The sequence below is a fragment of the Betta splendens genome, chromosome 16, assembly GCF_900634795.4.
Source record: "Betta splendens chromosome 16, fBetSpl5.4, whole genome shotgun sequence".
NCBI lineage: Eukaryota > Metazoa > Chordata > Actinopteri > Anabantiformes > Osphronemidae > Betta > Betta splendens.
This window is the reverse complement of record NC_040896.2, coordinates 17859282-17996421: the sequence shown is the minus strand read 5'-3', so window position 1 is coordinate 17996421 and position 137140 is coordinate 17859282. Positions and strand designations below refer to the sequence as shown.

Genomic DNA, 137140 nt, shown 5'->3' with positions numbered 1-137140 from the left:
TGACATGAGCCAGTATGGAGGGATTAGTTGGTGAAAGGGGTGAACGAGTACAGACTTCAGAAGGAGAGAAAGGGGGCAAGAGTGAGTCGGGAGTCAATGACCATACAGTTAACAGACCAAAATTACCACACAGAGACAGAACCCGGGGCAGGAAGCTTCCTGTCGGTGACGATGCATCCAAAAATGAAGGCCTGGATGCTAAGAGTGGAAACATATACATACGCTGTACTCCACTTTGTAGACAGGGCCGCTTGGTTGGGCTTTGGCTCCTGATTAGGAGTTAACTACATGATAGCGTCCTAACGAGGCTGTTCCCCCTTTGTTATTATTTTGTCTCCTCCGCGAACCACTCGTGTTTTTGTGCGCCAGCCTCCGAATGCGTTTACCGGCATGTGACTTTGTTGGTATGTTATGCAAGATCCCACTGTCCAACTGAGGTTTGGTCGGTGCAAAGGCGAGGCCAAATTCCTGTGTTTTAAGACTTGTGTGAATCAGGGCGGCTTGGCAGGAGCACACGTGGCAGAAATGGACAGCCGTTGTAAAGATAGTTCAAACAAAGTATCCGTGATCTATGGTAAACTGGCAGCGGAAGCCTGAAGGGAGAACGATGGCCAGCTTAAGCCACTGGCATGAAATGCCAAGGCTGCAGAGGAAAACCAACCGCTGGGCGGCTTCCAGGCGTTGCTTTTAATTTGCCTGACATATGTAGCTACGGCAAGGTTTTTCAAACAATGCCGGTGGGAACAGATCACCCGTGCAGCATGGGGGCAGATTTAGGTGAAACACGGGGCTTCTTCATAACTATGTCCGACATATCAGTCACATCAGAAGTGCAGGTCGTCAACCTGGAGAACTGCTGCACCCCTGGCTTTATAAAGTATGTAATCCATGTTGTGTCCACTCTATGCATCTATATGTGTCTCTTTGTGTAACCATGAAGTTGACATATGCCATTAAATTAAAATACGCTTGCTGACCAGGCTGTCAGCACACTATTGAAATGATCCAATGCTCAACGCAGGCTTTCTGGTGAATCAGTGAAGACCCTTCTGTGTAGTATATCAGCACTAAACACTACAGTACCTACAGTATGTACAGGTGATCAAGCTACAGTATTAGACAAGACAAAAGATTTAAACATACTCTGTATACAAAAAGATGAAATATATCTTCTATCAAACACTAAGATGCGCATGGAGGCTTGGTTTGGTTTCAGTGAGGTCCTGGCAGAGACATACATGGTTTCAGTGAGGTCCTGGCAGAGACATACAGTAAGATGAGATCGATTGGCTGTAACTCATATGTTAGTAAAACAGCAATCAACAGAAAGGGAGGCACTCGTTCACACAGACCCCGGAGTCTCACCGCGGGCTGCAGATCATCAGTTTTATTGTCCTGTATCGATGTCGCAGGAAGCCAGAAGAAGCTGGGTTTCATTTAAAGCGGTCTTAAATTTTACCATGCGGTGTCTTCGTGTCTACGGCTGAAAACGAGGCTCCGTTCGGCCGCCCCGCTGTAAGACAATAGGAGCATAGTGCAGCAGAAAGTTGAATGGCTGTTATGAGATGCTGGTATCGCTAACAAGGACTCTCCACAACACTGGTCTACTGACACTGGGCTGCGGCTCCGAGCATCACTTTACTCCCTCAGTTTAAAAAGTCCCACGAACACGATCAGCGTCTCCACATTCTGGTTTTATCCCACATTGGGCCGTGATTCTCAACCACTTCTGGGCCCCTGTCAACAGTGATGTCGGGCGGGAGCTCGGGGTGCCAGCAGGGCGGCTGTCTGACCTGCTCCGACTACAACGGCTGCCTGTCCTGCAGGCCGCGCTTCTTCATGCACTTGGAGCGGATCGGGATGAAGCAGATCGGCGTGTGCCTGACCTCGTGTCCCCTGGGCTTCTACGGCACGCGCTCGCCGGAGCGAAACACCTGCACCAGTAAGTCCCCGCACTGGACTCACACTATGACAGAACCTCACCACCGTGTTTTACTTACACAGGACAAGCGTGAGCACTGCGTGAGTCTACTTGACTCCGAAACGTTGTCAAACTGTATTTACGTCCTCTCTGCGCATGCGCCACTTGAACGGTTTCAAGGCCTTCTGGTGAAAAATGACGGTACATATGCAGTGGTAATAAAGCAACTGAAGAAATGTTAAGTCTTTCGTTTCTTATTTCGGGACATTAAATTAAGCCGAGAGCTGCTTTATTTAAGGTGCATCAGACCGGCCGCGCTTCCAGTCAGACACACACGCGCTGACACCGTGTATATTTAACACACAGGACGCACATGATAACTTGCGCTGTTGAATAAACACTGGCGGTGGGTCCGTGTGTCGCCCCCTCCCTCTCTCTCTCTCTCTCTCTCTCTCTCTCTCTCTCTCTCTCTCTCTCTCTCTCCCTCTCTCTCTCTCTCTCAGAGTGCCGGTTGGAGTGCGACTCCTGCTTCAACAAGAACTTCTGCACGCGCTGCCGCTCGGGCTTCTACCTGCACCTGGGCCGGTGCCTGGAGAGCTGCCCCGAGGGGCTGGTCCGCAGCGACGCGCAGAGGGAGTGCGTGCCCAGTGAGTGGCTAGAGCTGTTAGCGGCACGTCCGCCCCAGGGCTCCGTCGAGTCACACGTGTGCTCCCCCGTCTTTGCAGGCTGCCCCGCGGAATGCGAGTCGTGCGCGAACAGCGAAACGTGCGCGCAGTGCCGGCCGGGCCTGTACCAGCTCAGCGGGAGGTGCCACCACGTGTGCCCAGACGACTATGAGCCCAGCGACAAGCTCATGGAGTGCGTAGCACAAGGTCAGTCCACGGGCCGGAGCTCCTGCCCGTCAGCCGACCCGCGGGGGGGAGACGAAGCCTCTAAATCCCGCCTTCTTTGTCCACCTCTGTCCCGACCAGTGCACTGTGAGGTGGGGGAGTGGGGCGAGTGGAGCCCCTGCTCTCGGTCCGGCAGAACCTGCGGCTTCAAGCGGGGCCAGGAGATCCGCACGCGACAGGTCCTCCAGTACCCGTCGCCCTTCGGCAAACCCTGCCCCGAGATCTCGGAGGTCAAGGAGTGCCTGGTGAAAAGGCGGAAGTGTCCAGGTAAAGAAGAGGCAGACGTGCGTTCTGTCCCACCCCCACACCCTCACATCCAATGAAGCCCAAATGTTCTAGCGCTACTGATCCATCGCGATCGCTGCCAACGTTGTGCTTGGACACACGGGGCGCTTTCCGCCCTCCATGAATTCCAGGCCTTGCTGCTTTTGCTTGTACAACCAGAGCTAGTCCGTCTTCCGCTCAGGACTAGGCCTGTTTATTCAGAGGCTTGTCACTGCGGTTGGAGCGGGGACAGTAGGAGAGCGCACACGTGTGATGTTGCAACCTTTTCCCACGAGACCTCATTCCCACATTTTTAAACAGTGAAACCGCTTTCGCTGCGTCCTGTAAACATGGGATGGCGTGATCATATCTAATGAATAGATGAGCTTGTGTCTCTTTCAAACCCAATGCTGCGGTGCATTTACAAGCCACTTAGTGTGCAGTGTGTGCTGTGTGGAGTGATTGGAGGCTGTGGCTGGTGTTCTTTGGCCTGGACTCTGTAGTGTTAAATGACAGATCGCAGACAGGGTGGGAGGCTGAGATCCAGCCCCCCGAGGCCTCACGCTTACAGAACAAACAGTGCATCCGTGTGTGTGTGTGTGTGTGTGTGTGTGTGTGTGTGTGTGTGTGTGTGTGTGTGTGTGTGTGTGTGTGTGTGTGTGTGTGTGTGTGGGATCAGTATTGGGTTATCCTCACAGCTGCCAACACACACACACACACTCATACACACGCTCTCTCTCAGGCACATACCGACACACGAATGCACATAACCAAAAGCAGATACACACTCAAACGCACACTTTCACGTTTGCACACCACCAAAGAAACTCATAGCAACTTTGCGTCCTTAAACCAGTACGGGCACAGCCGTTGGTGTCTGTGGTCATTTGTAAGGAAGCCTCTGCCCTCTGTCGCCCTGGCAATTCCTCTTGTACCCACTTTTTATCTGTATCTCTGTGCGGATCCATTCACCCCATCGCACACACTCACTCCCCACTCCAAAGAAAACACAGACCCCCATATAAGCCCCCGGTGGTGCTCCCAGTCAGCCGGGTCGGGGCCGAGACTTTAGCGTAGAGTTGACAGCTCTGTTGATCCAGCCAGAGCTGGGGGGTGGAGGGGGGGCTTAAGGAAAAGAACGAAAGCTGAAACACCACAGACCCTGTTTATCAGCCATGAATTACCCAGTTGCAGTGAATGAGAGCTAATTATCTTCCTCGGAGCATCCTCTCCTCGCTGTTTACGTTCTGCACACGCTACGGGGTCAATGGTCCAACCTCAGAGAGCCCCCCGTAATCCTCCAGCAGCCCTTCGACACTGATACATCCTCCTTTCCTCATCTTCTGCTTCATCCTCCCCCCTCTGTCCTGTCTCTGCTTCTCCTGTCTTTCTCCTTGCTACACTCTTTACTCCTCCACATTAGTCTTTCCTCATTTCCTTTCTTTCACCATCCTTCTTTAAGAAATATTTAAGATATATTATAGACATTTCTTAATGCATACTCAATCAAAAAAACTTATCAAGATTGTAAAAAAATGCTACAGCATTTCTTTAAATCTTGATCATTGGTGTCAAACCTCCAGTTCTTACATCCTGTAGTTCTGTAGAACCACCAGAACGTCCAGTGGAACAAGCTCAACAATTTTTAAAATTGCAGCCATCATGTCTGGCAACCTGAGAAATCTGTGGCTGGATAAGCTGGATAATTTGTCCCATCAACCTGCTGATAGACCATGTGTCCTCTGTAAACTCTACCCCCCTTTACCTCCCACACACACAGACATACAGTTAAGCAACATAGCATCAACGAGTCAGTCAGGGAGGACACACACACACACACACACACACACACACACACACACACACACACGTACACCAGGCATTCCACTTGTGGGACAGTCCACAGCCTTTAATCCCAGCCTGGCTCCCGCCAAAAGCTATCCGGACGACAGAACGCCTGCCGCGGAGGATATCCCACCAGAAAACACACAGTGTGATTATAACCACACACACACACAGACACACACACGCACACACACACACACACACACACACACACACGCACGCACGCACGCACGCACGCACGCACGCACACACACACTCACATAAACCTCAGCTTATCTTTAGTGTCACTCTTTACTTCACTTTCTTCGCCCTATTCTTTGGTTTTTAAGACCTTTCTTTGTTTGGTTTTTCAGATTTTAGGCTGTTTCCACTGCTCACGTTCACTAGTGCACTAATGCAAACACACATAGTATAGTGTCCCCCCCTCAAAGCCCCTCTCTGTGCACAGTTTACTGGGACCAGTGCTTTGTGAATATGCTGTAACTCATAGAAGTCGCATTGTGGCCACAGGCATCGTAACTCACTGTTTGCAGTGAGCAGGCAGAGATACGAGGCGACAACGGGGGACGTCAGGATCACACATGCTAAGTTGGGCACCTTTGGAGGTTCTGGAGCACTTTAAACAGTCATTTAGTACCTTCACGAAAGCCAAGTTTTAATGGATAATGTCAGGAACTCTTTAAACTGACAGTGTGCTACACATGTCAACAGGCAGTTTACAGGAAAACATCAGAAAATGGTCTGGCTAACCAAGCACAGGTTGGTTTGATAAACACGCTCCTAATCATCTCAGCACCGGCATGGATTGGGTTTCTCCTTTGGTTGGACAAAAGCACGGGGGCTACAGTATGACTAATCCACTGAACTTGTAAATAGTTATGGTGTCAGGGCAGAGAAAACAATGAGAGCGAAGGGGACTTCCTGTGTTTATAGAGGATAGGGGGCAGACCCCAAATGAGTCAGTGTAGCAGATTACTCCATCCATCTATTCATCCATTCATCCATCCATCACCCATCCATTCATCCATCCATATGTTTATCCATATATGGTATGCTATTTTAGGATCTTTAATTTTTTTTAGAACTGCTATTAAACCATGTGGACATAAATCTGCTTATTACAGTTTTATGACACTGCTTATTATACAGTATTTAAGTACAGTTTTTTTGTCTTTTGTCATCCTGTCCTCTTGCCTGTCCATTATAATAGTGTTTGGTAACATAAGCCCAGCGTGTGTGCATCACATATGGGTTTCTGTCGCACCTTGAGTCCAGGATAGATTAATAAACAGTCCCTGTCCCCAACGGAGAGGGAGACGATGAGCGTGCGGAGCAGGAAACGAAGCTGAGCGAGACTGAGAGGCATCCTTTCTCTGTTTCACTGGCTCTGTGTCTGTGCCTGCTGCCTAGTTCAGCAGTTTCACAATCCCCGACCCGCCAGACTGGGCAGGGCCGCGCTCACGCACACACGAGGAGCGGCCGCACAACAACAGGAAAGGGCCTCCTCTGCTTTCGCTTGCAGGTCCTGTCTCCAACGCCCCTGAGGCTGGGTTCTGTCATCACCGTTAATAATCGTTACTCTAACAGAGATAAACCTTCAGTTTTTACTAAACTCTGCCCTTTTTTCAGATAGTGTCATGTGAACAGAAACACTGGGTTTTATTTAAAGGTTTTGTATTTTGAACAAAGGTCCTCAGCACTGTTAAAAGATGACGTTGACAGTTGCTGTGGTTGAAGACTGACATCTAGTGGCGAATGGGGAGCATTGCAGCAACTTTACCTATTTTAAGACTAATATGTAGTGTTTTAGTGCGTTCGCTCTCTGAATAGGTGTGTCTGATGGGTGATTATTGCTGTTTATAACATGCTTATAATGCATTTTAGTGGACGTTAGACTGTATTTACTGATATTTCTACAGCTGCGAAGAGGTTCGACACTACTTCACCAATACATGTGTTTGTTTGATTTCCAGGACGAAAAAAGATCGAGCGAAAAGAACGGAGAAATCGCAACAACCGCAAGGATAAGGAGAACCCAGAGGGTCGAAGGGAGAGGAAGAGGGAGAGGGAGCGAGAGAGGGACGCGGGTGAACGCGACGACCCTGACAACACGAACAAAACAGAGCACAGGCAGCGCAGAGGCCATGAAACAGAACCCGTGTCTACTGATGACGGCCTTGTACAGTAGTGCTCCAGCGCCTCCCCGGGCTCCTTCCTCCTCTAAAATGCCCCTCCTCACCCACCGTTCGCCCCCTTCGACCCCTGTCCGCAGGGGTGTTGCTGCTACAGTACCTGTATGATTTGAATATACTGTTTGTGCACAAATGGGATGGGGCACATTCAGCCTCAAGACTTCGGCCCCCGCGGCCCCTCAGACGCTTTGGTTTTCAGCCCCAGAGCCTCTGCTACTTCAATTCCTGCAACTGCTGTTGCACCTGAACAGCAAAGAGAAGTGGCTGCGTGGAGGAGCGTCAGGCCGACGGACCTGCAGGCAAAGACATTACCCTTCGTGCTTGTTGACACGGTTATTTAACAGGGCCCCGCTCGGTACAGCATTGTGCGTCTTGTTGTTTGAATGTAGAATTTGCAACATTATGTAGAACAGTTGTTTATTATTGTTGTCTCTGTTCTTTAGATCTCTTTATTTTATTTGGTGCAAAATCTGTAAAAAAAAAAATCTAAAATGAGTTTGCTCTCGTCATCTTGTGATATCTGACTACAGACTGACTGACTGAGAGAAGCTAATAAGGAGAACCTGCACGCTGTCAATCAAAGGAGTTACAACAGCATATGTTCTGTATGTCCTGGACAAAAGCTTTATCTGCATGAAGTGAGAAACCACATCGACCGGAATCAGTCCTCGCAGTAAAGCTCCAAAGGAACCAAAGGCACCTGTATGTCAAATAAAACTATAATGGATTTGTAACTGCGTCTGTCATGCATTAATCAAATGAAACCACTCGCAACAATTTATAAGCTGCTATTTATTGTCCAAAGGTCGCCACGATCTTATCTGGGTGCAAAGTGTAGCAGCTGTAATATGTGTAATATGCAAACCAGTGTAACAACTTCTAGATCGATCTTAAGAATATATGTTTTCAATTGAACGAGCTCACGTGGACAATCTGAATCATTAATGCCAAGTTGTCCAGCTGTACCACCACTAAAGCAGACTATTTCATAAATGATAATTGAGTAACGATCACTTTGATTTCTATCGGCCTGACCGTGGTTCCAAGTATTCAGTCTCAGATTCATCTGTACGCTGTCAAATGGAATTATTTTTGTATGACGAAAGAAAATTAAATAAAACACATTTTTAAAGCTGAACTGTTTATTAAGGGAGTGCTAATGTTGCTCACCAGTAACATCTTCTTGCATCAACAGGTGTTACAGTATTTCCTCCTAATGCAAACAGCAGTTAAATCCACAATGGACTGTACATGAAAATATGATCTTTGAAATTTGACATTTTCAAAATATAGATAGGAGTCACAGTACAGTATCTACACAGACTTATAAGTGCAAAAATAGGCCATGTTTGAAGAGGGGAGACCTCGAAACATTAGCGATCAAGGCCAAAAATCAAGATGTCTGAAAATGACCCTACTGCTCGAAAAAAAGCGAGAGGAAACACTGGCAGATGTTCAGATTTACCCAGATGCATTTTAAATTACGATGGACAAATTATCAATCACAGTTGCTCGTGTTCAACCAACTCCGTGTCCTATACTCATTTCATATTGGCCACGAAATCCTCGCCCTTCTTGATGGACGCCTTCAGCTCCCCGATGGCGTCTGCCACCAGCTTCTCCTCGAAGGCCGACAGCTTGCCCAGCCCGAGGTTCCTCTCGATGCCGTTCCTCCCCAGCAGCAGAGGCGTCGAGAAGTACTTGCACGCCGTCTCCTCGGACCGCACGAAGGAGCACTCCACGACGCCCTCCTTGCCGTTCATGGCGTCCAGCAGGGAGAACGTGAAGCGGGCGCCGGCGTAGGCCATGGAGAGGGTGGCGGAGCCGGCGCCCGCCTTGGCCTGCACCACCTCGGTGCCGGCCTCCTGGATCCGGCCCGTCAGGGCGGACAGCTGATCGGCGGGGAACTCCACCTTGGGCGTGCACTGGGAGATGAGCGGGATGATGGTCTTCCCAGCGTGACCTCCAACGACCGGCACGTTGACGCGAGCTGGGTCGAGACCCTTGAGCTGCGCCACGAAGGTGTTTGCTCGCACAACATCCAGGCTCGTGACGCCGAACACCCTGTTCGGGTTGTAGACGCCGTGCTTCTTCATGACCTCCGCCGTGATAGGGATGGTGGAGTTGACCGGGTTGGAGATCACGCAGATCATCGCCTCGGGACAATGGCGGGCGCAGGCGTCCACCAGGGTGGCCACGATGGTGGCGTTGGTGTTGAAGAGGTCGTCGCGGGTCATGCCGGGTTTCCTGGGCACGCCGGCGGGGATCACCACCACGTCGCAGCCCTTCAGCGCGGCGCCTAGCTGGTCGGGGCCTATGTGGCCGGTGACCTGGGCCCTCGTTTCGATGTGGCTGAGGTCGGCAGCCACCCCGGGCGTGTGGGCGATGTCGTAGAGCGAGAGCTGACTCACCAGCGGGCTGTTCTTGAGCAGCAGGGAGAGCGGCTGGCCTATGCCGCCCGACGCCCCCAGCACCGCCACCCTGGCGTCGCTCCGCGCCGAGGCGGAGAAGCTCCGGGCGAGGCTCGCGGCGGGTCTCACAGCGCGGGAAAACATCGTCGTTCGTGTGGCGTCGGCTCCTGGTGCGGATAAAGTCAAAGTCTCGTCGGCGCGCGTCTCCTCTGTGACACGAACGTCCTCTAGCCACGAGCGAACCGGAAGACTCGGAGACCGTGGTGCGTCGAAGATATGCGTCCCCGGCGCTCGTGCGTCACCCTGCGTCAGCGCGTATTACGTCGTCGTCTTTATCCTAGCTTCGTTCGCGGAGGAAAACAAAGCGAGTTAACGGTGAAAGTCGGCGGAATAGCGCTGGGAACGCGTTGGTGACAAGAAAAACCCCACCCGCACCCGCGAGCCAGGCCGGCGCGGCGCGATCCAACGGTACGGCAGGTGCGTAGTCGTTGTCGTTGCTCCGTCTAGCGTGAGAGAACGCTTCTCATTGTTGTTTATGTCGCCCCGCTAAGAGAAGCTAGCGCCATCGGAGGAACTCCGTCTATTTGCTGGAGTCCGAGTCGTGCCTTTAGCCTAGCCAGCGCTGGGTTCCGTTGTTACGACCTGTTTGCAAGTGAATAGGCCTTTATGTTGCATGGGTGTTGTACTCGTGCTTGTTTTAATAACTGTTGCAGCATACTGTTTGGATTTTAAGCAGCTGATGTGTAGCTAGCGTATGTTTAGAAGTTTGGTACAATGTCACCGGTTTGTGTGCACCTTCCTGTGGAAATGTGACAGTAACATCACGCGGCCATACAAATATTAGTTGGCTGGACTGTAGTAACCACTGTCATCGTCTTAAAGCACCTGGATTAGCACTAACTTGTAATAGTCAGTTTGGCGCAGCAGCTAACAGGAGTCTCTTGTGTGTCACATCTAAGCGCATATCAGATTGAGTATGAGCAGACTTGGACATAAATGCTTACACAGGGATTTTTATTCTCTTGTGTCACATTTGTTTTTACTTTCCTTATGGCAGTGGCGAATCCGAAAGGCAAGCTGCTCTCCTAATGATACACCAGCTTTAAGGGCACTTTTCGTAAGTATCAGACACTATACCAGCTTTGTTTGGGGTTACAGATAATAATACTAATAATATTAAATGATAGTATTGTTGGATATTTTCACATCTTGACCTGATTGTGTCTTTTGGACTACTTCCTGTTAGCATTAGCACTTTAAAAATGGAAGGTTAAATTCACAGCCATTTTTTATTAAATCTATCTTTATGATGTAACAACTCACTAGAATTCATCTTAAACATTGTTTTTTGTTTGTTTTCAAACCTAATGATGTAACAAATAAAAGGTAATGTTTCTGATACGATTGCACTTTTTCTGCAGTACTTCCTAAGGATGGCTAGTTGTGGGGAGGTAGACCACTCCGTCGGCTCGCTTCCCTCCACTAAAAAAGGCAGCAACAGTGGTGGTGGCAGTGGGAACAGTGCAGAATCATCATGCTCTGGCTCCAGCAACTCGTCCCCAGCCCTGTCTGTACCAGAATGTGCCATCTGCCTTCAGAGCTGCGTCCATCCAGTCCAACTGCCATGCCATCATGTCTTCTGTTTCCTGTGTGTTAAGGGAGCATCCTGGCAGAGTAAACGCTGCGCTCTATGCAGACAGGAAGTACCGGATGACTTTCTGGAAAGGCCTACACTTCTCTCCCCAGAGGAGCTAAAAGCATCGGCCGGTGGTCGAGGTGGGGGAACAAGCGACCATGCCTGGTATTATGAGGGTCGTAATGGTTGGTGGCAGTATGATGAGCGAACCAGCCGGGAGCTGGAGGACGCTTTCTCCAAGGGCAAGAAAACAGCAGAAATGCTGATTGCTGGTTTTTTGTACGTAGCCGACTTGGAGAACATGGTGCAGTACAGGCGCAACGAGCATGGCCGTAGACGCAAGATGAAGAGAGACATTTTAGATATTCCTAAGAAGGGTGTGGCAGGACTGCGTTTGGACTCTGAGGGTGTTGGGGCAGCAGGTCGTGAAAGCTCTGCTGATGGGGCTGATACCACAGTAGCAGGGGTACAACAGCAGGTTACAGGTCTCACGTCTACTGTTACAGCTCCTTCAGCCACAGCCAGACCTCCCACCTCTCTTGGTGGTCAGCCTGGCACCAGCACTAGTTCTGCTGTTGAGGATGCCCTCTCCCAGTTACAAATCAGCCCCAGGCCCACTCCCCCAAGTGAGAGGTCTGAAGCTGGAGAAGGAGAGGAGGAAGATGAGGAGGAGGGCTCACCATCTAGGTCCTCTGATCCTCACACTTCTGTGGATGAGTCTGGCTCTGGAGACTGGAGTGATGATGAGGAGGAGGAGGAAGAAGAAGAGGAGGACGGAGGAGATGGTGAGCATTTGGAGCCTTGGGAGGATAGGCCTAGGAGGCCAAGACTGAATCCAGATGACAGAGCCCCTCCTGGAGCAGAGTCTGCGTCTCCCTCTTCATCATCCAGTAGCACTGGAAGGTCCAGAATGCCTGATGGGCAGTGTACAGTGACGGAGGTGTGAAGTCATCACTGATCTGACCATCATCATCAAATGGCTTTTTTCCACTACATTAATTTATTCCGGAGTTTATGCGATCGTTCACTCAGTCACAGATCGAATGTGGGTGGATTTCTTGGTACAGAGAAATAATCAACATGGTTTTAGATGAACACTTGCTTTTCACCTTCAAAAGTGGTGCCTCATTTGGCTCAATGATTGAGGTATCTGGAAGATTTGTTTTTCAGTCTTGAGTCATGCACTCAGCTGGCAGCTACACCTAGCTATATCTGGAGTAGTTTCGGTGGCTTTAGGGTCTTATTATATCATACCCACCCAAGCAATTTCTTTCCCCTTTATTTATATCATGCTTAATACCTGTAACTGAGACATCTGTGTTTCCAGTTATCACCCAGCTAAATCAGTACTCTAAAGTGCAACATATTAGACTGGAATGATTTTCCTAAGGTGTATCTATTAACTGCCAACTGGGCGTATATACTCATGCAGTTGAAGTAATATATGCATTCTAGTACAAATAAGTAACATTAGATTTGCAGTCATTTGGATTTAGTGTGTTGTTGTGAGCCAGGAGTTTGTCTATTCATCACATCGTGATGGTTTTCAGCTGCCAGAAGTCTTCTGTGTTAGCATTTGCTGCAGGCATCGACTCGGCTATTTCAAATTTCAAGAAAGTGGAAAAGGTTGAGTGAGTTGATGACCAGCTTTTGCCAAGTTATTCTTTGGTTTTAAGCACCCAGTGCTGCTTTGAGTCCCATCCATGTTTGTGATGTGCAGTGAAAGAAGGCATAAATGAGGATACATGCCTACACTTTAACTCTCTCAGCTAACATAGCACAGAAATGGCCTCTAAATAGGCCTGCCGCAAAGATTTAAATCTTTGTTAACTTGTGCCCACCCTCTACCTAATAACTTTGACTTAAAATCTATTATGTGACTTTTTAGAGTTGTGACGTATGTTCAGAGAAAGCAGAATGCAGGACAGTATTTAAAGTCTTTTAAACTATGTTGTAATCTGATTTCACAGCATAGTCATTCAAAATTTTCAGTTACCTGCTTTTAGATTTCTGAAATTCTAAATCTTGTGGAATGCAGTTTTAAATTGGTGTGCTTAGTAGAAGTGAATCTGAAAGTTATTTTAACTTCTTCCAGCATTAAGTAATTGGCAATTTAATGTGAAGTATCAGTGTTTTCATTTTACGCTCCTGGCCTCTGTGGCCTCATTTTATTCTAACGGCCCTTTATTAAAGTGTTCTCAATTTGTGTGGTTCTGAAGTTTTGTGATTTGTGCGTGTTTGAAGAGAGAGTTATTTGAGCACGACTTGGTTGGCCACGTTTTGAAATGTGATATTTCTTGGTTTCAGTTTAAGTAAATGTTTTTAACTCGTTTGTATTTTCATTTTTTGTGGTTGTAAATCATCTGAAAGAGAAGAACATGTCGTAGCTACTGGCCATCCTGCAAGTTTTAAGTCATCTTATTTTTCTATTTCTGAAATGCTTATGTCATCAGCTCAGTTGTAGACTTTCCATTTTGAAGAATACAATTTATGTAACAGTTTTTGCTTAGCAAATTATTTGTTACATGGTTTGTAATTTAAGATTAAATTGTTTCATTTCATCATCCTAAAAGGTTCTTTGTGTTTATTTCTTGATTAATTTAGGTTAGAGAGATTTTTTTGAAAAGGCTATTGTAACTTTAATGATAAATGGTCCTGCACTTGTCTACCTAGTGGTACTCACATTCACTATGTCAGCAGTGCAACTTGGGGTTCAGTGTCTTCGCACGTGACTCGGGGAAGACGGGAATCGAACCATCCTATGGTTGGTGGCCAACAGCTCTACCTATTGAGGCACTGCCACACTACAGCCATGCAAACATTACATTCTGTCCATTCTATCAGCCCCACAGTGAGGCACCTTCTCTGGAAACATGACCCCTGAAATGAAAACCATGAGGTAAAGGCTGGTGTTCTCCAGAGACCTAACCTTATTCTGCCACTTTTGTGTGTTCTCAATGTTTAATTTTATGAAGGAATTTTATAAATGTAATAAATGTGGAGCCAATAGTGGCAAAATATTCAAGATGTACAGCAATTTAAATTTTTAAGCCTGGTGCTTGCTTCTGTTGCACATCTAAAACAACAGTATGTAGTATAAGTTCACATAGTTCAGTGTCACTGTTCAAACACTTTTGTTGCATGTTGATCATGCACAACATCGTACTGAGACAGATTAACAAAATATCAAAGTGTTTTTAATATGTGACAACTAACAATACTGAGACAACATTCATCTTATCTTAAGAGACAAGGTCTCCCCAGAAATACTGTAGCAGTTTATGCACAACATTCCTGACTAGATATGCAATGATCTGCTGAAACGATAGGATGCATACAGAGACACTTTAACTGTGTCAATTGTGTTTGGACTTGCTGGCCAGGGCCTGCAGATTAGCCGGACCACCCCACAGCGTCCCAAATACATCCTTCTCAGTCCTCAGAGCGTCAGACAGAGGGAGCTCTCTCCCTGAGAGCACCACCCTCTTTACAGCCTGGATCACAGGCGTAGGTCCTTTAGTGTAGCGACTCAGCCAGCATTCAGCCTGCTCTAAGAGAGTGTCTGCACTGTCCTGTGCCTGGGGGGCCTCCAGGGCTCCATCTACCAAACCAATCTGCAGGCCAAATTCAAGGTCCACTTTTACGGCACCACCAAGCAGCTTCAGTGCGTTCTGGCTTCCAACTATCCGGACAAGTCGCGCAGCTCCGCCCCAGCCCGGGACCAGGCCCATATGTCTATGGACAAACTGGATCACACCATCAGATGCCATTATTCTGTGTTTATGTGAGAGAGGAAAGAGACTGGATTACAGTATTTGCAACTTTTAAATGAAAGGATCATCAAAAAAATCATTACCTGAAATCACAGGCAGTGGTGAGTTCAGCGCCTCCTCCCAGTGCCTTCCCTTCCACCAGAGCAACAGAAATCAGAGGCAGCCTGCATGAAGAAAAATACTCAGTTTAGTGTTGAGCATTAGACAACAGAAAAGGAAAATTCTCAAACACGCATTGTTTGCAGCTGGTCTTGGAATTTGCCAAATATTTAGTAGATTAGAGGACTTACCTGAGGAGTCTTGTAAGAGTGTTCTGCATGAACATACACATTTTCATCCCATCCTACAAAACAAAAGGAATTACTAAGACATGTTAGAGCATAGAATTCTCATAAAACAATGAAGCAGCAAAACAGTGTAAAAGGTTGTCCTCATTTGGTGATGAATGAACGATGAATGTAAGCACAGGGAGACAGGTAGTGTTCGTTGTACCTGTGGATTGGATATTGCTCTCACAGCGTTTAGGTCTGACCCAGAGCAGAATGTTCCCTCGGCGCCATGAACAATGAGCCCTTTGCCATCTGACCAGTTCTCCAACAGGCTCACCTTTTCCTCCAGCTGCACCATCATGCTGCCTGGATGGAAAGCAGCACTGTACTGAGCAGCACGACACGCTTAGATACAGTGTAACTGTGTTAATATAGTCACTTAAGGGCGTTAGTGACCTCACCAGAGAAGGCATTCATGCGGGAGGGATTGTTGATGGTGAGTATAGCAATGCCACAGTCCTGTTTGAGCAGATCAATGGAGCCTCCAGGAAAGGCCTGCAGTTTCTCTCTGACCTCCTTTGGGTTGAAGTCATGGGTGCTGGAGTAAACACAGCCACTGCTCTGTGTCTGCATCAGTCTAAGCAGCAACAGGTTACAACAAATCACAGTTGATCCATATACACTTAGAACAGATTTGAACAGATCTCTCATTTAATGCATACAGAATACATTAGGAATACTATGTGGTTAATGGTTGAATGTCCTTAAAATCTAGTTGTAATTTTAGGATTTTTTGCAGAGCTGGTACAATTAGAAATTAACATCAGGAGGCAGCACGCATTAGTCATGTCTGCATTTGAGATTTGTGTTGGGTTTAATTGTGTGCATCTGACGTTTTTTCAGCGATGACATCACATCGTTACCTGGCCCAGCTTCCAAAGGCACAGCTGCTTTTTAGAAGCTGTTGCTTAAGTGCATGGAGAACCATCCTGCTGCTGTATTAACACAAAAGAGACAGGAGAAAAGATTCAGTTTGGACTTGAATAGGAAGAAGCTACTGTAAAAATATCACTTCATAAAAAAACTAAAAAAAAAAAACGTAACTGAGACAACATGAGCTATTGTTTCAATTATTCCTAGGCTGACCCTGTGATGGAGGACTATCACTCATTGACTTGACAATAAACAATAAAGCTGCATGAGAAAACACTTACTGTTTACAAAGGATCCACTAATCTGAATGTGTTAGTGAGATCCATTTAGGAAATCACAAGCCCCGTTGAAAGCACTGCTTGTGTATTGATCCGCAAACTGGGCTCGGCGGATTTGATACGTTGTTTTTTATACAATTTGGTCTTTATGCTTATATTTGGGAATTTCATGTCAAAGGTTTTTATATCGCTAATTTTCACTTATATATAACACAAGGAGACGCAAATATACCGATCAGTGACAAAAGCTTAATTTAGGATCTACTAACTGTTACACAAAAATATAAACAAAACGCAGACACTAACCTTTCTTATGTGACTCCTGTGGTGTTACTCTAAAATCTGTCCGTCTAGCAACTGCAGCTCTCGCCTGAACGGCCGCAGCGCGTTGTTCTTCTCTTTCTCCACAGGGGGGTGGAAAAACACTAACAACTACAATCTAGTCAGGGAATAAAAACAGTAATTTCTCAGCTGTAATAACGAGTCATATACATTATGTTATGTACAGTATATCTTACAATCTACACGCAATAATTTACTGTCAAATAGGAAGTGTAATATTATTAATCTCTGGTTGATGCTCTGCACAGAGGGATCTGCTCTTTGTCTGTCACATCTTTGTAAACACACTATACAGAGAAACTGACTCTACGGCCATGTCCTTATTCAGTAATACTGACCAAGGTGCTTAGATAATGCCTCCAAGTCTTAAAACTTCGATGACAGCCTTTTACTGACTTTGATCATCAAACGGCATGACTGGGATACCGATCATACTGAATATATTTATGTAGTGGATATAGTGGATGTAGTGGATAGTGGATGACTAACAGCCATCATTTTAGGCTTTCCACAAAGGTTGAGACTAAAACAAAATGTACTTGTTTCCTAGAAACATTGAACCTAATATACCAATAATAACTATCTTCAGTTAGAAATAAGGACATTTGGATGAAGAGACAAACGAAAGGAATGTTATAAAAACCATGATGTGCAGGAAATAGATGGGAGATGTGCCAAGGGAGACACTTCCTGTCTTCTGTGATCTATGGTTATGGAGTATAAATCCTTCCCTTCCAACCTCACACATATGATGTAGTGCTTTTGGCAGCTTTGAACATCGCTGTGAAAGATAACTGAAGAATCAAAAATGCCTTTCTGCTTTATTACCCAGAATCCCAGAGATATGCTGCATCAAAAGCATGAAACAAATTAGTGTGTAAAAGTGATGTGTTGGGGTTAGGGCTGCAGCATTAATCGTAGCACCACAACATTGCATGTGATGCGTGAATAATCACTCATGGCCAATCATACTGTGCCGTAATTGTTCCTAAATGGGAGAATTTGTTGAACAGATCTGTTCTTCAAGCATGAAAGCTCATCGACAAGGAGACACTGAATCCACGACTGACTACGAGTCTGTCTCCACACATCTCTGGTCTATTTAAAAGGGAGGAAGGAATTCAAAAAAGTTGATGGGACTCTTTCCAGGCAGGCATCCCAGACATGCCGGCTCTCCTTTTGGCTCTGTACACAGCTCTAGCCTCCAACCTGTCACTAAATATCATTCTGTGAAGTGCAGCACCTGAAGAACACCAGAGCATGGTGGAAAATGCTTTATAGTTGCTTCATAGTTTAAAACAAATTTAGTTGTATGTACATATACACACATATATAGCTGTGTAAAGTGTTTAGTGAAATGCACAGTGTAATGGCTGCCATTCATTACCCACTCGTACGTTCATATTCAGCCGTTAATTCTTATGGGTAGTGCCACAGTCTCCTGCTGATAATGGAAACCTGTCTGGAATTGCATCCCGGCTGATGGAGAAAAGACAGGAGGCGGTTTGACGTTTTACCCACATTTGTCTACATGCACTTTTATTGCACGTACATCTGTGTGTGTGCATTATATGTGGCCCATGTGGATCAATATTCAGCTGCCGGAGACTCCACAGGATGTCAGGGAATGCGCTGCAGTCAGCATGGCCCTATACCAGCTCACCAAGCTCAGGAACACACACACACACACACACACACACACACACACACACACACACACACACACACACACACACACACACACACACACTCCTGCGCATGCATACACACGGGTCACATAGGTGCCAGTAAGCGTCTATTTCAGGGCAGTAAGAATGGCAGGTGGGCAGGTGCCAGAGGCTCTGTGGTGCCTGGAGGTTTCCCATGAGGAGTGTGGGGAGGGCACATAGTCATGGCCGCTGACAACAGCAGCCATTTACATGTAACTATAGCTACTTAACCCACATAAAAGTGACTAAATACATGCAACTTTAGGGTTCAGTGCGTAAATAATCTCTAATCCATGAAAACATGCAGATCAAAAATATATCAACTTATTTATTTATTTATTTAAAATGTAATAATCCCATCTTTACAATAACCATTGTGTGTGTGTGTGTGTGTGTGTGTGTGTGTGTGTGTGTGTGTGTGTGTGTGTGTGTGTGTGTGTGTGTGTGTGTGTGTGTGTGTGTGTGTGTGTGTGTGTGTGTGTGTGTGTGTCACATCACAAATACAAACACGCCTCATTTTGTCAGTGGATATTGGCAAAATAATAGACTATTGTCCATTGTCACAAATAGCTGCTGTGTCTACACTTGATGACAAACATTTGTTAACTACAGCAGCTACTCTGTACTTGCATAATTAGATACAGATTGTTCAATAAATTCTTTCCAGTGTTACTGTGTTTAAGCAGATCTGGAATCAAAACAGTTAGCACTGCTTATATAATCATTCCAGCATCTGGAAACATTGAGACTTGACCCTGGGCCAGTAAAGGGAATCTAAACGGCAGCCCAACCTTGACAGAGGAAAACAGGGAAGTGAGCAGCACATAGTATGACAATATTTATATTTATCTGAGCACCAGGGTAGGATTTCAGGCACCATAACATTGTCGCACCTGTTATTTCAGTCAGCGTGGAGTACCGGGTTTCAGGGTCAAGGGTCATGCATCTGTCCCTATCTGTGTGTGTAAAGATGCAAAACTGGTTTATTTACCACACCGTACGTCATTTTACTTTTGGTATCATGAAGTAACATGAGGCTCATTACATCATGAGATGTAAACATAGTCGCATATTCAGAAAAAAGCTTTTCATGCACAATGTACCTCAACATTACAAGGCACACAGACATACAGTTACTCCCACAGTGTTGAACTGCTCCTCTGCTGCTGTCATTTACTGTAGCTCTGCAGTCATTATCTCAGAGGAGGAGATCACAGTGTCTCCAAACATGTCAACCAGAGACTTTAAAGGAGCCAAACCATCAATCGGCTCTGGTGCTTCATGTCTGTGAGTCACCTGGGACTCCTCTTAATGTGGCCACAGAAACAAAATGCCAATCAAAATATTGCTCCTCCTGCAGGCTGAGGACTGACGATGCTCAGACTGGAGCGGCAGCTGCACAGTGGCAAGGTCATCTTAGGTTAAGATGATCAGCTGATGATCAGCTGATAAAGTCCGAAGTAGGTAAACTGCAGAGGATGAAACCATGTGCACTAGGCTAGTGGAAGGAGAACATGTACAGTATGTAACTACTTCAGTGTGTGTCATGAAATGAGAAGCACAGTAAATAAGTCCTTACTTTTATTACACAAAAAAACAGCAAAGGCGGCGTCTTCATCATATGACTCACTGTAACCCAAAAAAACTGCACTACTCTGCCGAGCAATGTCCACACATTTGGAATCAGTAAGAGTAGAAAAAAGGCGGTTTAATAGGTTTTTATAGCCATTACTTCTATTAAGCACAAAAACTGGCTCCTTTGTATGAGGTTTAACATTTTGATTGGAGATCAAACATAACTGCCAATGCAATGTTGTGGGGTTTTCAAATCAGGAAAAAGAAAACATATAAAGAAACTAACTACATAAAAAGAAAAAACTAGCCTTTGGTACAAAGGTATAAAAAAGCAACTTGTTTGAATCTATCTGTTGAAAATGTGTAAATACCGTTTTCGCTTAACTGTGAAAAGTCATGAACGTAGAACAAAATATTTTAGTCACAGGCAAGGTACAGTCCCGGCATCTACTGTGGGTATTAATTAAGAAGGTAGAACAAACCACGCGGCTTAATTAGCACGCAGAGAGAAACTAGCTTTGCTCCGGCGTCCCTAAAACCAACACATGTATGTTACTTTATATTTTGTGCACAAAGCACACAAAATTCTGAACATGCATTAAATGACATCCTCCTGGACTGTAGATACCGTACCTTAGTTAAAACAGAGGTGTCGGTACATTTGCAAAGCTACTCTAGTCAAAGCTAGGATTTAAACGGTGGCAATGAGTCAGGAAGAACTGACTGAAATACTGAATGTGACTGTTGACTGGGAGCCGAGGTCTCAGCCGTGCTCTGAGGCTGTGCATGCATGAGACCATCCTGCTGTTTTCCATCCCTTCCTGTCCTTGGTCAGTCGGGTTCCACTGGATGCGAATGTGTACATTCTTAAGCTAAGCGAGCTACCTCACAGCTAAAGCACTTTGTCTATAGGCAATAAGACAGGACAGGGTCAGAGGTCATCACTGAAGGCTTCTGGTCATTTCAAACACCGCGCTCAAATGATGACAGTCTCCATGTGGAAGCCGCGCGAGTAGCAGAAGGAGGCAGCGTGTTGGTGGAGGAGGATGGGCGGCGGCACGTCGGGCGTGGCGGACGGAGATGAAGAGGGGGAGGAGGAGGAGGTCGGGGAGCGGCTGGCCCATCGCGAGGGGAGGCGCCGATTGGACGGACGGGCGGGCCTCGAGAAGCTCTTCTTGAAGGACGACGAGCAGGAGGACGACTGGCCGCTCTCCTGGGGACAAACGAACACATTACCGCTGAGAATGAGCGCGCCGTCCTGCCAACGGTCCAATGCAGTCACACAGATACTTTACATTTTGTCACGTGTTCCCTCTGTAGTCTTCTTGACCCTGGGAAAACAACAGGCATATTTCAAACAGGAACACTAGCGATCGAGGTCTGCTCATGTGAAAAGTTATTCCTGTCGGGCAACACGAGAAAATCTGGAACAAAATACTCATCACATGCTGCTGTTTACCAGCACTACCAGTCCTCAGTTTATCAGGACACTGCTCCTTGTTGAGGCCAAACTAGAATTGTGTAATTACATTGACTTTGTGAGGTCAAATAAAATACCCCCATAATTTCTTGAACATTTGCGTGACTTTAAAGCGGCTTCCTCATCTCCGTGCTTCGCCCAGCGCTCCTATTCTGCTGGCTCCTCGCAGAAGCTTCTGTAATTGCAACACACAAGCCCAGAGAAACCTTTTCACTGCAGAGAAAGTCTGAAAGATAAGCGTCGGCCGGTGGAGGGCGTCGGACCTCCTGCCAAGTTTAATCTTAGACGCTACAGCGTTGGTTTCTTTTGTTCGGAGCCTTTGAGCAGTGGAATGGCCCAGATGCCCCGATGATAATGGAGGATTTGGCCTGCTTCTGCACGCACCAAAAATAAACAAGAGTCCCACCAGAGCTGTCCTCAGTCAAGGACAGTCGCTCAGTGTTTCAGAGGCAAAAAGAATAAAATGTGCACATTCATCCAGGTCCTCTATTGTAATTGAATTCAAATTTTGTCAAAGGAAAATGGACATATATCATTTCAAAGTCTACCCACCTGCACTATCAGCTGCATCTCTTTCACAGTCATGGCACTGCTGCTGCTGAGCTGTGTGCTGTGTGTCTGGGAGGTGTGTGAAGACTGTGTATGCCTCATTTTAGGAGCTGAGGTCAGAGGGTCCATGTCCAGCATGTCCAGGTCCAGTGCCCTTTCTTCTTCAACGCTAAGGTTGGGATTTGACGCCGTCTCATTCTTTTGTCCCTGGGTCTGTTGAGCCCTGGCTGCACTCTCGTAATTCTTCAGAATCCTCTCCAGCGCCCCGTAGTTGGACCTGGATCCCTCAGGACGAGGGTACGCAGCCAGGGTGAGGGGCTTCCAGGGGTGGTCATTCATCATCCGAGGCCCAGGTCTCGAGGAGTCCGAGTGGGGAGGAGGCACAGGCACATGCTTCGGCCCCTGCTGGATCATGTGTCTGTCTCTGCTCTCTGCAGACGGCTGCTGCACTGGACCCACTCTGGCCGTCACGTGCTTGGCTTCATGGGCATTTTCAGAACCCTCTACGTTCTGGCCCGGTTCGGGAAAGAGGTCCTCTGTGGCTGCTCTGTGCTGTGTTTTCCTCGAAGGGCTGCTTGTTATTTGGACGTGGTGCTTGACCTCAGAAGTGTGAGCTGCTGTTGTGGCGGTGTCCGTGAGGTTAACCTGCGGCTCTTCGGGTCCAAAAGGGGCTTCCTGCTTCACTGTGACCTCTTGACCTTCAGGAAAACATCTCATTCCCCGTGGCTGGACTTTGGGCTCCTGAACTGTGGAATCCAAGTTGCAGAGATACACTGTGGTTCCAGGATTCACGTCCAAGATGTCTGTGGAGCCTTTGGAGATACTTGGTTGAAACTTAGTGTTCCTCAGAGGGTAATGCCCATCTGATGCTAAAAGGGCTGGCTGGACACCTGTCACAGTGAGAATCTCTGGTTCCTCTACACCTCGACCCATCTCGGCTTGAAACAAAGTTCTGTTGAACTCGGCTGTTTTTTGTTCCAGCATTATGTTTCTCCTGGAGCCCTGAAGGCTGGCGTTGGCAGGTGGCACTTCCGACAAGGACAAGAGTGGAGCTAAAGGGAATTCTCTGAGGGCCGGAGGCATTTGGAGTTGGGGGCTTTTTGCATCGCTTCCACCAACGCTGTGTTCAGAGGGCGAGTCTTTCCCAGCGCTGCGTATATTAACCTCAGAAAAGCTTTTTTGGACCGTCCCATACGCGGACAACTTGCTGCTACTGAACTTGCTCGTGTCACAGGACCAGCGGTTGTGGCAGCAGCCTGTATTACACTTAGAGTTAGCGGGTACAGCGCATGAAGTCACGGCACCGTCCACGAGGACCTTCCCTTCGTTTTCTTGCAGCATCGCCTCAAACTTCCTGACGATGGACGGGCTGCTGCACTTCCTGTCCACCAGCACACAGGGGCTGTGACACTTCCTCACAGTCGTGACGGGGGACTCTAGGATGTGGAGCTCCGTCTCTGGGTGGCTCTGTGCGCTCAGATTCCAGGAAGAGCTGCGGGGAGGGATGGGCGGAGCTACTTCATCCATGTCGGACAGCGTTTCAGGTCTTGTCCGCGAGTCTGGATCACTGACTCCGGCTCTACAGGATGTGCTCTCTGTTTTATTGGCCGACCAGGTGCTGTTTGGTGACAGTGTTATCCAGTTGTCTCTCTGCAAGGCCCAGAGATCATCATAAATCTGCCTGAGGTCGGCGTCCTCCTCCAGTCCTGTGTTATCATGGACTAACAGCATCTGCCTGTCTCCAGGGTGACACAGGGAGTCAGACAGGTTCCTGTAGATAAACAATCAAATTACTTTGTGGATAGTGTATCAAATGTATGTAATCTGTGACTAGTGACTAGACCAGATGGTGACATGGCAGTGAGGTTTTATATACCCCTTATCGCCAGTCTTCTTCCTGATTTCATCCTGGTAGCTACAAAGCTCCTCGCTGACACGGGCGATCTCCTTCAGAGCCTGAGACAAAGAGAAGGAGAGACTGAGCACATCTGAAGGACTCCGCAAAAATAGTCAAGAGGATTCTCTGTTCAGAGGAATGACAGAAACAAGTATATAGGGCACGGTACAGGAATAGTGAGGATCAAACAAAGTATTTGACAGCAGAGCCAAGAAGCAAAGACAAAGTAAGTGATGAAAACTCCATCAACACACGATTCAAATATAGAACATTTTGCTTCATTTAAAAACGGCTACACTTACAGCACTGAGAGCTGTGGTGTTCTTCTTCTTGTCGCTGCCAGAACTAGGTTCAGACCAAAGAGAGTCTTCTTTTGTGCCGAGATGGACGTCCTTCCCTTCAGAGACATGTTCCTGTGGCGCTTCACAGCCAGAAGCTCCATGGAAAGCAGCATCCAACGCCGCCGCATCCTCAGCGCCCTTTGACCTCCAGCCAGCGCGCAGCTCAGGTTGTGAATGAGTGAAGTGAGCGCCGACATTAAAATCGAAATCGCAGGCGCCGCCCGCTTGGGGACAGGCGCCATCCCAGGCGTCGCCCGTGGCGCCCCGGTGGCGCCCAAAGGCGGGTAGAGGTGGGGGCTTGCTTGGTTCCGAAGCGCTGCAGCTGCTGAGCGGCTCCGAGCGGGAGTTGTCGCTGAGCAGACTGGAGCCGGTGCTGCTCGAACGTATGCTCAGCCTGTGCGCGTCTCTGTAATCCTGACGCCCGCGGCCCGGTCCGGCCCCCTCGCGCTTGGCCCTCACTTCACAGTACAGCTGAAAACATGAGGGAGATGAAAGATTTCATATACAGTCTCAAATCACCTCAAAGGTTTATTGGTCTAAACAAAAAATAGAAAACAAAACATGAATAGTCAGATAAAATATTGACGGAACATCCTACATCACAAGGATTTGCTAAATTGGGAGTAATCTGTGCAAATAACCACAGGCCACATCTTGAGCTACTGTATAATCACAAACTAATATGGGCTGATGAGACGTCGGCCAAGGCCGCTTTATAGCAAATCGTATGGACATATTTAGAGAACTGAGGTTTAGAAAAACATTCAAAGAATTCTTTCAAATAACCTCTGGCCTCCTACTGTACCATCGACGCTCAAAATAGTCCTATTTCATGCTGACTGGGCTCTCTTCCCATCACACAATGTCATGATGGGACTTCATATTTCTCTGCTGTTTTTCCCCCTCTCGTTTTTTCAGGTCTCACAGGGACAAATGAGAGCCACATGTGCTTTCGATAGCAAACTGCTCCAGCGCCATCGCACCCCATCCAACGACAGATTCCCTCATTAACAACCCTGCTCCGGTCCTCTGGACACGCCAGAGCCCGGTCTGTCGGCACACACATTTGGACCACCCGTGCCAAAGCTCCTCTTTCTTGACCTTTGTCCTCCTTATTTAGGAAAATGTTGCTAAACGCGGTTTCCGTTCTGCATCCAGCACTGCTCTGGTATCGTTTACCCAATAATTCTCAGCCAGCTCCCTCTATTAATTAAAACTGAATGAACGTAGTTTACATTGACATTGTATATTTTACGCTATTTCGACCAATGAAACTCTTTCTGTTGCATGCAATCTTCCCTCTACGCTGCTGCAGGTCATTGGAGACAGAAGACAAACACTCATCCGCCGCCCTCTGCTATTTCCTTTCTTCATATTCTGCAGCTGCACAGTTCATGGCTTTTGTTTTGACGGTGTTAATAGTGCACAGGATGTAACATCCTGGATGTAGCTTAGTAGGGTAGACGTCAAAAAAAACTATGAAATATGAAAAGGTATAGGTTTGAAATTATATTTTCCCTCAAGTTACTGAATCTAACTTCACCTTCAACTTAACCTTCAAACCAGATTTTAGAAAATAGAAACGTATTCTCTTGGTGACACATCTTACCTCCTCTATTTTCTTCTGCATATCTCTCAGCTGGCTCTCCCACTCCCTCCTCTCCCCGTCAAACCTCTCCAGCAGCTCAGCCTTCTCCTTTAACCAGCCCCTCTCGTTGTGCTCCAGTTGGCAGCGCAGGTCCATGGCGGGCGAGTGTGTGTCTGCCAAGAGCCTCCGCTGCTCCTCACAGCAGAGCGACGGGCTCTCGCCGTGCTGCGGCGCCGCCGAGCCAGGAGCTGCTGGTCCACTGATCAACCCAGAACCCTCTCTAGTCTCCAACTGCAGAGGAAGGACACGGGGCAGGGGAGAGAAAATGAAGCAGGAGTGAAAAGAGTGAAGCGTGATGGAGATTTACAGCGGGTGAGAGTCAGAGGACAAAGCAAGTGAGGCACGAGTGAGAGAAATCATTAAAAGTGGAATTAAGAGAATGAAGGAGTGGCAGGAAGAGAAGGTGGAGGAAGTGGGGGGATAATACACCAGGGGGAGTATGAGTGGGTTCAGAGGAGGAAAAGAGACAATACAGTAGGATGAAAATGTCCTGTATGAACTCAGACACAGGGCCTTTAGGTTCAGATGTCAGCTCTCTTTTCTACAGCATCTCACTTACACAGGATACAGAGTGCGACATCACAGATCCAGGCACAGGATGCTCATGATCTAAGTCAGTGATGATCCACCGGAGTCGGCAGAATCTCTAGAACACGTGGAGCTAAATCTTCCCTACAATAATGAATGTTTCTATTCATAGTTTAACAATATTATTTTTACCAAAAATGATAATATGAAATGTCCTGTACCAAAAAATCGGATCTCTGTTAAAATACTTCAAAATAAAGGCTTGGTTTACTACGTAAATCTGCACAGGCTGTGGTAAATATGCACTTTTTTGCTAGTTAGAGAGAAAAAATGTTGGCTTTGGAGCTGGAAAGAGCCCAAGACAACGCCTTTGCATGAGCGTACAAGTGGGTTCTCCATGTGTGTTACACACACATGGAGTGTGTGTTGGAAAGAGGGAGAGAATAGTGAGTTCGGTCCAAAGTCTTTTTACAGGCTCTGGCCGTGGAGCTATTTCTGCCTGTGGCCTGGGGTCAAGAAATTATGGTGTAGAAAAACAAGCAAGTTCTTTCTGTCTGTCTGTGGCTCTTCTCAACCCTCGCCGCAATTGCAGGCGGACAATGATGGGCGCTCTCCGCAGTCTATTTAAACAGGCAAATGTAAACAAATAGGCAAAGTGCAAAAACAAAAGGCTCGGAGTCAAAATAAAGAAGCTGAAGGACGTGTTTCACTGACTTAGCGACGGCGACGCTGCTCAGGATGCAACAACACAGTCCTGCAGCTCCTCTCCTCTGCCCTGTCTGGCACCGGGTATATAAAGGTAACGGTGTCACCACGGTGACCTGCTATAAATAGTGGACAGACAGCCTACAATGTCACATTCCTAGGGGTGGGGGGGGGGAAACGAGGTAAAGGGAGCAGGGGGGTAGAGCCTATGGCAGATTGAGTCATCTCCAAGCTGCCAGCAGCTTTCATAAATCACTATGCTGAGAAATATGCCTGGAAATATCCAGCCTGGGACATCGGATACGTAGCGTATTTGGGTAGAGGTGCCCAAAGAGGATGTGGAGGCAACGCGCAGTAGTTAGTTCCAGCCGTAACCTACTGTGGAGAACGGTGTGTAATTAAAATTTCAGCTGTGTTGATGCTTTATTGGCTCACGTCGTCCTCTGAAGCACTAAAAACGTGACATACAACAACATCCACGGCAGATGTTTGAAAAGACGTGACTAAAGCGTGACTGGCTCCAGACGCAATAATATATTTGCTAGCGAGCGCGCGCGCTAATTGCGGAGCGATACACAGCGCCGCGCTCTCGAAGCCGAACTGAGGCTTTGCCACAGACGCGCTGACTCCTCGCGGCCCCACGGGGGAAGCCGGCCTGTAAATTAGTCACTTGATTACTAAGCTGCGAGTGAGTGCAGATGACTCGACTTAGCGGCCCGAGATTAGCGCTCGGCAAACACGTAGCCGGAGCTTCCAACCGTGGCGGGATGCGGCGCCGACGCAAACCGGCATTCACAATGGGGCTGCGCCTGCGCACAGATGTGGGCTGACGCAAACGCACCGCTGGAGGTCGGCGTCGGTGTGTAGTTACGGTATGTTTGCGTGTCGCATCCTGGCATCAGGCCTTCTTTTCCCGACGCCTCATTGGGCTCGAAAGGCAAAAGAGAACGGTGAACGCCTCTGTTTTAAGGCTCTCTGCGAGGAGGCACGGAGCCAGGAGGGCAGAGAGAGCCGCTCCGCCGGAATGGCGCAATGTTCTCACAACGGAGGACGTAGAATTGCAGCAGATAGAACGTCCACAGTAAGAGTAAAAGACAAGATACGCTATTGTTTATCAGTCCGACCCGAGAGCTCCCCTGTGCCATTGCACCACCTTGTTCGTCTCCAGAGCCGACGGGCCGAACCACACACGCGTTTGACAGAATCACTGAATGGTGTTGTTCGGTCGAGCAGGACTCCAGCTGTGGAGCGACCAAACGAGAGCTCGCCTGTGATACAACCGCAAAAAAATGTTAACCCCCCCCCCCCCCCCCCCCCCCCCCCAAAGCCACATTTCTCTGAAGAATAACTAATCATAGTCTTTCAAGTGATCCGCGCGATGCCTGACACAGCACGGCACTGGTATGCAAACCTAAAGCTCTGCCTAGTGCGCCCCCTTTTAGGAAACACTTGACATTAACTATCCATGGTAACAGCAGGTTAATATTTCACTCTTTAAGAGAAAGCTGTTAAAGGTCAAACTGGGCTCCGCCGTCTTTTCGGCGCACATCTTTTGTCTGAGCTAAGCCTGTGTTGGACGGATGCCTGGGTGATTTAACGCCGTGATGTGTGGCTGGGCCCGATTTATGCCACGCAAGCAGAAATGCTTCTGTTTACTCGTTTCTTATACTACACTGCGCATTCACGCTGCTCCCAACCTACCTGTGCGATCCTGCATTTGAGCTCGGCCTTCTCCAGCTGCCAGGCGCTCCTGTCGCGGGTGTACTGCAGCTGCAGCTCGCTCCTCCGCTCCTCCTCTCGCTTCACCTCCAGCCGCACTTCCTCCAGGACCCTCTTCAGGTCCAGCAGAATCCTCCGGTTCTCGCCCCCCTGCGCGCAAACACGATGGGCAACAGCTCAGTCAGCCAGAAGTGCAACACGACCTGCGGCTAAAGAGGCGTCGAAAACCCTAATAAAAGCGGTGTTAGTCATTTCAAACCTGCACAATAGCCTGGAATTTCTTAATTCCACTACCGAGAAGCGGTAAATAACTTGGATTTACTTGTATGTCAGCCACTTCTCTCAATAATAATTCCTTCTCGCGCATCCATTCCTCCTTGTCCTGGTCGTGTCGCTTTTTCAAATCTTCAAACTTCCTTTTCAGGCGCACGTGATTAGTTTGCTGCTGCTGCTGGTGCTGCTGGTGCTGCTGGTGGCGCTGGGCTTCCCACATTTGTCCCCGGACAACCTCGCTCTCCGTCCCCGCTCCGCCCTCGCCTCCGTTCGGCGAGGCGCCGGGCTGCGGCTCGTGGACCTGCCGGAAGACGGTGGGCGGAGAGGAGATCCTCCTCGACGGGCTGCGGCTTTTGCCCCTGCCTCCGTCTGCCCCGGCCATCCTGGAACACGGCACGAACTCCCATCCCTGCGACGGGACGTATCCCCCGCCAGCACCGCCCCCACCGTGCAGCCCCGCGCCGTTCATGAACGCATTCCACATTTTAATAAAGACTCTAAAACCCGACTTGATTATACAGTGTGTGGCAATAAAGCCGGTATCTGTCCATTGCGTAAGTTTTCTTGGCCGTGTTTCTATGTGTTTCCGGTGGTAACCAATGCGTAAAGGCGCCAGTTATCCAAACCCGGCCAAATCCGCCGTCGGCCACACAGCAGCACTCAGCACCGCCGCGTTTCCACAGGCGACGGGACTGGACCCCGCCGTCACCTCCATGTCCTCACGGAGACCCGGTCAGGCCGTCATTCCGGTGCCAGGTCCACGGGTCCGGTTCAAAAAGCCAACCTCGCTGTCGCGACGCGCACCGTCTCCTCACATGTTTACACGGGAACCCCAGGACGCGCTGTGCCGCGCCTCTCGCCTGCACTGACTCGTCGTAGGCTGGCGGAGACTGACACCCAGTAACCGCCGCGATGCTCCCAAAAATACCCACGCAGCGCTCTGATGTAAGAGCAGCGCCGTGTATTTTTACACCCTGTAACCACCAGAGTTTCATTTCCCAAAGCCCGATGCACGAAGGCGGACGGGAGTCGTCCACGGGTGCGCGTCCATTAATCAGCGCCGGGTTCGCTCTAATTGCCCGCGCTGTTTCCATGGCAACAAATCAGGTCGCGCACCTCGGTCTGACGCAGCTAAGCTAACCGTCACTCGCCTTTTTGTGACCCGGGGGCGGCGATGGTCGGAGCAAATGCCGGGAGACCTCACCTACCGCCGCTGCTGCTGCCTCTCACACTGCCCGCTGTTGTCCTAGCCTGACGAGAGGATGACTGTCACGAGGGACGAGGGTGGGCTTTGATTCATCTTGATGGCGGTTGTGATAACGCAGAGCCACTCAGACTGCGAGTTTAGAGCAGGCCCGGAAAAACACGCCGCTTCCCACCGTTAGCCTGGCAGCTTGTTAGCTTACCTCTACATGATATGATCTCCAGTGCTACAACAAAAGTCTTGTTTAAAAAAGCAACTCACGTCCCCTGTCCTGCCAGTAAAGGAGCTGGAATAAAGCCTGGAATGAGTTGGTTTAGTTGAAAACAGCACTGCGGAAGCTTGCAGCCCCAATGTTGCTATCATTAACCAGAATAAAATCCTCCTCCTCTCTCTCTCTCTCTCTCTCTCTCTCTCTCTCTCTCTCTCCACAGCTGGCCCTAATATGTGACGTAAAGCATCCCACCGGTGGGATGAAAGCGGTGGGCCGGTTCCGCCCCCGTCCTGGTGGTCAGGTCTGCTGGTTTCACTGATCCACCATCAGCACATTTGTAACCCACTGTTTCGGACCCACCCAGAACATTTTTCACGCAGAGCCTAATGTCACGGGTCCAAAATCCAAATATGGGTAACGTGTCAGAGCTCCTATTGCAATTTGGGCTTAACTGTTACGGATTGTGTTGATGCAGACAGTAGAGCTGCCGGAAAAGACACACAGGCCAGATGTGTGTCATGTGTGGGAGTGTTGTTACTGACCATGCTCTCCAGTGTGTGTGTGTGTGTGTGTGTGTGTGTGTGTGTGCGCGCGCGGCCTGGAACTCACATTATTGCTGTGCACTGAGCTGTTTATGGCTGCTGTCATGTGGAAACTCATAAATACTCAGTACAAACCGCGTAAACTGAAAACATGTGGCACACGAGCGGCAAGCAAAGTTGTTTTTAGGGATTTCCACCTGTTAGCACAGATATAGATTCTCACACAGCATTTGTAACCACACCGTTGAGCACAGTTGTTCCCGTTTTTATGGCTGATTAGACATCTGCTGAGGAATAACTCACCTGAGATTGACATATCTCTAATGTTTATATACTAAGTGGGGTGAAGACAGTTACTGATACGGTGCAGTACTGTAAGTGAAATCATTGGTGATACAATAAAGTTTAATTACTCACCTAATGCTCCACCTGTCGCTCCAAAGCATCTGGTCTCCAGTAAATGTTGGAAGCTTCTGATTCGATGAGTGGTAAATGTAAATGACGATGCCCTGTACCTTGAGTGACTTGATGTGACGCGTTCAGCGTAACGGAACCAACACAAAAGGATAAATATGAAAACAATAAAAGGTCTACAGAAACTGGAAGCGTTTGCTTTACAGAACGAAAAACAGGGTGAAGAGGAAAACCAATTTGAAAATGGTGGCGTACGAGAGCGAGGAGAACAGAACGAGGATGAGGATCAGCAAAATGATGGGCTGAAACATCTGGATGGAGGGCAGATGTTGGATGACGGCGAGGGCGGAGGGAAGAGCACAGTGACACCAGGTGTTAGAGTGAACGGGTGCGTTTGACACATATCGCGCGTGCTCCTGGCGGGTGGCGTCAGCTTACAGACAGCGGCTCCTCCGCCTCCTTGTCCTCCTGCCTGGGCACGTCCAGCCGCTCCATGAAGCTCTGCAGCTCCTTCCGGAAGGCTTTCATCTGGGCGTTGATGCGGTACAGCAGCTCGTGCTCGCGGATCCTGCGGGGCGGAGGGGGCGAGCGCGTCACACCTGGAACGTTCCCACGGACAAGGAGCAGTGTTACGGTCTCACATTTACCTGCCGCCTTCCTCGTCCTCCTCCAGTCGGGCGAACAGCTCCCCGTTGGTGACGTACAGCCGGGCCTCGGCGATGATGGTGCTGGTGTCAGTGATGAGCCTGTCGATGGTCCGGCCCAGCCTCTCCGCCTCCATGTGGATGTCCATCATGTGTTGCCGGTCCTTCAGGCTCCTGGATAAAAAACGGCCGTCGGCGGGCGAGTAGAGGGAGCGCGTGGGGGTGAGGCAGCGGATGCTCCGCGCCTCGTCCGGGTCGCTCTCGCCGCCGACGGGGCCCTCGCGCTTGCGGTGCGGCGGCAGGAGGCGGGGCGAGGGGGCGGAGGCCGAGGGGGCGTCGTCGTCGCGGCCGCCGTCGCTCTCGGCGTCGCTGTCGCGCGGGCTGCCCCGGATGCCCAGGTGCGAGGCCAGGTCGTAGCGCTGCATGTTGGAGAGCAGCACGCGGTTCTCGTACTGCAGCTGCATCACCTTCCCGCTCAGCTCGTTGATCTGCAGACGCGCCGCCTTCAGCTCCTCCTGCAGGGCCTCCGCCTTCGCCGGGTCGGCGCCGCCTGGGGGGGGGGGGGGCAAACGGGGAGGCAGGTTGAGAGGCGTAAAAAGCTGGTGCAATTGGGGAGAAATGAAAAAGAAACACACCTCCTCCGTGTCTGGATCCGGCTTCGTGGGATCCAGCCTTGTACTTCAGCTTATTGAGTTCACTTGTCACCTAAAATGAAACTGCATGTTAGTCATGATTGATAATCATTAGTAAATTATTGCAGATTTTAGTATCTTTGTGTTGCCTAGTAACCTTAGAAAGCGTATATCTTATATATTTCACTTATATAAACAGGCAGAGTAGCACCAGCAGGCTGCTTCCTTCCTACTGTATATGTTAAAGCTACAGTCACGTGCCTTCTTGTTCTCTTCCTCCACGTCGGCTAAATTCCTGCGGAGCAGCTCCGCCTCGTCCTCCACCAGCTGAAGCTGCTGCCGCAGCTCCGACAGGGCCTCGCCCTGCTCTCTGCACTGCTGACCCCCGCTGCCCGAGCCGTCCACGCCCGCCGCAGCCAGACTGGGGGGAGGAGAGAAGCGCTCGTGAGCCCCTCCTCGCCGCTGTCACCCACTGCCGTGATCGAAGGGAATCAGTAAATCTACCTGTCCTCCCTCATGTCGTCCAGCTCCGCCTTCAGCCCCCTGTTTTCCACCTCCAGCTCCACAATCTTCCTGCCCAGAATGTTGGCCTCCTCCTCCACCAGGCGCAGGCGCAGCTTGAGTTCGGACTCGCGCGTGGTGGGAGGCCCTCCAGCTTCACCTTTGGGCAGAGGGCTGTCCACGTCCCCGTAGAAGGAGCGATACTTCTGCAGCTCCTGCTCCAGTCGGTCCTTCTCCTTATCAATCTTTGCCATTTTCTTCCTCATCAGGATGGCTTCCTCCTTGATGAAGGCCAGCTGGCATTTCAGATCCTCATTTTCCTCCTATAGAGATTAGAAAGTAGTTTTGTCTTCTGTTCTTCTACAGATTTTTTTTATTAATATAAAGCTATTATGGAATAAAATACATCATAATTCATCTGGTGTCTGGGGGTGTTGAGTTTCAGCTGTTTCATTGTCTCATAGCTCATGCAGCAACAAAGGAATACTCATGTTTTTCCTCATTTTTACTTTTACTACTGTGAATTATGACCCTCTGATGCCTCAGTCTGTACATTGCACATCGTTTTAATGAGGAAATTGCACTGGAATATGGCTTCATTATTAAATATCTCCTTTACAACCTGATAATCTCACGAGCCCTTTGCTGGCTCACCTCCACTGGGGTCTGTGGAGTCTTTCTCTCTGCTTTCTGCACATCCTTACTTCCTTTCCTCTTCAGTGAGAGCTGCAGGGAAACAGCGGTTACATCATCATCATCATCATCAGCCACTGTTTTCCCACTAAATCCAGTGATATCATTCAGAATTATGGCACACTGAAAACCCAGTAATGGAAAAACAAGACTATAAAGTTAATGTTAGGAACATTTCAAACTGCCCCTGGTGCTGATTAACTATGGCTTTAAACCAGTGGAAATGGAAATGTATTTACTCTGTAACGTTTGATAATATACTCAATAAGCTCGTTTGGGGTTCTACCTCTTTGGCTTTGTCCAGCTCATTCTGCAGGGCCTGCTTGGTGACGTCCACCTCAATCAGCTGCTGCCTCAGCTTCTCATTCTCCTCCTCTGTCTTGGTCCTTTTCTCCTCCACGTTCTCCAGCTCGTGGTGCAGACGCACGGACACGTCCTTCGCCACCTGACAGAGGACAGAGGGGCCGGCGAGTCAACATCATGGCGTCGTAACGCCGGAATTACGACGCTCACTCCGCCGCAGACTCACTTTCAGGTCCTGCTCCAGGCTCCGGAGCAGCTCTCCGTCCACCTGTCCGCTCTCTGAGAATCGGAGCCGCTTGCGCTCCGCCTTCTTCAGTCTGTACTGGAGGATCCTGCAGTTCTTGTTGGCCCGCTCCAGCTCTCTGCGCATGTCCTGCAGCTGACAGGCGTCTTCCTCGTAGAAGGTGTCCCGCATCTCATCCATCTCTGCTCGCATCTCCTCGATTTCAGTCTAAAACAAGGCGAACGGGATCGATCCACAAAAAAAATCGAGATCAAGCCAAGCATAAAGAGTAATCGGTCATATCCCTTTAAAATATTTTTTTTCAACAAGCCCCGGCGATATATGTCGTAGTTAGTTTCGGCCTGTAACAGGTGCGACTACAGCGCACAAAATAGCTCAATCACCATCATTACTATCCAAGCAAACGTAAATGGAAAGGATTTACCTTCAGATCGTCGTTTTCGTCCTCCAGCCTTTCGATCTCCTCCTGCAGTCTCTGGTCCGGTTGCGGAGCCGGCTTTGAGACGGGCTCCGGCGAGAGCTCCGGCTCCGAGGCCGGTGGAGATGCTGACTTCGCCTGCATCTTTGTTCCTTTCTTCCCCAAGCTCTTGTTCAAATGAAACTGTATCAGCTCAGACTGCAGGCACCCTTCCTTCCAGAAACCGGGTCCGCAGCCCACCGTGCTCTTCGAGCTCTTCTTATGAGCGCCCGTCACCGCGGCGGCCTCGCCTCCCTTCGGATTCTTGCTCCTCAGTTTGGGGGATTTGGACGCGCACGGCTGGTCGGACACGACGCGGTCTCCCCTGGAGGACGGGGAGGCATCGGCGACGAGGCGGGGCGAGTCTTCCGGGGTCTGGACGCCGCCCCTGTCCGCGGATCGGCTCAGGGTCGGGCTTTCAGCACCGGCGGCCTGGACAGCGGCCGCGCCTCTGCCGGCAGCAGCGCCTCCGGCCTGCCGCTCCCTGCCCGCGGACACGGGGGAATGACCCCGGCTGCTTCTGCCCCCTCCTCCCCCCGCCGCGCCTTGCTTCGAGGCGACGGGCTTCGGCGAGTTGCCGCCCTTCTGCGCGGCTTTGGAGCCGCCGTCTTTGACGCCGGCCGGAGACGACGAGCGCTGCTGCTGCTGCTGCTGCTGCTTTCGGCCGCTATTGTCTGGCTGCCGCGGCGACTCGGCGGAGGATGGGTTCATCGTGATGTCAAAGCCTCAGCTCATCCTCAACAACACCCATCCCCTTCCCCAGTCTCCCCGTCGCTGGAAAACAGTTCACTTTTCAGACATATACCTACAGAAACTAAATAACCATATCTGCTACAGGTCGACAAGAGGGTCCAAGTTAGTTTAGATCAGGAACGCGGGCATAAACTTAAATAGGAAGCAGTGAACCAGGACGCACCGGGCTTTTTTCACGAGGCTAATTAGGCTAATGTCAGTGAGCGTGACACTAGGTGACCACCAGTGATTGTGCAGTCGAAACACACGAGATCAGCTTCATCTCGGACAATTAGGCAATCCACATTTGCGTCATACGCACTGGCCAAAGGGCAGCGAGGGAGCGCCGTGAAGGCAAAGTCGTTGGCCGTTAAACCGGCAGCAGCGGTCCATCCGTTAAACAGCCCTCCTCATTCAGCTGACAGAGAGCAGGGTTTGACTGGCCCTTGGTCTGATTCTCAAGCGAGGCAGAAGACACAAAGGAGGATGCTCTCAGCAGGCTGATAACCGAGGGAGCCGCTTCCTGTCAGCCACCATCATCCTCCTCATCCAACCAGCCCGATGACTCAGATGGACGGAAGACGAGCGACTGCATCTAAAAGTACCCCCATCGATGAGCACATTGTTTGTTTGATCACCTGCTCAGTGGGCACGTTCAGTTTTATTTTTTTTTCTTTTGGCTTAAAGAGCACAAAGAACCGACTACCTGTCATTCAGTCCGTCACACGATCCCCCGCGCTGCTGCTCTTAAATTAAATCAAGGATGTAGAATAGTCCAACCGAGGAAAATACAGATGAGAGTATAGATTCGTTCTTATGGGAATGTTTTCCACACACAAACAACTGAAAGCAGCACATCCATCCACACTGGAGGCCTGGGAGCAGAACATTGTTAATGTAGTCAGTCATTTGCCCTTCATACAGGTTACACTCGCCACATGCTCGTGAAACTCGAAGGTGCGATGGGGGAAAAGAGATTAACACGTGGAAATAACGGAGCTCCGCGATTTTCTTACCTTCCCCGGGGTGGTTTGGTCGGATTCGGCAGGAGAGTGGTGATGGGGAAGCAGAAGGGATGCTGAGTCGAGCGCCTCCCGACCACCAAGCAACCTGTTTCAATATTCATGACATTACATCATCGCTGGGAGGGTCGCGGCTGCACGGAAATGAGGCTGCACGCAGCAGGCTGTCATTGGAAGACGACGGGCAACACGTTCCGTGCTGCTCTCTCTCTCTCTCTCTCTCTCTCTCTCTCTCTCTCTCTCTCTCTCGCTCTCTCTCTCTCTCTGCTGGTCGGATGCTCCTCCTCACCTTGTCGCTTGTTATCCAGCCGTGGAGGTTGTGGGGTTTTAAAGAAGCGTGGCCATGATCCAAAATGCTGAGAAGTTCAAGCTTCCTCGAAAAGAGGCTAATGTTTGTTTGTGCTGGACACAGTTGCAGTAAATAAGTATGATTAAGCCCCAAAGAGTCTTTACTTTGACTGAATGAACTTGCAGTGGGCCAGATCGTTGTGGGGCTGTTCGTTCTTGGCCCTCTGCCTAAAAGACCACACAGGAGTGCAATAACAAGCACGTCTTACAGGAACGGACAGGGATTGATTTGGACCGAGAGCGAGGATTTGCTCTGCTCTGGAAGTTTTATGGCACGGATTTCAGCTTCTGTCACGGCTTCAGCAGCCGCAGCCCTCGGCCCCTTTCCTCCGTGTAATCCATCAGCTTGTGTCACCCCTGGTTTTACAACAATACATATTGATCCATTCCCAAACAAGGACAATTTCTATTGTAATCACGGTGTAACTGCCCAATAAGGTGTCGTGGGCCAAGTCAGGAAGCTTCAAGCTGCAACCATGATCCATTTACCCCGGATAAAGCATCTAACCCTGGGGTGCTCTGCTCCCTGTCACAGTGACGTGGATGTGCACGCATTCATCACTCCCCCCCCCCCCCCCCCCCCCCCCCCCCCCCCGTCCCCGACACTAGTCAGTCATTTGCTTTCATTAAAGTGCCAGATGTCATCATTGAGGCTCCATGTGCCACAAGGCGACTGATTCTGCTTTGTCTGGATTTAGACAAAAGAAGGTGATGTGTGACTGAAACACAGTATTTCACACTTGGAAAAAGCTGTTTTAGTCATGCCAAAAAATATTCACTGGGATTTCTTTTAACTATTGATAACCTCAATTAAATATGAATGAAATGAAATGTGTGCTAACATTCTTAAAGCAAATAGACACATTAAACTCAACAAGCAGCAGCATGGTCTCTGTTTCCTCCACCACACTGGCTGCACATGCTGAGGTAACGAGAAACCAGCTCCCACTAACTGGGTCAGTGTGTTAGCATATAGGTTACAATAGTTTGCTCTGTTGATCATTAACCTTCAAATCGTGTGTATGGGAATTCCCAAATGGTTCACGGCACAGTTCTTATATAGGATTCGTCTCAGAGCAGAGCTTGCTCTGCGGCCTGCATCTGTTCAACAGAAGAGGTTGTTAGAGTGTGGTGCAAAGAAGGATTCTGAGGCCACCGTTCAAAGCAGAGGCTGCTGATGAGGTTGTAGTTTTCGGGTTCCTGGGTTGTGAAATTGCTGCTCTGGGTTGGGATAACATAAACATTAGCCTTCTAAAACCCCTCAGCTAGTAAAAGGCCTCCCACTCATAAACTCTGGGGAGAGATCTCACACACACACACACACACACACATGCATGCACGCACACACATGCACACACACACATGCACACACACACGCACACACACACAAATGTGTCCACCTATTACACAAGCACCGATACACAACTATCACTCGCCAACCCCCCCGCCCACCCCCTCAAACGCACACACACACAAACACAAGTTTCCTACATGCACCTCAGCTACACTGCGAAGAATAAGTGGGGGTGGGGGGGCAGTGTCTGTGGATGGGAGGGGTTTGGGAGAATGAAGCGATGGGGGCTGTCCGACAGCTGCTGTGTACAGTTACCATGGAAACCTTTGTCTGAACTCATCAAACGGGAGGAGAATTCAGCAGAGATGGACAGTTATAAATTACAATTTAAGAGGTTTTTTTGCTTTTGTCTAACGAAGTCGCCACAGATTTTCTTTAGTACATGACAGACGTCCTGCATAACTACTAGCCATGCTTAAAAATGTTTAAAAATTAAAGTTGACAATAATATATAATAAAACATTATGAAGGCAATTTATTGAATTAAAAGAGGATAAAACAGTAAAAACCTGTTTCTGGCTAATTGCACTGATCAATTAGAGCATTTTCTGATGTTTTTTCTTCATATTGTTCCTATTGCTTTTGTATGGATTGGATATTTCACATACTCTAATTATTGTACAATATCAGAAACAGAATTAAATATTGGTTCAAACTGATTTACTGGTACTGGCTGCACAGTGTAACATCATTTGAATGTAAAATAAGTTCTTGGGGTTTGGCCGTGTGAAATATATAGTCTGATCTAAATATATAAATAATATTATGTATTCAGACATTTTTATTATTTATACGTTATTTTTATGTTATGAGTAAATTGAGTTTTATCTTGTGGTTAAATCAATATAATACTTACAAAGAATGGTTTAACAGGTGAAGAGTTTGGACATATTGAGCATAACTCAGTTTCATTTACTGTAACCTTAGCGCCATCTAGTGTTAGAAACGTGCTCAGCACTTCAACTGTGACAGTCTAGGGTGATTTGGTTGTGATATAGTTATTAGAGATGTGTCATTCATCATATTCAAAGCGACATGAAGGGAGTCAGGATTTGGACAGGCATTCAGCTGAATTTATTTTGGAGAGTTCAAAGTTGTAAGACTTAAAAAACACACAGAAGCAATGTGGACCTTTAAATGTCTGAGCTAACAAGCTAGAAGCGATCCCGAACGCGCAGTGTACAAAATATTACAACGTAATATGTACAACACAAAAAACACAAATACACAAACAAGCACCATCGGCTAAATAGAAGCTGGTATTTACATAAAAATATAAAGAACCAATAAATAACATTAAAAGTCACTGCTTGATAATGACAGGAAGCTGGATTTGCTGCTTAATCGCTGAGCACTGATTTTATGATGTGCAATGCATCAGGCGGGCTTGTTCTTCACTGTGGTGCAGCTCACACCAGCGCTGTCTGCACACAAATCATAACCTTTAGTTTTTTAAATCCGCCTTTCTCCCCCTGATGATAAAATTACATTCAAGCCAGTTCAGGGCAACGGTTAAAGCCTGAAAACGTAGACACGAGAAGAAAATGCGTCACGATAAGTTGCTATAAAAAAGTGGCTGCGGCTCGTTCTGAATCCTCTGCGAATACAAAGGAAACCCAGACCGGCAATATGTCTTTGTTTTCGGCACACGAGACAGACGACGACATCAGAGGGGAATATAAAAAGAGACGAGCCAGACGAACATCTGCGAAGACAAACTCGACCTGCTTCTCTGTCGAAAAGGAGGGAACACAGAAACAATGATCAGAGCCGTCACTTCTCTGGATATTATCCACGATATTTCATCACATTACGCACAAGAAGGGCTACAGCATATAAAACATGTAATGATTGGATACAGAAATAGAAAACCTAAATTTAAACCTTCTGTAGTAGAGTTTGCCACAACAATGGGAACAATCCCATTCAGGTCCCAAAGGTCCAATAATCTTTTATTCCTTCTCTGTGTGTATCTCACCTCTATTTATGCTCCTTCTTTAGTCCCCAAGCCAAAATATATAGGATCCCTCCACCGTTACTAAGAAGTGAATGAATATAGAGTTGTCCTTTCGTTGTAAACTTAAATCTCTTTCACATAACATTATTAAAATACGCAAGTACAAATGTGACGTGATATTGTTCAGGTTTATATTTGTACAGTAAAAATCAGAAACAAAAAGAGATTACGCTTTCGTGTGTGTTATGATGTGTATTCCTGTCTCTGTACAGCAGTGATCGCTCGTCTCTCGGACACGTCTCACGTCAGCGAGCCGGGGGAAAACTGACTTGGATCTTCTTTTAGCGGCCGTCAGTCATTCTGCGCGAAGCCGATCCGCGGCATTTGGCACCACAATAAGGAGAAGGAATACGGAGCGCTATCCTGCACCAGTCACTACAGTATTTTGGGCTATGCGTGATAACGGTCCCCTCGTGACCTCTGACCCCTCTCACTCACAGAACGATCCTCCCTCAACACAGGCCTGTGTCATAACTCAACTAAAACAACTTCGACCATGGCTTCAGTAAATGCATCACACCTTAAAACATCCATTCATGGACACCTCCCAAATCAAGTACTTCATGATTTAGCACTAGCAATCTAGACCCCAAAGAAAGGCCCTTTCTCACCGGCACCTCTGTCAGTCCCCCCCTCCTCTAATCTCGTTTGGCTCTTCCTTTCCTCTTCCTCCTCCCAGAGTTCTCCTGGGGGTTCTCCTCCTTGCTCCCTGCGACCGCCGCCCCATTGGCAGCCTTGCTGAGCCCGTTGAAGGTCCCGTTGGACACGGCCCGGCCTGCCTTGGAGGTATCGCGCCTGGGCTGCTGGCGCCGGTAGGTCTGGTAGTAGAAGTTGGCGAAGAGGATGATGAAGGTGATGGCGTAGCAGATGAGGGAGTAGTGCATCCAGTGGGGGAAGTCGCAGTTGACGTAGAGCGACAAGGCCGTGTGGCCGATGGTGAAGTGGAACTGAATCTGGGGAGCGAGCGGAGAGAGGCTAAGTCACATTTTGCCCAGTTCCACGCTTTTATATTTGTGCACGTCATCTAATTCATGGAACAGGGGGAAATAACGTCTCACCATCTGGATGATGGTCAAATACTTCTTCCACCACAGGTATTTTTGGACCTTTGGTCCGCAGGAGGCCAGGCCGTAATACAGATACATCAAGACATGCACTACGGCATTCATGTGTGCACCAAAGAAGGCTGCGAAGACATGAAACGAGTGTAAACCGACAGGCCGTCACATCCTGACGGCCTGAAAACGGCCAAATCATCCTAAATAGGCAACAGGCCTGCTAGCGTGGGCCACTCACACTGTCCTCCAGCCACCCACTTGATGCCGATCCACCAGAGCGTGAACATGGTGCAGTGGTGGTAGACGTGCAGGAAGGTCACCTGGTTGAACTTCTTCCTGAGGATGAAGAACACCGTGTCCAGATACTCGATGCCTTTGGAGATGAAGTACCACCACAGAGCGCCCGCCACCTGTCAGACAGGACACGAGCAGTGAGGAAAACAGGGAGCAAGCAGAAAAACGCAGCCAGACACAGGAGTCGCTCCTTTAAGCTGAACTACTTAATACAGTGAATACAAGCACTTGCTTTAAGAACTCTAATTCGTTTTTCTCTGGTCTAATCAATGTGTAATCTGAATCTTAACTTGGCTTTCACCTGAGACCAAGCAACGCGACGTCATGGAGCAACTGGAACAAATGAGGGGTGATCGTGTTTCTACAACAACTGAGAGTGAAGCTTTTCTAACACACCACATGATGAAAATCATTTTCTTAATGAATTATTGCAATTTAAATTGAATTATTATGTAGTGAAGGCTGACCCCTATGAACTAGCGGGCAGCAGGAGGTGTTGTGCTCCTGCGTTTGTGCGTTTGCATGCATGTCTAACATCTGCGGCCCGTCTTGGCTCCAAACACTCACCCTGACTTCGTTAGGGTCGTCTGCATAGTTGACTGGCTGACAAACGTAGCTGTAGCCCGCCGCCCGCGTCGCCATGAACAGCTGGAGACAGGAGAGAGTTAATCGGTGGCAAACAGTCAAAGAAAGAGCAAAGAAGTGGTAGTTGATACTAGTAGTGATACTTTACCTCTTTAAAGATGAAGGCATTGAGGATGACCATGCTGAAGTTGTAGACGATGAGGGTCTTGCGGAGCTGGAAGGGCTCTCTGTTCCTCATGTATTTGGGCCCCAGCCAGAGGAAGAGCAGGTACATGGTGCTGATGGTCAGCGTGGGCAGGGGGTTGTCCATCAGGGGCCATTTCTCCACTCGCTTGTCTGGAAAAGAGTGGTTGCACTACTGGTAAAACACGCACGTATGCCCACACGCCAACGCGAAAGCATCCTGAAATACAGGATCAATACCTGCAATAGTTAGAGTCCATTTGTAAAACTCGATGGTGTCGTTAATTAAATGTGTGACGATCTCCATGGCTGTGGCTGACGATCTGAAAATGAGAAAGGCAACGTTACTGTACTGATTTGACCAAAAAGTCACTGCATCAATGAGTGGCGTCTTCCTCAATGCACACAACTTCAGCGGTTGATTATAAGAAACCGGCTCCCGACCAGTGAAAAGGGCGGTTCTTGCTTCTACAGGAGCCCGTGTTCCCATGAGGCCGTGATAGATGAGCCACAGGCTTCATTGCGCACAAAGGCAGAGAGCACCGACCGGCACAGCGCATGTGTCAGCACATTTTGGGCTCGAGCGCGACCACCGGCCGACCTGGCGGCTCCTACAATAAAGGGGGATTTCCTCGTGCCCTCGCGCCTATATGAAGAATAATCATCCCCGCCACACGGATAAACCGACGCGCGGGCCGACGAGGAGCCGAGCGAACCAGGGGCGGCATGATTTCACGTTCCTCCCCAAAACGCCGCCCCCCGATCTCTTTCTCTCCAGCCCGGAGCGGATCAAGCGCCGCTGCAGCATCTGCCACAGTGCTGCGCGCGTCCTCCGTCAAACCGCTCTCACAATAAACTAATCATCGTAGTGCACGTAAACAGTATAATTCATATTTCAGAGAAATCAGGCTCATGTACGTGTTATTTGAGATGCGATTTAGCACGCTGCGGCATGCCGCCAGGCCTTCAACTAGGCTGGAGGAGCAGTCCCATTATTATTATTATTATTATTGTTATTATTATTATTAGTTTGGTTTTCCAACAATCCCGAGTTCTGAGCCTGCATCTGTATAAATATTAATATTACGGATTAAAAAGGACGGGTGCGCACAGCCATCAGCAGCTCATTATATCGACACGAAGATGCTCAGTGCCTTACCGTGTCGCTGCTTTAAAAATCCGTCAAGTAGGACATTCAATGCAAGGTCACCAACGAGCGATTTTCCGCCCTGCGCTCGCCTGTCCGCGCCGTGTATGAAGGGGCGAGTTGTTCTGCTTCCAGTGTGAAATAAAAGGGCCGTTGAACGCACGGCGAGGGCATGAATTCCTCGTTAGGGGACCATACTAGCCTCTACTGCGCGTTGGATTCAATGAACGTCTCCTCTGATCCACGCATCACCAGCGTCAGAGCAGCCGGAGTACACGCCGCACGACCGGCTAGACCTTCAAAATAAAAGAAAAACTAATTTTGATAATAAGGGACGTCATCATAAAAAGGTCATTTACATATACGTATGTCTTACAAGCTACCGAAACACGATTCAAAACATAACGATTCAATATCTAAAAAAAGTAAGCATTTGTCACCAATTCGTTAAAGGGTCTAAAGGTGTAATTCATAAATTCTGTAGTTTTCTTGGGTCAAACAGTACTTTGAATTTGAATGTTTTTGTAATACTGATACTGTCCTCGTTTTCTACACCAAGAGTCTTCCTCACTTAGTAGAATCTAGTTTCGCACGGATTATGCCCTTATTTTTCAAAAGCATGGTTTCATTTCCGGTTTATTTTTGCCTCCTTCTGTCCCGCTTGAATCAGCAAGGCTGTCTTGGTGCCACTTGTCGGAGGATGTTGAGAAGATGCTATGCGCATGCGCACAAATGGAGGCGGCTGCAGCACGGCAAATTAAGCGCAAATACAGAAAACAGGAAAAGCGTTTCCATAGCCTTCAAATTAAGATATTAAAAACCTAACCTTAAATTCACAGAAAAGTAAATGCGATATAACAAAGTCTTTTCCTTCTATTTAGTTCGACTGATTATTATCAACGACTAATTATCAACGACTTCAAAGGTTTTACAGAACGTAAAGAGTAAAGCGTCAGTGAAGAGGATGTCGTGGAAAGACAAAGTATGACGTCCAAACAAAAGATAGATTTTATTTTGTAGGTTCCTCGCCGCATTCCGGTCAGTGTAGCTCACTCAGTCTGACTTGACATGGTGGAGCTATTGCCGCACCGGCTTTTTCCTTGTCCTTAACACGAGCTGATTCTTATAATTCAACTACTACATGTTTGTTGTTGCTGCTTCTTGCGCTACGAAGATCCGCAGAGGACTCGGTAGAACATTCGCTTGAGGCCTGACACCGGGAGAGAAGCAGGGATGCGTTCACTGGACTCCCTTCACTGACGGTCGTGGGACTCCAGCACAGGCCTGTTCTGTGATCATCGAAGCTAGTTCCTCTTAATAACAATGGTCCGGTGAGATCAAGTGTCAGATGAGACAGGGCTATTTGGCGTATTCGGACAATGAAGATCTGGAGCACGGAACATGTTTTCAGGTCGGTTAGACCGGAGCAGAATGATTCTGACCGACCTTATACACAACTAAGTGATGACTTGTCAGGAGCATAATTTAATTTATTGTTAGATATTTTATTTACCAAATAAGATTATATACTTCGGTACTTTACAAATATTTGTCAGTTTGTTGTATAAATGATTGGTCTCAGTCTATACTGTTCTGTACTATGATATGGGCAGCTACCCATGGGAGACTGTGATCAAGGCTGCCATGAGGAAGTACCCCAACCCCATGAACCCTAGCGTGGTTGGGGTGGACGTGCTGGAGCGCAGCCTGGACGCCGAGGGACGCCTGCACAGCCACAGGCTTCTGAGCACGGAGTGGGGTCTGCCAGCCATCGTACGGGCGGTCAGTCGTCAACACACTCATACAATACATGAAGAAGACCAGGTCGCATGCTTCTGCTGGACCTGGAGGTCCATCAGAGCTCTGTGAAGAGACATGCTTGAATGCAGTCATGTAGGATTATATGGGGCATGTGTGTATTATTTGTCTGTAGATACTGGGCACCAGCCAGACGCAGACGTATGTGAAGGAACATTCCATCGTCGATCCAGAGGAGAAGAAGATGGAGCTGTGCTCGACAAACGTAAGCTAACTGGACAAACTTGATCATATCAATACACACATTGGACTTTCCGACGTTCCACTAATAAAGACATTGTATCTTCTTCCAGATTACCCTCACCAACCTTATATCAGTGGATGAGAGGCTTGTTTACAGACCTCACCCCGAAAACCCAGAGGTGTAAGTACACGTTGTGGGTGCCGAGTGTCTGAGCTTAGTGTGTTCTCATAATGCACCACTCATCGCAGATGGAGAGGGCTACTGCACGTTACACAGTTTGTTCCTGACTTCCCCTTCCTCGTCCTCTCCTCCAGGACCGTCCTGACCCAGGAGGCCATCATTACGGTGAAGGGCGTGAGCCTCAGCAGTTACCTGGAGGGAATGATGGCCAGGAGAATGTCAGCGAACGCCCGGAAGGTACTAACAATTCTCCCTCTGCACTATCTTTGGTACTTTACCTTACTTCTGACTTTTCTGTATCTGTATTAAACTTCTGTTTCTGTGTGAATCTGTAGGGCTGGGATGCTATTGAGTGGATTATTCAGAACTCTGAGAGAGAGCGAACCTCTCTGTGACATATACTAACTCTGGTAACTCTTGCCTTCGCTTGCTTTGTCCTTGATCTTATTATATCACTATAGAGCATGTTGCTCTTTTTTCCCTATCACGTCTACAAACTGTTGTCATTGTGTGTGTGTGTGTGTGTGTGTGTGTGTGTGTGTGTGTGTGTGTGTGTGTGTGTGTGTGTGTGTGTGTGTGTGTGTGTGTGTGTGTGACATTTTGCTCATGGTTCAACTGTTCACTCATACAGGTCTGCAGGTGTACGGTGAGAAATGGAGTCCACAGCATCTCGGGCTCCTGTGCCTATACATAAACCATGGAGGACGTTTTGTGGTGTTTAATCTCTGGAGTATATGCACTGGAAGAGCAGAAAGAAAGTAACATGCTGCCAAAGTGGTTGTCTGGGATCTTGACTGTCGTACTGGACTAAACTGGTCATTCTGTTCTATGCTTTTACTGTAAATCTCCATTTATATCATATCATACCTTTGGTTTAAAAAGGTACCTGATACAACAGTAAAGGTGACAGGTAAACAGTATGGAGACAAGGTACTAATATTATGCAACATTATTTTTTTAATATAATTTTAATTTGAATTAACACTGTAATGTCAAACACTGACAACTTCTGTAGTAGAAGTTAAAATGAGAAAGTTGTTTCTGGTGCTTATTATTAGTTTTAAGAGGCACGAACTGTAGATGATATGTTTGCACGATGATAGTGAACAAGGAGCGAGATTATTAAAACAACAGCGAAATAGTAGTTAGCTTTTAGCTTTTCGATAGCAAGTCAGAATTATTGTCAGGATAAAAAAAGGTGGACATGTATTATTGACATTGCCTTCTTTTCCTGCTGCCAAGGCAACAACACAGAGGCATCGGTTGGACGTGACATGAATAATCAGCATTACCCATGAACCAGCAGATCAGCTGAGGAAGATAATGATGACGCGGCTGAAGCTACGTCTTACGGCCTTAAACTGATGCCTGTGTGTTGCAGCCTTGTGGCAGGATCATGCCTTTGCCAGTCACACACACCATGCTTCCAAACGTTTAAAGTGCTCCATAGACGCTACCTATGCGCCCTGGGGAGCAGGGCAGTACTGTATGTGCAATGCTGCAGCGGGGGATGCACACCATTACATTCTTGGTAGAAATGAATAATATTTATATTAATATTATTTATTTTAATACATTGTGTAACGAGTAGTGGATGCTATTGTTTATATTGTGTGTTATGCAAAAATGACTTGTTTTCTTTTTTAAAAAATGCCCTGCAGCAACAATGTCGTTTGTCTGCCTCTTTAGTAACTAACACATATAACACAAATTGGAAAACAGTGTTCACGTTGCAGTTTGCGGTTTGTCCAGTAGAGGGCAGATGTTGGACGGGAAAACTAAAATGCAACCTCTGGTTACCTAGGCCAGGAAAGCACAAATCTGCTTTCGGATAGAATGCATGAAACGGTTACATAATAGTGTGAAGAGTACATACATTAGGAACAGACTAAGAAATGAGATTTGATATTATTTATTCAACAAAATGCATTGCATAGCATCAGTCCTGACCTTTGGAGCAGTGATGGAGAGGAAGTCCAAGCCAAATTGCACCAAAACCAATATTTTTCTTCTTTCTAAACCAGTGCAAGTTGAGCCACTTGCCACAATCTCAATAAATTAATGCAACACAATCAGCAGGTGAAAACATGCTACAGATACACCCACATTTTCAGACAAACGCATCAGATCATTATTAATATTATTATTTAGCAAATGAAAATGTGTTGATGTTGATGAAAACAGCATCCAGATCTGAAAACATAGCGGATGTAGATGAGGCTGTACCAGCATGTATGATAATGCACAACCCGTTGTTGCACTGACTGTGATTACAATCTTTGGAAATACTGCACTCAGGTACGTTTGGTAGAGCAGCCACAGCAACAAACAAACAAACACGTTCATATAAAAAACATCCATATAAAAGTACACAAAAACAAAACATAATAAAAAATATGCTGGTGTTTTAACATATCAAAGAATCTCAGATACTGATACTTCTCAACATTTACTTCTCCTCATCAAAGTGCCAAACACATTATTATTGCAAGTTTCATCAGAACATCAAAGGGACAGTCAGCCTTGTAGCATCAGACGAAACAAATCAGAACAGAACAAAACACGTCTAAATAATCGTACTCCGTGTGTTGAAAACAGCCATTACAAAGCTTGACCAAACTATTTCTCCAAATTAGGAAACACCACTGCACACGGCTCAGGTCAAACGAGGCGTTTACTTTGGAGGTGTGAGTGAAAAAACACACATTCAACTCAGATTAATCTGACGGTGGAGTTTTCCCTCTTCGCTCTCTCTTCCTCCACCCGGTCTTATTCTTCAACTTCCTCTCCTCTCAGTCACATTCAGTCACTTTCAGCAGTGCCCCCTGCCAGAAGCCTGTGTATTCTCTCAAAAGAAACTCGATTGCATAAGTGTCCCAGCGCCCGAGGCCCCTGCAGTCGTACATCAACTAAATATACATCCAGGAATTGACGGTGTTCTTAAAACAAAACAAACAAAAAAAACAATATTGTACATTTCTATGTACATTATGTGCAATTAGTTCGTCTGGATCTTGGGATCAAATTCAGAAGTTGAAAAGGTTGATAAAGTCTTGAGGGAAGAGGGACATGGTGCAGCTTTCTGGGTTGTTGGCTGTGCAGGGATGGTTTGTGTCCTACAAAGCAAAACAAACCCCGCCGCGTGTTATTACTCAGTGCAGATTTACCGACGGCCGTTTCACACCCACTTTGCTCACGCAACAGGTCAAATGGAGACGTGTTCACTACCTTCCAGAAGAGGATGTGGCAGTGTGTGCAGAAGTGCAGCGTGTCGCTGTACTGCTCTCTGTGGGGATAGCAGCGGCTCAGCTTGAAGTACATCTTCTTCCACTCTAGGTGGCCTTTGTCTGACACCATCAGGCGCTTTCGAATCTACGGAGGGAGCGAACAGACCCGCGGCAGAGAAGAACGCCGTGAGACATCTGCTTCAATCTCAGGCTTTGTGAGAGTTTAAAACACCCCATATATTTAATACACTAATATCAATGACTGGTGTCTACTCACCTGTCTGTCTGTGAAGTGGTACTGGCACAGCTTCTTCCACAGCAGCCGGTCCTCGGTGAGGGCCCCCAGCTCGGGGCAAACCTGGCCCAGGCTGACCAGGTCCCTTCCGTCAGACAGGCACTGCATGATGCTGAGCTGCAGGCTGGCGGGCAGCTCCACCAGACTCATCCCTGTGGACGTGGGCTGGAGACACAGGGGGGAAACACAGCCGTTTGCATTCGTGTCCCCCTTCAATCAGAACACGCTTGTGAGTCCTGGTCCTCGTTCTTACCCTGTTGATCTGGATGTTGTCCAGCTGCTGCTGCCACTGTAGAATGTTCTCCATGCGGTGCACCCAGATGTTGATGTTCCCCACAAGAACCGACTTGCCCATGTCCTGTACCAGGCCGCACAGCGAGACATACAGCGTCTGCAGCAGCTCCTTGATGGGGCGGACGTTCTGCTGGTCATCCAGGACTGTCGGGGAAAAATCAAAAAGTACTATTACGATCGCGACCCAAAGCAACTGCAGGAAAATATTTATTAGGGATCACATGAAAAGCAAAACTAACTAAATGTTATGGAGCGGCTTTGCTTTACGCCTTCACAATGTTTGGCCAGAGGGTCCTAACGCCACCTAAACAACCTGGATCTGTGTTTAGCGGAGGAACATTCAGTTTACACTGGCTGGGAGAGGAGTCTGGTGACTGTCAGCATCGTGGCTGACACACACACACACACACACACACACACACACACACACACACACACACACACACACACACACACACACACACACACACACACACACACACACACACACACACACACACACACACACACACACACACACACACACACACACACACACACACAGGCTTCTTCACGTGTCATCAGGGTTCATTTCCTCAGACCTGCCGGGCCTCGTCTTTGTTCTACGTCGATTACGTTGGATCAGGCTTTTAAGAACAGAACGGCCGGGTCCGTTCATCGCTATATTTGGAGCGGCGGGCCTCACCTTTCTGTACCACCCGTTCCAGGATATTCATGTAGTTCTTCTGAGCCACTCCGCTCAGCGAGGGGAGCTTGGACTTGGCGATAAGTTCCAGGAGCTGGAGCAGAGAAAGAAGAGGAAAAGACAACATAAATCTCTCCCTATCAGCTGCTGAGACTCTCCTCCGCTGCCTCAATACTTAATGTTTATTATGCTGCATTCTCGCAAAGGCACATGCGCTCCTAACAATAAATTGCTGTCTGGAGCGAATCTGGCGCTGTTCCGTCCGGTCGTTCCTCTTGGCTGAAGCTGGCTCCAACAAACATATAACAGCGTTCTTGGCTGTGGCCATTCTTCATCAGTCTCCTCAGAGTAGAGGAACTACTGGAAAGGTGCTGGGAAACAGCCCGGGCTGTCAACAACACCGACTTCCACAAACTACTGTTTAATCATTTGACTCCTGAGCCTGGCATCATGTGAACAGCCCAATCATTTGACAGGGCGCGTGTGTGTGTGTGTCCGTGTGTGTGTGTGTGTGTGTGTGTGTGTGTGTGTGTGTGTGTGTGTGTGGACAGACAGCGGGTCCTGGGGTGACATGTCGGCCTCCAAACAGCTGTGACATCATGGAAAAACTCAAGTTGCCCCTTAGTTCTGAGCAGCGTCATCAGACCGGCATTGGCAGATTCAAAAGGTGCCCCCTGCTAAAGTAGAGGTTAAAAGGCTGAAGTTGGAGCATGAAGTTTGAGGGGTCGTCATAACACCCAACTCTGAGCTCAACGACTTCTCTCCCACCTCCACGTCTGCTTTGACCGATTCTAAGCTTCTTTGCTGCTTCCCAGCAGTCTATTTTCATTCTTTCCAGCTCCACTCCTAAAACCTAATCCCATGCCCTTCTTCTTTTAGCAGCTCATCAAGTGTCTCTCTCTCTTTGTAGAGCAGCCGGGCAGAACAATGTGTGTTTCCGTATCTACTTTTAGCCCCCGCTGTTCGCCGAGCGCCACTTCGTAGCTCGACGCGCGGCTCACACAACTTTCCACAAACACACCGACAGCATTAGCGCCGAGCGCTGCCGTCGTTACGCGGCGGCGCTGCTAAAGCAAGTTAATTGTTGTTTGTGTGTCTTCCTGAACGTCCGCTTATCGGCTCGGTGAAAACACAGGACAGACTGCTGCCTCCCTGCCAGAGAACCCGATATGTGTAACTGAGACGGCAACGAATGGACCCGCAAATGCCGTCAGACGGAACCTGTGAGGAGCAGTGACCCAGGACACGGTGTCCAGACCAGATGCTGCTGTTACATAGACACATTGTTCAGTTCAGGGCAGTTCATAACAATGTGACCTGTTGAATCAGATCATTTGGTGTTCTGATATTCAACAAGTCCTCAGGAGTCAAGGAGCCAAGTCTGAGCTTGGTCCATCCCCCATTAGGACAAAGAGATGAGTGTGTGTGTGTGTGTGTGTGTGTGTGTGTGTGTGTGTGTGTGTGTGTGTGTGTGTGTGTGTGTGTGTGTGTGTGTGTGTGTGTGTGTGTGTGTGTGTGTGTGTGTGTGTGTGGCGGTTGTCAAGTCTGAATCACCTGACTACCACCGGCTCTGGTTTCATACAGGACAGTCGGGTGGTCGCACCTCACCGCACAACAGAGCCCCCCCTCCTCCCCCCCGCCAGCACCACATTCAGCTGCTCACATGGGAGCACATGCAGGAGTATCAGTGTTAGTTCAGGTTGGTGGGAAAAAAGCTTCTCCCTGTCACATCAATGTTATTGCCGCCACATAATGTGATTATTGGAAATGCTATTATGCAAGGGTCTGTTTTGACAGACAGTTCCACTCCCTGTGTTAGTATCACCATGACTGAGACCCTTGTCTGCAGAGTTTTGATAAGACACTACCAAAAGCCTACACACCCTCCTAACTTTAACCCCTTCACTGCCACTTACAACCAACAGAAGGAGACACACAAACAAACAGAGAGACAACAATGAGACGAGGACTCACTCTGACGACGTAATTAAATCTCCTGGTGTCCTTGATGGCACTGCAGAAATCCAAGCGGTTGAAGGCCTCTCCCAGCGTACAATATCCGTGGCGCTGGGGGAATTTAATTATCAGGGTATTAGATTCCGATCCTCGGCAGGAGTATAGAGTTTTCTCAGCGTGTTTACATTCGCCGCAATGATATGAAAAGTTGATGTGAAAGTGAATGAGTTGCTTCGTTACCTCCTTGGTGCTTCCTTTATGAACGTAAATCCACTTTTCCCTGTGGAAATCTGTGAGAAAGCACAATGTTTTTATTGGTGGTTTGCTCTCATTAGGCAGCAAATATGTCTTATGACAAATGCACACACACACACACACACACACACACACACACACACACACACACACACACACACACACACACACACAATAATACACAATTTCAGACATACTACAGGTATTGACACAAAGTTCAGGAAATGATGGGAAATTAATAATGAAAAACATTAATAGGAAGTGTTCCCCTCATGAATGTTACATAATCCTCTTCTGCAAACATTTCTGACCCCGTATATAATTACACGATTTATAAGCCCACACATAAAAATCTAAACGTTATCCGAGGCATGCGCGCATTAGAAGTGCAGCTCCGGCGGCGTGACTCACAGGGGACCTTGGTGTTGTTGTTCATCATGTCTTTCTTCCTCTTCTTGGCAGCCATGTCGTAGCTGAGGGAGAACAGCAGGTTCTCCTTGTTGAAGCACTCCTGCTGCTCGGCCACACAGAAACTGCTGCAGGAACACAACAGTAATCATCAACACACACTGTGGATGTTTTACAAAGATGGTCGATGACTACAAAGAACAGAGGTATCTAATGCGTTATTAACAATCATAGGCCTGAGGGAATGAAGATGTGTTCATCCACTTATTTGTTGCAAGGTATTAATGTTATTAATAGACCACTGGTTAAATTAGAAACTAGAAGAGTAACAAAGTCCCGGAAGCAGAAGAAAAACACGCAGGTTTGTGTGATGGAAACGGTGTGTGTCTGTGTCTGTGTTGTAGTTCATGGCCTTCTTCAAGACTCTCCTCCATCTTGCTCCTGACACTCGTTTAATGACCAACCTCTCCACGGAGACGTTGTTGTTCTTGTCGTCTGCCGTCGTCTTTTTCCAGCCCTCCTCCGTTTTGACCCAACTCTGACCCGGTGACCTCCAGTCCTGTCCGAGGAACGGCATGACGCGTCGACGGCCGCGGAGACAAAGCGTTGAATAAACAGGAGGAACCCAGGCGACAGGTCCTGCTCGGGTTAATCTGCGTGGGTTTCCCTCTAGGCAGCGAGTCCCGGACGCGTTTCTGCTCTACTGTTGTCGATGCGTGGCTCCGCTTTTTATGCAGCCGCGGAGAACCCGGAAGCGCGCGAGGCCCGCCCACTTTGGAAGCTTCCCCGAAGCACGTGTCTTTGTTTATCAACCGGAGCGTTGCAAAACCGCGTGGTCGAGGCGAGCGGAGGCAGCACGACGCGTGGCGTCATGGAAAAACCGGAGACAGGCGACACCGAGGAGCTTCATTCTCAAGGATTTGACTCGATGAACTCCTGAGGAAAGCAGTTTTAAATGTTAAACGCTTATGTAACCGCCCGCTGCGATCATGACTCCGCTACTAGCGTTTTACTCAAGTACTTCCAGTTTATGCTAACGTTTCACTCTGACCGTAGTTAACTCGAAACCCTCAGGTGACGTCACTTTCTGACTGCGTCCACAAGAGAGACATTTCTTGCTGACCTTAGATCGGCATCTATTGATTAAATCTTACAAATAAACCATGGCTGATTGATTTGTATAAGTACATGTACGTGCATACATATGTGAACAAAATACTAGTTTGATTCCTTGGTTCTGCTGTGCAGCACTGTGTATGGAAGGTGTTATGCAAATCAAACTGACCTGACTCCACAAAGCCTCTGAGCTGTAACATTATTGTGTCTCAGCACCGTGTTAATGGCTATTGCACCGGCGTTGATCACAGTAATTGCTATTCAAGGAGCGTTATCCAGTATCACATCTGGCTTCATGTTTATGCAAATATGACAGAAAAACAGTAGGGCCTCGCAGTACCTTGGCTGTGAAGTCCCTTCTATTATAAATAGATCAAGCCGTCCTTTGGGCCTCGGCTGAGTACTGAGTTGCATTGTGTTCCGTGTGCGTCTGAAAAGGAATTAGTCGTCATATTTCCCATTTGCCTAAATGCTTCTCACTGGTCAGTGAAGATGAGGGTGTTATGTTTGTTTTGGCCCATACAATCAAAGATAATGTGTAACTAAGGCTGTCACTTGGTCATCTTGGGTAAACAGCAGCTTTATACGTTTAGCTATTAACAAGGTCAAAGGTTACATCTGCCATGAGAATATACTTGCCAGGACATGTGAATGGTTAGAAGGAGGGGGGTATCGTTAGTGTTTCATCAGCATACAGTAGGAACGAATCAACAAGGAAGAGCACCCTGGTCTGGTCATTGGTCATGAGACCGGGGTGTCGAGCTTTATTTCACTTCCTGAAAATCCGACAGTGTAATAAACATGTTTGCGTATTCATTCTCAGTAAGGCGCATGTGCAAACGAGGGCTTGCACATCTCTCTGCGCCGTAAGGGGGTGGAGAAAGAGACAGAGGGGGATTTTTTTGGGTCTCATAATTCACGACACACTATACAATCTGCAAAACATGTCAGCAGCAGCAGCAGCAGCACGTGGTGCACAGCCCGTGTCCACATCTTCCAAGAACCAGCAGACCAGTGTTTCCGAAGCTTTAACGTGATGATCTATGCAAAAGGTCAAAGAGGTGAAACACTGTATGTTAAAATTTGACAAGACACGAGATGATGTGAAAGTATGAGCATCTGTGTTCTCTTTAGTGCTATTTCATGCAACATGCATGAAATATTTTCATGCATGTTGCATGAATTTTTTTTTTTGTTGCATGAACATTTCTAAATTAGTTTTTTTTTGTTGCATGAACATTTCTAAATTAGCTTCCCATTATTACTATTTTCGTAGTTCCTCTTAACCACACACCCACAGTGTCACAGTAGATACTGCATGATGCGTTGCCGTGTGTGTCGTGTATGATGTTGTGAGTCACTAAACACTCATTAGGTCTATTTGTGAAGTAGGCCCGACAGCGAGGGACGTGGAAAGTCCCAGAATGCTGTGACCCGAAGGCTCTAAGAGGTTCTGGTTCTGTTCTCACTGACTCCCAAACGGCAATGAATCAGACATGTCATGTTCATACAATACACACATCTCGAGCTCTAACTAGACCTACAACGTATTAGATGGTGATATCTGTCATTAAAGCTTCAATTTGTATAGGTCATATTTCTCAGTGGATGGATTCTAATGATCGTTAGAGACATTTTACAAATATGTCTGGTCTCATGTCAGTATTTCCGAATTAGAACAAGTCTAAAGGTCATTAGTGAGTAATGTGCCGGCCGCTCTGCTGTGTCATGCGTGTTTTTGTTGTGATGTTGTGACCAGACGGGGACAGCTGCTCACGCACACGCCCTCAGCTCCCGTCGCAGGCACGCGCTCACACCTGTTGCTGTTTCTCCCCTGGACGGGTTTCATCGCTCGCTCGGGTTCTGTGTTGTGAAACCGTCCTCGTCCGTTCCCTCGGCCTCTCTCGTCGCCCGTCACATCTGCCACACTCTCGCACAGCAACAGACGGGGGCATCGCGCCTCACGCGCTGCGACGGCTGCCCTCCTGTTTGTTCCTCAAAATAACTTAACCACCTAACCACCCACTCGTCCCTGGACACCATTCGCTGGCAACTAGAACATCTGACCCACTGACTTCTGGTTTCTAAGAAATTGACATAGATTCTTAGTTAGTACCTATCAATGAACCAAGCAATGTACTGTATTGAGCTCTTGCTCAGTGTGTGTGAGATTTTTTGTATTTGCTTTTGCACGTTTGACATTGAACATTTCTAAATTAGCTTCCCATTATTACTAAACCGAATGAAATCACCGGTGGAAATAAATTAGGTCCATGCTGGTTGTCTTTTTTGCAACATTAAGACAACTCTGGGTACCTGCTATCCTCTGGGTCTGTGCCTGGACACGCATCCTCAACAACAGGAATGTGAGGTCAGAGACTCATGATAAGACCTGCAGGACACATGTTCTGCTCAGATTGCATTCACTGTCGACTGGCCAAGACTCACTGTCCAGATAGAGACACAGTTGTAGAGAGGCCCGGTGCTTTTATATTGGTTTCTATACAATAGAAAAAACATATGTACTGTAAAAAGAGGTCAAACTTTATTTAACTGAATAACAAAGAGACGGTTCTACCGAGAACAGTTATTCCTGATTTCAACAAACTGACACATTGTAATGATGCAAAACTAAGTGAGGCAGAATCTCAAACAAAGGTGAAACAAATAAACTGCAAAAATATGCAAATAAAATGACGATAATAATAATAATAATAATAATAATAATAATAATAATAATAATAATAATAATAATAATAATAATGATGATAATAATAATAATGATAATAATAATAATAATAATAATAATAATAATAATAATAATAATAATAATAATAATAATAATGCAGCCGAAAGCTGTTTTGTACAAAAGGTTTGTTTACACTTATTGCTCTATTAAATCCATGGCATCCATATTATCACGATATCGCTGTCATCAAAACAGCGATTCAGCGAGTTCAGAGCTAACAGCGGAGCAGAGCTGAGGCCCGGGATTCAAACGGGTCAAAGACGGCCCGTGATTTAGTCCCGTCAGCCTGAGAGACGGCAGACGAGGGCTTTTCATGGGTGTGTGTGTCAAACAGAACCTTAGAAATCCGTCCTCTCATATTCTTACTGAGCCACTTTCACGTTAGTATCAGATAACGTGCACATTTGAGCGATGATGATTAAACCCCCGGGTCCAGCCCAGTCATGGTCACGGTCAGGGAGCCGTGGTCGAACAGCTTAAACGGCAGCGTCCCTGCAGACGACCACGCGTCCGTCTTTGGGTCGTAGCACTCGACGCCGTCCGAGTCCTCGACGACGTCGCGGGCGCCGATGCGGCGGCCGCCGGTGACGTAGAGCCGGTCGTGGAGCGCGGCGGCGGCGTGGTGCATCCTCCGCGCCTTCAGGCCGGCGCACGCGGCAAAGCGGTTGGCCTTGGGGTCGTACGCGATCACTCTCCTGGTGAATCCTGGGAAGCGGCGTGCCAGCGCGCGTCAGGAGGCGAAACACAACAGCGCATAAAGCACTTTGCTCCATTTACCTCCTATAATGTAGATGGTGTCGTCCACGACGGCGGCGGGAGCGCACGCGTTCTTCACCGTCCTGTTCTCCATCTTCCACCACATGTTCCTGGTGACGTGATGGACCTGCAGACGCAGCGGGCGGGAATTAGCTGAGCGAGCGATTTGTGCGCCCATTCGTTCGTTCATTGGTTCAGATGAGAGCGTCTCGCCTGTATTATCCTGACAGGACTCTGCATCGAGTCCTCCCCTCCGAACACGTAGATCCTCTGGTTGACGGCGGCCACAGCTGGATGCAGCACCGCCTCGGGCATCGGAGCAGCGGGCTCCCACTGGTTGAACATGCTGTTGTACCTGATAGCATTGAGGCGCGGGACACGTCATTACAGCGGCCTTTCTGCGCCTTTTTACCACGTGCACCGCGTTTTACCTCTCCACGCCGGCCGTCAGACGCCTGTCGGGCCCGAGGCCCCCGAGCACGAAGATGAAGTGGAGGTAGGGGACGGCCTGGTGGGCGAAACGAGGCTCCAGCATGGGCTCCGCCGTCCTCCACTGGTTGGTCCTGAGGGAGAGGGTGTAGACGGCGGCGCTGACCCGCGGGGACCCTGCGGCGGCGGCGAGGCCTCCGATCACATACAGCACGCTGTGGAGGCCCACGTAGGAGGCCCTGTAGAGGCGGAGGGGCAGCTTGGCGAGCCGCCGCCACGTCCGAGCGCCCTCGTCGAAGACCAGCGCCTCCCTCGACGTCTGCTCGCCGTTCTTGCGCCCGCCCACCACCACCAGCGCGTCGCGGTATCCGCGGCGCCGCGGCGCCCCCCGCGGAGCCTCGGCGCCGCCGCCGGAGAACATGAGGCGCCGGGCGGAGTCGATGAGCTCGGTGCAGAGGGCGGAGGACTGGATCAGAGGGTCGTTGGCGATGAACTGGAAGAGGTAGGTGGGGTGGAGGTGCCGGAGGCGGACCCTCTTGGAGAGGTCGCTGACGGCGCCGCGCCTGGATAACGGGTCGTGATGGACCCAGGAGACGAGCGTCTCGAAGACCTGCTCCTCGCCCGCGCACAGGCCGTCGTCCTCCAGGAAGCCCGTGAGCTCCGCCAAGGACAGCTCGCGCAGGTCCTCGGAGGCCGACACGTCGGAGAAGCTCCTCGCGGCCATTTCTTTGGCGCGGCCTCTCAGACTGCGGCAGTTCACCATCTCCGACAGCCTCATCATGCTCAGACAGTTGTCCGGGCTCATCTGCTGCTGCAGGAGGCGCGAGCAGGCCTCGAACAGGCGGCCATATTGCAACATGGACGCCGCCTGCATCAGCGGCAGCACGGTGTCGGCGCTGATGCTGACGCGCCCGGTGTAGACGTAGTCCACGATGCTGCGGAGGACGGCGGGCGGGACGGACCGCAGGGCGACACGGGTCCGGCGCCGCTCCACGAAGCCGCTGCAGAACATGGCTCTGAAGTAGGGGCTGCTGCAGACCAGCACGGCGCGGTGGCACGGCAGCGCCGCGTCCTCCGAGCACAGCAGCACGTCGGTCAGGACGCCCTCCTGCCGCAGCCGGTTGAGCTGCAGCAGCAGCCCGGACGACAGCTCCTCGTCTTCATAGTGGAGGACGTCTGCTGCCGCTCGCTCCATGAACCATCGGATGTTCAGCCTTTGGTGCATTTAGGAAAGCATGACTTTTAGCTATAACATATAATTGTTAATGTTGTCGTTTTTGGAGTGTTTGAATAAATTGTCACTGGCCTTTCCACTCATTTGAATGAACACGTCACTGACCTGTTCCTCTTCTCGCTCCTTAAACAGGACGTTCCCTCTGAACGCAGGCTTTGAATTTAAGCACGTCAGCAGAAAATCGTTCTCTCTCCTTCTCTTCCTGTGTCTCCGGCGTCTCCCCTCTCACGCGGATGCTCTGCGTCTGGTCTGACTGCTCCACAGTGGGCTGCTGCGTGCTCCTTGTTGTTATGGTCCCTCTCCACGAGGCCTCTGTGTGCATTCCTAACCCTAAAAATAGAGGCTCTCTTTGGCAACGCTGCCGCGGTGCATGTGACGCGGCGGAGCGCTTTCTCAATGTCTGCCTCGCTCCATCACTTCATCTCTGTCCTCCCTCCTCGTATCACGTTCTCTCCCCCGTTTCCCTTCTCCCACCGCCTTGCGTTTCTCCTTTCTCCATCATCTTCAGCCCTGTCTGGTTTGTGATGGCAGCAGTAAAAACAACACCGGCTGCAGGAACGGGATCAGGTTACCGTGGCGATGCAGATGCGAGGCAGGAAGGAGCAGCCACGTTTCAAACACACTGACCACAGCTCAGAGAATAGCCTTTACAGTAGTTTCATGATAAGGCTTTGTTTAATGGTGTTATCCACATTTCCTGCACCGTTCTTACTCACCTTATTGGCTTCATGTGTTCGTGTTGACTTTCATCTCATTTGCTTCACGCTCTCTGAAATACCTAAAGCCTTTTCACCGTTGGCCCAGCTTTCACTGTGGACACCATTCGTTCTGTGAAGCTGGATGCGACTCAAAGGACCAAACCTTGCAAGTCTGTCTCTTTCAACGCCAGCAACTAAAAGCAGCAAGACTGTGTTCTTTCTTCTTGTGCTCGTGCTTGTTTACAGAGCTCAGCATATCAGACATATATAGCTGCTTAAACTACCACAACAACTACACTTCTATGCGCGTTGCACAACAGCTTCCCCAGCCTGGACCATAAATTGCTTGTGTGCTGGCAATTGATGTTGACAGCTTGTTATTTTGAAGTCGGGCGGCACTTCACAGAACATACGAGCACCCAAAGGTCTGTGAGAAACGAGGGCGTAAGGTTTGCAGCGAATGCACGACGAGCTCAGCTGAAACCGTCTGGGTGAGACTGAAAATGGAGGTCACACAACACGGGCTGCTTTCTACGCAGCAGGCAGTTAAAACTCAACAGCACCATCTAGTGGCGGTCTCATGAAACGCACTCCCCAGAAAAGTTGAAAAACGGGATGCTCCTTGTTTCTGGATGTTTCTGGATGCCAGGGTTTTTTTTTTCAAATTAAAATACTTAATAAACAGTGTGTGTTATGTAACCAAAGGGTATTCATGCTGGCCGTAAGCAAAACAAAAGGTCCAGAAATTAATATTTTCCCTTTTTGAGGCACATAAAGCGATCTCATCAGTCTGTAGACTCAGCTTGTCTGCCCACAAGACTCCTGTGTCATTTTACAACCCTCTGTGCTTATAATCAGACTATGATTGCATCCTTCAAAGTAAACCACGAGTTCTGCTATTGCTGTTCCTTCACCTTCACAAAAGGACTCATTAACATCTGCCTTTAGGCACCAACTTATATTAAAAGTTTAGGCCGTTTCAAGGCGGCGCCGTTGCTGTTGCCGCCCACAACCCGTCGCTGCGTCTTCACATCGCCGTATGATTATCTGCTCATGAGCACATGCTCTAATAGAGCCTCTACCCCAGGGATTTAGATCAGACTGATTAGTACGGAGCGTGTGTGAAGGGCACACAGCTCTCCTTGGTCAAATTAAAAACAGTTTGAGAGCAACATGGACAGTGGGCTCACGCCGAGTCTGCTTTCTATTCTGTGCTCGACTTCATTTGATTGCTCTCTGCGCCGTCCACTATGTGGTATTTTGTTAAGCATGGAGCACTTCACTGCTCCTGATCATAAAATGGGAGTGTTATTGGAATTACATGTTTGAACGCTGTGGCTAAAGAAAACAAAGAGCGCAGGGGAGCCGTCATTTATGTACGGGCCAGATAATGATTCATGTTATCTGGGCTGGGACGCCTTCGCCCCAATTAAGGTGTTAAATCAACATGAAAGTGAATGAGAGGCTTTGTATCAGCGCTGGTCTGTCATATTTCACAGTCCTTCAGGGAAGAGTTCAAATAGAATCAGCTTGTGTTTCCTGTTTGATTGAACGCAGCGCTCTAATCTTAAAACGTGTAAACTTTCTTTTTGTTTCCTCTTTCATGTTTGTTCATAGAATCAAACGCTGAGATATGATAAATAGATCGAGGGCCATTACCTACTGGTGGAGTTAACTGTTGCAACCACACACCCTCGTGCTCAAATCAAACACTGGCTGAAGTGAAATATTAAAAGTGCGGCTTCTCGTCTCACTTCGCAGCCAAATCGAGTGCGGGACTGTTGCGCTAATGAAAACAGATGGAGATGAGAGAATCCATCTGTTTTCAGCGTCGCGCTGCTAACCCCCCCTCCCTCACCAACGTTATGGCATCCACTAGGTGTCAGGGCAATGTTATGCAGATTTCACAGTGGTTTAAAGCCCACTTTGTCCCCTGTGACTTCCAAAAGCTATTGAGGCTTAATTCACAGCCAGCGAGTAAACACAACAGATGCATAAACTGTTGAGACCGGAATTGTTTTCTTATTATTTTGATCATTTTTTTTAAAGCCAGCGTGACGGAGCGTTTCCTCTGAACACACAACGCTATTAATCCAGCAGATAGGGTTTTGTTTACTGCCGCAAACATTCACTTATGGTGCGAAAATCAAAATGTCCGTTCACTCAGACAGAGGGAATCGTGTGATAACACGTTGACCGAGGGCTCTGCTCCTGAGGTTGCACAGGTCGGCGCCACGCGGCTCTGATGGAGAGATGTCCAAACGTGAGCCAGGAGAGAGAGCGGGAGGTTGGAGGTGAAGGGAGCGTGTGGGGAGAAGGTGAGTGTGTGTGTGTGTGTGTGTGTGTGTGTGTGTGTGTGTGTGTGTGTGTGTGTGTGTGTGTGTGTGTGTGTGTGTGTGCACAAACTGGGAGGAGGTCTTACAGGGCTTACAGTTAGCTGCTTAAAATTCTTCTGATGTAACCAACAAATACAGAACATGTTGGGGTAAAGTGCTTGGTAGCAAAAATAAAAGAGGGGCGGCGGGGGGATGGGGGGGGGTTCTGTTTGCTGATGGTGTCCTCCACTGTAGCTCTACCAAGGTTCCTCTCTTGTTGGTGGCGGTCATTCATCCGCCGCCACTGTGCAAACATGGCAGACGCAGCCTCCCTGTCTGTCTGCTCTAATAGAGTCAGCCACTCTGTGTGTGTGTGTGTGTGTGTGTGTGGGGGGGGGGATCTGTGAATGTGTACCAGCTTTCATGTGTGCTATATGTTGCTGTGTGTGTGTGCGTGTGTGTGTGTGTGTGCGTGTGCGTGTGCGTGTGCGTGTGCGTGTGTGTGTGTGTGTGTGTGTGTGTGTGCGTGTGTGTGTTCGTGTGTGTGTGTGTGTGCGTGTGCGTTTGCGTGTGTGTGTGTGTGTGTGTGTGTGTGTGTGTGTGTGTGTGTGTGTGTGTGTGTGTGTGTGTGTGTGTACAGCAGATATTGATATTCCACCAGCAGAGGCAGCTGAAGCCAGTGTCTTTAAAGTGTCAGCCCTCAGCAGCCAGCCAGGTGTACCTGCGCTATCGGGGGGGACGGGGGAGGGAGGGAGATGGAAATATGTACACCATGAAAGAGGGAGATGGCAGAGGAGGGGGGAGACAACATTTTTTTGGGGGGGGGGTCTGGAGGTGAAGGTGCTCTTTGAAGGCCTCCACGAGGGTCTTCTGTATTCTGAGCGACAGGCAGACAGCGAAGCAGATGGACGCTGAGGGGGGTTGTTGACGGCGGCGGACGCGTTCAAGGGGCATCACAGGCCCAACGAGTCCACGGCAGCCGCGGGGAATCACGCTTCCAGCCGTGTCCAGCGCCCAAGCAGGAGCAGCTTAATATCGCTCGCTGTTGGTTTAACCCTGTTCATCATGGAAGGGTGTGCTCATGAGCAAGCTTTCCTGTTGCTTCCCTGTTTAAAATGCCCGGCTCTCGGCTGGGCCGTCCTCCCAGCGCCCCGTCTCGTCCTGCGGGTCCTTTCTCGGGTTCGGCGCGTTATCGCAGAAACCTGTTCCACCTTCTTCTCCTCTCCCCCCTCATTCCTCTCACACTCCCTGTGCATTCCTCCCCCTTATCGCCCTCCCACGCGTTTCTAAACACCATCCACCGCGTCGCTGGAATGTACTTTGGAGGCCGATAATGCAGCTTGTGTGAGATGACTGTTCCGTTGTCTGTTGTTTTGATAGCAGAGCATCAGGAACCAATATTCACGTCTGCGCGGTGGTTTCAATGGAAAATTCCAGTGAAGGCACTTCCAGCTGTAAACGGTTTATTTTTGTTTTTTTTTCTGCAGAGACACGCGTTAAAGCTGATGTACTGGCTCTCGTTTTCACCTGAACGTCGTCTTTTTAACACAGATTCGCTTTTGGTTGGAATCAATTAAAGGACAAATCCGATTCATTCCTACATGTGTCTGTTTGTCCCTGACCTCTAAGTGCGCGGCTGAGGACTCGTACCGAGTAACTGGTATTTATTTAGCTAAATTTGATCAGAATACCTGAGCAGCATCATGACTGGAACGCCAGTTTTCATAACACCTGTTTTTTTTAATTACATCTGAAGTTCGCCCTGTGGGAAACAGGCCTGGTATTGGCAAAAACATGCTTTACATAACTAACGCGTTTGCAGAGGGGTTGCTCAGGATCACTGATAAGACGTCTGTGGGATGGGATTTCTTGTTTCTTACACGATATCAAAACTCTTTGCCTTTGGGTTAGCGAGTGCAAATACTGAGAATATGTTTGCTTATTAAGAGCAGCCGACTGAGTGAAAACACTGAGATGCTAAACCTCAAATAGCTCGTTGCTGGAGTCAGAGGAAAGAGATCGACAATCAGTGTTTAGAACAATATGAATTGGACATAACAGGCACAGGCAGCACGAACAGTGATTTTAAACGCCAACCTTGCAGCTTGCTAGACTTAAAAACCTGATTCCAGAGGTTGTGTGAGAGGCTTAAATTTGCATGATGTGAGCTGAATGTTGAGTTTTTCTGTCTGGAAGCCTTAGGTGACTAATTAAGGCCGGGCACAGTGAATGTAAACACACAAGTGCATTTTAAGACTTCCGCCGCGCGCGCTGTCACCAGCCGGTCGGACACAACCAGTCGCTCAAACATCTGGACAGATGAGTAGCTCCCGACGAACCCGTGAGCCTTCCACCGCACAGGAGGAAGAACCCCCCGCTTCTCCGTGGAGAAATGAGATGTCTGGAGTCGGTCGTGGGCTCGCGAAGCTTTGGTTTCTTCAAAAATGGATTAACAGCTGCATAGTTGCGTGTCTAAAATATTCAGGAACAGAACCAGGGGAAAGGGAATTATCAGAAATTACATGCAGGCTCGAACCAATACCTGTTTGAAATAATGAGCAGGCAAAACATCCACGGGGCTGGAGGAGATCCTGGCGCGGCGCAATAAGCGGTGAGGTGTGGCACCGGCCGACGGGAGCCGAGCGCAAGCACACGTGGAATCAGAATGACTATTTGAAGCTAAGCTCGGCCTGTTCGCTGCTCAGACGGACCGCTGGCGGCGGGGAGATCTCACGCTGCTTCCTTGTGGGGAAAGGAATGACAAACATAACGGAAATAACATTTCCTGGCCAAGAATTTGTGTTTATCCTGAAGAAGTGTGCGTTGTCTTTATATTTTAGCACCTACGCACTCGAACACGTCTGTGGTTAAGTCCTAATGCACATGAGCATCAGACGGTCACATTCTGCTGCCGGCTGAAGCTTTATGCGCCTGTGTGAAGCCCCCGATGTTGAATAAAGACACGCCACACTCACTCACAGGCTTTATTATGCAGGAGCAGAGGAAGCCTTTCTTTCCCCCCGAAGGCTTTAGATTCGAGTGCGCTCTTTCCCAAAGAATGATGGCCCACCGTCGTCAGAGCAGAGCAGAGCGAGTCTCCTCTCCTGCAGGAAGACAGGCCGGTGTGGTATAATAGTGAGCTTAGTCTGCTTTTAGGTCCCTTTTCTCAGACTCATGCCCCGGAATCAAATTAAACTCCAAACTCCAGTATGAAGCAAAAGTGTGCAATTTTTTTTTTTTCTAAGATGTTCTTGCAGGAATTTCGCTCCAACGCTTATCTAGACTTCTGAGAGCCACAGCTGCTGAGCAGAGATGTTGCCTCCTGAAGCCTGTTGAGCGAGACGTCAGACCATTCAGGTCACAATCACCCCTGTGACTTTAGCTTCATAGCATTACACACCTCCCACTAGTTGCATGTCGGAGCTTTAATGGCTTTGACGAGGGAGCTGCCGGACACACAACAGTCCAATTAGACTGTCTTCATCAATTGTGAAATTCGAGAACCAGGCGGGAGCCAAAGATTTCCTCCTGCCCTCGCTCCCTTTGTCTCAGCCCTTCCTCCGACCTGTAATCCAGCGATCAGTTGTCCGGGCAACAGCTTTGGCTCCCGCTTCAGCACCAGCGCAGCACTGCTGGGTGGGGATGAAAGCGCCTGGAGGAGGCCATGCAAATCGCACACTGCACCCCAACCGGGGCTCCCTATAGAAATCCTGGGCGAAAGCCGGCCCCGGGGTCGACTCCCAGCAACCCGGCCCCTCTGCGTCTTATTAATGCGTCACGTGAACTGACTGTTTGGCTCAAGCCAAATCCTGCAGCGATGTGTTTCTTGTTCCCTGCTGCTGAAGCTAACATTTCATGAAATCAGTAGGGCCTTCGACTCCACGGCTGCAGACTCACATCAGCTGGGGAGCGCGAGGAGGACGAGGGGACCTGTTGGAGCGTGCAGCCTCACAGAACACAGTCACTGGGCTCGCTGCTGTGCAGGAATTACCTTCTTTGCATGCAAACTTTGCATGAACTCTGTTGCACATAATGCCTTCATTCGAGTGAAATAGTGAAAATGCATTTATGATATGTGTCCGAATATAAATTGTTAATGACTGGTAGATCACATACATGCACGCTCTGTGTGGCAGCAACTTTGTGCGCCGCCTCTCACACAGACTGGGTTTTGTTTCGCCGCCTGTCGCCTCCTTTCATTCTCCGTCAGACTCTATTCAGGCGTCCGTCCGCAGCGTCTCTGCGTCTGGATCCGCTTTGACTGGGATCATAAATGCCGCTGCTTTTGGTGGTCACACAAACAAAACGGATGCACGGGGAGCCTGGTGGAAATTACAAACTCTTATCAGCAAACGCAGAGCACGCGCCGTCCTCCGACTGGGGGAGGCTGGAGTTGATTTCGCTGCAACAAAGTGATGGGAAGGAAAACAGAAAAGGGGAAAAAAGAAGTCTGTCATAGAGCGACGAGTGAAATTACAGCCTGATGCGAAATGGAGACGTCATTTGGCCGTTCAGTCGTCTATGAGCCGGTCTCGCAGACGAGCGTCGTAAGTGGTTTTATCTGTTCGCGCGCAGGAACGGACGGGCGCTCGCTCGCGCCACACTTGTGCAAAAGAGAGAGAGAGAGAAAGCGCACATTTGGAGTTTAATGGCGTGTTTGCACAGCCTGCACAACACATATAAACAAAACCCTTTAGAGCCGCTTCTCTCAAATGCACTCCATGATGGCTTCCACTCCCTCTGTGCCTCTTCTCCGCCAGCGGCCTCTTCAGCAGAATAGAATATGACACCTGTATCAGGGTTCACACTGTTTGCAAACTCACACACTGATTTAAGCCCTTTTTCCTCCTCCCTCGCTACGTTCCAGTCCAGCAACACATATATATGCTCATCCTGACCTTGAATAGCCCCCCCACCCCCCCAGATAATCCTACAGCCGCAGAGACGAGCAAAGAAAGGCCCTAAAAAACCCCAGCTGGGACAGAGTGACTGTTGGAAAATTCTCACTGACTTCTGTGTCTTTTTTATCTCTGTGACAGTGGGTCCAGAGCCGGGGATGACAGAGGGCCCTGCGTGTTAGGCACAGCCTCTGATCATGAGTGGCAGGAGGGCGAAGGCGCGGCCGGGGCCACAGACGAGAGCTGCGATGGTAACGCGTGTCACATCGATGAGCCCACGCCATTAGAAGCTAGGAATGGGGTCAGCGCCGCATGCCGGCTCCCGGCGCCGCAGCCCGGAGCGCCGGGTCCAGTCTCCGCTGCTCTCGTTTGTTCAGCCTTTGTTCACCTCGAACCTCTCCTCGCTCCACTTCTACTTTCCACAATAGACGCCGTTCATGTGTCTCGTTGTGTTTTCCTCACATTTGTTAACTCAACAGAAGTGTGATCCGTGATCATCCCTTCAGATTCATGAGGCGCAACAGGCCGGGCCATGTGGATGAACAGGAAGTCTGACCCTGGATGTAAAACCTAAATATCTGAGGTCTCTTTTTTTCCATCACAAGCAGCTGTCTGTCAGTTATATGCTGTCCAAACTCAGGCCTCGGTCCACTTGTCCCACCAGCTCCGTCCCCTGACCTCCACCCGCTCACTCACCTGTTTGCCTTCCAGTAGAAGCGCAGCCTGCAGCCGGTCGGGTCATGTTCCAGCGTGTGTCCTTGTGTCTTATCTCCAGGCTTTGATCCAGTACAGCCTGTTACTTGGTCGTACCTCTCTCCCTGCGCTCCGTAAACCAGATGAGACGTTTCACATTTCTTCTTGCTTGTTGGTTGCTACACTTCCACGAGCCAAAGTAGCAGCATTAACATGTAATAGTTTTTTTCTCAGGGTCATTTGTTGCACTTTGCTTCAGTTATAAATTCCAAAAATACCTCACAAAACACCAGCATTTCCAAAGCTCACAAACATCTTGAGTCTCGTACATATGCAGTGCATGATCATGAACAATTCTTCATCCACGCTATTAGGGACGACGCAGACCTGAGTGGTTTGCCTGTGCGTAAACACAGACCACAGACTCACGCCGGGCAGGCGGCGGTCGTGTGGGTGTCCACGTCTCGCTACCCACTGCTCCACTGAGCCTCACACAGGAGCTGAGGAAGAAAGGAAACGGTGCTAATCGTTCCCCACACCCTCACCCACCGCCCTTCCCCTTCCTCTTCGCTCCTTCCCCTCATTAAAATAAGTCTGGGAGAACTAGCCTGCATACTGATGCACTGTTAAGCACTCTTAATTGAACTTGAGGATTCAAAATGTGCCATCATTCAAATGCTTAGTCCGAATTGCCCTCTGTGCTGCATTTATCTCCACCTCCTCCGCCGCGCGTCCATTCAGCTTTCGGCGGCGAGGAAGGAGCTCAGTGGCACATTTGTAACGTGTAGGCAAGGGGGGAATGGACGTTGACTCTTAAAGCAGCAGGGGAGGAAAAAAACAAAAGTGTTGAGCCAGTGCCAGCTGAGAGTTTCATCATCAGCCAGCACAGGGACGGTGCGAAGTGAGAAAGCCAGAGAGAGGAAGGAGGCAGTGAAAAGTTATTGGACTAGATGGGAAAGGGTGACATCAATAGCATCCCAAGCAGAGCAGCAAATTAGCTGGGCGTGAAGAGGCGCAGCATGGGAGCCGACAGCTGGGGCCCCGTGCGCGGTGCCACCAGGGGATTAGCGGGGGTTTCAGGATCTGACACAGAGGGGATGAGCGTCACGGGCGGAATAAAGAGCAACGCGAGGATTAGAGAGCTTCCCGACACTCCACCAACACTCATGAAGGGTTTAAAGGGCTAAAGATATGATTAATGAATGGACCGGGGCGAGCGAGAGAGAGAGAGTGAGGGGGGGGGGGGTCCCCGCTCTCTCGTTCGGCTCGACCCCCGGCACCCAACGCGTCGCCGCTCCGATGTGGAATGATCACACATTCCACGCGCGCGCGTGAAAAAGCAATGAGGCACAATCGCGCGTTGTCGAGTCAACGCACATTTTCCGCCACAGACAGCGACGGCCGGCGCCGAACCGACCGCCGCATGTTCGGTGCATGCCGCCCTCGGAAGATTAGGCCTGAATTATTCATTTTTAAAAGTCGTGGGGAAAATAGCAAACGCACATTTGAATATGTGCGTGCTGTGGTGTGAGTGTGGCGGAGCGCGATAGTGTTGACGGCGGAGGGCGTGTGGGTGTGCTGCTGGCAGCAGGCAGCGCAGCCTTCATTCATGAGGGCCAGGGCCCGACTGGAGGGGCCACGGGGCGCCGCCTTGTTTCCTGAGGAGGATATTGCTGAATGTTGTCGTATAAACAGTCCGGGGCTTCAGACAGACAACCCACCCCCCACCCACCCATGCCTGTCTACAGAACCGTTGCTGGGATTCGGTGCGCAGATAACCTTTGTGCTAGTAACCAGAATCACAACAACAACCGGACAAACTCATATCATTCTTAGGAATTTTACAGGAGATCAGCTGGATGTGGCGACTGAGGCGTTTCCCACGGTTACAAGGCTTCTGGGATGAATGGGATATCCTGGAAGGAAGCGTGTGTTGTTTAGAAACGTGGAGCCCCCTCCTCCTCCTCCTCCTCCTCCTCCTCTTCCTCTCCGCGTGCTGCTCTAATGGAGTCTTTATCATGAAACCACTGCTTATCTCTGGTTCGCCGCTACGAGCGCGGCTGGATTCGCTGAAGGGGCAGAATGCTCTTTGATGAACTTCAGTCAAAGTTTAATGAAAGCAGATTCTGCAGGCCAGCGCCGAGGTCTCCGCTCGCCCTTTCGGCTCGGCAGGCGCAGCGTGCGTGTTGTTTTTTCCCTCCCTCACACGTGGAACTCGGGCTGTTTTGGAAATGAGACGTTGGATAAACAACGTTGGATAAACCTTGTCCTTGCGTGCGCTCTCCCACCATTGTTCCTGATCTCCAGAGACCCCCAGGAAGCCCGCATCTCCTTCTCTCTCCTGGCTCCCTGCGAAGTAAGATTGTATAATCCCTTGTAATACGCCCAGGGGACAACCAATACAATGCTCTCCGTGTGAAGCTCTATTCGTTCTCTCTGCTTCTTGTGTCCTGATTGATATTACACAGAAGAGTCTTGTTGTAATTATTGTGCTCCCGCACTCCGGCTGCAGCTGCACTGCACTTCGCGGTGCTTGAGGTGACAGGTGCGTAGGACTCCACCAGAGCTTCATTTACAAAAAAGAACTTCTCATAAATGAAACACTGCAGTAACAATAAAATAGTTCTCTGTAATTGGGATGACAATAGCGTAGGCGATTTTTCAACCCAATAAAAAAGTTTCGATTCGAAAGCTGTTGGAAGAAGTTGGAATTTGAAGTCAGCTTAGCTGGCTCTTTGGTGCCCAACACGCTTGGTTAAAAGTGGAATCGGGAGCTTTGTTGACAATCAATCTCCACCTCAGACCTTAACGTGTAGCATTAGCGTTGCTTCGCTCAGTTCGGGGGAGGCAGCGCCGAACTCATTACTGCCTCCCATTCTCACGTTCAGATTTTAATCATCGGCCACAGCACTTCTGACGGATGTGTGCACACGGCTTTGTGTCTCTGTGAATTGTTTGTACACACACACACACACACGGCCGCGCACATGGGGGGTTATAATACATCTTCATAATTAGTCTCATAATTATGAGGCAATAAACTGCAGTACACATGGGAGACTGATCCATCTCTGGGATACTGCAATTACCCTGCTAAGATGTGTTGCTGTGACAAATCTCCGGAAACAAAGTAAACCTCTGAGCTGTTCCGCTTGAAACAACATCCAGAGCCCAGATTTGGTCCAGGTCAGCGTTGGTAAATGTATGTGGGGTTGTATGAATATATCAAAACAAAGGCTTCCTGTGGTTCATTGGGCCTTTTACTGCAGAGTGGACGTGGCTTTAGAGCTGAATCATGCCCCTCCACAATACCAGCGCTGCTCGGGTGTCATTTGAAATTCCAGTGCTGTTCCCACCTCCCTCTTTCTCCGGCCGGCGAGACTGCGCGACCCCCAAATCTTCAAGTGCTTATGCACAACAGCTTGTCTTCGCGTTCTCGTCAATGTGGTCGATGTGGCGTTATCGCAGGCGCAAAGTGAGCCAAAATTGGCTTTGCCTCCATTAGCTTCAACGGCGCCTCATTATCAGCAGCCTGCATCTAGCCTGAAGGGCCAGACCTCTGCTACTCCACCACCCGCTAGCTCCACACGCACACACACACACACACACACACACGCAGGTATGCCCACACACACACACACACACACACACACACACACACACACACACATATAGCGACGCTGTCATTGTGTCGCTAATGCTTCAATTTCCATATCTTTGATTAAGCCAGCAGGTGATTCAGTTTACTGCCGAGCACACCTGCTTTCGGAGCCACAAAAGGGCGATGGGATGCTTATCTGCTGGAGACGAAGTAAAAAAATAAAAAGGGAAGCTTTTCCACTTGGTGAGCAGCAGGACGAGTGGGGGCGGAGGAGAGTCTGTGGCCGCCAGCGTGACAGTGGGAGCAGGTGAATTACTGTAGCTACCGCTGTGTAAATAGCGAGGGCTTTAACGCGAGCGTCACAGAAATCTCACCTCTCGATTTGTGCCGCGGCGCAAAAGTTGGTTAAACGCTCACGCGCGCGTACGCGGGCGCGGAGTAAAGGTTAGCTTAGCTTAACGACACACACGCTTACGCACGGTACACACGGAAAATGTCACTCTGTACGCAACCTTTTCTAAAAAAAGGAGTAGACCTTTATTCCATTCAGCCATAGTGGTCACAGCCTGAATAAAGATATTATGCCTGAGTTAATCTGGGCCTCTAGACGCAGAACGGTCAAACGTGGCCGCGTGGCATCAGCAATTCCAGAACAAAGACGCGTTATCTGGTATTAGCTTTTAGCAAAGCATCAACTGCACACTTCTAGAAGGATCCTTGGTAGCACCATTACTTTCACCACGGCTTCTCTCCTGTGCAGCAGGATAATCAGGGAATAATTAGTAGAAAAAGGACGAAGGTCTGAGTCACAGGCGTCATCCTATGACAAGGAGGAGCCGATAAGCAGGAAGCAAAGAAGGCACATTAGGATGGGTTACCTGATAGTTCTTCCATTGAAGGGCTTAAAAACACACCTCACAATTAAACTGATAGAGCACAGGAGCAGCAACATGAAATTAAAATTAAAAGAAGGGCACAAACGTTGATAAGCGCTAATTTGATTCCCTGGGACCTGGGAGGAAGTTCTGAAAAGAAGTCTGTGAGGGGAGGCTTTATTAATTGGCCAAAAAAAAACCTCTGCAGGGATTACGACTCTTGCTTCCAGGTGAAGCTCACTCCAGACACAGAAGCTGTGTGCTACTGTTTAATCAGGTTGAGTTAACGGCACCAACCTCACCTTGGGTTAAGTCAGATGTAGTGGAAGTCGCTCGTTTCACCTTCAGCTAACAGGCAGAATTCTCTGCAAGTGAGAAAGATATTTTCATTCTACATTTATAATAAATGATTTAAGATTATTTTTAACCTGCCAATCTCAGTATAGGCACCAATGCTAAACGCAGGGCGGGAGAGGATTGAGGGTAAGATAAATGTTGACAGGCTGCCATAAATAAATGAAGTGATAAATAGGCCTGAATGCTCGAAGGCTACACTACTCAGTCACATCTCAGTTCAACTAGGTGGGTTTTAATAAGTCCGGCAGCTTCTCCTCCCTCTCTGTAAGTCCATAATTCATGCCTGCCGTCCGTCTGTCTTTTATTCTCTCACTCAGCCATCACCAGCCAAAGAAACAGGGTCGGCTGATTGAAGGTTTCCTCAGGCCTTCTCCTGTTGTCTGGCTCTTGCTTATGTAAACCAGGCGGCCTCGGCTGACCGGACGCAGGAGCTCAAAGCAGAATAGAGGCTGATTCCTCATCAGCTCCCGTTGTCCAAGGAAGGATGCTTTTCTCTACATGTAGATACAACGTTCAAATCATTGGTCGATGATTCATTAGGACCGATCCTTTCTGAACGCTGCCGTTCTCCAGGTGTAGCTTTTAACGGCAGCTTCAGTCATATGTAAAGGAAAGTGAAAGAAGCCGCTAAGGAAGGAAGGGGCCACTGTTTGTCGGCTGGTATGCGGCAGCAAATACAAACCGGATTGAACAAACACTTTGAACGCCGGATACGGGGACGTTGTTTTCAAAAGGGAAACGTGACCTTAGAACCCCGTGCAGCTGAGGGAACGGACTTGGAGCCTGGAAAAGCAAACGGCCGCCCCACACGGAAACAAGAATCACAACAGAGCGCCAGTCTGACACGAACAGCCGACGCAGCCCAAGTCCAAACCGAGGGGGGGCGCCTTATAAATGATTAAGCTTGTGGAGGTGGGGGGTTGTGAACTGCAGCTCTGTGGATCGATGAATGCTAATGAAAGCGGTGTAGTTAATTTTAGAGCTTGTGAAGTTTCATTATGCACTTGTATTTCAGCAAGAAATGAAACGGCCTCTAAAAACACAGGGATAAACGTGATTCAGGTGAGTGGGAAGTGGAAGTGACCCAGAACCCGGCAGCACTTTGTCTCTGTCTGTGGCAGATGATTTCATAGGTGTGAGGACGCATTCAGGATTTGTCAGACTGGAAAGTGGCCTGGTTTCCAAAGAGCGTCAGCCATTGGAGATGGCTCCGCTAATCAAAGGCTGGTGTAATCTTAGTAATCGCTCTTGTTATCTTATCTTACAAATACACTCTCCTACCCAACAGCGATTCATGAATCCAATTCCTCACTCACGGAGGATTTCTATCTTAACAAAAACCTTAGCAGTTATTTTTTTGCAAGGATCAAGTGGCAGAAAACTGGCAATAAAAAAAAAAAGAGCCTGAGGTGAATTTCTGATTCTAGGCAGTCAAGCATATAACCTGAAACTGGTAAATGTCCTCAAACTCCATCTCAAAGCTACAGTGTTTGTCCCACTTGGATCCCAGTCCTCCACTTCCTGTGGGCCTGTCGGATACGATCTCCTCGCTCCGCAAAAGTTTGGGCGTGCGCAAGTAGGAAGTTTGTGTAGATAATGACATTTTATAAACACAGGGTAGGTTTGATGTGAGCCCTGGCTCGTCCCCAGCCTCTGCCGCGGTGCCAGTGTCGCCTAAAGGCTTTGGGCTTCGCTCCAATCTTTCAAAGGCAACATGACACATTCAGTGGCCAAGAGGCTGACACGAATCAGCCAACATGTCACAGCACAGGCGTTCCCGGGTTTTACACGTTCGCTACCATGGTAGAAGGCATTGAAACCAATCCCGTTAACTAAAATCACACCGGTGGCTGTTCATTTTAACTCTCAACCTTGATGCACTGGAATGAACGTGCAACAGACTAAAATAATTTTTTTTAAAAACGAGCTTCGCAAGCGAAACATTAAATGTTCATTAGCCCCGAAGGACGCGCTATGCAAGACTAAATGTAGACGTCATTTTTTTTAATAGGAACAAAATCCAAGGGAGTGATTTAAACCTTCTCTATAGGAGTTACGTTGCACATACAGTTTAAATACAATTCATATTTCACTGTTGGACCACAGAGGAGCGAAAATGCCATCGGATGAAACGTGTCCAAGCAGCTTTCTTGTGCTTTTGTGTGGCCGACGACGAAACTCGATTCGCTCTTACCTGCAGGACAGACGACGGCGGCATCGTCTTAATGCAAACGCACCAGAGGGACAAACAGGCAGGTAAAGTCATCTAGCGAGCAGCCATAAAAGAGTCATCAGCTTCCTGTGAAACCGAGGGAAGAAGGCAGACGGCGAGCAGCTCAAAACAACCTCAAAGCCTGCTGCAATTTCCGCTGCAGCCTCTGTATGTGAACATGCTGCAAAGTGTTTCACAGGCATTTATCACTTGACATTACTTAGAAACTGACATTTAAAATATCAGGTCTGCACCTGTCGACACCTTATTCCATTCACCGCTTCTTTTCCATCAGTTGTAATATTAAATTCTTAACGAGGCAAGGTTATCTATGAGTTCTCGTGTTTTATGATAAACCTGAGTCTGTTAGTGTTAAAGTAGAGAAGCGTGCCTTCACTTAGTTTAATGCCAAGCTGCAATTATAGCGGTATTGGAATAAAAGGAGTTTAGCCTGTGGCTAAACTTTCAAACGAGTTATCTCCAATAAGCAGAACCGAAAACAGCAAAACATGCACTGACCAGGTGGAACCCCCTTTGATACAGGCCTCTTTGAAAGCTGATGGAAGCTCCGGTTCTCAGGGGACCCCCCCCACATACCCGTCATACCGGTTCGATATGTTCATTAAACTGCACTGACAGGAGAGGAGAACTTTACTGTTCAAATATAGATTTATTTCCATATTCTGTCATACAAACAAATTACTCTCCAGAAAAATAAACTGTTGAGACAGGGGGGGAATCAAGAAAAGTGCACACAGCCATATAGTAACTGTGAACGGTGTCCACAGAGCAGTCAGAGTGTGGGTAAAGCAGCGCCATGGTCTCATACAAAGCAACACAGGGGAATCCTCGAGGTCGACACGTTGCTTCTCCACTCTATCGGTCTCCGACACCTGAGTTGTACAGGAATAAGCGCTATTGTCAGGCTCCTCTGTGCAGAGACTTAGCGGAATAGCAAGGTGATTACAACCAGTCACATTCTGACTTGGTTCCAAAATCCAACGCAACTATTCAGCTTAGGCTGATGCTTCACATAGAGCCAGGTGTGGGGAGGTTCACGTTAGACGTCAGGTCACCTCCTCGCATTTTAGGAGAAAACATTAATATTATTATTAATTATACCTTCCAGTGATGATGCAGTCTCCGTTTGTGTGTGAAGCGAATGCTTCAGCACTAACACACAAGGTCTCGCTTTTGAGCGCAACACCGTTTTCAGACTCTCACCGCCAGTCTCAGTTGACGTAACGCTCCTCCCTGATTTCCTGCGTCGCGTTCAGGTGGTTGGCGAGCTCTTGAGACACCGCGCCTTTGCCGAGCTGATCGTTCCTCCGCTTTTCCATGATCACGTCCTCCAAGCTCTGAAACTCCAGGACGTGACTCTTCTTCTCCGAGAAGAGCAACTTTAGCCGGTACGGCTGCTTGCCAATGCGTATCTCCCCCCCGATTTTGAACTCCCGTTTGCCGAAGCGGCACCAGGCGGCGAAACACTCCGAGTTCCTCCAGTACAGCTCGCGGTCCCTGGACCCCACGTGGTCCAGAGCGTTACGCGCGATCACCTCCGGCGGGAGCGCGCGGTACCTGTAGAGGCCGTTGACGATCCTGCCTTTTTTGCCCTGACTGACTTCGGTGAGAAAGTTGTTCTTGATCTCAGCGCGGTGCAGGTGCACCACCTGGAAGTCCCCGACGTAAACAGCCCAGTGCGGATACTGCCCCGTGGCCACGAACTCCAGCAGGTCTCCGGGGCGGCACTTGTTCAGCAGACTCTCCGCGGAGTGCGTCGCGGCCCCGACGCTGCGCTCGTAGACGCACTCATCCCGGTAGTAAACGGCGCACGCCAGCTCGTCGCGCGGGTCGAAAGGCTTCTCCTCGTGGTTCGCCGCGCGACCGTCGGCGGGAAAGTGGTCGAAATTGTCGTCCTGCTCGTCGTCGTCGTCGTTGGAGAAGATGTACGAGACGCCGATGCGCGGTCCGTCGTCGTCCGGGTCGAACCCATTCGGGTCCGACGTCGGCACCTCTGCGTAGTTTAAATGCGTTAGTTTCTCCACCTGGTTCCCCATAAACGTGACAGGCGGACGAAGGCGCAGAGCGGAACACAGAAACAGGAACCACCTGTTCTTGGCGCACTCCGCTTCGGCCGCGAGGAGACGGAAGAGGGAGCCGACGGCTGAGCCGCGTTTTAACTAAATCCCAACAGGTGAAGAGGCGCGCCGGTAATCCATGTCCAGCTTATGTCCCGGGAGAACGCGGTGGCGCCTGCGTGTGTAGGAAGAAACACGGTTCAATGAAGGAGCTACAGGTGCATCTGCAAGTCAAACTATTACGCATCGTTTACATTCCCAACAGGTGTTTCAGGTCACACCTGTTGGCTCATAGTTCCTGCGAAACTAACATTTCTGACTACACAGCTGTTACTTGAGTACAATTATCCGTTTACGCACGGTGTCATGCGATACAATCCGCACTCCAGCCGTCACGTTTCGCGTGCACTCTGGAATTACGCCCAGGACCCGTCTCTTCAGCCTAGTCCGCGGGACGCTCGTGGGACAGCGCGCGCACTCACCTGCAATTTGGCTCGACGCTCCTCACGCCGTCTCCCCGTGACATGAGCGAGGCAAACGGGATTTGAGACCGCGCTGGCAGACCCGCACCGTCCTACGGAGGCGGCCGTCAACGTGCTTTCCTCCGTTCCGCTGTTCGGGCTGTTGCGCGAGCCCCAGTGTTTGCCGAGGCGAAACTCAGCCCGCATCGAGCGACTGCTGGGAGGTGTTGCCGTTTAAAGGGACAGTGCGCCTTTCCTATCCCGCCTCATTTGCATATCCAGTCTCCAGCCTGTCGTAAACACGAGCACATTTTTCATTCGCACGAGAGAGAAAGAGAGCTGTTTAATACATTAATACATTTAAACATGTGTCTTAAACCTTTACACTCAATGTTGTTTAAGTAAATAATCTGGATAATAACAATTTCAGATTAGAGGATGATTGGTTTCTTTATTATTACAACTGTCCATAGGCGTTTTTACTCAGTAACAGTTTTCAGCTGACTTGAAGGTGGTATCATTGCTTGAAGTCTAACCCCGAACTGACCTCACAGAGTTATATTGTTCTTTGTTTATTCCACAGAGAAAAATGTCAACTTTGTAGTGAGTTTGACATTTAGCCTCAATCGTCTTGAGCTACACAGATGCAGCCGGGACATCACAACATTGATTGCTGCACTTTTTTACTGGACTTTTTTTCCACTTTTCCACAGAAGCCCCTTGTTTCACTTGTCGTAGCAACAAACACACGACCTGTGACTAATACCGTGCACCAGTAACCGGTGGGAGAAACTAGACTGGAAACAACCAGTGTCTCATTTTTGACAAAGGTCTATTGAAAATTCATGACAAATCATGATCAGCTTTTATTTTATCCTCTACTCACTTACTGTGAAGCTGTGGCATCACATGCACCGACTCAAGTCTTCTCTGAGGGAAGTGGTTCTCTTTGGTGCAGTAGGGGTGGGAGGTCATGTGGACAGCCACTTATATGGAGTGTATCATCTTTGGCAGAAGTACACAGGGACAGACTACAGTTCTAATGGGAGTGTCGAGCTGTTGAATTTAGCAGCGGGAGAGGAACATGACACCTGAATCCATCGCGCGTTTGCCAGTTTAATCTGAGCCCTGCTGTTCTCCTCCTCCTCCTCCTCTATCCAGCCCTGGAAACACCCCAGCCACAGCTCCTGAGCCAGAGTCAAGCTACGTTCACTTCCAGCCAAAGGTAGAATCCTCCGCAGACAAGCCAGATATCGAGGCTTACGTGGTCTCAGACAACCATTACCCCCAGAAGCACTTGAGCAGATCAAGCCTCACCAGATGAACGCAAACATCTATGGGCAAACGGTTGGTTTGTCGTCGTCTCCGTGATTGGGACCGACTGTTTGAGGATATTTACAGCCTCCTGTCTTTCAGAAGAAACAGCCCATTGGCTGTGTCTGCGATATGTTGATTTCAATGCTGATGGCTGTGTTTCCACAAATTGAACTGTTGTTGTGAAATTACTGGTGACATAACACGCAGTAAACAAGATTAGATTGTCAGAATGCTAATTCAAAGCGAAGCAGAGTGGGGAAATGAATGAATCAACATTAGCTTGATCATTTGTTGCCAGTGAATATCTTCACTGGCAAAGTGCTCTTAATGCTGTGTGACACACTCTTTCATTGGAAAGGGCAATTAAATGTTTTTTTTGTTCATGTCTGATGCAAGGTTATTAAAAGATTAGCTTCACCTAGTTTCATCTCAACACAGCCTTTGTTTGTTTCCCCAGTGGAACAAAGACCCTTCACAAGGAGCAAGATTTAATCACATAAGAGCATTCCTGCAGATGGTTAGGAACTTGTTTACGGATCATTCACAAAAGAGCTTTCTGTGGAATAGAATGTATAGAAGATTTGCATATTGGGATTTAAATATTTCCAGTATTATTGTATTATTGTGAAGTTCCTAAGCACATTTGCCCATTAACCTGAACATTTACTGCATTTATAATAATCACATGTACACAGATCCACCGCTATATTAATAGCACCAGGTGGTGAATGTGGTGAAGACGGCCATCAGAGTGGCCACGAATGATATGACTCACAACACAGTGCATCACATCCTCCCGTAGTTAAAGGTCATTTTCCTCTGTTCAGATTGTGCCTATATGAACTATATAACTGTGTCGTTGTGCAAAGGATGCTCTCTTGTGGTTCACTCAAATTACTGCACCATGTATACTAATCACAATTACAGATACAGTTTAGTGGTATTAAAATAAGAAACCTTTTTATTTACACTCTGCATGTATGAAATGCACATAACAGTCCACCTGAAATGCAAACAATCATTCAAAAACACAACTCAGCTGGTTAACAACAATCTCAATACTCTGCCTCAACCCATGGGTTTTACTAGGTCCGGTTGGCTTTTCTCTTGTGGCTCTGGATCTTTCTCCTCAGTATCTGGTCAAGAATGAGGTCAGACTCTTTCACGTCTGTGTTTCCACAGCCCACCACAGGACAGCTGGACAGAAAAAACACACACACTTAAATTAAAACATCTCTGTTTGCCTCATTTATCCCACTAGAGTGCTTTTTAATTTATAAGTTAACGCTAATGTTTTATTTTGTTTGTATCTACAATACATCACTGTATGTCTGTGCTTCACATACCTATTAAACAAATATCAAATTTAGTGTTTTCAAGCAAATTATGAATACACTATACAGTAACAAAACATTCAGTCAAGGTTTTGTTTTGCCATATGTAAATGTTTTGCAGTGGAAAAATATTTGTATTGAATGTTCTAACGACTGAAAGCTCAACAGCGTCTGGTATAAAAGTACAGAACCTGCATGACACAAATAAAAGACAGGACATTTTAAGATTTGTCTGCTGGCAAACCATCGTCTGCCTCTCATGTGGTGCCGGTTTATCAAACTGCAGAATCCTCAACAAGTTTTCATATTCAGCCGCGGGAGTCAATACTTCGTAGAACCGCCTTGTGCCGCAATTACAGCAGCAAATCTTTTGGGGTATGTCTCCACAAGCTCTACAAGTGTGAAAGTGAAATGTTTGCCCATTCTTTTTTACAAAACAGCTCAAGCTTACTCGCTCGCTCTATTAAGTCAGATTGGATGGAGAGGGACTGAACAGCAAAAAAGTCCTGCCAGAGATTCTCAATTGGATTTAGGTCTGCACTTGACTGGGTAACACATGAATACGCTTTGATCTCAACCTTTCCATTGTAGCCGTGGCTGTGTGTCTGTTACCACAGGCCTCTTGGTGGGTTTGCAGTGGTGCCATAGTCTTTTTCAGATGATTGATTGAACAGAGCTCTGTAACATGTTCAAAGCGTGGGATAAGTCTAACTTTTATTTTAAGGATCTAACCCAGCTTGAACGGTCTCCACAACTTTATCTCTGCCCTGTCTGCTGTGCTCCTTGGACGTCATGATGCCATTTGTTGTGTAACGTTCTTTAACAAACCTCTGAGGAGCTGCACTGATTAAATTGCACACAGGTGGACATACTGATTAGATGACTTCTGAAGTCAGTTCCAATTTTATTGGCTGAATACAAAAGCATGCCACACTTTGCAGGGATTCGTTTGTAACAATTTATCATTTTTCTTTCTACTACACGAATATTTGCCACTTTGTGAGTCTATCCCATGAAGTCCCAATAAAGTACATTCCTCAAGGAGCAGCCACATTTAACTTGGCTCCGACATCAAAGCGGTATATTACAGAAAATGTGAATTAAGGCTGAACGCTGGTCCCACGCCAACCTGCCAAATTGTTTACTGCAACATCTGATTTAACTTTCTAGCATTCCTCCAAGGGACTGTGTCTTACCGGCATTTCTTTTTCTGGCTGCGCTTTGCTTTGATCATGTCCAGTATGGCTGTTTCCTCATAATGGTGGTTACACTTCTTGTTCTTCATTGGGTTCACCATTTCCACCTTTAATACAGATGAACAGAGGTGTTTTTTTAAACACAAAAAGAATCATTTTACTTGTGGTAAAATTTGATTAGGAAAAAAACTGAAGGAGAGGACGTCTGGTACCTGTGTGACTGGGCAGGTAAAGTTGACCTGACTCTGTGTAACAGCAATGTCCTCATCTACCTCCTCCATGTTGTCTGCTGACTCTTGGTTGGCTGAAAACACAACATACATATGTTTCCCAATCAGAAATTATGAACCACATTCTTGACAAGATGACAGGAGGATATTAAGCAAGAGCAGGAGCTTCGATGAAACTGCAGGATATCTGCTAAACACAGCATCATGTCCTACATGTAGTAAATGATGCAGCTAATCCTGCATGTTATTACTACAAAAAAGGAACCTACCAAAGTCTAACGCAAATTAAAGGTCTGAATACATTGAGCTACATAAGTTTATAGTAGTATGCATAACAGCTCGCTGCCCACCTCCTGAGACACACACACACACACACACACACACACACACACACACACACACACACACACACACACACACACACACACACACACACACACACACAGATACTGACAGCAATGCATCCACTTACTCATAAAGCAATAACCATTTTTAGCTCTCATTGCTTATGGCTGTTTGAACCCCCTGAATCACCCAAAGGTCATCATGAGTCCAAAGAATAAAACAAACTCCACATGATGCCTCTTAGAACTCACCAAGGCCACACCTACGCTTACAGATTCGAGACTTTCTAACAAGCTACAGCCTTCAAAAATAGAAAACAATGGTCTCTCATGAGTTCATCCTTCTTGGGAATCATTTCTTATAGGTGGAGTGACTTCACTCAGTGTAGAACAACTCTGCAACAAACTATGTCTTGCAGGGGTGTAATGAGGACCACAATAAAACAGTAATCACACATAGCTGTGTCTTTAAAATTAAATGATAAGCCTGAAAAGGAACACATCCCTAGACTTCATTCCCTTTACACATGAAAAGATTCCCTGGAAGCACAGCTCTTGTCAGAGTCTAGGATCAGCCCCGGGTCTAGCAGCGCCCTCTTCCACCTCCACATCCCCTACCTTGACTGGAGGAGCTAGCGATGCTGCTTTTGAAAGCGACGACTTTCTGGTGATGGTGGAGTTCGGTGTCAGCGAGTGTGTCTGTTCTCTGTGCAAACCGCTCCTTCACTTTGTCAGACAGGCTGAACATGGCCTCTGGCTGCTGAGTGGCAACCTGTAGAGATTGAAGCAGGTAGGCATTTTTCATGACCTTTACAACTGAGGTCAACTTGTGTTTCCCCCACCTGTGATTCACCCAGTAACGTCTGCGTCTCACCTCAGATGTGACTTGTTGTACAACATCCACAAAGTAGTTAATTTCTCGGTCCAGCTTGGCACAGTCCAGAATCATGTCCTCCAGCATTTTGATGCCAGGATTCACTTCTCCATCTGTAACAGAACGCACATCATTTAACAAAATAAATGTTCACACAATTATGTATGTGTGAATACACGTGTGATTATAGTAGTGTAGCTTGACGTAGTGCAAGCTGAAATGTTACTTTGAGTAATTAATTAGTGTGTACCTACTTCTAACACAGTTGGAATGGAACGTCAAATAAAAACCAATATATAATGCACTGAACTGAAACAAGCACTAGCAGCACATGCAGTTGCAGACAGACAGGAGCCTGTTTAAGTTACCCTGCGCTTCCACCAGGTCCAAAGCCACGTCTGTCACTATGTCCATTCCCGTCAGGATGTCCGCCTGGCACGACTTCAGGCTCGATAGCGTTCCGTGAACGGCGCTAAACGACATTTCGGGAATCGGGGCGAATCCTCACAGACGGAACAGCCTAAAGTTGAGCTAACTAGCGTTTAGCTAGCCTAGCGCGCCAACGACACCGGTTTGAATCTCTGGCTGCTTTAGCTGCTAATCCTGACGGCCCACATTATGGTACGAATGTAGGGTTGCTGCGTACCAATATTATCATGTCAATAATACGATTACAGGAGAAACACGCAACACATCACAAGAAAACATGCAAATTTTAAACCGGTTAGCCACATCTAAAACCCAACTTCCGGTTATTTCTTCAAAGTAAAAGCCCGGGAGTTTGATTCTCAATCGAACTGAAACGAAATCAAATAATGAACAAAAGTATTTATTTGTTAATTACATTTTAAAATACAAAGCCGACAAGTTAATTAATTGGTCATTTTTATCTATATACAATCTACTATTAGTGCATTAAGTCATTAATAAACAATGCAGGTGTCTTTCTGAAACATACACACATACACACATTTTTAGGGCTCCATCCACAAAACTACTGCACTTTAGTTTATGTTAGACGTAGAGAAACAAATCAGTCTCACTGTTAACACCAGTGTTTGCAGGGACATAAAGTCAAACTGAAACAAAAAGTCAAGTCAAACTGTCTGCAGGAAAAAAAAGATTTTCAGTCCTTCATCTTCACAGTATCGTCCGAAACTCATCAAAAATGAAACTGGGCACATGAGCTTCAGCCACCTTAAAGAAAGAAATACATGTTAATGTCTCACAGTACATGCAGTAAAAACAGTCAGTAGTTGTATTTGACTTAAGTCATGTTACTGCATGATTAACCTTTTATTGTGAAAAGTACAACTATGTAGTTACTAAACTAATTATTTTAACTGAATAATTATAGTATATCCTATTTTAAAACATTGGTAACAATATTAACAGATTAAAGTTGCCCTACCTTGCGGGGCAGTTTTGTGTACTTCACATAGTCTTCGAGGAACATCAGAGCTCCCACTACATCAGATGGCATGTCAGGAATCTTCTGACTGTAATGGGATTTAGAAAAAAATAATAACTTGAGCTTCTTAAATCAGCACAGCAAAAATCATTGTTTTCTCTTAGCGCAGCAATTTTTTCTAAAATAGTGACTTTACCTTGTGCACTGCTCCATGATGGAGCGGATGAACTGGCCAATAAGAGCCAGGAACTGGTGAGTGTATCTGGAGTGGAACTGCTTGAGGAGGGTGAGCATGCCGAGTACGAGCGGAGGCCAATCGACCGGGTCAGCGGCTTTCCTGCAGGTCATTCCTGGAAAATCACAGGACGTACGCTGTGTGGTGATGTACAGCAGATGTGGAGCCACGCTTTTATACTGGCTACATGCACAGCTTAATAACTTAGCTTCAGTAATACTTCAATAAGAGACGTGATGTAGGGAATGACAGTCAGGGTAAAACCTGCCTTGGTTTTTGCTGTACTGAAGTTTAGGCAGCTGAGCAACAATGAACAGGAAGTTGACGATGGGGAAGTAAGGCAGGCGCTTTGTGGTGATGTAGATCTGTTGAAGACATAAAGAGAATAAACAAGTCATAAAAAGAGATATAGCTGATATAATCCATAAGATAAATTCCAGTTTGCCACATGTAACAGTGGGTGGGGGACCAGCACACATATTAGCTCCCCACCTTACTGAGTGGATTGTGAATCCCGCCAGCCTCCAGGTAGGCAGTGATCTCATACAGGAGAGTGTTGTCTTCTTTAGGGTAGGGCAACGATGGGTCCTGGTAGTGAGCTTCAATGTCTGCCAGTAGAGACCTGTCAAGTCAAAATCAGAAATGGACTTTAGCATCACAACAAAGTATCAATTACTGATTTAAATCAATCTATTAAACTTATAAATGGATTAAAGCAAACAACAAACATACTATCATAGAGTGGTCATTAACATTTTTATCTTATTGTAGATATGAAACTAGACTGACTTGTTGAGGTTTTCCAGGGCAGCAGCCAGGTGCTTGGAGTCAAACTTGCATGAGTAGTTGAGCTCATTTGCAATCTGCTGTCTGAGAATCTGCATCTGCCCAACCTACAACAAGCAAATGCATCTGAAATTACTTACTTACTTACACAGCATTTAGTTGGTTGTAGTAGGAGACAAGAACAAGCAGCACTACTTTACCTTCATGATGGCCTCCAGATACGCGCCCCAGATCTTCTGGGTTTTGGCCACAGCTGTTGCATACACTTTGCTGGCATTTGCTGTTGCAGATGAAATAGAATTTCCCCCACTAAATAAAAAGATCCCACCAGGCTGCATTTTTTTTCAAATGAACGAATGAAATACTTACCCACAATGCCCTGGACTGGGTTGACAGAACTCAGCAGGGTTTTAAAGACATCCAACACAGCTTTGTCCTTTAGGATGGTCTTCTGAAGCACTGTCAGGAAGTTCTGATAAGAGAAACAGGTTTACAGCCATGAAAATGTATTCATAGGAAAACTAAGTGAAAGTAAAACACCGTAAAACTGTGACAGTATCAAGTGTCAGCAATGTAATTAGAAGAGTTTTGTCAAGCGTGACTCATTGCATGAGGGCCATTAACCTGCAGCTCCCTGACGATCATGAAGCACAGAAGCCGGTCCAGTCCATTCAGGCCAAAAGTACCCAGAGTGTTCTGGATCTCAGAGAACAGCCTGTTATTGGTCACCTCCTGGTGGCTCCTCAGGTCGTACCAGGTGTTCATCTGGTTAATGTAGCACGTTAGCCTGTAGAAAGGACCAATGCATTTCAGAGGTCTCATCTCACATCTACATGTGACTAAACCTCATATCTACAGCTTCAGATTAAGTTTAGTAGCTCTAAGGAAAAAGTCGTACTTTGGATCTGTAATACGAAGGATCTCTCTGCAGAGACGGCCGATAAAGGTGGCAGATTCATCAACAGGGGGATACTTGGGGATGGGAATGTGGGTGGACTGATGCACACTCTGCCAGTCCTGGATCTGTTCAGAAAAAAACAATAATTAATCAACACAAAGTGTAAGAATGTTTTGGGAGAACTAAATCCATGCTAATGTTTCAAATCTGACCTTGGTCCTGAGGAAGCTGTTACATTCCTGCTCCACATTGTAGTTGATGATGCGAGACACTTCCTCCTGCCAAATTTTAAGGCCATAAATGCTGACATAGTCTTGGATGTACTCAAACGACCTGTAGAAGCCGTCCATTGTGGCGGCCATGTCCTTCAGCTTGGGCATCAGCTCACTGGACTGGGAGCGAAGAAGAGGACATTGCTTTATGGCGCAGTTTCATCTTTCAGCACTGCTGCGTTTCTTGACTTTGGATTAATTACTTTTGTCATCATCAGGTATTAGTAATTATATAGTTACTAAACTTGATGTCGAAATATTTGACAAACTGTTCAAGAGTCATTAAAAATATCAAGATAAAAAGGCCCAGTGGATTTGACCTCTGACCTTAGCCTTAGGGTTGAAGATCAGCCCTTTGTGTAGCGCAAACGCGACCCTCTTCACCAGCTCTTTTCTGATGCCATCCTCAAGAAGCTGCTTGGGGTCCACCTAAAGCATCAAATTGTGTCAGTAAAGGAACGCCCTGTCATTGTTAAATTATACAATGGCTCAATGTTACCAATCTAATTTTACACAGCAAAATTAAAAAAAAACATTTCACCATGTCCACCCTTCAACACCTCCTTTACCTTTATGATCCCAACTAGGGTGGTCTTCATCATCAGGATTCCCTCAGTGAAGATGGAGATGTCATGCGTGAGCTTAGCTACCTGTAGTCAGGAGAAGAATGTTTGAGCATGCAAGCATAACTTTGAAGCTTTAATTCCACAAAGACAATTCCGTGACTCCCGTGCCCTCTCAGAGCAAATTCTAATTAATGCAATTCAAATAAGGCTCTGCTCCACTGCAGTCATTCTTGTCTAATTTGTATTTCACATCTGAGTGTGATTGCAAAATATTGAGAAATAGCAGCTGTAATGACTGCCTCAGACTCTCTCATACACAACACGAGTCAACATCGAACTAAAACAACTTGAGGTCTCTCGTCTAATTATCTTTATTGTGTATAAGATCCGAGGATTTATTTTTCATTACCTCGGTGACATTCGGAACGATATTCAAGAAGCCAGTGAGGCTATTTCAAGCATAACAGATTATTTACTTCGTAGCGAGCTGCGAGTTGAGAGTAGTCCTTGAGCTTGTCTTTATCCAGCCGCGTGGGCACCTCCATGATGTCGTGGATCTGCAGCTTGATGATCTTGGCCAGGGACGTAAACATGCTTTCAGGGATGATCTGAAGAACCTGAAAACAAGAGTGAAAAGTTAGAACCCATTTAAATCCACGTCTGATGAGCTTTGAGTCAAGCACAACAGATGGTACATAACACCCTAGATGAAATCCTGTTCACAGGTATAGGATTAATACATTAAATAACATGGTATGTGGCAATGTAGCATCTCCTCATGCGCATCCACAGAGGACTTTATTTGATGCAAGTCTCCTAAACAGATGGTTGCAGAAGCACAATCATGACTACAGGCTACTTACTGAACAATAATTCGCATCACACAGAACTCAGTCGTTAAAGGTACAGAACCAAGATAATTTACAAGTACCTGTGTTTAAAAAGAACATCGAAAATCACAAGTGACTTAAGCGTTTTGTACCTTTCTGACGTAAGCCACCAACTCGCCCGAGTAGAACTGCGAGACACTCAGCAGGTCAGCACTGTTTGCCTGGTTGATTCGCAGCAGCGGAAGATCCAGCGCCGACGCCAGCTGGTCACACGAGCAGACAGGGGATGCGTTTAAACATCACAGGTAACAACGTCAAGGGACAGGTTATGAAGGAGGAGGTAAATTCTGAGTGGACCTTACCTTCAGAAATGTAGCTCTAAGCTTTGTGACCATGGACGGATTGGCTCGGATGCTCTCTTGCATGATGGTCGTGAAGCTGAAGAGTTAAATGGAAGTCAGAAAAAACCCTGATCCCTATGAAAGACCCATCTGCTACTGTTTACATGCTGTGGGCAAGACGTAGAAGCCTTAAATACACTAAAATGTGTCTTTACCATTCGCTTCTCTCCAAAAATGTGTTATGGCTTTATTATTTACGAGCAACCAAGCAGTACCTGTCAATTATCTGCCACGCATAGGACAGGTCCCCGACTATCTGCATCGTAATGAGGACCTCTTCTTTGATATTAATAGTGCGGATCATTTGATGCAGAAACTTCCTGGTGTCAGCCAGAAACTGACAGACCTGCAGGTTAGACTCCAGCTGGTGGAACTCCTGGACCTGAGCAGGGGAGAGCAATTTTAATGGAACACTGAATAATAAACGTGACAACACGTGAAGTTTAAAATATCTTCCCACTGGTCTTCATTAAATGAGTATCGAGGTTTCTATAAATAAACATTACCCCGTGCTTCCATGTTTTGTGAGTATTACATTTTTTCCTGTTTCTAATTTTACATAGACTGAGAAAATGAGGTCGGTGCAACCCCCTGGGCAAACAACGCATTTCTACTGTGTCTGTCTATTTTCAAACAGTGTTCTTAGAGTCACTTGCTAAACAGATGCATGAAGCTAAGGTGATCTAGAGCGGTAGCATTCACACAAATTTATTTCATATAATTTGCAAGGTTAAAACTTGAGCCACTTGAGACATGCCACCCACCTCAACAAGAGCCTGTATGAGTTGGACAGTCTTCCGCCCGGCAGCTGTAGAGTCCTCATAGTTCAAAGACTCAATCTGCTTGGATATTTCTCTGAACCAGGCCTGCAAGTTCTCTGAGAAGAGTAACACAGGTGTGCACGTTCAAGCAGAGCAAGGATGTTGTCGAAGTGAGCCGCAGTAACAGAAGCAGGCGACTCTGTCTGATTCTGTTGTTCATGCATTTCTGATGATGTGTCCCTCTCCATATTTTCAGCTTCCAGCTTAAACTCATGCGAGCATCTGTGTTCCAATGCTGCACATCCGTAATCCATGACATCCGAAGCATGAAATGCTGCATGACCGAGGCTTTAGTCACTAACACTTATTTTTGTGCATGTAATCCCTCCCATTATCCTCCTGAACAATGTGACTCACCGTTTTTCTCAACCCTGGTGAGAGGTTTGACGCCAGAGAAGACTTCGGCAAGCTCAGTCATTCTCTCTGATCCTTCCTTCTTGTAGTTCTCCCACTTGATCTGCTTTTCTGACAACATCTGCTTGAACATCTGGAAGAGGGACAACACAGATGCTGAGTCTATGAGGGAGGATTAGACAGATGAGCTGCATAATGAGAACATTAGACTTGTGTCCTCTCCTAATGATAGACTATCTAGCCATATGCTTTCCTCACTGTATGCTAACACTGCAGACACACCTAACTAGAAACTGGACAACTTGGGAATTACTTTGGCATCATTTCAATGTCCTACTGCCCACTTTACATTTCCAGTGATAATGAAAGGTCCTCACCTCTTTGAGCGTAAACTCAAACTGAGCCGTGTCAAGCAGAAGCTGAAACAGGATCTTTGGGTTGTACTTGGAGTCACTGAGCACTTGGTCTTTAATCTGACGCAGCCGCTTGTTGTTTGGATCATAAGCTACAGACAGAAGAAGAATAAAACACAAATCAACAATACATTTACATTACAATTATGCAGGTAAATTTCACAAACCTGGACAAACAACTAGTATAAAATTTCCAGCTCAAGCTAAGAGGAACTAGATAGAAATAAAGAGTCCTTGATGGAGACCAGTAACCCAAACCCTTACCGTGCCAACTTAAAGCAAACCCTTAATTTTTTGAAAAAGGATGATCTCACCTGATTCTGCAGAGTGCAGCATCAGCCAGCGGATAGCAACATTACAATCCCTCAGGCAGTTCAGTAGTTTGGGAATGTTGTCCAGGATGATCTCCTCCCGGAGGAAACCTTCCTTCAGCAGCTGCTGCACCTGAGGCCTCAGGCTCTCCATGCTAGCTGCATATCGAGTGGCCTGAACACACAGAGATGAGGTCGTTTTACAAGGTTCGAAGCACAAATATTCCCTAACTTACCTCCAGTGGTGTCAACGGACAATTGAAAAACCTGGCGGCTTTGTGCTTTAATACCTGCTCTTTGATGTTAGCAGAGTCCAGGGTGTAGTTGAGAGCAGTCTTGGCAGCTTTGTATGGGTCCCAAGCCTCCACTAGGTTCACTGTGATGCCCATGTAGATACTGATAACCTACAGACAGAGACAGGTGCAGTTGTGACCCACATGTCAGTTCAGTGCAACATTATACAGTATAACATTCATAGTGGCACCAGTGCAGCTTAAGTCAGTGAATAATCCTGCTGTAAATCTAAAACATGTACCCAGTTGTCAGGGAAGTATTTGTCCACTATCTCCCTCATCTTGGCCTGCTGGGTGTGCAGTATAGAGGGACTGAAGAAGAGGCAGACATACAGCATAGCGGCCTGGTTCGCCAGCGCCGTGCTACGATGTTCTGGCAGAGGATACGCAGACACCTGACCGACAAGGAGAAGTGTGATGAGTCAGCACCTTCCCAGCTATTACACTGGAAACAATGCTGGACCGAACGCTTCCCACCTGGTTGTAGATGTCGTCCGAGCGCAGCCTCCCTATGACCATGCTAATAAAAGTGGAGCTAATTGGGACTCTCTGAAAGTAGCTCTCTGGGTAGTTGGCTGGTCGCTTGGCTCCAGGCTGGCTGGAGTAGCCTGTGCTGCGCAGGAGCTTGCAGATGTCGTCAAGGTTGGAGTCGGCTGATGATCGGGCGGCACTAATGAATAAGGGAAAGGATAAACAAATATATGTAAATATTTTTTGTGAACAATTAGAGATACATATTTGTTTTTCAAACACGACAGATTTACGACATTTATGAGTCCGATGAGTCACCTTAGCTCTGAGCATGCTGCCTAGCTAAGACTGCGAGTCAGTATGTCGTACATGTGGGGGCATGTGAGTCACAACTGCACCTGTATCTATAATAGGACACAAGCATCCGCTCTCTTATTTCCCCTTCAATTTTTTGGTCAATAACCAGCAGCATGACTCCGTACAGGTAGAGCGCCTCACACTGTGGAAAACAAAAAGCACACACTATTTAAACCCCTGTAGGGTCTCTTATTCTAATTCAAATTTTTATATCCATGCACTGAAATGAGTCTCCAACACCGTAAATTTATTAACACAACACACAAGATACATTACATTAGCCTCCACTTGTAATCTAATGCGGCTAAGTAGGATTTGGCCTGTGACTCACTAGAAGCTGTTTTCCATCCTCATTTAGAAGAACAGTCTCCAGGGTCTGCTGAATATAAACACCCTCATGTAGGTCATCCAGATATCTGGAGAGAGGAGGGATAATTGTGAATCAATATCATTTTATGTAGTACATAATATACATTTTTAAGTGGAGGGGGTTAAAAGAGAAAAGAAAAGAAAAGAAAAGAAAAGAAAAGAAAAGAAAGAAAAGAAAAGAAAAGAAAAGAAAAGAAAAGAAAAGAAAAGAAAAGAAAAGAAAAGAAAAGAAAAGAAAAGAAAAGAAAAGACAAGAAAGAATGAAGTGTGCTTCACACAGATCTGATCAAAGCCCAAACCTTGACTTACCCCAGCCCTGGCTTACCTGTTAAGATCCACTATATACTTGTGGACACTCTCAAAAGCCAGATAGAACCGTGAAAGAATCTCTATGTTATTTTCTCTAAACTCCTCATCTAGGTCTTGAAGCTCGGGTTTTGCTTCCAGCTTCCCCTCGTAATACTCTGGACCCTGTGTAACATCATAACGCAAAATTCGATACAGGCTGTTTGCAACATATGCGTGAAAGTAATATCAATACTTATAAGGAAGTTAGGTCTTTATAATTATTTTTGGTTGAATAGCAGTTGGAAGTTCTGTTCCAGTTACCTTAAAGTAGCTAAAGTCACATATGATGTCTGCATATTTCTGCTGGTCACTTTTGTCCTTTAGCCTGAAAACTGCAGGAACAAAGTCGGAGAGGCGCAGGACTTCAGCAATGATGGCGTTTCCCCTGGAGACAATCCTGAGGATGGCCTGGCCACACAGGTTATTCTCTGCCAGGAAGTCCACCATAGCGCCTGAAGAAGATGCGGGGCAGGTGTTCCAGCTGTGAGGTGAGAGAAGTCACATTCTGCATAGTTTGATGCGGCCATTAAAATGTCCTTAAGCACTGAACAGAGCATGAACACACTGAAACGGGCCCTGTTCCCAGTAAATTACGTTGTAATTTTAGTAATAACACATTTATAACAACCCTCTTTACTGAAAGGTTCAGCTTTGCTTGCTGCAAAAACGGTGCGACGTATAAAGAAGGAAAGAGAGAATCCAATGCAAATTACAAATATATAAAGCATTATGTCATAATTTCCACGGTTCCTATTAAAACAAAGCCTCTTTTCAGCGTGGGGGAATGTGAGGACAGCACTGATTACATGGTCATACAGTAACAGTTAGCTCCATCTCCTCAAAGCTAGCGTTAGCATTTAGCCTGCTGCCATCGCTGACTGGCCACGACGCTTTATACATGGACACACGAACGTGTACAAACGTATGGTGGTAAACAAACCTGTCTGTGTGTTGCTGCCTGGAAATAAACCGTTCAAAAAGATGAAAATGCTTTTACGCTCTTCTTCTCTTCCCTGTTTACTTCCTCATGACCAACCACATGACTCTGTTGCCGGGTGCGCTTGATTTAGGCAGCGCGGCGGAGACGTGCGGAGACGCAACTTCGATAAAAGCTCAGACATTTGTGTAATTATTATATTTATCACAACACGCATTTTAAATCAGTGTTTTAGTATTTTCCTCTGGTTAGATTCCAGGTGGATCATGTCATACCACTCTATAGCCTACATCTGCTGATCGCTAAACAACAAGACGGCTCAGCAGATTTCACCGCAGTCCAGAGTGTAGAATCTACACGTCGGCCTCTAGATGGCGACAAAGATCCACTGAAACCCGGCTGTGCGCGTCTGACGGTGCGTGACAGCGGGTCTCTGACTCCGCATGGATGCGTTGATTTGCGGATGTCGATCAGGACAACGAGCGTGCGTTAAAACGACTAAAAAGGCAAACGTAACAAGCTGTGCCCTTCAGTCCACAGCTAATGTGCTACTTCACAGGCCTCTGACGAGAGTTTCCTGTATTACTGTAATAACAAACCACTCATTAGCCCATTCATCATCATCTATGCAATAAAAACCCATTAGGCCCATGAAATATGAACCTGCCTTGTAAATTCTGGAGTCTATTAACTAGATGGCAGAAAAAAACAACAAGCAGCATGTGTTTGATGTGATTGACTAGGAATAAGCTCTTGTGTTTCCTTCAGATACTGATTGAATTAGACTTTTATTGCCAATACATCTCGCGTGCTGGCAGGCACTTCCTTTGAGCAGCGCGAGCCAGAGGTTGTTAACTCCTCCTATCAGTCATGTGGAGGGAAGGATTCCTCTGACCCGTCATCTGTTTGCGCGTGGAGCCAAACGTCGTCTCTGACCCCAACATGTGGCGACACTGTTTTACACTGCGATAAAGTCATTTTAATCCCGGTCTTTTTTTTTTTTTTTTTTTCCTCTGTATATCATCTTCATTAGCGCTCAGCGGTGATTGACAGGGATGTGTGCGGCGCCGCAACGTGATCTGCCTTAAACGCTCTGATTAATGGAGCAGCGTTATTGCTCTGCATTTTATAGCGGAGGACGGGGAGAGAGTCAGACAGGTGCAATTTAGATTCATAGCGCGCGTACTCATTGACCCAACAGTCCACTAACTACACACCGAGTCCCTGAGGCGGCAGATTTATTGCCCATTTACCATCACACCAAGGTCACATACTCGCCGGCGCCTGGGTCAACTACATGGGCTTCCTGGGAAGCATCAGGGAAGCTTTTCACTAATGAGGGCTCCCACTGCACTCCTTCTCTACTAACCTTCAGGTGCCTTAAGGCTTCTCTCTTCTTGTTATTATGTTTGCTTTGTAGTTTTGTTGGCCAATTGCTTCCTACTGTCCAATATGTGTTTTTGGGCTCTTTGAAAGTTACTGCACACGCGAAGCAACAACACGCTGCACGCGGTTCGCCCTGATCCCCCCAGAGAAATATTCCAAGCACATAATTCAGTTAGCCATCGACTGAATGGTAACCAGGTGACCCTCGCGCTCTGCCCATTAACAGCATTGATGGATCTCAGGTCTCCCGGCAGACGTTGCAGCCATTGACTGCTGGGTCAGTTAATTATCATTTATCTGTGAAACCTCTGAACCGCTTGATAAATAATAATTGCCTCTTATCTGAGAGCCCCTACGTTCAGCAAACGAGGCACTATGGACGATGCCGCACAAAGACTCCGGGGCCGGACGCGTCTTCAAAGGCGGCGCGGACGCGTGAGTGTGAGGGCGGGCTCCTAGGTGTTAGCAAATGGCCCTGGATGCTCTTTATCAGCAGCAATGACTCCATTCAGCCCGGCCAGTGATTAAACCTTTTCATGGCGAGAACTTTCACACGCTGTGAACTGTGTGAGGTGATTAAAGCCTGCTCAATTTGTAGTCCAGTCCCACTGCTATTCTTCCTCATTGATCTCTTTCAGGCCCTTGAAGTGAGTGCTGCACGCAGCAGGACCCTCTGGTCGGGAAACAGAGGCAGACGGGACTCGGACCCGGAGCTGCTCTTCCCGTCTCCGCGCTCGCATGGCGACGAACGTCCCACTGATCGCAGCTCAGATTAGCGGCCGTGCGCGGCTGGTGCTCGATATCGGCGTGATCGCATCTGATGCAGCCGCTTTGATGTGAGGATGAACATGGGCCGCCTTCTGCTTAGATCACAGCTTACACCTCATTTATGCACATCTGTAGTTGCTTAAGGTGTCCCCAGTATCTTGCATTGATGATGGGATCACATTGCTCCTCTCCAGCCTTAGCTCTGATCCATGTGTGTCCACTCATTCCCTACACTGCTTCTTCAGGGCCAAAAACACTGATTGATGGGAAGGCCAATGGAAGGCTTTTGCCTAAGTGCTTAGTGCAATCTTTTGTTTTGGTCACCAAATCAAACTTGTAGCATCATAAACTGAGAAAGATCTGACTTCCACTGCAAACGCATTAAATCTGTGCGTCTTCCATATAAAAGTCTCCACTTTTACTTTCCCCAATAAGAAAGCAGCTAAAACACACCAGCAACACATTTGGAGGCGACGGAGAGGCGCGAGCAGCGCGACAAAGGTTATTACATCACCGGCGTCGCTCGATGCCAAAACACTTCCCGCAAGTAGTTTTGAGGCTAACAAGTAGTTTCAAGACAAATAGCAAAGGCTGATTGTGGTAATGCCCTAATATCAGATTTGATCAAGCAGCAGATGTCTTTTTATTGCAAGCCATTACTGCTGTCATACTTATTAGCATATAAATGGTTTCTAGTTCCACGGAGACCTAAAAGTTATTGCATGTGTAATTGAACCTGATCTCTGCTCTCTGATTGAGACGTCCCGGCACGGACGTCCCGTTGCCCAGGCACAAAAGGCACGCTGCACGTGTACACACACACACACACACACACACACACACACACACACACACACACACACACACACACACACACACACACACGCCTTTTTCTTCATTCCTCTTGTTTAGTCACATTCGTTTGCTCTAATCTAATCTAAGACTGTGGAAGAGAATGGAAACAACAGGAATAGAGAAAACATAATTATGCCACCGATCATTAACACTTTCACCATTGAATAAATTTAGATTGTCAACGACAGGTGATGAGACGAGACCCGCCTTCCTTTGCGGGGGTTTACTGCGATATGCTATTAAACCAATGCAGCTATGAACAATATATAATTTAATTAAAGTAATGGATGAAAAAGCAGTAAATGCGTCAGATTTTGACAGAGGATGTGTTTTTCCAAAGAAAGGAACGGAACGTTGGCCTTTTATAAAAGGGAATGGAAGCAGGGTCACGGCCGGGTGAAAGCTTTCTGTGACTGCCGTTCAAATTTATGTGACAGGTCGTCATGACTGGAGCACGTCATAGAATTTATTAGGCCACAAGCAGAAGCAGGCCTTCGTAGCCCAGCGGAGGCGACCTTTGTTTGCGGTCCACTTGCATTTTTGACGTCAAGAGCTGAAGATCCTTTTAGCCAGAAGTCGCATCTAATGTAAAGGTTCAACCATTCTGAGCCTGTGTTCAATCTATGAATCATTATATTGACTATGGTGCGAGACTGTGTGATTCTATGTGAAGTAATGAGGGTTTTGCTCTCTAAGTGATGAGAGACTCCATGGTGATGAGCCCTGGACTTGTACCCGTCGTCCCTCCATTTAAATGCTGCTCGCTGCCACATACCCCACATTTCAATTTCCATCTCCACATCTCTGTGGAAAGCAGACAAATCTGCCCGGCATTAGAGTTATTAACAAACTGTGAAATAACGACCTCAAAATGTACTCAGAAGGAAATAATAAATCTCCATTTGGCTGTTTACTTGGCTGACTCACTCGCTGGCTGGCTGGGAAAACTGTGCTGACCCGGGTGCATCCAAATTAGATATTGGCACGGTCGCATGCATCACGCAGTGGGAGTGCTGCTCTGGCTCAGTCACCCTGCTGCTCTAAATCTGGCCAGCGCTCCGCTCCGCAAACACAATGCAACAGCAGGCGCGCAGCATCTCCACGCACTCATTAAGTTGCACACAGAGCCAGACAAAGGCAGAGCCGCGCCGACGTGTCTTTAATGTTGCGTTTCTCTAGACTCCAGTTGTCGGCGCTGTTTTTGCGATTCGTCCCGTCAACCGTCGCGGCGCCGCCCGAGACTGGAGGCGGAGAAACGGGCCCCTGCTGCAGGCGCAGAAACACGTTGTTACGAACTCTAAAGCGGAGATCTGTCACAGGTCCACGTGGATGGAGCGCTTTAAGGCGCCTCAATTAAAATTCAGTGACATATAAACAAAGCGCATCTGATCCGTGTGGCGGCAAAGGCCGCGGAGCGTCCACAGTCACATCAGTCACCAGCGGGTCATAAATCAGTTAAAGGGATGAAAGAGTGAAAGAGCGAAGACATGGAAAGAATGCCAGAGAGCAGCCGAGAGGACGATGGAGGAGACGACGGAGGAGACGATGGAGGAGACGACAAAGGGTACGACGGAGGGGACGACGGAGGGGACGACAGAGGGGACGAAGAAGGGGACGACGGAGGGTACGACGGAGGAGACGAAGAAGGGACGACGGAGGGGACGACGGAGGAGACGACGGAGGAGACGATGGAGGAGACGACAAAGGGTACGACGGAGGGGACGACGGAGGGGACGACAGAGGGGACGAAGAAGGGGACGACGGAGGGTACGACGGAGGAGACGACGGAGGGGACGACGGAGGGGACGACGGAGGAGACGACGGAGGAGACGACGGAGGAGACGACGGAGGGGACGAAGAAGGGGACGACGGAGGGGACGACGGAGGAGACGACGGAGGGGACGACGGAGGGGACGACAAAGGGTACGACAAAGGGTACGACAGAGGGGACGACGGAGGAGACGACGGAGGGGACGACGGAGGAGACGACAAAGGGTACGACGGAGGGGACGACAGAGGGGACGACGGAGGGGACGACGGAGGGTACGACGGAGGAGACGACGGAGGGGACGACGGAGGGTACGACGGAGGAGACGACGGAGGGGACGACGGAGGAGACGACGGAGGGGACGACGGAGGGGACGATGGAGGAGACGACAGAGGGGACGATGGAGGAGACGACGGAGGAGACGACGGAGGAGACGACGGAGGAGACGACGGAGTGGATGACGGAGGAGACGATGAAGGGGAAAACGAAGGAGACGACGGAGGAGACGACGGAGGGGACGACAAAGGGTACGACAAAGGGTACGACAAAGGGTACGACGGAGGGTAAGATGGAGGAGACAATGGAGGAGACGACGGAGGAGACGACGGAGGAGACGACGGAGGAGACGATGGAGGGAACGACGAAGGGTATGACGGAGGAGACGACAAAGGGTACGACGGAGGGGACGACGGAGGGGACGACAGAGGGGACGAAGAAGGGGACGACGGAGGGTACGACGGAGGAGACGACGGAGGAGACGACGGAGGGGACGATGGAGGAGACGACGGAGGGGACGATGGAGGAGACGACGGAGGAGACGACGGAGGAGACGACGGAGTGGATGACGGAGGAGACGACGGAGTGGATGACGGATGAGACGATGAAGGGGACAACGAAGGAGACGACGGAGGAGACGATGGAAGAGACGACAGAGGAGACGACGGAGGGGACGACAAAGGGTACGACGGAGGGTACGATGGAGGAGACGATGGAGGAGACGACGGAGGAGATGATGAAGGGTACGATGGAGGAGACGATGGAGGGGACGATGGAGGGGACGATGGAGGGGACGATGGAGGGGACGATGGAGGAGACGACGGAGGAGACGACGAAGGGTACAATGGAGGGGACGATGGAGGGTACGATGGAGGAGACGATGGAGGAAAAAGCAGCAGCGGCGTAAGTGAGAACAGACAGAAAGAGGACGGACAAAGAGCGGGAGGAGGTGGTCCTCACTGCCTCGCTGCCTTTGCTCAGTGGTCCATGGGGAACTGAGGCGGTGCAGACAGTTGGTCCACAGCTCCTGAGGAACGCAGCTTCACATTCCTCCTCTCTTTCCCCGCGTCTGCAAAGTCACTTCTAGTCTTTTCAGGCCCGAGCAGCTGTGAAAACACACCGCGGCCTGCTCCGTGCCAGAAAAGACGCAGCGCCATTGTCCTGCTGCTCCTCATTCTCCGGCGGAACTCATCTCACGGCCGAGGCCGTTCTGGCCCGCGCTGATTGTATTTCAGCGCTCTTTGCGCTGGAAATTTGGAAATTCTTGCTCCTCCGCGCTCGCAACAGATGGCTCACGGAGCGGGTTTGGCTGTGCAGCAGCACCGCTCTCAGGCGGGCACTCAGCAATGAGCCCAAGGCCGCTTCAGCAGGATGAACGGCTGAATGAACGGATGATGGCCGACTCTCCTGCACCACAATGTTGCACAAAGCAACACACAGGCTTTTCCAAGTTCACAAACAATATTTCACATTGCAAAAATCACTTGATACGACGCACACTGCAGCTGCTATCTTTAAAGTTCACCAGGCTGGCAGAAAATTAGCATTTGACAGTAATTACCGATTAATTAAAATATAATTCAAATAATGAGAACGCACAGAGCAGCTATAAAATGCACCCAGTGAGTTGCTGCTGTCTGGTTCACCACAGCTGTCATGCAGACAACAAATACACGTTTTTGGGGTCTGGTCGTTTCCAACAGGCGAACCGCAAATCTCAGTTCGCAGACCTCTGTGGTAAATCAGCTCAGAAGTCATCCACCCTTCCCTTCCTGCTCGGGTCCCTCAGGGCATGAACGTGTGAACCCGGAAACCCCGCCCGCGTCGGATGCAGGGAGAGGGAAAGTGAACGCGCTGTGCCCGTGTGACGTCACGCGTCGTCAGCGCCCGACCTGGTGGGACTGGCGTGCGGCTCCGCTTGGCTCGCAGTCTGTGCGGCTCCTCTGGTTTCAGTGCGTGTGTATGTGCGCGTGTGTGTGCGTCAGGAATCAGTTGAACACTTTACGCGACCGGAGGAATCGACGGTGAAACACAAACGGGGCGGCAGATAAGTAGCTGACGAATGAAGACAGGCGGTGTTTAAGAGGAGGACGGAGACAGGCTGGACTCACTTCCAGGCTCCGTTAAAGCTACTTTGATGCAACCGCTTAGCTAACAAGCTAACTGGGAATGTTTTCACAAACTAGCCAGGTAGTTAGCTTGCTAGCTAGCTAAATGGGCAGGGGAAAATGGCTGGTTTAAGGACGCCGTGTTAGTGCTACTTTTATTTTTTAATGAGACGCCGGTGTGTGGAAGTACATGCCGAGGTTTTAGGGCTCCGGTAGCGGCTTGGTGGCTAATTTCCAGCGGGGACAATAGTTAACTGTCCAGGCAACAAGTCAGACACACGCCGCCGCCGCACAGACACAAGTTTGCGCCGGCTGGTGCTGGGTCGTTGTTGGTGACGGGCCGGTTGGGCTGCGCTGGAAGCGAGTGCTCCTCTCGTGCGAGGCGATGTTTCGGCCGCGACACGGGAGCGACACTGGGCGAAAGTAGCGATCCACTTCGGATGCGCAGCCCGGAGGGTCGTCGGGTCCCTCCGCGGCGCCGGGGAGCACGCTGCCATTCGATCGGTGCAACTGTTGACGAGGGGACGCGGTGAATGAACATCATACGTCGCCCACATGCGTTGGATCAGCTCCCGGACTTGTGAAAGGCATCTAAAGCAGAAGGTGGGAGACCTGAGCGCACAGCCCTTGCAGCCCGGGGGAAGATGGCGGAGCGCTCCCACAGGAGGTGGTGAGACCAAAACTTGGGGATATTTTGGATTTATCGCCGGACATCTTATCGCAGATCGCAGGACACATGCAGGCCAGAAAACGCTACCTAACTCTGTTCTCTGCTGGTGCTTGCCTCATCCTGTTGCTCTGTTTCGGGGGCATTCAAGTCCCGCTATCGCGGCAGGGTCCGAGCCGGCGCGATGAGCGCATCCTCGCCGGCTTCCACCCCGGGGCGCGGTGGCGTCCCTTCCCGGGGCGCATGGACGCGTTCAGCTCCTGGAAGCAGGACTGGAGCGACGACCACGACGAACACATATCTCCCCGGCAGAAGAGGGACGCTCACACGGGCGTCTACACCGGGAGACGCTGCAGAATGGAGTCCTGCTTTGATTTCTCGTCGTGCCAGAGGAACGGATTCAGGGTCTACGTCTACCCGCAGCAGAAAGGGGAAAAGATGTCCGAGAGCTACCAGAACATCTTGTCTTCTATCGAAGGCTCCAGGTTCTACACACCCGACCCTGGACAGGCTTGCCTCTTTGTTCTGAGTTTGGACACTCTGGACAGGGACCAGCTCTCACCCCAGTATGTGCACAACCTGAAAGCAAAAATCCAGAGCCTTCCTCTGTGGAATGGAGGCAAAAACCACATCATCTTTAATTTATACTCGGGAACGTGGCCCGACTACACGGAGGACCTGGGCTTCGACATCGGCCACGCCATGTTGGCCAAGGCCAGCATCAGCACGGAGAACTTTCGACCCAACTTTGACGTTTCCATCCCCCTGTTCTCTAAAGATCATCCCAGGACAGGTGGGGAGAGGGGCTACATGAAACACAACACCATCCCCCCTTACAGGAAGTACATGCTGGTTTTCAAGGGGAAGCGGTATTTAACAGGAATCGGCTCAGACACTAGAAACGCTTTATATCATGTCCATAACTCGGACGACGTGGTCCTCCTCACTACTTGTAAGCATGGGAAAGACTGGCAGAAGCACAAGGACGCCCGCTGTGACAAAGACAATGCTGAGTATGACAAGTAAGTGGCTTCCCATCATCTACACTGTGTCGTTTCTGTGTGGTTGTGGTGACAAATGAGGGCGTTATGCCCCATCGTGGGTTCTCTCATGTTTTGTCTTCTATTTCTCCTTTTCTCAGTTTGGTGGTTTATGTTACATTTACCCGCTTGAACTGAAGCTGTTATCCAACTCTAATTCATCATTAACAATATCTCCACCGGTTTCAAGTGTTTTGGCAGGACACCGGCGCTCTCGTGAGACCAAAGACCAGGTTCTAATTCTGATCAGGAGTCTGATTAAGCTCACGTCTCGTTACTTTTTGCTGCTTCATAAATGAACACGTACAATATCATTGGTTTTGCTTGATGCAGCAGTATAAATGCCGTGTTGAATGATTTGTCATGTTCCTGCTCGTATAGAATGGTTCTATACACAAAGGTATACACAGATTTAGTTAATTCAATATCTCCTTGTTTTTTGTGACATCTCCACCTTTTTGCCCGACAGCATGTGGTATTTTGAGTTCTGCTGCTCTCTAGTAGAAGTTGCCAGGTTCTGTCAGATAGAAATCCACACACAAGCACACCGATATCTGTCATCATGAGGCATGTTCATGACTGAAAGATGGACATGTTTGTTTTTATTTCCGTGTTACTTCGTCCAGTGCTCTTCCCTGCTGAACGCAGCTCTGGCTACCTCATAAAGGTGCTCTGTGCCCATCACCAGCGCTCCCTGTTAAGCCACGGCGCTCTCTGTGCCCGAATCTGATGAGCAAACTGGCGTCTGTCTCCATGCTTTGGCCAGTGGGATTCATTTCGTGTCCCCCCAGACTGCGCTGTGTTGTTACTGGTGACTCTGTGGCGCTGGGTGTTTGACTGTGGCTTTTTGGAGTGGATTAGTGGGGACAAAGCGCTGGTGCCAGTAAGGGGAAGCCTCTGTGGCCCCTGTTTGCTCAGTCATTTCCCAGATAAACCCAACTGCATCAGCCAGGAATGCCCTGGCCCCAACCTGTGTCCTGTGTGACCCCTGTGTTATTTGGGGGCCTGCTTTTAATGACCCCCATGTCAACCATTATCATATTGTCTAGTGTTTTGCTCTTTGTGTAAAGTGAAGGCTGATTAAACACATATTACATTGTCTAATGTACTGTAGGACATCTCTCTTGCTTTTGCTTGTATCTACCTGTGAAGGTAATCATCCACTTATGAGGCTCGTTTGTTTGCTCAGCAGAGGAATATTCTCTGTATCACTTCTAAGGCATTAGATATTGGTGTTCTCTCTTTCTCTGCCAGCTCAGCGCTGGCTGCCAAGAAGTGACTTCACACAGTGGGTTGGGTGGCATCCGAGCCGTAACCCAAAGGAAACATTAATCGTCCTGTCATTAAGTATGGGCCGCAGTGGGGTGGAAGCACGCTTCAGATATCTCACTGGCTCTCACCAGCTTAGGTTCATGGCGTGGTTACTGTGGTTTTCTGTCAGTACACCTTCAGTAGGCCACATTGACATCAGTCAGTTGACACTGAACCCCTATGGTTATACGTTCCTACACTTGAATAGTGAATAATGTGCATCAAAGATTTAGTTTTCCTCATCTGTGCTTTTTTTCATAGTACTTAAACACATGTTGGGGGAACACCAATAATTTGTGTACACATAGGACAATAGCACATTTTCCAAATAGGTGTTTTTTTTCCAAATATCTTGCACTGTACCGTGATGTTTATAGAGCAACTTTTTTTGTTTGCATTGATTTAAGAGTTTGAGGTTTTCAGTCACCAGCACAGTGGGCCAAGAAAATCATTAGACTAAAGTTTTTCGTGAAGCCTATTTGGAGTGCATTTTGGTTGGTGGTTTGCAGTTTAGGGGGAACATCCAAATGGTTGACATTATATCTGACAATGCTGATTCATCATTCACCAAAATTTGAACAAGTTCCAGTCGATAATCACACCCAGACCTGCTCCATATCCCATCCTGGCACCCACTTGTGCACGGCTTTACAAGGGAGTGGAGCTTGAAGTGGCTTGGATGTGGGTGGGACAGTAGTCAAGAAAGTCAGTTGCCAAGGAGATCAATATTTGTATTTGGGTCATGATACCACTTTCCAAATGAATGTCTTGTACTGTGCTGTAAACAACTTACTAGCTGGGGTAAGCTGATTGTAACATGTTGCAAATTGGGAAAATATTGACTGAGCAGAGCTCTCAAAAATATCTCTGTGGATTGGGCAGATGTTGGTCATGCAAATAGATTTAGATTTACTTTCAAACTTTCTGTAGGTGTGCTGCGTGAACGCCTATTCCACCCGATACAATCAGACCCAAAACGAACCCTGGCTTTTACTGCATCACTGTTGTTTGTCCAGCGCTGGGTTCCGTATACAGGGTGGCATGTTTGATTGTGACCGGGTTGCACTGTCTCGTTATATAGCCAGACAGCGCAGTCTGTGGTCTAACTGGGTGGAAGTAATAGTTTCTCTGCCTGGCTGTGGCCCTTTGTGCCACAAATCCCTCTTATCCTCTCCCACTGACAACAAGGAAGTTGTGACAGACTGAATGCAGCCTCTCTTCATAATTACCATGTAATGGCCATGTCATTTTTGTGTAATAGCTGAGACTTTATGCCCTGGATGTCAGCTTGTCATGTATATGTGTGGCCTGTTTTAATGTAATAGTCACGACTCTAGACTCTATTTTAGTTTTGTTTAATTTCAACATTTTAGATAAAACTATTCACATGTACATGGCCTCTACTACAAACTTGTCACATGAGACAGTTGCACGTCAGGTTCACAATACTTATACTGGTACTTAATGCCAGGGTGTGTGCTGCTTAGTTGCTTGCTGTGTAATAAACAAGTGACTTGCTCATATATTGTACTTATATGATGTGACATATTAGTTCTTCTACTACCAAAATGTCTCGAGCTTGATTCTGACTGTGCTTTTCAAATACTAGGAACTCTAAGTGCTCCGCGGAATTTCTGCGCAAGTAAACTTGTGTACGTCTCCATTTTGCTTGTTTGCCTGTCATGTCCCTGCTGTTTCCAGCCAGTGGATAGAATCAACTTTCTGTTTTCCTCTTCACTACACTCTGTCCTTCATGCATCTGCACTCAGCCTCTGTGTAGGAGCCTGTAATACAGCAAAGGGAAAAAAGAAAAGATACAGCAGGAGGCAGGTCAGATGCAATTTTAACCTCAAACCAAAAGCCCTCTCACAGCTTGTTTCCAATTAAGAGGCCCTGCCAAGCGAGAGAGTATGAGAGGGAGAGAATTAGAGTTGAGGGGAGAGACACAGAAGAGTGGGTGACAAACTGAGAGAGGGACTTGGAGGGGGAAAATAGGAATACAAAGGGAACAGTGAGAGTCTGAGAAGCTGAAAGACAGGGGGATAAAGTGAAAGCAGGAGAGAGGCAGAAAAGAGGAAAAAAACACATGCCAGCCATCCAGCAGTGAGAGGTGAGTGCAATAGCTGGCTGGGTGCTGACGCTGGTCTGTTAGATGTATTTATAGACTTGCAGGGTTTTAATCCTCAGTATTGGCCAAAGCCCCTGGCACAGGGCTCCTGGCCAACTTGATGCAGGCTTTACAGAGATTGGTGAAAACGATAATCACTGGGGAAGGATGGTCGATGTCGGAGTTCCTGCACATTAAGCATAAATGCCTTTTCTCCGGTGTTATATCAAGTCTGATCTAATGCCGTGGCCTTCCGTAATAGTAAAGGCGCATTGTCCTCAAAGTTCCTCCTCTGCCCGTTCACCCTGTTCACTCTGCAGTTTCTGCTAAGCCGGGGGTTTGGCTCACTGTATCATAAAGATGCTATGCTGTGCAATATTTAACACACTGACTTCTGTTTACGGAATTATTCCCTTTTTCCACGAGGCTCGTTTAGCTTTCAGTCTTTTTTTTTTTTTTTTTTTTTTTTTTTTTACAACTCCGCTCTGCCAGTAAACCGCCTGGGCACCGCTGCAAAGAGCAGAGCGATACAGCAGGCAGCGGTGGGAGCCGGTACGCCACAAAACCACTCCAGACGGATTACATGGCCGGCTTCTTCAGCACATGCCTAGAAACGACACTTATGCGACCACACGGCCATTTTGCAATGGTCAGTTTTCCAAAAGCTTTTTCTGGGGCGCTGCAGGACTAAATGAAAACACAGGTAACGGCCTGTAGGCGCAGAAAGAGTGTGTGCTGGAACGCTCAGCAGGAACTGTTTCTGCTGAGTAAAGGCCCCCGTGCTGCTGCTGCTTCTTCTTTCTTTGTAGCCGCATTAGCGTCTCCTCTTGGTCTTTGTCTATCTGTGGCTTTTTACTGTCACTCAGTTCCACCTACAACCTATTAAGTTTTCCTTCTGTCATTCTATTATTCATTACAATAGAGACTAGATTAGCTGCACTCTATATAGGCATCTGTCATCAATGGAAGCCTTCTTCAACCTGTCACAAAAACATTTTGCTATATTTATGTACACTCAATACATTTTGCTGTCACTTCAACTTGTGTTGCTAATTTCGCACTTGAATGCTGACAGAATCCAGCATCATATGACATTTTTTCACATGTGGCTCACTTTCCCCCAGGCCTTAAACAGTTTAATCAGTTTAACTGAGCTCCGCTGAATGCGCTGGTTCTGCAACATTTCTATCACAGTTTCTATATCTTGTTGAATAGCTCATGTGTTTGTGGGTAACAGCTGGATTAATTTTACACAGCATATGCTTGCCGCCTTCTACTTGAGTGTGAAAGACGTCAGCCAAGAGATGCTGAGAGTAGATCTTGTTCTGAAAAGTACCTGGAAGAAGCCTGATGGATGATGGTTTCCCGTACACGATGAATTGCAATTGCCTCATTTTAAGAAAACCAAATTAGGATTGCTAACAAAGAAAATTTAGTTCTCTTGTACATAAAATAGCATGTTATTATCACCAGTCATGTGAGTTCATAGTTTTGTCAATGCTGACTTGTGTCTTCCAACATTTAAAACATTTAATGAGTTTATTGTTGTGGCTAATTAGTTTAAAACTACTGAGGACCGAGGCTGAAAAGAAATCATTGTCTCATAATTACTGAGTTGTGAGGATCTGTGTATTTGTATGTATACAGTATATACGCACATGTCTCCTTAATCTGCAGGAAGTGGGTCACTTTAGGTTGAGTTCATGGCCATCTAATTTTTCAGTGCCTGCCAGGATTTATAGAGAAGGAGGGGGAGTGCCAGCATAAACCTTTACGATCCACGTGTATAGTAGCCAGCTCTATATTGCATTTTGGCATTTGGCCAAAGAGTCGGTGCAGTGTAATTTAAAGAGAACCTGCATCTGGCGATTTGTGCATTATTGGTGCTCATTTCAGTCCTGCTTCCTTTTGCATGTGCTGGAGTGTTTGTGCGTTGTCTTCCTTCTCCGTCTTCCTTTCACACTCTCTCTGATCAATTTCAAATGTGCTTTATTTATCCATTTATTTATTTTCTGGCTAGATAATATTGGATTGCTAAGCACAGAGGGCAGGGCCACTTGTGTGTCATGCACCCCCCCCCTCTGAACTCTTGTCTCAACAGGATGATGTATGTCATGTCCTTGGCAGTCATGTACAGGTGATGTACTCCAGCTGGAATGCTGGGAGAGTGGAAGACGGTGTGGCATGTCCACGTGCCAGACATGGAGCGTGGTCCATTCCAGGAAGGAACTTTTATGTCCTCACGTGGAGGCACATATCACTGGTTCCTTGATACCTGACAGATGTGATCCAGTTAAGCAGAACAAATTTGAATCTGCGATGGTTAGGGGGTGGATAAAGTGAAACTGAAATTTGAGTAAAACATAAGTCGACCTTAATGGTTGTGGAGATGTACACAGTGACCTTTGTGTAGGCCAGTAAGATGGAATTTATGTGTATTTGAGCTTTTTGCAATCCCAGACAGCTTAAGTTTGCTCAAGTATTCTCCTAGGATCTCACATGCTCTGTTCTCCAACTTTAGCTATTGGAATGAATACATGTGATTGGTTGTGTTTAAAAATTGCACCTACTGGTAATTGAAAATTCCCTTAGTAACTTATGATGAAAAAAGGAAACTAAGATATTAGAGCGTTTTAAAAAAATGTAACGCTAATATTAGATGGTTTATTTGTGGACAAAGACGTGTTGTGATTTTTGACGTGATTGTGAGATTCATTTTTCTTTTCAAAAACGTGCTCGGTAGGGCAAGTACGTTCTCAATTATCTCATGTTCAATGAAATACACAGTAAGAGCTACGTGCAGAGTTAAGCAGCATTCAAAAAACAAGGCCATCCTAATCCTCATTCAGTGTGGAGTGCTGACCCACCAATCCAGTCTCTCAGTGTCTTGCTTTTAAGTCACTGCTGCAAATTATTGCTTCATCTTTGAATTGAGAATAATAATAGTAGTAATAAACAGGCTTAGTATTGTATAGTGAGGGCTTGGAGCTGAAGATATGAGAAATGAGTGTCATCGTTCTTGAAACTTCTTAAGGGTACCTGTGTTGAGACCATGTTTTTCTGTGTTAATGTAACCACACTTGGCAGCGATGAAGAAATAGCAGCCAATATGTTGTGGGCTCAGTAGTGACTTGGATCATCAGATAAACCTGGCACACAAACGCAGACAGATAGGCTATCTCCGTCCTCTTCAGGCTCCACTTTGTCAGATAAGGGCTTCAGTCGGCGCTGTAAGAGGGAGAGAAGCTCCAGCACACATGGCGATAACCCCAAATATGAGAGAGTCTCAACTCGTCCATGAAATAGTGGCAAATGGAGACTTGTCATAATGTTGAAGTCACCAAATAAAGTTCATGTGAAGTGATGCAAGGATTTATGTTGACAAACACAAGAAGCAGCCGCGTTGCAAAACACTTTGTTTTACCAAAAGCGTAAGTTACTGGACTAAACTGAACCAACTAACACCGTCATCTGTGGCTGTTGGCAAAGCTTAATAGACTTTCTTCCCTCCTCTCACCCACTGAAATCTGTGCCTTCCCCCTTTCGAGGTCACAACCAGAGGGCAAGGCAGGAAGTGTTGTCTTTGATCATTCCTGCTGTTCAAACTAATTACCTGCCTGCAGCAGCGAGCACTGCTGGCCGTGGAATTCATTAGGCCAAAGTATGGCTTTGTTGTGGGCCAGCGTGTCTGCGAGGATACAGAGGAATTCAGCAGCCTCAGACAGCGCTGCTATGCAACCCGCCGTCCGTTCACAAGATCGGGTTGACGCGTGGTTCTGTTGAACACTGACAGGCCCAGAAAGACGAGGGCGGGGGGTGTATTTGTATTTTAAAGGTGAGGTTTATTTCAGTTTTTACAGCATTGAATGTGATGTTTTCACATAGTTCACTAATGTCGCTGCAGTTGTTCATGTAGTTTTATGATATGTTTAAGTTGTGAGATTTCTGACCTTTGACCTCTGGACGAAAGCAGCAAAAGCTCTGCACAGTTTGCCTGGCTGTAGTATGTTAGATGTGGTTTGTGTGTGTTTTTGAATCCGTTGTGCCTTGCGTGACGTGACTCTTTCTAATTACACTGGTGCACCCAGTAGTGTGTCACTGGGCGTCATCGCTACCAGCGCATGCGGAGGTGTGTATGTGCACGCGTATCATTGTAACAGTATAGGATTAGGTTGCCCCACCCCCACAGTCATCACATTAGGGAGTGAGGATTTAATAGATGGGTTTAAACCTGAGGGGTGAGGTGCATAGTAACGCTAGCTCTCCATTCACTCTAAGCCTCCGTGAGAATGAACCCGGCGCCTGTAATACGACTGCACACAGGCACAAGTGTAAAGTGTTTGCGTTTAGCCTCCTATAGCGGCTAGAAGTCGCTTTACACCTGTGCCTTTAACTGTCTGCATCTTTGAACACCTCTGTGGCTGTCGACGACTCAGCGCTCTGAGGAAAAACACCGTCTCGCTCAGCGGCAGCCGGGCGGCAAATAAAACATTCCCTCTTCATCTCGCTCTCTCAAGGAGGCTGGCAATGACTTAGTCAAGTGCCACACAGTTCTGCAAGTTGTTGCAATATTGTGCGTCCTCTGGGATGAACTGCTCGGCTTTTTCCTGTCCCCCATCATCATTAGTACTGCCGCCACCCTGTAATCTCTCTTTCTGTCACTAAGGCAATGGGGCTCCTCTCTTCTCTGTGGTCTCGTAATTGTGAGGTAATCATCTTTTCCCTCTTGAGAGCGAAAAGACTGTGTTTACACTTCGTTTTTGGCGGCTGAACTTGGCAAGACACTAATTTACCCTGAGCATCAGAATGAAGCCCTACTTCAGTACAGCCTTTGCACTCGCCATTCTCTCCCGGTACAGTTAAAGCTGGTTGTCATCAGCAGGTTGGATAGATCTTTCTCCTCTGCCTTTTATTTTTACGCCTTCCGATGCCCGTGTTTAAGATTATGCCTCCTCTCTGAAATAATGAGGCAAGTAAAGGAGAGATGTTTGAATAAGTATCTTTTTAGTCAGTGTGGATTTTGCTTCCTCTGTTTGCAGTGACTGCCCATTTATTCACACTCGTGGCCGCGCGCACACTTCGTCCTGAAGTACAAACTGCCAACACATGTAAACAAACCAAACTCCTCTTCCACTTCCTTCCACTTCTGCTCTGTGGTGCTCTCTACACTTGCATAAGGCCATCCCCGTGGCACGTCCTAAAAACCTCATGCCAAATGCAGTTGGGCTGTTCCGCTGCTCCTCAGATAATGTCCCAAATCACGCTCACACACAAACAAACACGGAACGCTCCAAAGCAGACTTCTCAGTCCAGGGAAGATCCTAGTCCCAGCGGTGAGGGTTTATCTAAATCCCTCGCTCGGCATGATGGATATTGGATCAGATCAGACACAGCCCACAAGTCCATTTGATGGTGCATTGATAGCAAATTCGCTTTATAACGCCCCATATTCTGAACTGAAAGAGACATTGCAAAGCCTCCGTCTCCCTGCCATGGCTGTTGTCACGGCTGCTTTGCCATTAAAGTAAGGCGGCTGTCTGTGGGTTGACAGGGTTTTTCCACCCTTGGTAAAACAAAAAAACATTTCTGCATGCCAAGGAGCTGTCTACATTAAAGTTAAAATGTTCACACAGATATACATATATTTTCACAGGTGCCTGTAGTCACTGATGCATGTTGTTTGGGATTTTACCTTATTTCATACCCGCCGGTCTCCTGCTGTCTGATGTGTCAGCTTTTTCGCCTGCTTGTCTCAGCCTCCCCTGCCCATCTCAGATCCTATCTATTTATTGCTGCTCTTTCCTGTTTCTCTCGCTCTCACCTTCCAACTCTGTCATTCAGGCCTTCTCTTCCTTTCGCCTCATCCCTCCCTCCCTGGCCCAGGTACAGAGACATTCCTGACCTGGACTCCTCTCTGTTGCAGAGCTGCCACTGCAGCGGCAGCAGCTTCAGCTCCACCGCGTCGGCGGTGGAATCACTCACTGCCTGTTTGACAGCGGCATTCCTTCAAGCTCGGGGACCTCTCTGATTTATCTGCTCAACTTCCACCTTTGTTCTGAATGAGGCACGCAAACCGCTCACCAGAGACGTGTGTAATGTGGATGAATGAGTACACACAAGAGCTTGATCAGGATTTCCCAGAGTTTATCGTCCGGATGCGCAGAAGAAGCTCATTTACCAAACTGCACGCAAAGTAAAAGAATAATTTTTAAAAAAGGCATTTGAACAAGTACTCGTGTAAAGTTGCTTTTTACTTTTAAACTCAACTCCACATTGTGTTGTTGTGTTTGGTAATTACCCACTATTACACTCAGCTTTTGGTAAATAGAGAAAGTGTCACGGGTGTTGCCGCAGTCAAATAATTTGACCTGAACCGGCCAATCTCACATCCTTATGTTGTCTCACATAGGTCAGGCCTGACATTCCAGTGCTAATGGCTGTTCTGTTAACAACAGTAATTTCATTATCTCCAAGGCTCCCTGGTTCTGCTTTATGGTATCTGGAGAACACTTCAAAGCATCCTGCTCATCAGCCTCATCAAGCTGATGGATGGCTGATTAGAGAAGTGGCCAAGGCATCCTCCAGAACGCCTGGGGGAGTTGGTGTAATTCAGTAAGCTCTTGGCATAAACATTTTCTGGACGGTTGTGAGATGCATCAGCAGATTTTGGTCTGTGCGCATGCACAATGCCTTTTGGAGCAGGGATATTTGTAGAGATGAAAGTGTTGGTGATGGGTAGAAACTCTGAAGGGGCTCAAGAAAAAAGAAGAGTGATTCAAAGCATGTAATTAGGTGAGGTAACCTGGGGTTATGTAAAGCCTGACACCCCCCTCTGTGTCTGTAAATGATTTATAAAGCTGCCTTTGAACTCATTAACAAGGGAAAGATAGGGATCATAAGGTGATTTTTAAAGAGCAGTCTTGGTGCTAACATTGTGGTAACTCCACTGACTTAGTGCTCCTTAAAGCTCTTCAAGACACACTGTTGGTTTTTACACACAAGATATGCTCTTTCCCTTGCAGTGTAATAGCAATCAGCATTTATCTGTTGAACTCGTCCTGAAGATTAAAAACACTGGAAGAGTTAGAGAGTTTCTGAACTGCGTTATTTGTTTATTTTGCGATTATTTAGTCAATTTAATTATAGGAATTGTAATTTTCAATTACCGCAGTGTCTACTTAGCAGATCCTTTCAAACAAGGATTTTATTACTGGCGTGACTTTATTTCCTCCTCTTGCCACAGAAGGACCCCTTAAACTAAAGCCTGAGAAGCAGAACAGGAAATGTGTGACCGGCGAGGAAGTTAAACGTAGAAGTCATAATCCTTCAGATATCACATCAGACCCAAGTCTGTGTAGCCCCCTTTTTTAAATTCGATTTATATTTTCTTTTAAACTCTGCTTTGTTCCTCTTCTATTGTCACCCACAGGTAAACCGGCTAAGACGAACTGCGCCATTAAGTAAAAGATGGTGCTGTGAATCTCATTCATAATAGTGTTGACCATTAATCTTTAACGCTCTCTTCCTCGGGCCACTGGGGTATTTTAAGCTCGATAACTTTGGGAAAGTTTCTGTCGTATCTCTTCCCAGTTATCCTCGCCACTAAACTCTGTCCCATTTTCGCCTGCATTGCATTGTTGCAATATGCATTAATGTGGAATCCAGACGCACCGGCGCGCACAAATCACGCATTTGGTGGATGAGATTCTGCCTTGGATCCCAGCGTGCTCAGTAAAGCCACAGCGAAGAGCTAATGTTTCTAGATTCCTCAGGGATGACTGTCTGCTGGAGTGTAATCTGCTCCCTATACCATGTGCCAGTGAGCTAGCTTGATGACTAATCAAGCCCTTGTAACATGAGCATGGAGTAATGTAAGGGTCTCGTTGACCTTGTATTAGAGTCGCCTTTTGATTGTTCTGTCCTGCAGTGAGTGCTCTCATAGTGTACGTGCAGTGTGAGTTTTCCACATAGGAAGTGTATTTGGTGTGTGTGTGTGTGTGTGTGTGTGCCCCCTCCCTTTGACTGTCACTGTGTGTTGTACATATCTACCTCTCGGTGTGCCGTCTTGTCATCGGAAACAAAGCAGAGGATTTTGGCACTACTATTTAAGTGGCTCAGAAGTGGTTTCACATCAAAACGGGTCTTTTTGTGCGTTTGAGTTTTGAGTGACATTCTTGCCATGGGTGGCTCTGGCTGCGTGGGGGCACGGATACAGTGTGTGACTGTCAACTCCAGTTTTTGTTTTGTTTTCCCTTTCTCAGGCGATGACACTCACTTTCACTTGGTCCCTTTCAGGCTGAAATTCCTCTGGTTTGAACTCATAGTCCTGGCAACAGCCAACTGCTCAACAACGCAGCTCAACTGTGGCAGGAAAGAGGAAGCAGAAAATGAGATATGAAGTTTGTATGGGTGAACAGAAGCTACTGGAGCTGCCTCCATTTCCATCTCTTAAATGTATCTCCTTTGTTGTCGTGGGTTTTCTGTGTGACCATAATGAGTGGTAGCAACACAATAGATGGTAGGCAGCATATTTAAAGGTTCATGCTCGCACAGACTTCATACTGAAAGTGTTGGGAAAGTGGAACAGAACAAACTTCTCAGTTAACTGGTTCATGATTTAATGAGTTTGCATTAATACTCATGCGCCGACGGTTATTTAAAATACAGCATCCTCTGGATGAAGTCCCTCTCATTAATGACATGATCTGTAGTCGATGAACAAGCAGTGCATCCATAGACGTGTGTTAGGAGAGGAAATAGTTTAAAGGATCCCACATGTGAACTTTGACCTGTCACACAGCGGCCGAATGCCGCCTTTGATTGCAGTCCCCTCTGTGAGCTGCTGTGTTAGAAATGTGTGTGGTCTCTTGCACAGATTCTGGGAGACAAACACTTTGGCTGTTCTTCTAAGTCTCCTTAGACACTTGACAGAGTGAGCCGTGCATTTCTTTTTCACACCATCCATTCTTGTTGCTAGGAGACCGGTTGATCTTTTCTCTTGACCCAGCTCTCATCCTGTTATTCTTTTCTCTTTCTGTGCATCATACTGTGTCCTTCTCTGCAATATTAATAAATGGCCTTTAATTACTGTATGTCCATGAATCAACAGGTTTCTATAAATGTAATCCTACATCTTTTGGCCTGGTAGCTCAGTTGGTAGCGTGTCGACCTCGGAAGGCAAAAGGTCTGCGGTTCGATCCCCCGCCTCGGCATCAGGTGTGTCCTTGAGCAAGACACTTCGCACTAGCTCCCCGAACGCCCCTCATGTGGCAGCTCACTGCTCCCCCAAGGGGGATGGGTCAAATGCAGAGAATGAATTTCCCCACTGTGGGACTATTAAGGGTTAATTTCTTTTTCTTCTTCTTCTTCTTTAAAGTGAGAGTAATAATTGGATGGAAAGATGAGTCAACAAGCTGTTCACCATTGACCTGGTGTTGAAGTAACGATGCTGCATTAGTTGGGGATTAGTGAACTACTTAAATTAAAATCAGTTAGTCTGAAGTTGAATTACTTGGTATGTTTGTGTAGTTAAGTATTAATCTACACAAAGATGGTTTTGTGAACGTGAAATGGACTCTAATATCTGCTGTGTATCTGCTTATTTGATACAGCGTCCAAATGGCGCTGCTTAAAGGTGACGCCTAAAAAGATGATATGCATAAGACTGCTGTTGGTTGCTGTCGAGATATTTATAGCTGGTCTGTGCATCTTGCTGAGCCCTAATGATTCCTGAGTGAATGTTTGGAGTCATCAGACCTGCTCTTACACACTGTGTTTATCACTGCACCAAATGAATACACCCAGAAGAAATTCACACGGCACCTGCTCACGCTAGGTTTTTGGTGCTCTTGAAATGTCCGAGTGTCACTGTTCTATTTATTAACCAAGTGTTTCTCCATTCAACTTATTATGGTATTTTCATATCACAGTGGAGGGGTGACAAGAAAGTCAAGCTCATTGCTCCGATGGTGTGGTTATTCAGTGCTCTCCAATCTGTTACTGCGACTGCTTCTCACCAGCAACCATCTGCACATCAGAGCACGGGAAATATGGGACAAGGCAGGATTTACCTCATATCACACTGAGTTAATTGCTGACATTTCTGCGAGGTACCGGATATGACTAACTGCTCACTGACACCTATCCTGTGTTTTTTTGCGCGATGGGACCGGTCTGCTGAGCGCGTACATCTGGGACAGTGTCAGAAAAAGTAAAAGAGAAGACGCGAGCCCAGGCGCGAATTAGGTTCAACACTCATCCTTAGCGTCTCCACTGACACGCTGCATACTGCGAGGCTTCTCCTCCCCGCAGACAGCCATCTGGAAAAGTGGGGAAGAATGGAGGTATGCAGGGAGAGCAACATCTGGTCTTTAGCATCCTCCGTGACAGCGAGTTTGATAGATGTGAGATTTACACCCAGCCAGAATTTGGGCCTATACTTTTGCTTTAATAGGCGTGTAAAAGTTAGTCGTGCGCATAGCTTGTATTCGTCGTCAGACGTCTGTGTAGATGATGGTACATAATCGTATGTGCCACCAAGTACATGTACTGTAGCTTTTTATCTGTTAATGGCTCGAGGTCATTGCAGACCTTGTTAGTTTGATATTGTCTGTAGAAATAACAGGCTGGCCATGAGGACAGAATCAGCTGGTTAAAGTAAAAACATATCAACTCGATCATACATGAACATGGCTTTCATCTGCAGCCTAAGCTCTGGCAGACCACAAGTAAAATGTGAGACTATGCATCAAAAAACTCTTTTTGATGCATAGTCTCCTTTTGTTCCAGCACTGCATCGCCACACGTCAGTGCTAACAAGTGGTGTTGTTAAGTGTCATTGTTATTTCCTTCGGTGTAATCACGCATACCCGCTGTCATGTAAATGCTTTGGAGAACTTGTTATCCAGCTGGTTTGGCATTCTGTGTCTTTGCTGACACTTGTTAGCAGATGGTTTCCGAAATCGCTTGCTTGACATTTGGCAGGTTTTCATTAGCTAAAACAAAAGCCAGCAGATTGCAATATGGAACATGGCGATGTGTGGTAAAGACCCTCTCTTCAATAATAAGTGAACTACATGTGTAAGATGGCTCAGAAATCGGAGAAGATTTGGATTTCTGATTTATTTACTCTGTTCTGTAGTTTGTTGTAATTAAATGTTTTTGTTTTTGTTGTTTACCTGTAGTTTATTTGCAGATGTTAGAATTAAACTACTGCTTTATTTGCATATTTTCATAAAGATTCTTGCATTTCTTTATTTTTTAATCAGGAAAATCACAATATGATATGATGTGATAGATATTTGGACCAGTTTTCTCCATCTGTTCCAGAGTCTGAGCCTAAACACTCAGTGAACTGTCTTACTTAAGACAGTCATATTATTCCTGCAAGAAATGCAGAGAAGTGGCAAAGTCTGATTAGCTCACAAACCCCGGGGCACCAGCAAAAGTTAAAAGAACAGGAAAAAAAAACAAGACACCCACGGTCTCTGTTCGCAAATAAATACTCACTTTTTAAAATTAAATTCCAGCACAAAGTTGTGTAAATGCTTGTTTACAAATAACACATTAATTAATAAGTAATTTTTTCATACTTCCTGTGCTATCACGTAAAACCCGGTTTAATGCACGACAGAAGTGGCGCACGCTTTTTCCTCAAAGCCCTTACCTGCACCACTGTAGCGCTGACACGGAAGGAATTCCAAGCAGCTCCTTAATCCAGACAAGTGCTGACTGAGGCTTAGATAGGCTGCAGGTAGTGAGGAAGAAACAAGGGGTGTTGAGATGTGCAGGTCTGAGGTCAAGGGGTTCAAAGAGGTCTGGGAGAAGAAAAGGAAGAGGAGCCAAAATCATTTGTTTTGTTTTTTGCGATTTCAAAATAAAATGTGATTATAGCTCTTTTTTCTCCATTTTACAGATATGACTACAGGGAAATGCTGTACAACTCTACGTTCTGCCTGGTACCTCGGGGACGACGGCTGGGTTCCTTTCGCTTCCTAGAAGCTTTACAGGTCAGTGACTCAAATGCAGTTGTTAGGTTGTCAGGAATCGGATTCTGTAGGTGTGTAATTGTGCTGTCCAACGTTATGGGTCGGATTCAAAGAACAAGACCCCATAAAACCTCAACTGGGGCTGAATCGCATGCATTTTTCATTCTGTGCTAAAACCGCCTCAGCTTTGAGGTTTCTTTAGTACCAGAATCAGTCAGGTGCACATTTGGCAGCTTGTGCTGGCAGCTAAACATAATGAGCAAATCCAAGTTTTTCAAGAAATTTAGCAGTGTGTCAGCCCTGCAGCTGTGCTGATCAAACAATAAAGCCTTCAGTGAGTCACTGACTGGTTGAGAATGGAAAAAGTGATGCACTGCGTTCCTCCCAGTAGCTTTGTCACCCACTGCCAGTCATTATGTTATTGTGCAGCTCGTGTTACTTCAGCTGCCTCCGACTCTGTCTTCACTGTGTTTCCCACCGTCTTGTCTCTTGTTGTCTCCTAATCAGTGCTTGTTTGTCTCACATTCTTCACTCGCCTCTTCGCTGCTCCTCCCATTCTTTCTCCTTCATCTCCCCACATTTCATTTTTCGATGGACCTGTGTCACTTACAGTCTCGTTTATCTACCTCCACGCTTTGCGTGTGTAGAAAGGCTGAAGCTTTTTAGTGTTTCATGTACTGACAAGTACATGGCTGTTTAAATTGATGAAAACTCAACAAATGTGTTTGGACTCCATTCATTTACATCAACACAACAAAGGATCCTGTCTTGAGAACATGCCCAAATAACAAAAAATGTATTTGTATTTTATTGAATGCATAATGGAGAATGATTTACCTCTACACACAGTTACAATGTAAAATGTTCTGCTTTTGTATTTCTCTTCAGTTTTGATCTAATGAAAAATCAATAGCAAATAAAAGCAATGCAGTTTTCTGTGTGTGAATAAATGAAAGCAATGGTTGTAGGGATAGAAGCAGAGAAGCAGTCAGGGAATGATATATTTTCGGGCACTCTGTTAGACTGGTGATGGGTGAGTATACAATAGGTGATGGGCAGTGACTGTATTGACTGGAATAGGAAGTTAATTGCACCACTGGGGAGGGGTCAGGGCCAGACTGAAGTGGACTGATGAGTGGGTCGGCACAGGATGGGAAAGCAGTGCAGCGGCAGTCGAGGCAGAGTGCAGAGGTTGACTAAGACGTATGGTTGGACCTGGAGGTATTAGTGTGTCTGTCCGCCCGCCGCCTCCTGCAGGAGCTCACTCAATTTGAGGATGGATGGTGGACGCCGGTGAATTTGGGGCGGAGGTTGAAGCGCTTAGGCTGAACCAAAGCTGGGTTGTGGAGAGGCGGCTGATTCGGCAGATGTTTGCCGTGTAGGCGTCATGTGACAAGCGCGACGGGTGTGCTACACTGGGACTGTGACGCTTATTAATTAGTTGCGTTTTGCATGCGTGGAAGAGGAATGAGCAACAGGACACTGATTGCTGTTTGGGGGCAGATCGCTCGCGAGCGCGTGGCCTCTGCTAATGACACAGAGGAGATTACACAGCACTCCGATGATGCAGGAAACGCTCAGGCCTCGGACGTGCGCGTGCTGGAGTGGTGACCGAGGCCAATCAGCGAATGGCACCCTGCTTAACAGATTATAGGGCCGGTCGCTGCAGTGCAGGACGCTGCATATGCTGGCCAGCTGTTTGAAATCCACATGGACTTAAAGCCACAACACGCATCAACTTTCCATTTCCAGAATGTTTCAGTGGCTTCATAAGATCACATGCACACACAAACTAGGAAATATCATTTAACTTCTCAAACAGGGCTTTAGTGTTCAACAGTGTTTTGAAGTGGGTCCTATTTTCCCACTTCACAGTATAATGCTGATATTTATGGAGCTGCATTACCTTTAGTCACTTTGACTGTTCGTCAAGGTGCAGCTGCAGTTCTCGAGTTAGTGGGAAGGTGTTAGAAGATGTTTTCACCCTGTTGGTTGAAATGCCTGATCTGATTGCTTGGAAAATGGACCTTTACAGCTTCTCTTCGGATTATTGCTTGCAGAAATTATAGTGGTAATGCAAATGTATAGTTGTAGCCTCTGAGCTGAAATAATATGGAACAGGTGGTCATCGTCTACGCAGTGCACACTAAGTGATTTCTATCAATTATTAATGCGGTTCACCTCATAGTTGCATGTTTGCATGCGTGTGACTCATCGGTTTCCAGGGAGCAGCCGACTCAAACAGTTCCTGTCATTAACGGGTGTATCTTGTGTTGTGTGTTACTCTTACAGGCAGCTTGTGTGCCTGTGATGTTAAGTAATGGTTGGGAGCTCCCCTTCTCAGAGATCATCGACTGGAACAGAGCAGCTGTGATTGGGGATGAAAGGCTGCTTTTACAGGTAGGTTCTTGTGCTTGTGTGTATGTGGTGTATTCTGGTTGAGGGAAATAAAATATGTTAATATTTGTTTACCTGTTTCTCAGATCCCATCAACAGTGCGCTCCATCCATCAGGATAAGATCCTTTCACTGCGACAGCAAACACAGTTCTTATGGGAGGCTTACTTCAACTCTGTGGAGAAAATAGTCCTAGCCACACTGGAGGTAATCATACATTCATAGGAAGCGCTGGCACATAAGGATGAAAGTCATACTCAGTTAATAGATGTGTATTTTTATTTTTTATTTTTTTTACTTCAGTTGGAAATGCAGAATATTTTCCCGGACATCTGTTTATGATTTTTATATCATTAGTCCTGTCCATCCCAGCTGTGGACTTCATGCTGGCTCCTTTCAAGTGCAGGCCGTGTATTTGTTGCAGCTGTAATAGCTGCAGTGAAAGAGGCATCATATATATTGTTAAACACCGCTGTCATGTTTTGAGACTGCTTCTTGCTATTTCTGGGCTATCAATCATGTCTGTGAGTTGTTCCTGTCAAAGTCTATTTATCTGTATTCCTCCTAGTGAGTACCAGACTATCATACTGCGCTTTGGCTAGAAAGACAAACAAACAGAGATAAGAGCAGGGGGGATTAAAAACTGAAATGGGAACAAAACTGAGGAAAAAAAACAAGATGTTTGAGGCTGACTTAGTAAGATAGGATGATTCACTTAAAAGGCAGGTACAGAAGATTAATGTGCCACATGTCGTATATTTTTTACCTTTAATGCAGCAAACATAGACGCAACTACTGATTTTTAGTATTGCTATGTGTTCAGTTGACACCTTTAGCTGTGGTCAGATACTGTTACTGAGGTGCAAAGCCAGATCGCAAGTACACAGAGCTGGCGTTTCCTTGTCAGCAGGTTAAAGTTGCAGACCCAAGTAGCTGATCTGCTGTTAACGCTGTTCCAGGACAAGCACTGGGAACATGTGGGTTTTAGCTCCATGTGCCCTCTGTTAGGAAGCAAACAGATTCTAGATATCTCCCGTAATTCGAGGTGAGGTTGCGCCTCAAAAATCTGTTTATCAGCGATAAGCTCCAAGAAACGAACAGGATATATTTTGCTGTATAGCTGCACCACAGGTCTTGAGAATGCTAAATATTTCATCGGATTTCTCCAGACTGTATGTCTTCTTAAAGCTCTGGTGCAGTGGGAGCGGTGGGTGCTGTGAAGCCTGCTGACAAACCGTATGTGGTTGTGGGCTACAGCTGTTTCCAACCCACTTTATTAAAAACGGATTTGATGTTATTGTTTATTTTCTCCACAGAACAAGGCCAGGTTGATATTATTAAGTGATGCCTGCAATCTACGGAAGTCCAGAACAATTACGTTTGAGTCATTAACTGCCAACACGAGTCTTTCATATAGGACCCCATGAAAATTCATTTTATTAGTGTTTGTTATAATCTCATAAATGGAGTTCTTGTTGTTCAGGGACTCAAACAACAAACACTGCATATGTTGCTTTCAAAGATGAAGTATAGCTTTTGGTGATTAGTATGATATAATTCTGTAGTTTAATAAGGGTTTTAACATGTTGTTAACGGGATGTTATGACATAAGTAGTGTACAACATTGATTTTTATTTTGTCTGCACTTATATTTAATTTAAATGGACAGAGTTGGGGGATGGTGGCATGACGCTTATTTCTACAGTATTCCTTCCTGTCTCTGCAGATCATCCAGGACCGTGTACTACAGCACACTTCAAGGAGCAACCTCATGTGGAACAGTCTGCCAGGCGGCCTCTTCAACCAACCTCAATACTCCACCTATCTAGGAGATTTCCCCTTCCACTATGCTAAGCTGGGTCAGTTACCTGTACTTTTGATTATTTCAATGCAGGAACAGGTGGCGAAAGCAAATGAATTTCAAAAAAATTATTTTTCATTTGTCACAGAAATCCTCTCCAATTATACCTACCGTGTTGTTTGTGCTTTGTTACGTGGTCAGCTGGTACCTTCTCCTTTACAAGGATGATTAGACCTGTTTGGATGTCATGTAAACAAGGACAAATTAGGAGGTTCATAAATCTCAGAGACAGTGACTGAAACATTGTGTTGTTTAGCAGACGCTTTGGTTAGTATAAAATGTGTTGTTCATGTGGTTGTTTCCAGGTGTCAAGCCCTACACCAAGTTTACAGCGATCATTCACGTGGTGACCCCACTGGTCTCCCAGTCCCAGCCGGTCATGAAGCTGCTTGTGGCTGTGGCCAAATCCCAGTACTGTGCTCAGGTAGGTCACACCAGAGGTGCACCTGATCCATGAAGTAGTAAATGATTCAAAGAACTTTATCCAGTGAGTGGGATGCGGTTTCATTGAATTCCCACCTTCTCATGTTTACTGTACATGCTATGGACATCACCTCTACATGTGTTCCCTTTGTGCAGGTGATAGTTTTGTGGAACTGTGACAAGCCCCTTCCTGCCAAGCACCGCTGGCCTGTCACATCAGTCCCCGTCATTGTTATCGAAGGGGAAAGCAAGGTAGGCCTGATTCCTGCTCGTTAGCCGCGGCACGTTCAGCACTGCAAGCCCACGTTGGATTCATTTTGTGTTCAAATGATTAAAGCAGCAGGTGAACCAAAGCACAGCTACCTAACTGTTAGTGACCTACCTGCATATATGTGAACTATCCCCTCAACAACCACTAGTTTTTTTTGTAATTAGTGGTTAATGAGGCTACCACCCTTAAAAATCATCATTATGACGTATGAAGTATGAGGAGGATGAATATACTAAACCAATCATCAGCCAAAGTGTACAAGCTTTTAATAATGAAGCCTAAATTATATGAATGCATATACTTAGCAGCATGTAAGCTATAAAATAAGTTTACTAGTCAGAAGTCTGACACATTTTTACTCTTTTGCGATGGTGTGCTCTGTAGCTTGAATGCTGATGTGGCTAACAAGGTTGTTGCTGTCGGTAAGAACTCTGCATAATCTTCGATTTGAAACTGGCGTTTAAATCAGCTCGTGTTTTCTTTAACTGGAAACCCCCGTGTTCCGGGTTATTTGCGTAGTTATTTGCAAAAAGGCAGAAGCCACAGAGCCCATCGAGGAGGTAAACGCACTCCTCTGCTCGTAGATTTCTAACTGTGGCTGTGAACTGTGAACTGTTAGCTCATCGGTGAAGTGCAGTGTTTCTGCTTTTGGTGTCAGCTTGTATATGTGGCTGACTCTGCTGTAACCACAGCAAGATCAAATGAATTTGTAGCACAGGCAGACGTAATGAAACTGGAAGCAGTGTTTGTCTCTTGTGCTCACAATAGAACTTTATATACACTAACCCTGATATTTTCGCACACTGCCAACTTACACTTGTCAATCTTGTATTTTCAAATGAAACCAGGTGATAAGCAGCCGCTTCCTCCCCTACGACACCATCCCCACTGATGCTGTGCTTAGTCTGGATGAGGACACTGTGCTCTCCACCACAGAGGTCAGACTTTACAGCTGTTAAAAATCCACAGTACATCTTACAGAGATTCATTCACTGATGCTGTCTGAATGCTCTGTTTCTCTGTCTGTTCTTTTTTTTCCACTTTATATATTCACTCACACAATCTCTTTGTGTTTTTTTTTCCTTTATCTTGATGCAGGTGGACTTTGCCTTCACAGTGTGGCAGAGTTTCCCGGATCGCATCGTTGGATACCCAGCCCGCAGCCACTTCTGGGACAGCAACAAGGAGCGGTGGGGCTACACTTCAAAGTGGACCAATGACTACTCCATGGTGCTGACTGGGGCTGCCATCTATCACAAGTACTGACACTCGGCTCTGTACTCTGTGCTCATGTCTATCCTACTCTTCATAGTAGCTCGATACTAACACAGTGCAGTTTCTTGTTTTTGTCTCATCACTATTTGTCCCTATTTTCCCTTAGATACTACCACTACTTGTACACCAGCTACCTTCCAGCCAGTCTGAAGACTATGGTTGACCAGATGTCAAACTGCGAGGACATCCTGATGAACTTTTTAGTGTCTTCTGTGACTAAATTACCACCCATCAAAGTAACCCAGAAAAAACAGTACAAGGAGACTATGATGGGACAGGTGAGACCGAGTAACTATGTTATATCTGAAGGTGAAATGGATTGTTTTTTATACATGTTGTGTATAAAAATTAAACCTTTGTCGTTCATCATTAACTTTCTTAACAATGCACAGCTTTGCTTAGAGACTCCTGGCTTTCTCAAAATAGAAATAGAACGGAGCACATCGATCATGAGTACACTGCAATCATTTTGTTTTTACTTTAAGATGGCATTTTAAAAAAGCTCAGGAAATTTTTCAGTAGGCTCTGAAAGGTCAGAATAATTGATGATGCATAATTTAGTTTGTTTCCTTATTTAATTGCACTGACTGCATCCACCCCCATCACCTTCCGTCTATTCTTCCATTCCTTTGCCACCCTCCCTCACTCGCCTGCTCTCTCTCTCTCTCTCTCTCTCTCTCTCTCTCTCTCTCTCTCCACCCACAGAGCTCCCGGGCGTCTCGCTGGGCAGACCCGGACCACTTTGCCCAGAGACAGACCTGCATGAACAAATTTGCCAGCTGGTTTGGCACCATGCCTCTGGTACATTCTCAGATGAGACTAGACCCAGTCCTGTTTAAAGACCAAGTGTCCATACTGAGGAAAAAGTACAGGGACATAGAGAGGCTATAACCCATCAGAGCCCTCCCGCTCTCTGGACATGACAAGGAAAGAGCGAGAGGGCGGGCGTGCAGAGAAACATAGAGCCTTTCTGTGATTGCATAGGTTGATCAGTGGAGATGGAAAAGGGAATATGGGTACTGAAGATCGGAGAAATAGAGACACGTAGGGCAGAACATCTATGGCTCTCCTGTTTCTCCTATCTAACCTTTTCCTTATGTGTACTGGTGACACCTGAGCACATATGTCTATCAGCATACACCATGAAAGACACCGGAGGAGTCTAAATCTCTCACCTTTAGACTGATGTGGTCAAAATCACGAAGTTGGAAATCTCAGCTTGCTGCTTCAATTTGCCGACCACTCTGGCAGTCTGTCTGTTTTGCTCTGTACACTATGCACAGGTTCCTGAAGGTTTTGCTGATAGAAAATTATTGATAATTATGACTATGAAGAGGATAACACTATTTTGGATTGTCTTTAGCTATTTTTTATACAGTGAACGAATGGCCAGCACTACTGCTTCTATTGTCTTAATGAAAACCAGTAGTGGGGTGGGTAGAGAAAGGAACAACCGCTCCTCGACCATTAGAACTGAATTTTGATCACTGATCTGATGTTCACAGTGCCTCAAGTTTACCTTGCGTGTGGATGTGGGAGTCTGAGAAGAGGACACGGTGCAGAAATGACACCATGATCTTGCTGCTTTCTGTTTTTTGTTTTCATGGTTTGTGATTTTCTCTGTGATTGTTTCAATTAGGAATCTCTACTAAATTCTTTGTGTCTGGGTCAGCATTCATATTCTGGTTATTGTTGAATTATACCGCACATTCAGGACATTTCTATTCAGCGTTTCTAGCTACCTTTCTGGTACATGTGCCATTCTGAACATCCTTACACACCTAGCTAGATTTCACAAAATTCACAACATGGAATCAGGAGAAGGAACCACAAACATAAACACATTTCAGCGGTGTTCCTATTTTCATTTTTGCATCATCATTAATCCTTGTCATGTCTTTGACTTTTTTTTTTATTCATAGACTCATATGCTAATTTGGAATCGGTACTTGAATTTATTCTGGCCCAAAGAACCACAGAGGAGAACCATAGGGTCTCAGCTAACCAATGGTCTGCTTAGAACATAAACCACTGTGAAAGCCAGGGAGCTGACATCTTTTCGGCAGATTCATATATTTTTATCTTGCAGTTGTAAACCCAGTTTCATCTTATCGAGCGGCAGGTTTGGCAGCAGCACATGCTGACAGCGTTTTCATCTAGTCGTGTCAAACATTATTTGATACTGTCAGAGCTGGCGTCTACCTACACGTACCACCTAGACTGCTGTATTTTTACCTATTAGTTATAAACACATGGCTGGACTAACATAAGTTGCCATTAACAATTTGTGATAGAGTTAGATAACAGATAATAGGCAAGTTATGTTTGCAGAACTTCAAAAATAGATTTCATTAGGAGCTTTCATTCCAGTATCTTAGCAGGACGCCAGTTTGCCTTTCTGACCATCAAACCTTTGAACAACTCCTCTCAGAGGATGGAGGAGGAGGTTTGCATGCCAGTGTCTTACAATGCTTGGATTACATTCAGAGATGAAAATGCAAAAAACGTTGGCTCATCGAATATTCCACAAGTGATGTTGCGATCAGTTCGTGTCAGTCTGCTCGTCCTGTGAATCATATCCCACATGTACGTTGGCTGCCATGTGTCGGGGGAACATGAAATAGGGGTTTGCAGAGCAGCTGACTAATTGACAAAGCCAGGTGGCCGTTTGACAGCTAAGTGTTTGGTTCCACTGCCAATTGGATTTCATTTATTTTAGTCTTGACGTGTCATCATCGAGTTATCTGGGATTTTTGTTCAATATGAAATCATTATTTCATAAGTGTCAATCATGTTCATCTGTCCTTATAAGCCAGCAACACCTACATACAAGTAACATAATTACACCTGGCCTGACTACTGTATTAGTAGATTTAGCTCCATTTCTGAATGATAAAGCGTTTTGATGAAACTAAAGTCCTTCACAGACCCCCAATATGTGCCAGTAGAGAATCCTTTTTTTAAATATATATATTTTTTACATCTGATAATAAACTTGGGAATGGCATGCATGTTCTGTCTAAAAGAACGGAACATGTATGTGTGGGAGACTAAGAAGTCCGCAGAGCAGGGAACTGCATGGGGTTTTCTACTGCTGAGAATGTGCTATCATCTCGCCAGCCCCTCAGCAAATCTAGTATTACTGAACACAGTGCTATCGAGACAGCTGAATAAGGTTGTAAACCGGATCACATTTCAGAACCGAACGTGGTGCAATATGTAATGTGACATCTGTCTTTTCTTCTTTCACTGGGTTGTTGTTTGATGTGCCTTCAAAAGAAATGCACATTTTTTTTATTTTCTCCGTCTGCTTTGCTCAACAAACAGGTTCCTGTTTCCATAGTAGTGCTTATCAATATCCAATAACACACAAACGGTTATCATCAATCATCCAGTACTGACATTCCTGTATTTTCTGCTTCAGGAACTCTTTCGGGGTCTTCTTAGACTCAAACTGTCTTGTATTGTTATTCTTGTGATGGTTCACAGGCCGTTTTCTCTTGCTTGTCACAAGTGTAGTAATAGATGTAACATGCATAATTCTCTCTCACACATCAACAGAGGACTCATTAGACAGGACTGTGTCTCAGCTGAATTTCTGCCTGCTTCCTTCACTCTCTTCCGTCACTGCAGACCTAATTTTATAGATTAAAATGAAAAGATAAAAAAATGCAATTTTTTGTAAAATACTTTTATAAAAACAAAACAAAAAATAAATTGTCTGGTATAAACAGTTTGAGTGCTTTTGATTATGTTCTGTAAATATTTATTGCCAATCATCTAAAATGTAAATGTTCCTTCCCAGATATTGACATAAGTCTACGTAATACGGTGAAAGACACTCAGGTGAATACATACAAGTTCCCTTTCCACATTGTTCTTTGTCGTCTTCTTTTCACTCCGACCTGCTCAGAAACGTCCCACAGATTTCGGTTCCTACGCTGCAGCCACAGAGGGCGAGCCAAACCAAATAATACCTTTAGCTTCCTCCTTGTACGTGTGTGAACCTCACCTCATGCCAAGAAACTGCTGTGTTTACATAAATCTCTGTCAGGATGATTGGTTTAGGCGCGCTGCATAAATAACAGCATCTATCCAGGATGATCCCATGGTGCATGAGAGCTGCCAACTCAGCCGGAGCAGTTGTTACAGCAGAGAGCCGACTGCCCCGACCCCCTAAACGCGCACGCCGACACCGAAGGGCCAGAGTGATTTGCAGCATATATCAGCTGGACAAATGCCTGCTACGGATCACATTCTCTAGTGACGCACCCAGAGGAAACCCATTTCGATGTTCACACCAAACCCAAAGTGTCTATGCACCATCGCGAGGAAAAGCATCCAGATGCGTAGTTGGTGGAAGGAGATGGTTTCTGATGAGAGTTTCACTGCACCCATGTGGACGGATTAGGCCCGAAATGTTCCTAAGATGATTTAAATCAGTTTCTCCTAACCCTGTTAATGAGCTGTGCTTCTGCAGTGGAGATGGAACTGGATTAAATATTTAGACTTTTCCTTTGCATCAAAATGTTTGGAGCATTACTACTCATATTTAGCTGTAAGTCTTAATCTGTAATGTTTTTGTATCATATGCTTTATCATAAGGCTACCAGTCATTGAATAAATATATTTCTACCAATATAACCAATGAAAATGTAGCTACACATAATATGTAAGTATACAGTTAAATAGAACCAAGCAGCAAATATAAGAATAGCAGTAGTTATAGTGAATGTGTATCCACCCATGGAGAAGCAGTTATATTACAGATGGGGCTCCCTGTGGCAACATAATTGAATACATTAAGATTAGGCACATTATGGCACTATTAACTAGAAACAATTCATTTTAGTGGATGAAAGGAATCTAATTATTCAATCATCTTTTGCCTTGATAAAAATCTCTTTGTTTTTAGCCTGGCTGCTCTGGTTGTGTGTGGATATAAGAATATAGCAATTTAGTAAACAATTTGTCTTGCCCTTTTAATAGTACACATCTGTTTAGAGACTATTAGACATCCAGGCTTTGTGTTTTATTCCTAGTCTGTGAACAAAGTGGTTCATGTGAAGCACAAAGGATCAGTGTTCTCTAAGTGGTTCGCATGCATCTGCCCCTTGATAGCAGCTGAAAATCATCCACCCATTTATTTCTGTACTGCACAAGGCATTAGCTCTTCATACAAAAGTGTCTGGATTCCCACAAGCAGCTGATGCAACTAATGGTAAATTTTCATCCTATTTAAAATTAAACACAGTTTTATATTCGTCATTGTCAAATATTTGATCTGATGTTTTTAAAATTTGGTATTAATCATCAGTTCAGATTTAAAAATGATTAAAAAAACAAATGATAAAATGTGTTTCTGAGGGACAATCTAATTGATTTCAGATTCTATCAGCACACATTTAATTCATATTAGTATGTTACATGTATAATGCTAGTGTGAAAGTGATTAGCAGTTGATTATGATGTGTTACAGTGCCCTACCTTGTTTAACTAATCTAACCCCACATATTGGGGGTATTCATGTAACCTAACATTATTTAACAAATTCTGAAATATGAGTGAATATGTAATAAATATGAAACATTTTTAAATAATGTGTGACTAGCTCAGTAATCTACCAGAATGACATGAAGCCCTGCTCCTAATAAATTATGAACATGCTCAGTTGGCAGCAGATCGGCTGCAACAGATGCTGCAGCCTATGAGACAAATCTGCTTAGTTTACTGCATACCAATTTTGCAATTTGACCGTAGATGAGGCCGAGTCTCTGTCAGGCATGTTTCTCCTCATTTTTGGATCTAATATTGTTTGGAAATGAGATGTCCCGTGCTTACTGAGGAATGGACTTAATGGACTGACATGTTTTTTAGGCAGTGTGATTTTGTCTGTGTAAATATGTTGTAGCTTATCTAAAAGTTCACCCTTTTTAATATGTACTTTAAATTATAACTTCATATTTCTTGTAAAAGCTTTTTTAAATCACTATGGCAATTAGGCAATTGTATACGTGCTTTGTGTGGCAGCATGCACAAAACAGATGGCAGTTGGGAATGAAAGTAACAGTACTAAATATTGGAGCGACATTCTAATAAATGTGATAAATCACATTTTGATTTTGCTTTGCTGTTTATGTAGTCTACAGAATATCACTTAGTTCAACATCATCAATATACACTACGAGTTGGATTAATATTTCTATTTATTTCTAAATATTATTTAGGACTATTCTTGGCTATTATTTTCTCTGTAAAACACGCGACGTGTTGAAAATGTGTTGGGGATTTTCATTCCCGCCCGTCACGCCTCCTCAGCGAACCACAGCGCCCCCTATCGTCGCCCGGTGCTCACAGCAGCGGATCTGTCAGTAACTCCTCCTCCGCCATTTTTGACTGTAAACATCCTGCCGATTTTAAAAGGACAGCGCTGAGCGGGAGGAAGGCGACTGGCGCCATCTTGGCTGTTTTAATGAGTACAACAGGGGAGAATTTGCTGGGAGAAATAACATAATCATTGGGGTTTCTGTCTAAAGGTGGATACTGCCGGTAAGTGTATGAGCAGCGAATCTATTTGCGCATTGTCTTTTATGGCTTAAGAGACTAAATAAGTGTGCTCGATTGTGTTTAGTTGCTGCGGCCTTCACTGTACAAGGAGCCGTTAGCCATTAGCTAACGCTAACGATATAGAGGGAAAAGTAAGAGCATGATAGATGGGCGCCTTCTCCGGTGTGCTAGTAAGCTAACGTTCCGATTTTTGGTTTGGGTGTTATTTACATTGGAAAATGCATTAGTTTAACTTCACGTTTGTACACATTTGTGCCGCACAGAATACGGTTGCTGCTTTTATAGTTAGCTCGCGGCTAATTTGGTTCAACTCGCTTGATGGCGCCGACTATTTACTGGCGTTGGCTAACCCTGCGCTGCATTTAATTTAATGTAAGTGCGCACATTCATAACCACGGGCGGTTGGCTCGCATTTTGTCGTAAACACGTGAGGTAAGCTAAAACGATGGATCTGTTGTAGTAACACTGCGGGAAAAGGCTGAGTTTTCGTGGATGGACACGCGTTGCAGCGTCGGCCACCCTAACCGGGAACAGGCAAAACTTGAATGAAGTCGGCGCTTGTTTTGATGCCTAAAAACCTCTGACTTTAAAGAGAGCGCGCCTTTTGGTGTTTTACGAGCAATGTATAGCTACTTGTAAGATAATGTAAGTGCAATAATCAAAATCGTTGGATATTTCGATCATTAATGTTTGCAGCTTTTGCCATATAAAGTAGGTTATGCTAAGCTAGAACGTGAGGCAATTAAGTGCGTTTAGATCAATTAATATTAAAAAAAATATTAAACCAAACAACATTGTGAGGTAGACGCGTCTAATAGCCATTTCTGGGCATTGCTACTTGTCCAGAGATTCTCTTTTTAAGGCTCAATTTTACACATAAATCTGTTACAGGTACCTCGACGCATTCCTTCTTAGCGCGCAGTACAAAGTACACTGTAAATGTTCAGCAAGCTACGTTTCTGTGCAGGAGTTAAGCTAATGTTACATTTTCTGTGAGCCTGGCCTGAGAACTGGTATCATTATTGTTGATGTGAGCTCATCATCATTGTTATCCAAACACTAAGTAATGCTCCTGTGCCAATAGTGTCCTGTGCTATGGAACCTTTTTTCCTCTTCTTCCTTGTATTAATGATTAAAATGCTTTCCAGGTAAACCTTACTGCAGTGTGAGTTTGTAAACCAGAGGAGTCAGGGCAATGTTCTACGCCCACTTTGTCCTTAGCAAACGTGGGCCGCTGGCCAAGATCTGGCTAGCGGCCCACTGGGACAAAAAGCTGACCAAGGCCCATGTGTTTGAATGCAACCTAGAGAGCAGTGTGGAGAGCATCATCTCACCCAAGGTATACACAAAAGATACTGCACGGACTTGAGTCTCATCACAATTATTGCATGCCTTATCAAGGAAACCTGTCCTATAGACATTCATTGGTTCTATATTTTTCTTGGCCTTTTTCCTTTTAGGTAAAGATGGCATTGCGAACGTCTGGTCACCTTCTCCTTGGAGTGGTGAGAATCTACCACAGGAAGGCCAAATACCTGCTTGCTGACTGTAATGAAGCCTTCATCAAAATCAAAATGGCTTTTAGGCCAGGTAAGAAAATATGTTAAGATTTTTTTTTCTCAACAAAGACTGAAAGTAAAAAGATACAGTGTAAAGTACACTATATAGTTTAGTTAATTTTGTATGTGGCATAAGGTCATTCATATAGAGATGCATGCACATGCTGTGCTTTTGCTATATTACTACCGGTACTTTTTTCCGTTCAGGTGTGGTTGATCTACCTGAAGAAAACAGAGAGGCAGCCTATAATGCCATCACCTTGCCTGAGGAATTTCATGACTTTGATCAGCCACTTCCTGATCTGGAGTAAGTTGACAACAATTAGATTTATCAGATGAAAGCGCCAACAATTGTACTTATCACTCTTGTATTTTTCAGTGACATAGATGTGGCCCAGCAGTTTACACTGAACCAGAGTAGAGTAGAAGAGATCACCATGAGAGAAGATGTTGGCAATCTTAATCTACTGCAGGACAATGATTTTGGTAGGTCATTGCTGTGCAAGCTCATAATGAGTACATCAGACTCAAGAACTTCATAATTCCATATTTAACACAAGTATCACTATAGCTGTGATATGCAAAAAAGAAAAGCCATAATTCTTTTGGTAATATTGCGCTACACTCTTTAGCTGACTTTGGTATGGATGACCGGGAGATGATGCGAGATGCCAGCACATTTGAGGAAGACATCATGCAAGGTGCCACAGCATCCAACCTTTTGCTAGAGGCTGAGCCTGGCCCAGCTAACCTCCCAGACAAATCCAACCACATGGATTATGATGACTTTGGGGATGCCTCCATGGTCAACAATGATGGGGGAATGTTGGGTAAGCAGTTTCAACTGTCTCATTCCAACTTAAATTGCACAGTTTGTATCATGAGATGTTGATAAGCATTCAAACATATTCAAAACATTTTTTTTACCTAGTTGATAAGCTGCTGAGCTCTGAGGATGGAGGTGGTATTTTTGATGATCCCCCAGCCATAACAGAAAGTGTTATGATGCCACCAGATCATGGCGATGATGAAGACGACTTTGATAACCTCCAGTCACGTATGTAAAGCAAATATATTTTGTGTGTTTATTAATTTTTTTTTTTCTGCTGCTATTAAATGGTTATGATTCAGTCAGTAATTGAATAGAGGTGCAGAAGCACCAATGCAAACAAGCTAACTACACATGATCAAGACATGCTATGTTACTAGTTACCTGTTTAAAAGGAAATGGTTTTTTTTTTATGTCTATAGCGGGACCAGACAGTCCCGATTCTGGCCCAGCTGAGCCACTTCCAGCAATGGCTGACCAAGATGTTCAGACAACCCTGGTTCCCAATGAGGAGGAAGCTTTTGCGCTGGAGCCTATTGACATCACAGGTATAATCTCCATGTGTCTTCTAGGTCTCTCAATGGTACTTGCTGTAATTGTAAAGAGTATTTCTAGGTAATTGACTTTATTTGGGGATAAAAGATCAGCTGATCTGTCTTTCGTTATTTGGAAAATAATATATTACCATGTGTCATTTGCAGTGAAAGAAACAAAGGCGAAGCGCAAGAGGAAGCTGATTGTAGACAGCGTGAAGGAGCTGGACAGCAAGACCATCAGAGCTCAGCTGTCTGACTACTCAGACATTGTGACCACCCTGGACCTTGCCCCTCCTACTAAGAAGCTTATGATGTGGAAGGAGACTGGAGGAGTGGAGAAGCTCTTCTCTCTGCCTGCTCAGCCTCTCTGGAATGCCAGGTTGCTTAAGGTAATGAATGTTCTTTACCCAAAATTCATGTATATTTACTTACAGATACATCTGTAGACTGTTCCTTATACTCAAGAAATATTACCTAAGTGTCAATGGGCAAGCCATGCTTATGGACTGATCTTCGAAATTTATTGAGATTAAGGCATTGTATAAAGAAAGAGGCAAGAAAAAATTTATAATACTGTGTCTTTCATTGATATTCTGTGCAGACTGTGGGAATTAAAATGAGAACATTGAAGGAACAGGAGGTGGAGGAAGTGATTGGTTTTGTCTGTCTCTTTTCCCGATCTTTTAACACCCACATTACCCCTCCAGAATACTGAATGGAAAACATGTTGATGCATAATTTAGCAGACTTCTTTTGTCTTGAACTAGTCTTTCCTAACAGCCTCACATTTTTATTAATACTTTTTAAATTAAAACTTTTCTTCTGTCAGATGTTCACGCGTTGCCTGACACCTCTGGTGCCAGATGAACTGAGGAAGAGGAGAAAGGGTGGAGAAGCAGACAGCCTGGATGAGTTCCTCAAAGAGTTGGAGAACCCAGAGGTGCCTAGAGAGGAAGTCATGGGTCAACACAGAGATGTTATTGGTAAGGTACACTCAAAGATGAGTTCACATTTGAGAGGGTCATGCAATCTTTCTAAAGTCTTTCAACGCTTTCACGTTTTGTTCATGATATACATAATTTATTTCTAAGACCAAACTATCATGGAGGAGCCCAGCATGCTGGCAGCTTCCACAATGGAAGGTAGCAGGACAATGCTTGATGAGACGGTCATGCCCCCTCCCTCAACCCCTCGTGGCGTCAAACGCAAGACCATCGACAAAGAAGTACCTCTGCCTGTAAGTGTTTTCAATTTAGGTTGTATTTTTACATGCAAGCAAAACAAATGTCATTCATTTCACTCCACTATCTCCTAATTTAGTTCTGAACAAGGTCCAAATTTTCTGCTTTCAGATGGTTCCCTTAGAGCAGCAGCAACAGGTGGCTGACCATTCAGTCCTGTCACAGAGGTTAGATATGCCTCAGGTGGATTTGCCTCCAGAGGAGAGCAGTATCAACCTCACCCAGCTCGTACCTGAGCTTGACCTTCTTGGTGAAAAGAGCAAGGACAAGAAGGATGAAAGTGATGAAGAAGAGGTGAGTGGACCAAACTAGAGCCTAATCGCTGAAGTTAAAATAAAATTTCTATTGCCTTTGCACAGAAAACAGCAGCTATAACTATGGAGATCTTTAAAATTACAGGGACATATGTATCCCTTTGGTAGGCTTCGTTTACCAAAATTGGTTCCGACAATGGAAAGAAAAATAAATGCTAGTGCTGCAACTGCGTGAGAGATTGTGGACTAAAATTAAAGTCTAAATGTAACCACACGTTAACGTGGCACAGAACTGCTGTGTAAGCGCTCTGTTTAATGTTTTAGGTTTTCAGAGCGTATCTCATGTGGTGTTTGACTGTTACACAGGAAGAAGAAGGTCAGGGTGGAGACCAGGATCAAGAGGAGAAGAGATGGAACAAGAGAACCCAACAGATGTTACACGGCCTCCAGGTACTAAATAACCTCTTTCAGAATAGTTTGACAATCATTGATTTTCATAGTATGTTATCTCTCTTTTTAAACTCCACAATCTTGCAATCTGTCAAACCTGTATTTAAAAAAATTAACACATTACTGATGTGTGCATATTTAATTTGAAAAGAGATGAGACTGACATATGCTTCTATCCCCATAGCGTGTCATGGCCAAAACTGGCGCTGATTCAGTCAGCCTGCTTGATTTGTGCCGGAACAACAACAAAAAGCAAGCGGCCGCCAAGTTTTACAGTTTCCTGGTCCTTAAAAAGCAGCAAGCCATTGAAGTCACCCAGTCTGAGCCCTACAGTGACATCGTTGCTACTGCTGGACCAAGATTCCACCTTATTTAGATAGTGGAAGAACAGACAAACACTCAGACATACAGACATACTTTTTTGTTTTATTATTTTTTTTATTGCATAACTTTTTGCCTTTTTATTTTGTGTTTCTCTGTAAGCCCTTATTGGGGAGGGAGGGGAGGAAATAGTGGGGAATGGGTATGAATCTTTTAAATGGAGGATTTTACTGTAATAAAGTGAATCTCGCAGTATTCATTTGGTTCAAATGGCGTGAGGAAGAATGTTTTAACAATATTTATAAAGCAACGTTTTTTTTCAGCCATCAGTTTGTAAGCTTTGCTTCATTATGTTTTTAACTTAAATTTCTACTGTTTGCCCATTCCATAAGTTTTATACCATTGCCCCCCTCACACCTGAAATCTTGCAAATTCACATTAAAATTTGTATTGCAGCTGTACATGTTCTAGAAAGGTACTGTTTTATTGTTCAGAAGTATAATCTTCCACCATGTCATTGTTGCACTTGCTCTGTCATCATAAACAAAAAGGAGGATCTGTCATAAAATTGGTTCTTACCTGGCATTTAATATCAAGTTTCAGATGTATAATTCAAGCAGTTTCTTTTTTACCTTTTTACGTTCATACTTATCCCCCTTTCTTGCATTATGTAACTAGGTAATGTACTTGTTACAGTTAATTTCAGTATCTCACCTTTTTAGTCTTTGGGTAACTTCTAGTTGTGATACATCTGTAAAGATTTGAAATAAAGTGTTTTAAGTACTTGATAACCAGAGGTTGTTGTTTTGTATATAAAATACTTTAAACTACAGGCCTAACCAGTTCATGTTGCTTTGCTTAAACTCAATCTTGACTTTGAAATAACCTTTACTTAAAAGCAGTCAGTGCAGATCTTTAGGTTGCAGCTATAGTAGTAGTGTTGAGAGTTGACGTGTCTAAATGCAGGACTAACTGCAAAGTATTGACCTCTAGCCTGCTACATGGTTGTAGGTTCACTATTAATTTTGTAGCTGAGAGGCAATAAGGGGTTTTCATTATTCCTGCAGTGCAATCATCTGTGTTTTTATAAAGTACATTAATGTCTCTAGTGTTTTGTCATACTCATCATTCATTATAAATGTGGTGGCCAGAGCTTTAGAACCTAATAATAAAATGCACTGCAGTCGATCTCCCCTCGTAGTAAAATCACCCTTATGACAGCTTCAACTATTAAAACTAAAAAAAAAACAGTAAAACACTGTAAAAACAGAAATTTTAGAGATTATGAACTTGATTGTACAAATGTGCAAACAATAAAATGGCCAATTAGTGTAAAGCTGTGTTGAAGTGTTGATAGTACATAGGTTTAAAATGCAATACAAATAGAAAAGATCAATAATCTTCTTTCTGGTGTGCAATGCCCCACTAGTTAGTTAAAGCAAAAATATAGAAGGTACTTTATTTTCAGACTATTGAAAACAAATACGTAGGCTCACAGCCTCACACTGGTACAAAGAAAGAAAAAAAAAGAAACAACTGAGTATATATATATATATATATATATATATATATATATATATATACACAAAAAACTTCTTCACTGGTGTCAGCGGTCCAGTGCATTTAAACAGATATTTGACCACACACACTCACACTCTATTCTCACCCTCCGCGGGTGGTCTCATCCACTTTCCAAGCTCGGGTCCTCTACCAGAGGCCAGGGAGCTTGAGGGTTCTGCGCAGTATCTTTGCTGTTCCTAGGACTGCACTTTTCTGGACTGAGATTTCGGATGTTTTTCCAGGGATCTGTCGTAGCCACTCCTCCAGTTTGGGGATCACAGCCCCTAGTGCTCCGATCACCACAGGCACCACTGTGGCCCTCACCCTCCAAGCCTTCTCCAGTTCTTCTCTGAGCCCTTGGTATTTCTCTAGTTTCTCATGTTCCTTTTTCCTGATGTTGCCATCGCTTGGTATTGCCA

At 46.7% G+C, this 137140-nt stretch overlaps 14 protein-coding genes across 26 annotated transcripts in view; 5 read left to right on the top strand and 9 right to left on the bottom strand.

Annotated features, from left to right (window-relative positions):
• Positions 1-8554, top strand: part of rspo3 (R-spondin 3) — a 10910-nt gene extending 2356 nt beyond the window's left edge. Inside the window, exons 2-6 of the mRNA XM_029129233.3 lie at positions 1748-1942; positions 2425-2568; positions 2647-2793; positions 2893-3078; positions 6894-8554. Of these exons, the coding sequence (XP_028985066.1) occupies positions 1748-1942; positions 2425-2568; positions 2647-2793; positions 2893-3078; positions 6894-7108 (887 nt within the window). The 3' untranslated portion in view covers positions 7109-8554. The remainder of the gene's footprint in view (positions 1-1747; positions 1943-2424; positions 2569-2646; positions 2794-2892; positions 3079-6893) is intronic.
• mdh2 (malate dehydrogenase 2, NAD (mitochondrial)) lies at positions 8237-9667 on the bottom strand. Its single transcript, XM_029129232.3, has one exon. The coding sequence runs from the start codon at positions 9665-9667 to the stop codon at positions 8654-8656; it is 1014 nt and encodes a 337-aa protein (XP_028985065.1). The 3' UTR covers positions 8237-8653.
• A 183-nt stretch (positions 9668-9850) lies between these two features.
• Positions 9851-13731, top strand: LOC114843037 (E3 ubiquitin-protein ligase rnf146-like). 2 transcript variants are annotated; one of them, XM_029129231.3, is made up of 3 exons: positions 9851-9991; positions 10581-10640; positions 10945-13731. In XM_029129231.3, exon 3 carries the CDS (start codon positions 10957-10959, stop codon positions 12103-12105), a length of 1149 nt encoding a protein of 382 aa, XP_028985064.1. In that variant the 5' UTR covers positions 9851-9991; positions 10581-10640; positions 10945-10956; the 3' UTR covers positions 12106-13731. The 2 variants fall into 2 exon arrangements, with proteins under 2 accessions (XP_028985064.1, XP_028985062.1); XM_029129229.3 differs by having other exon boundaries at positions 9858-10000.
• Positions 13732-14334: 603 nt separating this feature from the next.
• On the bottom strand, positions 14335-16800 carry echdc1 (enoyl CoA hydratase domain containing 1). 4 transcript variants are annotated; one of them, XM_029130508.2, is made up of 7 exons: positions 16719-16800; positions 16125-16196; positions 15663-15838; positions 15425-15567; positions 15223-15275; positions 15016-15096; positions 14335-14933 (listed from the first exon to the last, which is right to left on the bottom strand). In XM_029130508.2, exons 2-7 carry the CDS (start codon positions 16187-16189, stop codon positions 14516-14518), a joined length of 936 nt encoding a protein of 311 aa, XP_028986341.1. In that variant the 5' UTR covers positions 16190-16196; positions 16719-16800; the 3' UTR covers positions 14335-14515. The 4 variants fall into 4 exon arrangements, with proteins under 4 accessions (XP_028986341.1, XP_028986342.1, XP_028986343.1 ...); XM_029130509.3 differs by lacking the exon at positions 16719-16800 and adding an exon at positions 16416-16654; XM_029130510.2 differs by lacking the exons at positions 16125-16196; positions 16719-16800 and having other exon boundaries at positions 15425-15589; positions 15663-15820.
• Positions 16801-20031: 3231 nt separating this feature from the next.
• On the bottom strand, positions 20032-36984 carry LOC114843006 (protein SOGA3-like). 5 transcript variants are annotated; one of them, XM_029129159.3, is made up of 12 exons: positions 36772-36984; positions 34991-35797; positions 34549-34773; positions 34306-34464; positions 33981-34052; positions 33330-33649; positions 33087-33246; positions 32829-32898; positions 32197-32743; positions 31988-32117; positions 31553-31860; positions 28917-29055 (listed from the first exon to the last, which is right to left on the bottom strand). In XM_029129159.3, exons 2-11 carry the CDS (start codon positions 35732-35734, stop codon positions 31750-31752), a joined length of 2538 nt encoding a protein of 845 aa, XP_028984992.1. In that variant the 5' UTR covers positions 35735-35797; positions 36772-36984; the 3' UTR covers positions 28917-29055; positions 31553-31749. The 5 variants fall into 5 exon arrangements, with proteins under 5 accessions (XP_055359013.1, XP_028984990.1, XP_028984991.1 ...); XM_029129161.3 differs by having other exon boundaries at positions 34991-36984; XM_029129158.3 differs by lacking the exons at positions 31553-31860; positions 31988-32117; positions 32197-32743; ... (6 more) ...; positions 34991-35797; positions 36772-36984 and adding exons at positions 21111-21251; positions 21334-21369; positions 22071-23838; ... (2 more) ...; positions 25915-26184; positions 29228-30364 and having other exon boundaries at positions 28888-29055.
• Positions 36985-39530: 2546 nt separating this feature from the next.
• elovl4a (ELOVL fatty acid elongase 4a) lies at positions 39531-44024 on the bottom strand. 2 transcript variants are annotated; one of them, XM_055503040.1, is made up of 8 exons: positions 43776-44024; positions 42857-42939; positions 42582-42769; positions 42416-42496; positions 41793-41964; positions 41555-41682; positions 41108-41449; positions 39531-40211 (listed from the first exon to the last, which is right to left on the bottom strand). In XM_055503040.1, exons 2-7 carry the CDS (start codon positions 42921-42923, stop codon positions 41135-41137), a joined length of 951 nt encoding a protein of 316 aa, XP_055359015.1. In that variant the 5' UTR covers positions 42924-42939; positions 43776-44024; the 3' UTR covers positions 39531-40211; positions 41108-41134. The 2 variants fall into 2 exon arrangements, with proteins under 2 accessions (XP_055359015.1, XP_028985239.1); XM_029129406.3 differs by having other exon boundaries at positions 39531-41449.
• Positions 44025-44812: 788 nt separating this feature from the next.
• prelid3a (PRELI domain containing 3A) lies at positions 44813-46772 on the top strand. Its single transcript, XM_029129409.3, has 7 exons — positions 44813-45174; positions 45377-45545; positions 45697-45786; positions 45875-45945; positions 46080-46182; positions 46281-46355; positions 46577-46772. Exons 1-6 carry the CDS (start codon positions 45143-45145, stop codon positions 46338-46340), a joined length of 525 nt encoding a protein of 174 aa, XP_028985242.1. The 5' UTR covers positions 44813-45142; the 3' UTR covers positions 46341-46355; positions 46577-46772.
• Positions 46773-47841: 1069 nt separating this feature from the next.
• Positions 47842-53779, bottom strand: fbxo32 (F-box protein 32). Of its 2 annotated transcripts, none has more exons than XM_029129405.3 (9): positions 53530-53779; positions 53069-53193; positions 52643-52692; positions 52421-52513; positions 50447-50540; positions 49721-49905; positions 49450-49632; positions 49174-49317; positions 47842-49061 (listed from the first exon to the last, which is right to left on the bottom strand). In XM_029129405.3, the coding sequence occupies exons 1-9, from the start codon at positions 53640-53642 to the stop codon at positions 48972-48974; spliced, it is 1077 nt and encodes a 358-aa protein (XP_028985238.1). In that variant the 5' UTR covers positions 53643-53779; the 3' UTR covers positions 47842-48971. The 2 variants fall into 2 exon arrangements, with proteins under 2 accessions (XP_028985238.1, XP_040923586.1); XM_041067652.2 differs by having other exon boundaries at positions 53069-53190.
• Positions 53780-56704: 2925 nt separating this feature from the next.
• On the bottom strand, positions 56705-60268 carry LOC114843723 (kelch-like protein 38). The gene is made up of 5 exons (XM_029130535.3): positions 59455-60268; positions 58118-59329; positions 57900-58041; positions 57708-57813; positions 56705-57635 (listed from the first exon to the last, which is right to left on the bottom strand). Exons 2-5 carry the CDS (start codon positions 59308-59310, stop codon positions 57349-57351), a joined length of 1728 nt encoding a protein of 575 aa, XP_028986368.1. The 5' UTR covers positions 59311-59329; positions 59455-60268; the 3' UTR covers positions 56705-57348.
• Positions 60269-75648: 15380 nt separating this feature from the next.
• On the bottom strand, positions 75649-77055 carry lratd2b (LRAT domain containing 2b). The gene is made up of 2 exons (XM_029129551.3): positions 76223-77055; positions 75649-75891 (listed from the first exon to the last, which is right to left on the bottom strand). Exon 1 carries the CDS (start codon positions 77053-77055, stop codon positions 76231-76233), a length of 825 nt encoding a protein of 274 aa, XP_028985384.1. The 3' UTR covers positions 75649-75891; positions 76223-76230.
• A 2732-nt stretch (positions 77056-79787) lies between these two features.
• Positions 79788-83553, bottom strand: nsmce2 (NSE2 (MMS21) homolog, SMC5-SMC6 complex SUMO ligase). Its single transcript, XM_029129552.3, has 6 exons — positions 83201-83553; positions 82833-82945; positions 82577-82730; positions 81597-81688; positions 81385-81491; positions 79788-80051 (listed from the first exon to the last, which is right to left on the bottom strand). The coding sequence occupies exons 1-6, from the start codon at positions 83313-83315 to the stop codon at positions 79940-79942; spliced, it is 693 nt and encodes a 230-aa protein (XP_028985385.1). The 5' UTR covers positions 83316-83553; the 3' UTR covers positions 79788-79939.
• A 92-nt stretch (positions 83554-83645) lies between these two features.
• washc5 (WASH complex subunit 5) lies at positions 83646-93467 on the bottom strand. Its single transcript, XM_029129548.3, has 29 exons — positions 92909-93467; positions 92230-92449; positions 91946-92091; positions 91583-91667; positions 91293-91393; positions 90901-91093; positions 90666-90818; positions 90421-90534; positions 90134-90305; positions 89784-89911; positions 89410-89539; positions 88996-89108; positions 88447-88613; positions 88193-88268; positions 87983-88093; positions 87477-87617; positions 87004-87084; positions 86762-86863; positions 86375-86554; positions 86163-86287; positions 85889-86051; positions 85634-85736; positions 85465-85544; positions 85268-85371; positions 84971-85100; positions 84747-84843; positions 84440-84593; positions 84244-84331; positions 83646-84029 (listed from the first exon to the last, which is right to left on the bottom strand). The coding sequence occupies exons 2-29, from the start codon at positions 92413-92415 to the stop codon at positions 83973-83975; spliced, it is 3480 nt and encodes a 1159-aa protein (XP_028985381.1). The 5' UTR covers positions 92416-92449; positions 92909-93467; the 3' UTR covers positions 83646-83972.
• Positions 93468-99816: 6349 nt separating this feature from the next.
• LOC114843138 (exostosin-1a-like) lies at positions 99817-127137 on the top strand. 2 transcript variants are annotated; one of them, XM_055503242.1, is made up of 11 exons: positions 99817-101755; positions 117106-117199; positions 119471-119578; positions 119662-119781; positions 121301-121433; positions 121741-121859; positions 122015-122110; positions 122978-123067; positions 123228-123388; positions 123511-123682; positions 124910-127137. In XM_055503242.1, the coding sequence occupies exons 1-11, from the start codon at positions 100803-100805 to the stop codon at positions 124946-124948; spliced, it is 2085 nt and encodes a 694-aa protein (XP_055359217.1). In that variant the 5' UTR covers positions 99817-100802; the 3' UTR covers positions 124949-127137. The 2 variants fall into 2 exon arrangements, with proteins under 2 accessions (XP_055359217.1, XP_028985222.1); XM_029129389.3 differs by having other exon boundaries at positions 99820-101755; positions 124110-127137.
• A 2660-nt stretch (positions 127138-129797) lies between these two features.
• On the top strand, positions 129798-135952 carry LOC114843462 (double-strand-break repair protein rad21 homolog A-like). 2 transcript variants are annotated; one of them, XM_029130026.3, is made up of 14 exons: positions 129798-129953; positions 131120-131310; positions 131432-131561; positions 131738-131837; positions 131910-132016; positions 132163-132360; positions 132462-132587; positions 132782-132907; positions 133061-133284; positions 133725-133878; positions 133987-134132; positions 134248-134430; positions 134757-134840; positions 135025-135952. In XM_029130026.3, exons 2-14 carry the CDS (start codon positions 131167-131169, stop codon positions 135214-135216), a joined length of 1914 nt encoding a protein of 637 aa, XP_028985859.1. In that variant the 5' UTR covers positions 129798-129953; positions 131120-131166; the 3' UTR covers positions 135217-135952. The 2 variants fall into 2 exon arrangements, with proteins under 2 accessions (XP_028985859.1, XP_028985860.1); XM_029130027.3 differs by lacking the exon at positions 129798-129953 and adding an exon at positions 130123-130141.
• Positions 135953-137140: the final 1188 nt, after the last annotated feature.

Coding starts and splice junctions, on each gene's coding strand:
- mdh2 (XM_029129232.3), bottom strand. CDS start 9,667: ATGTTTTCCCGCGCTGTGAGACCCGCCGCGAGCCTCGCCCGGAGCTTC.
- fbxo32 (XM_029129405.3), bottom strand. CDS start 53,642: ATGCCGTTCCTCGGACAGGACTGGAGGTCACCGGGTCAGAGTTGGGTC. Junction 52,514..52,642: donor ATAAAGGAAGCACCAAGGAG/GTAACGAAGCAA, acceptor AAATTCCCCCAG/CGCCACGGATATTGTACGCT. Junction 50,541..52,420: donor GATTTAATTACGTCGTCAGA/GTGAGTCCTCGT, acceptor TCTCTGCTCCAG/CTCCTGGAACTTATCGCCAA.
- lratd2b (XM_029129551.3), bottom strand. CDS start 77,055: ATGGGGAACCAGGTGGAGAAACTAACGCATTTAAACTACGCAGAGGTG.
- prelid3a (XM_029129409.3), top strand. CDS start 45,143: ATGAAGATCTGGAGCACGGAACATGTTTTCAG. Junction 45,946..46,079: donor CACCCCGAAAACCCAGAGGT/GTAAGTACACGT, acceptor CCTCTCCTCCAG/GACCGTCCTGACCCAGGAGG. Junction 46,183..46,280: donor TGTCAGCGAACGCCCGGAAG/GTACTAACAATT, acceptor GTGAATCTGTAG/GGCTGGGATGCTATTGAGTG.
- LOC114843462 (XM_029130026.3), top strand. CDS start 131,167: ATGTTCTACGCCCACTTTGTCCTTAGCAAACGTGGGCCGCTGGCCAAG. Junction 131,311..131,431: donor AGAGCATCATCTCACCCAAG/GTATACACAAAA, acceptor TTTTCCTTTTAG/GTAAAGATGGCATTGCGAAC. Junction 133,879..133,986: donor TCAACACAGAGATGTTATTG/GTAAGGTACACT, acceptor TTTATTTCTAAG/ACCAAACTATCATGGAGGAG.
- LOC114843138 (XM_029129389.3), top strand. CDS start 100,803: ATGCAGGCCAGAAAACGCTACCTAACTCTGTTCTCTGCTGGTGCTTGC. Junction 117,200..119,470: donor GCTTCCTAGAAGCTTTACAG/GTCAGTGACTCA, acceptor TTACTCTTACAG/GCAGCTTGTGTGCCTGTGAT. Junction 123,068..123,227: donor CTGTGCTCTCCACCACAGAG/GTCAGACTTTAC, acceptor ATCTTGATGCAG/GTGGACTTTGCCTTCACAGT.
- LOC114843037 (XM_029129231.3), top strand. CDS start 10,957: ATGGCTAGTTGTGGGGAGGTAGACCACTCCGTCGGCTCGCTTCCCTCC.
- LOC114843006 (XM_029129157.3), bottom strand. CDS start 29,662: ATGTGGAATGCGTTCATGAACGGCGCGGGGCTGCACGGTGGGGGCGGT. Junction 26,185..28,887: donor TCAAATGCAGGATCGCACAG/GTAGGTTGGGAG, acceptor CTTCCTCTGCAG/TTGGAGACTAGAGAGGGTTC. Junction 24,777..25,914: donor TGCAGAAGAAAATAGAGGAG/GTAAGATGTGTC, acceptor TCATGTTTTCAG/CTGTACTGTGAAGTGAGGGC.
- echdc1 (XM_029130508.2), bottom strand. CDS start 16,189: ATGGTTCTCCATGCACTTAAGCAACAGCTTCTAAAAAGCAGCTGTGCC. Junction 15,568..15,662: donor CCGCATGAATGCCTTCTCTG/GTGAGGTCACTA, acceptor CTTTCCATCCAG/GCAGCATGATGGTGCAGCTG. Junction 15,276..15,424: donor GAGCAATATCCAATCCACAG/GTACAACGAACA, acceptor TTTGTTTTGTAG/GATGGGATGAAAATGTGTAT.
- washc5 (XM_029129548.3), bottom strand. CDS start 92,415: ATGGTGGACTTCCTGGCAGAGAATAACCTGTGTGGCCAGGCCATCCTC. Junction 92,092..92,229: donor GTGACTTTAGCTACTTTAAG/GTAACTGGAACA, acceptor GATGTTACACAG/GGTCCAGAGTATTACGAGGG. Junction 90,819..90,900: donor CGGACGACATCTACAACCAG/GTGGGAAGCGTT, acceptor CTTGTCGGTCAG/GTGTCTGCGTATCCTCTGCC.
- elovl4a (XM_029129406.3), bottom strand. CDS start 42,923: ATGGAGATCGTCACACATTTAATTAACGACACCATCGAGTTTTACAAA. Junction 42,770..42,856: donor ATGGACTCTAACTATTGCAG/GTATTGATCCTG, acceptor ACTCTTTTCCAG/ACAAGCGAGTGGAGAAATGG. Junction 42,497..42,581: donor ATGCCTTCATCTTTAAAGAG/GTAAAGTATCAC, acceptor TCCTGTCTCCAG/CTGTTCATGGCGACGCGGGC.
- nsmce2 (XM_029129552.3), bottom strand. CDS start 83,315: ATGTCGTTTAGCGCCGTTCACGGAACGCTATCGAGCCTGAAGTCGTGC. Junction 82,731..82,832: donor TACAACAAGTCACATCTGAG/GTGAGACGCAGA, acceptor CAATCTCTACAG/GTTGCCACTCAGCAGCCAGA. Junction 80,052..81,384: donor AGCCAGAAAAAGAAATGCCG/GTAAGACACAGT, acceptor TTTTCTGTCCAG/CTGTCCTGTGGTGGGCTGTG.
- LOC114843723 (XM_029130535.3), bottom strand. CDS start 59,310: ATGGAGCGAGCGGCAGCAGACGTCCTCCACTATGAAGACGAGGAGCTG. Junction 58,042..58,117: donor CTGACGGCCGGCGTGGAGAG/GTAAAACGCGGT, acceptor CAATGCTATCAG/GTACAACAGCATGTTCAACC. Junction 57,636..57,707: donor CACCATCTACATTATAGGAG/GTAAATGGAGCA, acceptor GCCGCTTCCCAG/GATTCACCAGGAGAGTGATC.